Source organism: Musa acuminata, chromosome BXJ1-5 (genome assembly GCF_036884655.1).
Source record: "Musa acuminata AAA Group cultivar baxijiao chromosome BXJ1-5, Cavendish_Baxijiao_AAA, whole genome shotgun sequence".
In the NCBI taxonomy this organism is placed as follows: Eukaryota; Viridiplantae; Streptophyta; class Magnoliopsida; order Zingiberales; family Musaceae; genus Musa; species Musa acuminata.
In genome coordinates, this window is record NC_088331.1 from 5,378,269 (window position 1) to 5,516,258 (window position 137,990).

Here is a 137,990-nt window from a genome sequence, read left to right on the forward strand (position 1 = left end):
CGCATTCGTTATCGCGAGCGGCGAGGACTCAGTGGCATTTAACCGCTCGAACGGGCGCATTTAGCACAGCAGTGGTTACCCACTTTAATCAGTGAGCGCGCATTTTGGTAACTGCACCGCTGAGTACGAGACATTTTTCAAGAATTCAGAGCTATTTGATGCATCAGCCTAAATATTCAATAACTCGTTTTAATCCTGAGAGTAGGAGTGCGCAGAAGATCGCACCTGTGGCTTTGATCTCCAGCTGCAGTGCAAGTTGTTAACATGATTAAGAATATTACGGAGAGACTTAGCTCCTGTTGTACTCATCAAGCACCCTTTTCAGATGTTCCTTTGTAGAGTTTGCTCAACTGAAGAATCCTTGTAATAAGTTTTACAATCTTAACTGTTTTGATTTACAGTTTATCTTCTCCCTGGTGCTTTTTTGTTATACCTATTTTGTGATACTTGAATTTTTTTTTTAAAATTTGTGATGATGATGATATATTACGGTTCGATTGAGTCAAGATTTACATTCTTGATGTTATTGTGATCCTTTGATTATTCTGAAGAAGATTTACTGTAAACTTGTTATTATTATTGGTAATAATGGAAGTTTGAGATGGACTATGGTTCCGTAATTTTTCTTAATTTTTTACATAAAAATTTGATTGAGTCAAGATTTGCATTCTTGATGTTATTGTAATTCTTTGATTATTCTGAAGAATATTTACTGTAAACTTATTATTATTATTAGTGATAATGGAAGTTTGAGATGGACTATGGTCCCATAATTTTTCTCAAATTTTCACATAAAAATTTGATGTCTCACTTTGTGATTGATTTATTATTTTACTGTTTATGTTGGTCTGATTAATATTTATTTTTGATAACAAGTAGGTATTTTAACGAGAAACTCATTTTAATATATAAAGAGGAAAAAAATTATTAGAATTATTTCGCTATAATAATGTTTCCCAACGCAGCTATGGAGATCTCAGTACAGTCTTTTTGAACTGCAGAATGAAACCCGAGGAGCTTATCACTGTGCTTTGTAATATCGATCGGTCCGCCTGCCAACAAACCAGAATGAAAGATCCTCTCACTAAACTCTTCCCGGCTTCTCTACGCTGCGAAGGGCAGAAACAAAGCACAAGTAACATGCAACAACAAACAACACAGCTACTGTGTATTCATTATGCTATTTGACGAAGTAGATGATTGCAATCGGATCCAATAATCCTTCTATTACGGCTACAGTGTTCCAGATCTTTAGTACTTCATATGAGCTAATGCAGTCAAACTCAGAATTAGGATTGCATGTTGTATCTTATGCCAACTTCGAAGCTCAGGATAATGCTTGCTCTTTGACCAAAGATTGCTAGTTGTGAACTCCCTTTTGCTTCCAGCTTTCCACGCTGATGCTATTGGATCCAAATCTAAAGGAACGAGACCCTCGACTTGCCGCTTGATCACACATGTCGCTGGGACCGTGGGGTTCTGTCCCTTAGCTTTTGTTACAGTCCTCCTCCCCAAGGGCACCTTAGTTCTATTTGGAAGCCTGGGCTTTGTAATACTTCACTTGACGGAGACTTCAAATCATCTCCACCAGATAGTTCTCGAAGCTCCGGCACGCCTCCTCCACCTCACGGAACGCTCCCTCCGGCGAGCCCCTCCGGAGTCTTGCGAGCTTGACGTAAGCCGTTGTTACCGGCAACTGAAACGGCGCGCGAACCCGCTCCCTCTCCGTCCTGCTTTCGCAGCTCCTCGGCCACCGTCGCAGCGAGAGAACCGCCAAACATCAACTTCGAAGTCTTTGATTGGCGACTCAGTAAAACGCAAGAGCGCACAAGGGATTAATCCGGAGAATTAAAGCTGGTGCGCGTTGATAGATTGGGAGGTGATCAAAGCATCGGATTAGATTCGCATGTCGTAATTTGCGAATCGGACTAATCGATTCAGATGCATTCAACCCACTTTTAATTAGAACTCAGAGGCCCAATTGAGTGTGACGTTCGTGTACTCGTAGTTTCCGATATTAATAATATTGATATGTCCTATGAACAAGAAAATTTTGAGTTAGATGAAATTGATAGTCTGCAAGAATCTAAATGTGATGCGATCACAATGATTTCTGAGTGACTTGGAAGACCAAGACGATGCCGTGCCAGAAATGCTGAGACTTTTACGGCCACTGCATTATTGACTGGACTCGGTCATAAAGTTCATATTGCACACACACACTGTGTGTGATGGGATTGACCGCGGTGGGTTGGTTGTCTTTTGGAACGCTGTTGATCGCTTCACTTAGCAACAAAGTCTTGGATGTTCCAATCCATTGACTTGCACTGCTAGTTTGGCAGTTCTAGAACAAGTCAAAAAGAAGCTTACTTCCCCACCATCCACGTAGTTGAACAAAGTCAATGAATTAGGAGGCCATGACCACTTTTTGTTGTCGAGTAAACAAATTAGGAGGAGACCATCGGCTATGAGAGAGAGAGAGAGAGAGAGAGAGAGAGAGGTAGAGAGAGAATAATGCTGGATTTCCCATGATTTATTAGTACTATCAAAAACTCATTTTGCTATCATTATAGAATACAAACTAATCAAGTTGCTTGTCGGTCATCAAGGAATAAAAATTTCGAGTAAATTAATGATGCCAGCTCTTTCCTTGCTAAAAGCCGTGCATAGCAGCATAAGGAGGACATGCGCCATAGGACAGCAAACGCGTTCTTAGAATTCCGAGCACAAAGAAGCCGATGGAAGACGTGCTCTCCAATCTAAATAATTAAAGTGCCAAAATAGAAGGAAAACGAGTCACTTAATACCTTAAGACTTCATCCAACTAACAGTAGAAAATGAGCACATCGTCCTCCATACTAATGCTCGTTTCCTGCGTTATTTGCCTGCGGCCAATCACAAAAGAGGTCACGACAACATGGAAGCTGCATTGCTTTGGGTTGTGTGTTGTTCACTTCCTCCTTCAGAACAGTATAATCCTCCTCTGCCCCTTCTTTTGTCATGCACTTGTCACATTTCAAAGTTAGGGAAGTGAAGACTTGTTAGTGGTTGTGAAGAGGAGGAGGTGAGATTTGAATAGTCATAGCGATCACTTTTCGACTGCAAACTGGTCAAGTGACGGGACAAGGAACTTTAATTCGATATTTAAGCGTAGGTTTTGATTAGCTATGGAGGTTAAGGCAAGCTTAAAAGGGTCCTGTTTGCAGCCACCGTCTTGCATGAGGTATGAGATGACGTAACTGTACCACTTTACAACACTGATGTCGTGTGACTTCGCTCACAGCAAACCACGGAAATCACAAAGAAGATGCATATCCCAAAGTCAAATGAACCAAAATGGATCACCTCCTCTTCGTTCAAAGTCTTCCAGGTGACCGGAGTTTTCCTAGCTTTTCTTCTTTCCGCCACCTTTAAATCTACCCCTCGTCTGTGTTCTTTCCTCATTGTTTTCATCATCTCCTTCCTCTGCTTTCTTTCATCCTCGACAAGCACCTCTTGCCCTCTGCCAATGGCATCATCCGAGAACAAAGCCATCATCTTTCTCTTGCTCCTCCTATTCGCCTTCCATCTATCCACCGCGAGGCCTATCGGACGGCCGAACTCCACCGACGAACTTCCGGTCGCCCTGTCTCTGTCAACCGCACGCCCATGCCACTCGGCGATGATGCCCGCGAAGCAGAAGGGCGCGGAGAGGTACGGGCGCCTCTTCTTCACCATGCTTCCCAGAGGAAAGACGCCGCCTTCTGGTCCAAGCAATGGAATCAATGGCAGCAAGAATTAGATGGAAGGAGGACTCCACTTGAAGCTCTTCTCCTGTTTCTGCTTACAGCATATACACATACACACATACATACAAATCATTCTACACGTATCCTCGGTTATGTAAAAGTATTTGTCAAGCATGTAAATACCATAGCAAAAGAAAAAGATAGCTACCTTTCTGGTTCTATCAGTATTCTAACAGGTTCGTTTATAATGCGATATTTTGATTCATGAATGAATTTGAGTTGCAGACTGGTCAACTTTTACATTTCTTTTGTTCATTGTACTTCCTATATATGTGTAGTTATGATAGTTGGTGGAAATAGGATCATTGATGTTGGAACAAAGAGAAGCAGAATCGAGCATTGAGATGAAGTTAAATTTGACATTGTAAAGCATGAACAATTTGGAACCAGCCAGCCCAGGGGAGGACCATTCAGGGAAGGCAGTGAGAGGATCGATGTGACCTACATGGGGAATTAGGTGGCCAATCTCATGCTGCTGTCGAGTTACACTCCTCATAACTTCGGTCAACATGTGTTTGGGTAGGTTGATATGAATGAATAAGATATCTTGTTAGCTACTCCATTCATGCAGTCCTGTTACTAATTTGAAGATTTGACAAGTTCCCACTTAGTAGGCACAGATATTATTCTTCATTTCATCTAAAAGTTCCACTTAAATGAGACATAAAAGATTTATATTCTAATTATTAGTTTTATCCTTTTCTGAAATTTCAGAGTAATAAAAAACATTATGATAGTTTTTTCTCAAATTCTTACCATTTAGTCGTGTATTTTAAAGTAATCATATGAAAGGAGATAAAATATATATATGCAGATTTGAATCATACTAATAACAATACGGGGCGGTCTGCTAAGAACAACCTTTCCATGGATGTGTTTTCCCGCACACAGCTCGTAAAGTTAGGAATTGGAAGGCCCCAATCGTTCTTTGTCGAGGTTAGAGGCCGAAAGAACACCCTAAACTGGCAGATGTTGTGCGTTGTCTGCGAGCGAGACACAGAGGATTTGGTAGGTGACACGATGAGAAGATGGATTGAGCAGCAGTAGAAAGCATACGATACACTGTAGGTGATACAATGTCACCACTGAATCATCTTATTGCGGAGGATTTCTATCGTCTATTGTCCTGTATAATGTATTACTGACCACCGTAATAATCTTATACTTCGGCCTCAGCGGGTGCTAAGGAAGCTACCTCTGCATTCAACCAGACCGAATGCCTCCACCTTTTAATCTTCAACGACAATGCGAGGCTAGAATTGCTGTCCCTGGAAGGTCTGGCCGAACTGCCACCCGGCAGGTGCCACGTTGTAGCTGGTGATCGTCCTGCCGTCGCTGGTAGTCACCTGGAACGAGAGGCTCTGCCCGTCCAGGTACGAGTTGCTCTGCCAGTTCTGGCCCCAGTTGCGCGACATCCTCTGCCACCCTGTCTTCGACCCCTTTATCGACACCGCGTGCACGTCGCCGGCCGCGCCCACGTTGGTGATCAGCACCAGGATGAAGTAGGAGTGGCCATTGATGGTGAACCTTACGCCTCCCTTCTTCACACAGGCCACCCTGTAAGAGCGCAATAATGTGTCACCACAGGCTAGATTCATTACACGCGTAGCATGAGTAGTCGAAAGGGGCTGCCCACCTGCGGAAGGAGACAGGGACGATGCCAGCACGGTACTGCGCGATCTGGAGGAAGGCGGGCTCGGCGAGGTCGAAATGCTGCCGTGGAGGGTTACACCATCCGCCGTTGTCGCTGGGGAGGGCGTAGTTCGGAGGGCAGAAGTTGGTAGCCGTGACGACAATAGAGCCCGGGAGGCACCACCGGGGGTCATCGGCGCACCGCATCTCGTAGCAAGCGCCGCAGCTGAGCCCATTGTTGAAGAGCGCAGTGCTGAGGGCCGCGGTGTTGGTCCCGTACCCTTGGCTGTAGAGGTTGCCATAGCCACAAGCCCCGCCTGCAACAAGAGTAAGCCCACCCATATTAAGATGCGGATGTCTGGGGTTCAACGATCGTTTGTGTCGAATACGTCAGACTCACCCATAGTGCCGGAGGCGTCGCCGCCACCATAGAACGTAGCATGGGCGTTCTGCCACCCGTAGGAGTCTCCCACGGCTCCCGATATGAAGAAGCTGAAGGAGGACGTTAGGAAGAAAAGAGCAATGGAGAGGGAGGAGATTGACTTAGCCATTGGAATTATTCCCACTAAAGAAAGATTGGAGTCGTGAGTGAGCAAACAGGAGGAGTAGTGAAGAGAAGCGGAGGGAAAGGCTGTGTCTTTATACGAGTTGAGAGTGAGGGTTGGAGTTGGTTTCTTCATCTTCAATCTCTGGAAAGAGACAAGTTGGTGGCGGCCATGGGCCAGCCATAGGCTTGAAGACGACCGCAGCGATCATCCAAATCAGGAGCACATGCAATCGTCCCGGTGACAAAACCAACTACACACCCAAATGCATCTGCTTTCATGGAAGAAACTTCATGGTGCCACATTTATCCTGTTGTGTTCTCTTGGGGTTCTCTTTACATTCGACAATAGGTAAGGAGATGGGGAGAGGGTAGGACAAGACAAGATTAGTTGGAAGCGCAAATAAGTCTCGCTGATGGAACAGAAGCAGAGGAAGATGATGTGAATGGCGTGCAGAGGAAGAAGTTGCGCAGTTCACATTGTTGACTCACTCTTTGAAGGCTGTGTTCATAGGTATCGGAGCTGGAAATCCAAAGATGCGCGCCGAAGCAGTTCAAGAAATAAAGGGTCTCAATCGGACTTGTATGGCCGACGGTGCCATACTGCGGCACAAATATGCGTGCTTCAATCAATCACGCCGAGATTACTCCATTCTTTACGCTCCAGCTACTATGACTCGCTCAAACTAATTGCCGCAATCATGTCAGTACGCTAATAAACAACACTACACGATGGAAGATGAGCAATCATTAGACAATGAGTTGCTGCTATCCACCTCCTCTGTTCGATTAGATTAAACCATTAGTGTGCGTTGCAAGACCTTATGGTCCTTAACTAATGTGTATGCTGGGAAGATGGCTATAGTTTATGAATCACTACGAGTGAAAGAAAACAGTCAGAAAAAAATGTCTTTTTGAATACGGACTGTCCCACCATGTGAGGAGGAGCACATGCTGTTCCGGGCTGCCGACGTCTTCACGTGGCGAGGAAGAAGACAGAGACAGAGACGCTCTTCGAACGCATCGAGTCGACTAGAAAATGGCCACACCGCAAATCCCGCAAGCAATAGTGTACGTGTACTCGGCAGTATCAGTGTCGGAAATGATGGGTCAAACTTACCCACCGTCTTTGACTCTTTTGCGGCAGATTAAGAACGCCAATCATTCACCGGCACTTTGAAATATTTGCTCGTTCATGTAGCTGAGTTCAAGCACATGAAGACGGTGCGAAGTGCAAACACGGATCGAGCAGAGTACAACAAACTTGTGAGCTAGAAAAACATGGAAGAAGTGCTTTGTCCACGATAGCCTTCGCGAACCTTTTCCTCTGCATGTCCCCACGAGTGGTCGCCACCGTGAGAGATTTAGTCGTCGTCGACCAACTCCAGTCTAAGACTAGCCCGCGAGACATGTGAGATTGGTCGGCGTGGACGCAAGAGACGGTGTGTCGTGTGTGAATTAAGCGGACCAAATCCCAGATGGATGACGAGAGACTGTTGTTTCCTGTCGGTCTCTTAGCCGACGGACCAAAATGGGCCTCATAGGCCCATCTTACGAGCCTAGCTGTGGCTTTGGGATTTGATTGATGGCTTTGAGATTCGCGTTACAATTCATGGAAGAGTATGAAAATATATTATCCAAAGAAGCGGTTAGTATGCTTCGCCTAATGTTGTGACACATTAAAATTTCCAGTGTCAGTGTTAATTAAACACCCGATGAATAAAGAGGGTAGAGACAAGTTTCAAGTCATCATCCATTCTTACAAATCATGACCTTTAAATTATGCAACAGTAGAAGAAATAAGATACACTGCATGCAGGTGATACAATCTCCCAGCAAAATCATATGGCTGTGGAGGATTTTGTATTGTGTACATCACTCACTATCACTCTGTAATGTATAATCATATACTTAGGCCTCAGCGGGTGCTAAGGAAGCCACCTCTGCCTTCAACCAGGTTCAAAAGGCCTCTGCCTAAAGAAGCCTTGTCCTCCCGTATCTCCATACCTGTCTCGATCTTAAACGGCAATGTGCGGCTACGAGCCCCGGCCGCTGGCGCTCCTAGAACTGCCCTCCCTGGAAGGTCTGGCCGAACTGCCACCCGGCGGGCGCCACGTTGTAGCTGGTGATCGTCCTGCCGTCGCTGGTCGTCACCTGGAACGAGAGGCTCTGCCCGTCCAGGTACGAGTTGCTCTGCCAGTTCTGGCCCCAGTTGCGCGACATCGTCTGCCACCCCGTCTTCGACCCTTTGATCGACACCGCGTGCACGTCGCCGGCCCCGCCCACGTTGGTGATCAGCACCAGGTTGAAGTAGGAGTGACCATTGATGGTGAACCTTATGCCTCCCTTCTTCACACAGGGCACCCTGCAAGAGTGTCATATATTGTTACGACAAGCTTCTTTTACACGCGTAGCATGAGGAGTTGGCAAAAGGCTTCACACCTGCGGAAGGAGATGGGGACGATGCCGGCACGGTACTGCGCTATCTGGAGAAAGGCCGGCTCGGCGAGGTCGAAATGTTGCAGCGGAGGGTTGCACCAGCCGCCGTTGTCGTTGGGGAGGGCGTTGTTGGGAGGACAGAAGTTGGTGGCGGTGACGACGATGGATCCCGGGAGGCACCACCGGGGGTCATCGGCGCACCGCATCTCGTAGCAAGAGCCGCAGCTGAGCCCATCGTTGAAGAGCGCGGTACTGAGGGCCGCGGTGTTGGTCCCGTACCCTTGGCTGTAGAGGTTGCCATAGCCACAAGCCCCGCCTGCAACAAGAATAAGCCCATCCACATTAAGATGGCGGATGTCTGGAGTTCGACGATCATTTGTGTCGTATGTGTCAGACTTACCCATAGTGCCGGAGGCGTCGCCGCCACCATAGAACGTGGCATGGGCGTTCTGCCACCCGTAGGAGTTTCCCACGGCTCCTGATATGAAGAAGCCGAAGGACGACATCAGGAAGAAGAGGGCATCGGAGAGGGAGGAGATAGGCTTAGCCATCGGAGCCGTGGGTGAGCAAGCAGAAAGGGGAGAAGTGGTTGGTTGGGTTGTGAAGCGAAGGGGAGGGGAAGGGCGGTGTCTTTATACTGGTCGAGCGCGGGGTGTTGGAATCGGTTTCTTCTTCTCCTTCTCCGGAAAGAGACAAGGTAGTTGCTGGTCCTTGGGCCAGCCATTGGCATGCAGACGACTGCAGCGATCGTCCAAATCATGGAGCACATGCAATTGTTGCGGTCGAAGTACCAACTACAAAGCCTTTGGGCCCTCCCTCTCACCCACATGCATCTGCTTCATCTCTCTCCTCCTCCTTCCTTTTGCATGTCTCAATCAACTTCACGGTAACAACTGAACCGAAACCAATATTCCTCTACAGATTTAGATGGTGTCTGCCACACTTATCGTGTTAATGTTCCCTTGGGATTCTATCATCGATGGACATGCATCAGAACTGCTGGTGAAAACCAACGTAGCGTTGTTCTCATGACATGCAACAAAAGGAATGGAGATTATAAAAGGGTAGGATTGGTTGGAAGAGCAAACAAATCCAGAAGAAGAAGAAGAAGAAGAAGAAGCGATGGCGTGCATCACTGTCTCTCATCATCCCTTACGTTGGTTCTAAAGCTCACATTGACTTTTTAAGGCTATTCTCATAGGTTTGATAATTAAGCCTTGTAACGCTTCCTTCATGTTCATTGTGAAGGGAGGAATCCAATTGGACTTATGTGGCTTACGGTGCATCACAGCACAAGTGCTCAGTAGAAGGACAAGGAACCATCTTTGAGATTCGTGTGAATCCGAATCGGTGCTTCAATAATCACGCCAAAATACCTCCACTCATCACGCTCCAGTTATATGAAAACAATGAGTCTAATAATGAACACGTGTGTCAGCACTTCCAAATTGCCACAATCACCTCAACACACACACACATATATATAACACTACCTAAAGGTGGGTGAGCGATCATTGTATGATGAGTCAGTGGTACATCCTCCATTCCTTCAGAGTAAACTATTAGTATTTGTTGCAATAGTTTATCATCCTTAGCTAATCATACATACATATCATGATCGATGACTTTGTACACCATGTGGTTGCTAAGACTTTGTCCCAACATGGTCTCTAATGGAGGCATAACAAGATAGAAATATTTTCATTACCTTGTGGTCTGGTAGTATAATCCAATTCCCAACTTGTGAGAATGTATCAAAGATGCCCGATCATGAGCTAAGAAACAAGCCAAGTAGGTGTATATATCTGCATCAACAAGAGATCGAAGGGTGCCGACTGACCCACCATGTGAGGAGAACATGCCATTCCGGGCTGTCGACCTCCTCACATGGGCAGGAGAGATAGACCTTCTCGTCGAACACCTCGAATCCATTAGAAAATGCCCACAGATGAGGTCGATCCTGCAATCTTCTGCATGATTCCTCCCACCAATTCGTACTCGCACTGTTCTCGTTTACCTGTTGTGATATGACGCACACGGTTCACAGTTTCTGACTCACACTCATGTATGTCATCCACAGGCACAGCGCACTGTAGCTTCGTTTGAATGATTCAATGATAGGACAAGCGGTAGCGAGAAAGCCGTGGGCGAGGTGAATGAAATCCACGTACATTCATTCCACAACGTACGTTGTTAGGAGGCCTCAAATTAAGGAACACAGTGCAGTGATTCCGACAATTCATATTAGTTAGTCTTACGAAATCCACGTACATTCATTCCACAGCGTACGTTAGGAGATCTCAAAGCAAGGAACACAGTGGAGTGATTCGGACGATTCATATTGGTTACAGTCTTGTGTAACTCTTGCGATTCCTCGGTGATGTTTCGGGGTTTCCCACCATCAGAGATATTAGTTTCCGTGCAAAAGCTCAATCCATGGAAATAAACTGAGTCGTGTCGGTATGGGGGCGAGTCTACACTGAGTGGATCAAACCTCAAGTGGTCGAAGGAGGGACGCTTTCTGTGGCCGTGGCTTCTCTTCCCTCGTGGCTGCAGCACTACCGTCCAGGGAAAGGTTTAGTCCCCATGTGGTGGTGGGGCATGCGAGGGTTCTGAGGTCGGGGATGGAGCACAATTATACGTGGAAGCGTGGAGTATAGAAGACTAATTTATCTTTGAAATCCAGGAATGCAACTCAAGTGATCTCAAGTTGTACAGCCCAAAAGAACGCTACTACTAATATGGATGTTTAGGGGGAATGAATGATGGACGAGATACTAATCGTAGATTTGAAGTGGTATAGTAAAAATCATGTAGCACAAAGTGATAGAAACAGTGAGGCCATTGACTCTACAGATTTCTTCGAAGGGTTGCACGACGATGCTGCAATGGTGACGCTATAGATGGCGATGGTGATGATGATAACGATAATAATTGGGGTGACGATGGCAATGATAATGATATCCAACCTACTGTGAACGCTGCTGATTCAAAGAAAGCTTCATTGATTGTCTCATCTTGTTGGAATAGCTCTGCCGATGCCAAAATGATAGAGAGAATTTTAACTGTGCAGCATATACAAACTAACCTATATACGAAACACCGCCATTCGCAATGCAAAATTTCAATGGTAATAAATAATACACACATTCTGAAAGAAGGATGGATGGAGAGAATTTTAACTTGTAATAATTCTCATTTTAGTTCTTTCTATTTGGTCATTTGTCCTCTTATTACACTATTCGTGTCATAACGACTCCTAATTTTGTTTTATTAGATGAATTCGATCATTATATGTGAGTGAATAATATATTATAATTTGAAGGGGAAAAAAGACCTAAACTGTTCAGAGACTTTATTTACATCAATAGTTGAGAGACTCCTTTCTTTTACTCTTTCCTCAAAGGTTTTATTAAGAAATTAACAATTAAGGTTGGTTCAAACTCATTAATATAAATCAAATTTAGGTGTAGGTTTTGGAATGATACGTATTTAATTTATTTTATAACATGTTGGATGATTGTGAAATTACTTATCATGCATGAGAGTGACGTCCACCGCGCTATTAGGTGTGTCATGCGAGATCACTACATCGCTTGCTACGTTTGCGTAGTTCCATGTCATTTATTAGGTGGGATTGGCTATAGATAAGCCATTTCTCAACCTAACATTAGGATGAAAAAAAAATTTCTAAAAAAATAGAGAAAGAGAGGAAGAAAGAAAATTTTTTTTTCTCATTTTCCTTAGTTCACTTTATTTTTCTTGCTGATATGAAACATCTTTAAATTTTTCATGATCATCTTTATACAAAAATCACCTCGGTCATATTTTAGATGGTTCCTTAATGATACTTGTATATGTTCATGAATACGCTTAGGACAGTGTTGGTTCCTCTTCTAAACTTTCTATTTTAGTTTCTACACATTTAATCTGTTTTGATTTAATCGAAGGTTATTTTATTATTATTACCATTCTAAGCATACTCCTCCTCTAACTACAACTAAAGAGGGTGCTAACCCAAAAAATTAAAAAAAATATTTATTCAAATTAATCCTTGTGTAAGTGTTTAATTATTTATCAAATAATTTAATTTAATTATTGGATTAGCATTATGAAACACATATTTTATAGAAACAAATATTTTATAAATATTATTCTCATTATTTCTATAGTTGTTTAATGATTATATCATCATTTTATTAATATATAAAAATATATAATTCAATAAATAGCATTTGTTAATTATGATATAATTATATTTGTATTTATATTGTGTTAGATTACTATCAAAATTATTTATGGTATCTTTGTGTCCTAAACGAACATCATAATAAATATTTTAAAGAGTGAAACAAAAAAATCTATCTATCTTACTTTTCTACTCTATAAAATCAAGATTTCTAACCATAAGGATTTTAAATTTTATCTTACAGATTATTTGTTTTATTATTTTAAGTTTAATCCTAAATCTTATAATGACCATAGATGATTTCATATCCCTTAAACCTAAGAAATTTGAAAAAGTATTTGTTAGGTGGCTTCAACGATTAAAAGTTTGGTTAATAACTTTAAGCCTATTTTTGCTCTAAGGAAATTACCTCTTTTTTTAATCATTGTTTTAAAAAATCTACTTGAATATCTCTATTAGTTTAGAATCCTTAATCATCTTTATATTTATGAAACTTATATATATATATATATATAATAATAACTTTAAAATGATTGATCATATACCTGTCAATGATCATATTCATATATTTCAAAACTTGATCCATGAAATTCATATACCTGAAACTATGTTTTCTGAATTATATCAGATCTCTTATCTATTAGATGGACTTCCTCCTTCCTAGTCCAATTTAATCAAGAGATTAGGAGATCTCGAACAACTCAAACTCTTAGGTCTATTATCCGAGTTATTAAAATAGAAGATCAATATCAACAAAGAAAAGTTGAAAATCAAATACGAGCTATATGACTAAATCCCCAAAATTATTTTTAGAACTATAGAAAGTCATAACTTCAATCGCAAGGGTAAAAACCTCAAGTTTAAGGGTACAGAGTTTAAATCAAGATTTTTAAATCATAATCCAAATTCTAATCCTAACTCTAACTCCAACCAATTTTAAAACCTTAGACATTCCTCTAAACCAAAAGGAAAAAAAGAAGCTAGGAAAAATCGCTTATGCTTTATTTGTGGCTAGAATAATTACCTTGCTCTGTCCTACTTCTATTAAAGGAAGAAATATATGATTTTAATAAAGAATGACTCCTTTAAGTGTAAATCTCAAGTTAGTATGAATCTAATATATTATAATTTTAAATAGTGATTAAATTCTGGTGCAAACATCTATGCTTATGCTAATCAAGAATAATTTTTCTTTTATTAAATCTTAAGATGAAAAAGCATAACCATAGAGAATAGGACATCTACCGCATATGAATATAGTAAAAGACTTTCTACCCGACTTTTCAAGCTTAATATAATCACTCCCTTTTTCTATTGTCTTAAATTCTGAATCTTATAATATCTAGTATAGTATAATTGCTCATTTCAACCTTAGATCAATTCAAAGAATATCTCATCTTGATTTGATTTCAAAATTTAACTCTAAATTTGAATTTAAATATGAGAACTACACTCAATCTAAACAACATAGAAAAGTCTTTACGTCTATTAAATTTAGAGATACTCAAAAACTTGAATTAATCCATATTTGTGACTCTAATAGAGTACTAACTAGTGATGGAAATTATTACTTTTTGATGTTTATTGAGGGCTTCTTCAAATTCTATTATATTTATCTTTTAAAGATCAAAGATAAAGTGCTTAGCAAATTTAAGATATATAAGATTGAAATTAAAAATAAAAAATTTAAGATCTATAAGGTTGAAGTTAAAAACTAACTTGATTGAAAAATTAAAATCTTAAGATCTAATAGGTGAGGTGAGTACTGATCTAATAAATTTGTGAAATTTTATGAAGATCATGACATAATTCTTGAAGCCATTACTCCATATTCATCTCAATCTAATTATGTGACTGCAAGAAAAAATAGAACTCTTTTATATATGGTTAATGCTTTGATCCTTAGTTCAAAAGTATCCAAAAACTTATGAGGGGAGACTCTCTTATCTGCTTATTATATGCTTAACATGATACCATAACATAATAAAGAGATAACCCCTTGTATACTTTGGAAGGGTTATAAACAAAGGCTAAGTTACTTCTGAGGGTGTTTAGCTAATATTAACATCCTAGAACAAAAAAAAAAAAAAGAATATAGATTCCAAAACAATGGACATTATCATACTCCCTCGATAGCAACACTTATAGATGTTTTTAGTAAATTTTGAAATATCCAAAATCTCAAATGACACTTTAATTAAATATATAGATGCATCATTCTTTCAAAATATATTTTTCTTTTAGAACTAGATTATCTATTATTATCTTAAGTGATTGTTCTTCATCTTTCCTAACTCTTATAGAATATAACATTCAACCTGAACCTAAAAGAAGCAAGAGGGGTAGGATTGAAAAAAACATGGATGATAATTTTATCTCTTATATGCTCTCATGATGTTTCTTTCTAGAAAAAGATAATTAACAGTGAAATAAAATTCATAATCAGTAATCATATCACTAACTTACCTCTTGAGGTTAAATCCCTAGATTGCAAGTGAATTTTATCGATGGTATACCTTAAAAAATATAATACTAGGCTTATTGCTTAAGGTTTTCGATAAAAAGCTGGCATTGATTATTTTGATACACCTATAGCATGAATTATCACCATCCGAGTCCTATTTGCTATTGCTTCAATCCGTAAACTCCTTATTTATTAAACAGATATGAAGACTATATTTTTGTATGGAGAGCTAGAAGAAAAGATATAAATGAATCAGCCCAAAAGATTTATCGTGCCTAGATAAGAAGGAAAAATATATAAGCTAATCCGATATCTATATGGACCTAAGCAAGCACTTAAGCAATGACACAAAAAAAATTGATTTTATAATTCTATCATTTGGATTTTAAATCAATAAATCTAATAACTAAATATATTGTAAAAGGATAAAAAATAAATTTATTTTCTCTGTCTCTCGATGACATCTTAACTTTTACTTCGGATTTAAATATGATCTTAAAGATTAAATCATTCTCATCTCATCATTTTGATATTAAAGATCTCGATGAAGATGATATCATTAAGAATGTTTTATCTAGAAATCATCTAATTTAATATCACCATCTCAATCTCACTTTACTAAAAAAATAATAAAATAAATAAATATTCTAATTATTCTTTTTTCTTTACTTCTTATGATCCAAATATTCATCTTGTTAAAAATAATAACAATCCTATAAATTAAGAAAGATATTCTCAAATAATTAGATCTCTTCTTTATCTATGGACTATATATAATATTTCTTACATTGTATTGGATATACTAGTAACCCAAGTTTAGCACACAGTTTAACTCACAAGAATGTTCTTAAATAAATTTAAAATTCTATAATGATGCTAACTAGATATTTGATTTTTTTGATATTAAAGATACATCTAAATATGTATTTTTTTTGGTGGAAGTGTTTGTATCTTAGCAATCAACTAAATAAACTATTATTGTTGGTACTTGATACTACTATACTAAAGTAGAATGCTTAAGAATCTAATTTCTACTCTTCCTATAATCTCAAATCCTATTCTTTCTGTTTCTATTCATTATGATTACAGGGCTGTAATAGATGTTTATAAAAAAAAATTATAAATGCTAAAATGGGTAAAGATATAAAAATTAGATAAAAAACCTATTAGATGGCTAGATTCTCATTTTGTTAATTTTATATTTTATATTAAAACTGATAATAATCTAGTTGACTATCTTATTAAAGGCTTAAATAGGACTAAGGTCTTATTTAATAGAAGATGGGCCTATACCTAAAATGTGCTGGTAGAAACTTATTCTCTATAATAGATCTCTTGAAAGAGGTTTAATATAGTAATAATAAACTTATTGGTTGGCTAAAGAGTATAATAGTTAACACTTTAGTATATATATATATATATATATGAAGTTTATCTCTAACCTCATCCTTATAGTGATTAGTGATTTTATGTGGAGGTATAAGAAGAGCATAGTTCTAAAAGAGACCCGATATAATATTTTTTACGAGATATAATTTTACACATATCATTAGTAATAGGCTCTTCTATGAGAGAATTCGTAGACGATCGTAATTAGGGATGGTAATCCTTAAAATCTCTCATGAATAATCAAGATACTCATATATAGCCATTAATGTATAACCCATAAAAATACATTTCATACCGTGTGTGAGTTAGTTGTGAGTGAGTTAGTTGAAGTATAAGTCAAAAAGAATGTAGCTCAGTTTATTTTGTTTCCTTTAAATTGATATTTACTTTACTAAATCAGATTGAAAAGACATCTCATTGATTACATAATATATGCACCAGTAATTTTTTAATTATTTTATTTATATTTAATTATTTTTTAAGTTATTTAATTATTTGAAGGAAATTTGAGTTTTTTTTTTTGAATTAGTGAAACTTGAATGGGAAAAACCAAAATTTTTTTGAGGACTAGTCTCACATCAATAATTGAGGAACTTCTCCCCCAACTCTTTTACTCTCCCCTTAGAAATCTTATTAAATGCTTAATAAGCAAAGTTGAGCCATATGAGTAAAATTTGAGTATAGGTTTGAGAATAATATATATTTAATTTATTTTTAAATATATTAGATAATTATAAAATTATCCATTTATCCCTTCCATAGTAATCACCGTGCAGATGTGCGTCATGTGAGAGTGTGCTATTGCATTGCATTTACATAGTGCCACATGGCACTTGTTTATTGGTTGGGATATAAAAAAAATTATTAAAATTCTATTGAAACTTATGAGAAAAATAAATAAAATAGAGGAAGAAAGAAAAGAGAAAAATTTTCTTATTTTTTACTGTTGGTTCCTTTTGTTTCTTTTTCATTGTTGGTGTAGAATATCTTCAAATTCTTAATGATAATACTCGTAGTAGAATCATTCTGATTGTATATTGGGTAATCGTACGTTGAAATCCGATTCCGACATAAAAGTCGTTTTGTGCAGATAATAACTTTAAAAGCTTACGGAAACGTATTTGAATAAAAGTAAGGAAGGCAGTTTGCAGTTAAGATAGAAATCAAAATGTAAGCGCAAACTGAAATATGATGTTCGTACGATAAAACCGATTTCCGTCTTAACGTCGATTCGGAAAATACTTAACTATGAAACACGTTTGTAAATGAGCAGAAGGCAGGAAGCTATTGAGGAAGTTTGCAGTAAAGATAAGATGCCCAAAGTAAATGCAAACCGGGATTTAGAGTGGTTCGGTCAATCTTGACCTACATCCACTTTTGGCTTCCTCCACCAACGAGGTCACCGACGTCCACTAGAGGCCTTCCTTCAATAGGTGAAGGCCAACCACCCTTTTACAGTTTCACTCCTTTTGACGGGCTTAGAGACAAGCCTTACAAACTTTTCTCTCCTCTCTTGAAAGATCAAAATTTGGAAAAAAAAAGGGAGGAGAACTTCTAACATTTACAACACTTTTGAGCTCTAAAAATCACAGGGTAAGATTGGATTTTCGTTGCCCTTTCATACAGGAAAGGGTGGGGTATATATAGGCCCCAAACTGGTTTGAATTTGGAGCTCAAAAATGTCATCTCCCGGATTTTCGGGGTCTTGGCGATACTACCGCTTGACAGGGGTGGTACAACCGCCTGACAGCTCGGAGACTGAGCCTCTAGGCGGTGCCACCACCTGACAGGGGCGGTTGCACCGCCCAGTCTCGCTCGGAGACTAAGCTCTGACGGTGCCATCGCCTGACTGGGGTGGTTGCACCGCCTAGCAGAGCTCGGAGACCGAGTTCAAGCGGTTCCACCGCCTATCAGGGGCGGTTGCACCGCTCGGAGACTGAGCCCAAGCAGTGCCACCGCCCAGCTTTCCTGGGAGACTCTCTCCTGGGCGGTGCCACCGTCGACCCTAGTGGTGCCACCGCCTAACAGGAATTCTGGTCCGATTGGGTTGATCCATTCGGCCCAATTTGGGTATGTCAAGGGCCCAATTGCCCCTAGATTAAGTTAATGGGATCACCTCCCATTCATAACTTAATCTACATGCTAACTACGACAATTCTTAAGACATTTACTACAGCTTGCTCCGGTGCGTCAATCGCTTCTTCCGGCGAACTTCCGGCGAACATCCGATGAACCTCCGGCGATGCTCCGACGGACTTCCGGCAAACTCCTAGACTTGCGACGATCCACTTGGCGAGTTCCGACGAGCTTCTTTTCGCAAGCTCTTGGACTTCTCAGATTTGTTCCCGCAGAACCTCCGACGATCGTCCGGACTTCCGTCGAACTCTCGAACTCCCAACGTGATCATAGTCTTGACTCCGACGCAACTCCTGCTGCATGTCTTACTTTCATCGTAGTTAATCCTATGCACTTATCTCAACATATGAATTAGATAACAAATGACAATTGATTTCATCATCAAAATCCAAGATTCAATATCTATTTCAATTTCTACATATTTAATCCATTTTGATTTAATAAGAGATTATTTTATTATTATTAATCTAACTTTATACACTTAGTTTAGTGTTAGCATGCCTCCAGATTTTTTTAAAAAAAAAAAAATTATAAATCAAAAGTTAACATTGTCTAATACAAATTTTCTTGTTCGTGTCACTACGAACCAAAAAAATCTAGATAAAAAAAAAATCTGTTTGCCAATTATAATTAAAATTTAAACTTCTAGCAAAGTTGACAAGCCAATTTATCGGATGATTATCCTCTCACTAATTATGGTTAAAAGAGCAATCTCAAAAATACCTTACAAGAAATAATATATTTTTAATTAAAGCAGAAATACTCCAAGATGATACTGAGTTATTATTTAAGATATCAATAATGGCTTTAGAATTTGAACGAACTATCGATAATGTTACTCTCATGTCTAAAGTCATCTCCATCCCCCTATTGAATAGCTTTGACCTCGCTAAATTAGTCATTGTTCCGCTAAGCCTCCTGATCACACAATATCTAGGAGTTATTAGAATTCCTAATAATAAAATCACATTCTCCAAACTCGTGATCTTAAGAGTCTTCACAATTAAGTTTAAAGTAGAATCCATTTGACAAGGATTTATTAGAGCAACAATTCTATGTATAAGTATCAAAAAATTAATATTTCATTAATTAGCTTTCCAAATGAATCAAAAAAGTTGCAAGAGGGCCTTTGACTCAAATCATGTCAAAAGGCCTCCTTTGTTGGTCTATCTAAAGTCATTCACTTTCTCTCCACCATTCAAAATTAGTAAGAGGGTATTCTAGTCAAGTTATATCTAATTCTCATACCTACTTAGCACAATTATATTGAAAAAAAATAGATTTCACAATTTCAAGTGATTTATAGTAGGAAATACAAGTAGGATTAAGGATTAACACTCATTGCAGATGAAGGAATTTTCAGGAAATCAGAATACTTGGAAAACATTCCCATCTATCCCAACTATCACCAAGTGGATTGGCAATAGATTTTCCATGATATTCTCATAAGGATACTGGGGAAGTTTAATTCTAGAAATTATTATTTTTCATTATAGAGGGTCCAAATAAAACATATAATAACTCGTAATTTCATCCGCGCCATCACAAAGCAAGGAGCTAATATAAGAATATGAAAAATCAACAAGAATCAACATAAGTAGATTTATGTGAGATAAACATTAAAAATCCATATATTATCACATGCTATATTCGTAGAAGAATCATTATTTATAAATAAAAAAAAAATCTAATTTCAATTGGTCGATAGTCATCGGCAAGAGTTTCCAACTGCAAGAAAAGATCTTACCATGCTTAACATAGGCCACAATAATAATTTAGATAGTGTGATTCAAGTATTCAATAATATGTTTATTTCTCCGATTGAAGGAAAACCTCTAGCGATCATGTACAGTAAGGAATAGTAGGATCCGGATGTGGATTCAGATCCGACAGGAAAATGGATTCGGGTCAGATATTAGTCCTTGCACTTGCTACTGGATACCATTAGAGGATTGAAGGCAGCAGGTGAGATCTCTCCATTTGTTGGTCCACAGAGAAACCAAGGACAAAGTAGAAGGCTGATGATGCCATTAAGGAAAAGACACCCAAAAGATCCAAAACTAAGTTTCAGTAGAATTCATCTGTGGCCTAATAAATATCCTGGGATTGGTGTTCGAAAGTGTCGAAGGCATTAGCGAGATCAGACCGAGACATCTGCCACAGCAGCACTGATGGGTGAGAAGAAGTAGGGACATCAAGAGTTTCTGAGCACTGTTTGATGTCACCCAATCCGATGATGGTATTTTGGAAGGTTGTGACTAAGAGATTGTGGAGTTGTGCTTGTTGGATCAAAAGAGGTTGGATCGCTTTGGGCATACTGTACTATAATGATATCTTAGAGAGTGTTCCTACCTTTGAGACACCTCGTGATTCAGAAAGGCGTTCGCTTTCTCTTGTGCTTCTGCTTTCTTGTATCTTTGTTCAATTATTGCGGTGGTGTTTGTGTTGCCCTGTCGGTGCTTCCTCGTCACTGATGCACCTCAGAATGATCGAGCTAACAAAGATCATGTAGCTCTTGCCAACTCTGTAACCTTTCCTATGAGGCTCGGACAAGCCGGGGATGAAGATTCATCAATAAATTTCATGTCTTTTGGTGTTTAGAGGTCTAGTTTGTTGTCTTCTACATGTTCTGGCTGTTCTCTCTGCTGGTCTTTCATGTGATGTGTGGCACACAACCAAAGAGAGGTGGTATCTTCGGCGATGATGAACATTCAACCATCATTGTCATAACAATCAGAGATAATACCTTTGTCATGAAGCTCATTGTAATGCCAAAGTAAATTGCAGAACAATTAGCAAACAGATTCTATGCAGTCTTATTGTATATGCATCAAATTAAGGAGCATATCAGAGTAGAACAAAAAGTGTTTCTGGATCATTATTTCTAAATTGGTTACACAGTTCTACAGATCTTGTAACTAGCAGCATCTTCATGACATGATCAAGATGCTGCATACCAACAAGTACACGCTCTGAAGTGTGTCATCATCTTTCTGCAACTATACAGATGGTGTAGCCTTCGGAAAGTTGGGCTTTCGACAGGAGGTTGAAGATGAAGAAAATGCTGCTCGAAAATACATTCATTTGACTTGGATGCTATGTGATCTGTCCTGGAAGATAGCAAGCGTTTCCTTGTCACTGTGCTGTTGATGGCTGGAAAGATCCTCACCGCGAATGAAGGCAATTAATTGCTGAGTAAATAGCTGGGGAACATGGTGGATGCTGCCCTCAGACTAGGTTTTCTCTGCTGTTAAGATCCACTAGTATTACAAGAAAGGCACCAAATCTCATCGGAAGAACTCGTCGTCATCGAACCCGAACACATCCTCGAGATATGTGTCTGCCATGAAGTCCATGTCTAGATCGGTCGCGGTGTGGAAGCCGGAGGTAACGTCGGGGGTCGTCACCACCGGATTCTCGGTCGCTGGTAGCAGGAAATAGCCCGACGACGAACTGGCAGTGGTCAGATTGCTCGCTGCATCTTCATCACTCTCTTGTTTCTGAGAGGCAAAGGAAGCAGGCACCGAAGCTTCTTGCCTAACGCCATGACCGCCTGCTCCAAAGCTAATTAGGCAGGTGTCCTGCAAAATGGAAGCAGAGATCATCTGAGGAGGCACCACGGTTGGATCCCTGCAGGTGTGCTCCCCGATGTATGTGATCACGAAATCGGTGGGATCGTCCTCTGATAACTGCGCCTGTCTGTGCGCCATGCAACCTTGATCGTACTTGTGGGTACACCTGAAGTAGCTCCTGCAACATCAAACTCCATCAACGACCTCATACTTGCTTTTTGTTCTCGGAATAGATTACATGACGCAGAGGAAAAATACCTCGGATGCTTAGCACTTTGGATCTCTTTCTGTCCGTATTTTCTCCAGGTTTGGCCATCGTCCAGTGTCTTGGATTTGACGATCCGCAGGGAAGAAGATTGTATTCTGCCACCCCCAACAGAAGAAAAGGTTCGAATTAGTGAAAGAAGTACTACTTCGATTAAGAAAACTAAATATTCAACCATTTTTTCTGTCTCTTAATGCTCGAAGGATGTCATCTAATCAATTTTAAAGTAAGAACTCTTAGCTGCCTAAAGGGAATTACCTTCTCCGGCAACCTCCACGCCGGTCACCCGGATTCACCTTCCGTTTCTTGGTCGGGATCTCGCTACTTCGGTGCTCAGAAGAAGGGGGGCCATCTCCACCCTGCTGCTTGCGGTCCAGCAAAGAGAAGGCTCGCGAGATCGAGCCTTCGAGCTCCTCAAAGACGGCTCCCACCGTGGAATTCCCCTCCAACGCCTCCCGGAGCAACACTCCGAGCCGGGAGGTCGATGCCCGGATCTTCGCCATCTCCCGCACCACCGTGCCGCCGACCAGGGACTCCTCGGCTTCCCCACAAGCCACAACAGGCGTGTGTTCCATTTCTCCTTCTCCTCTTCCTCCTCCGAATGCTGCCGCCTTCCCTAACTCGACTGGGGTGTGCTCTGTGTTTTATACAGCTGCCGAGGGGGGATCGGGGCAGTATGGGAAATTGCACAGAGAGCATAATTGGGAGAGGAAGTTTCAAGGAAAGCAGCGCGACGTCATGGAGGAGAAGAGGGCGTGCTGTCATGGAGGTGACGCCTCAGGACCGACGTCATCGCCACTGCCGCCACCGTCTGTACTGGGAGTTGTTGCGTGGAAGAAGAGGAGGGGGCCGTGACTTGTGTGCCAAGCAAAAGGTGTGAACGCTTTCAGATATGTACATAGATAAGGCCAAGTTGTCTGTTAGCATCATTTTCCAAAGTTAACTTTGACCAAATCAACCCAAGAAAAGTTGCTTCTCCATGTGAGCTTGGAAATTGGAGCTCAGGCCATCTTGCATCCATGATATTATCATATGTTGGATCTTATGTCACCTCACTTAGATTGGCAGTTGTGTTGGGTGGGCCCGCCCGGATAAGATCAATGATGTTGTTGAGGTGTTTAGATGTTTAGGGGTTGCTTTCGGAGAGTATTTAGTGCACGAATTCCTGTCTCCGGTGGATTGAGGCCCAAATCAAAGTGACACACAAAGCGAGCTCTGTCACCAACAACATGAACACAACATTATGGCTCGAATGATGTGTCACTATGGAACACTGGAAGAGTCTAAATGAGTGAGATGCTGCAATTGGATAGCATGGTCTTTTGGAATGGGAAAGGGGTAAATGCATCCCTTGGCTTTGCTTGCTTTCCAAAGGAACTCATAAGATGGGGCCTACCGTTGTTGCACCTTTTCCTTATGTTGTCAAACTTGTGAGCATGTGCTCATTTGGTTGAGTGTAGTGCGAGTCAGTGAGGGCATTTGCAATCTCTCTCTCTCTCTCTCTCTCTCTCTCTCTCTACATCCTACGAGTAGATTTACATGTCTCTTTTGCATATTGGGCTCACGATATCGAACGATGTTAGAGCAGTTGAGGAGGAAAACTCCCCACAAAACCATGAGCGAGAGCGGGTGGGTAAAGACCATGGTCCGTCGAAAAGAAGCTTAGTCAGGAGGTAAGGTGAGGGCCAAATCTGCACATCATGAGGCAATGGGAATCCATTCATATCAGAGGAAAAGGAGAGCATCAATGCCACACTGCAGATTCCTGTTCTTTAGCATGAGAGGACTGATTCCATAGAAAAGAAGTCGTTTGATTATTCATTCACCTGCCATGGATGCCACATATGCCTTGTCATCTTCTGTAAGTGTGAACAGATAGACATACTGGTCAAGCGAAAACCTTAGGGTTGGAAAACTTTGGAATAACCTGTCCTCTTCCTTCCATCATCTCACACCTTCCACAGCCGTGCTTACTACTTCACACAAATGTCCGATGACGATTGGGGTGAGCATGGAATGAGTTGGTACTTAAATCCATAGCCACACCGCCCAAATAATATATCTCCAATTTATGTGATTCTAGTCCGCTTAGTTAGATGTCAGTCAAAGATATCTCGGTTTTCCCAACCCCATTCAACCCAGTCGGTCAAATTATGTTGTTGACGCGAACCCACCAACCGGATGATCATGAAAAGAAAGAAAATTAATCTAATTTCACACCGTCTCACTGATCTGAAACATATCATCGTCTATATTGTTTATCACCGTGAATTGACTTATAACAGAAACACGGTCTCCGACCAAATCAATCGATTTAGTGCCAGCATTGGATTTAAAGATCGAGTCCAGGTTCTTTTTTTTTTTTTTTAATTGGCTCGAGCTTTCAAAGTAGTCAAAAATAAAAAAGGTAAAATTTTCGTATAGACACCATGTTTGTCGAGATCTAAACCTAATATTTACTTTGAGCAACTCATAGTTTGGTTGTCTTTGTCGGATGAATTATTCATCCAGATGAACACAATCTGAGCCTTAAAGGTAGGTATATTTGCTTGTTCGAGGTGAGATGTAAAATAAAAATCTTATAATGATGGACACATACATAATATGAGCGACTGGAGAGTCCCAAAAGAGTCTACAAGAATGTTGACTCTCAAAAGGGGAGACTAATCCAATAAAAGCTAGTCAGTCGGACTCGCAGTAACAACACAATACCATCGAAACGTAATCCTTTTGGCATACACAACCAGCCTCACAGTATGCAAAATATCTACAAGTTCTCAAGTCTGTTGACCATTATTTTTCCACATTTCAAGACAGCTAATAATGAGAAAAAAAAAAATTTCTTAAGCAATAGCAGGAGACAGGAACTGAAATAAAAAAAAGGGCAAGGGAAGGAGGGGGTTTAAAGTTTAAACCATCAGCAGTTCCCACAGCAAGGTTGAACCACCTTCAGTTCAGTTGGTAGCATATTTCTGGGTCCAAGTGCGGGCTGTTGTCTCATACTTGGCTCTGTCAGTCTTGTACATGTGAGCAATCTCCGGAACAAGAGGGTCGTCAGGATTTGGATCCGTCAACAACGAGCAGATTGACAGCAGCACCTGACCAACAAACATTATTCCACAAGGAGAGGCCCACACAATATACTTTGCCTAAATTATTCTCAATTATGCTAGATAAGAAAAAAATGTTGACATAGTTTAGTTTTAGCAGTGGCTGAAAGTTTAAGGTGAAGAAATAGGTTGTTAACAAACTTTGACCAGGGTCTCCGGTTCAAGTGAAGCGGAGGATGCTCATGCAAACCAAATCAGGTTTCAGTTTGAAAATATCTGAACAAGGATAAAGGTCGGGAACCACTTGAAATTCAAAATTTGAAGGCTCTGCTATTTGCTCCTACCACATATTTGACTCCCAACTAAAACTAAAACTAAACTTGATACTAATTTGAGCTCCTTACTCTCCTAAACTTCATTCTGTACTCCCAACTTTACCCACAGTGACATGTCAAAATTATGAAACCATTAGACAAACTCCAAAGGCAGATTGGTTTTGAACCTGTGATAGTTTCACAAACTCTACAACCAACCTACAGTAACTGACCACCAAATCTAACCCAGCTTACAACATTTGGCTTCTCTACATCTTAAACAAGCTTACAGTATCTGGTCTTAATATCATTACACAGGTCAACTTCCACAAAGAATGATGATTAGTAGTAAGAAAGTTTGGAGTATAACTATTAAAAATGTTGAAACCTCATCCAAAATGCATCCTATTTGATATTTTTATTACTACAGTTTATGTACATCGATTAGGAATACTGTTTTTATGTGTGTGTATGTTATATACAATGGCTACCCTCAGAAGAGCACACCTGCGATTACTCAGTCCATTTTCAACCTTCATTAGTTGGTGCTCTCTCCCAATCTCCCTACCCTACAACCATCCATTCCCCAAAAGAACACAAAATAAATAGGGAAAAAACCGCCCCTGTCATATGATCCAAGCAAGAAAACAGTCATTTGTGATCTGGCAATCAGCTGCCAATCTAACAAATCATCGGATAAAACATGGGAAGTTTCTGTATTGTACAATTTTCAGGGCAGAAAGTCGCCCACCTTAATTTCATGTATCAACGAATTGGTTTAACAAATTGGTAACATGTTAGCTATCATATTCTGGTTAAGGCTGACTGAATTCAGTTCAGATTTATTTTTGAACAAAGGTAACTCATCCAAAATCAAATCCTGGATGAGCCCAGGCTGAAACAATCAGATATTTTGCGAGTTTAAAAAGAAAAAACAAAATAAGTTTATGAAAAGACAATCTGAGTTGCAACCACAGGAAGCAAGTCATACCTTGGAAATGGTTAGGGCAGGGCTCCACTGCTCTTTGAGGATATCCAAGCAGATGCTCCCGTTGCTGTTGATGTTTGGATGGAAGACTTTCGTCTTGAAAGAAACCTGCAGCATTAATCAAAGTATTCAACATGGATGGCTAGCAGCTATGTTAAAAATGACAAGTAGATACTTGTGTAATTGATCAAATAAACTGTTATCCAAATATCCAAACATCACTGAGCAAGTAACCAGCATTCAGGGTTCCAGTTCATACAAATCACATCTAGAAACTTCAATTACGGGAAATAAGCAATAAAAATAAGCAAGAGCACCTTCCTAGGTTGACCGTGACCATGCAGAACCACATGCTACAAAATTATTATCCGCCTATGGTTGTCACCGTCCAACTATACCATGGCAGTTCCATTTTATCCATATGAAAAACGCATGAATGTAAGGGTAAGCAAATGCCACATTTAAACAATATCAGCTCTTCTGCCACAAGTAAAATGGAAAACATGTTAGTGAAAACCAGACAGGACTTGATGCACGCTGTGATTGTGTTGATAACAGTCAGAGCCTTGCAATCAGTTTTACCATGAGACTTGGCTTGGAATGTAACTCAGCGGCTGTAAAGGAATTGTCTACTTCCTGATCCTTAAAATGGCAACAACCATAATTTGTCATTACATGAAGTTGTGATCCTCATGTCGTTAATTTGGCAGCACATATTTCCAACAGTGCCAACTCAAAGAACACCAAGAACATACTCCATGATGTATCCCACCCTTAAACACTTGTATTTCAATGAGTCATTATTAAGTTAAACAGCAAAGCAATGAATTTAAATGCGGGGTTAAATGTTATCTCATAAAGAGGGTGCAGACACGTACATGAACCAACCACAATGTCTAATGCAAGTGGAAAAATGCATCAAAGAGTGGTCTACAAAGTACTCGCTAAGCCTGAAGTGAAATCTCAAGTTTGGTTGTTTCAGATATTTTTTCACTAGATGATTTTTCTAACTTAAAGACCAATCAATAAATTGTTACTTGGAGAATAAAAGGTCTTAAAATTTATGGAGGTTTGTCCAGGGTTAAACCCTGATATGAAAAAATTTCACAAAAAAATATTGAAAATGTGCAGTGAGGGTCATGCTGAAAAAAAGGTCACTGAATGTACTTCTTATTTTTACATCACATAGCATGATGTAACTCTTCAGTAAATGGCAAAAGCTATGATTTCTATATTTAAACTGATACTAATATATCTACAAACTGTATTCGCTATTGATTTCATTTAAGCTAGGAAACTCACCAAGTTCAACAAGTAACAACCTCAACTTTAGATAGGTTAAAATTTTTCCAACCTTAGCAGATACTCAGAAACATAGTATATTATCTACACCATGACACTACAAACTAAACTACATGCAAGTGACAAAAGAACGAGAAAGGTATGAAAGAGATTTTTTCATCATCACCTGAACTTCTTTTTAAATATATACATAGAACATAATTGGAGCACTCAAGACTTTCTTCCAGGATAGTATATAAAGGAGTTGTGAGCCAAAAGATCATTTTCAAGCGCATAATTTAATATACAAAATTACAAAATCAGAAAAACTGAATCTTCTTCAGGAGAAAGCATCTTGCCTTTGGTGGTTTGAAGGGATAATCTGGAGGAAAGTGAATGTTCACCAGGAAAATACCTCCAGCATAAGGACTATCAACAGGCCCCATTATAGTAGCTTGCCAATGGTACATATCTTCTCCTAATGGACCTGAAAAAAAAATTAAAATAGCATTTTGGATCACTAGTGTGTTCGCAAGAAAGATCTAAATTACTACAAAAATGGTATTTGTATTTCCATTCAAGGAACTAGAACTAATAAAGATCAGATTTGACAACAAAATTTGATTAGAATGAATTTGTACCATTGATAACAAATTACTTATTGTGAGACTAAAATATATACATGCACCAAGTGCATCACTTTTGCAAACATATTTACCTAGAAACAACAAACATGCTAAGTCTTTCCTTTGACAGATTATTTCAGGCCACCCTTAGGGCCTTAGAATCCAAAATAGAATAATCACCACTTCTCATATATGAAGTATCAAAATTACTTCAGACTATACATGCATGAAAGAATCATATTGCTGAATAATATTCAAGAGACTTAAATGAAAGGAGTGTATGTTTGGTTTTGGAACTGCTTGCCCTATCCCTTTTCCATCCCAGTATATCAAATGGATACCCAATCTAAATTCCAAATCAAACAGTGACTAGTTTGTAAAAACACTCAACCAGAATGGGAAGTCCTTTCTAATAAATTACAACTCAAAACTTTTTCATGAAAACTGAACATGCATAAGAATACATATCTCGACCTTCTCTTTTCCACACTATATTATCGTTGGCCTAGCTCAGACTTAAAGTAGTTGTTCATAAGATTTTAAATCAATAAGGGGTTCAAGCGACTTTGGTCTGCTTCATTCATATAACTTCATGTAGGAATACAAAATCAAACTTGGAATATATACTTGATCTAGTTAACAGTGAACAGATGTAAGTGAACCAAGGATCTTATGCTTTTCTCATAGGAAGTCGAACCATTTTGATCATCTAAATCTTTTCCCAATTCTCAATATATACTAGAAGCATTTGTTATGTTGACAATTTACCGTTGTAATGATCACACAAAAAGGAATTTAAGGAAAAAAGGTTTATATCATAAACTCATCAAGAAAGAAAAAAAAAATGCAAAAGACACAATCCACACACAAAGCACCCAATCAAACAATACGAAGGTAGTCAGTTTGTACCTGCACTGCATGAGACAGGAGGATCATTCTGCAAATCCTTCAATTCCTTCAAAATACGCTTTAATGCCATCTTTTACCTTTAGATGGAATAGGATTTTAATAGAATGAACACATTTCAAATGATAAATCATTAAAGGAAAAAAAAAATCAATTCTAAATTTCGTTAAATTTGCAACTTAACAGACTAAAATTCAAAATATCATAATCCAACTCACACAAAAGTTACTAAACAAATGCACAAAAAACTATTCATACTCCGAGGTCTTTACAAGTTCTCAACCGCCAGGATATTACTTTTGTGGCATAGAGATGCACCAATGGCACACCATGATACGTATCGACCCATGGCCGAGCCCAATCATAAATTCACAAGTACTTCATCAAAAAACATAAATCACATATTGGAAGTCATACCCACTGACTGATCGTGTAATTGTGATGAACAAAAATGTACTATCCTCTGTTGCATCCAGTTGATTGTGAATCCAGATCTTGTTAGATTTTCTTCATATATATACATATACAACAAAGATTTTAACAATTAAGAATAAACAATAATATCACACCACAGGAGCAGCGAATTAGTACAAACATGCCATGATCCCCTAGGTAGCCAAAAGAATCAGAAATATATATATATATATATATATATATATATATATATATATATATATATATATATATATATATATATATATTATCGTCGCAAAAATAACATCTACAAAACCCTAAACCGCTACTCCACGGAGAAAGAAGACGCGAAAAACTAGATGGTCCCGGCAGAAACAAAGACAAAGTGAAATCTAACAATTCTCGACAGATGATCCCTGTCGACCATGAAAGCAGATAAAGAATCACAAGAAAACGAGTAAAATATTTGTCGGATAAGATAATCCGACAAACATTCTGTGAAATCATAGCACATTGCTGCATGACATCGAACCGAGAGCAAGACAAGAAAACGTTCCGTCTCGATCAAATCACACTGGGGTTTCCAGACCAACAGAGATGGAAACCAAAAGAGAAAAGCGACAACCCAATCCAACGAGGAGGACGAAGAAGAAGGCGTCTTACCGCTTCGACCGAGTCGAGAAGAGAGCTCTGCGCCGAACGAGGTTTGGGAGGAAGATAGGGACGGGATAGAGAACCGCCCCGTAATGCCCTTTATAATAGCGGTCGCACGCGAGCACTAAGCCATAAAAGGAAGGAAATCAAACAGACGATGCTTCTCGAAGGTGCATACTCAAAGTGTACGAGCCACTTATATCGCGCAAAGGTTTCGCCGCAGAAAAATCGCATGCGGTGCTGTGAGGGCCGACCTTTTGTATGAGCATCCATATCCATCATAGCGGATCGGGTTTCTTTTGATCCGTTTACACCAAGCCCGAATCCGCTGCAAGTTTTTGGACAGAATTACATAAATAAATATTATCTAGATATGATTTTTTTTTAGATATAACTTTTCTGTATTTGAGTCCTAATTCGATTTAGTTATTTGGACATGATTGATTCTTTTAATATTTAAATTTTATTAGCTTCAAAATTAGGTAAGAAACTGAAATGCTAATCGATTATCACGTCTGGGAAGATCGATATTGGATGGGGTGCCCGATTAGATCCGGAGGACCCTTAAAATAGGATAAAGGTAAAAAGTAAAGTCATATATATAAATAAATATTTGAATTTAATTCATTTCAATTATCTAAGGTTAATGTTAATCGAGTTCATATTATAATAAGATAAAAATTTATGGATATTGATGAATATTTTTATATAATAAATATTTTCCATTATCATAAATCTGCCAAAACCTTTATTATTATTATGAAGTAACCAATATATTTACTAAGTTTAACATAAATCATCTCCTACTATTACACTATTAAATAACAATGGCATTGGGTTAATTTTTTTGCCTGTATTTTACTGGATTCCGTATCTTCTAATCTGAGTTTGGACATTCAAAATACAGATTGCCGAATTCCTAATCCCAAAGGGTAATAAGTGATGGCATGATTTAAACATGAAGCCTACTAATAATGAGGCAAAGTAAAACACTGCATCAAATACTTCAATTAAAGTCTCACTCAGTATCTCATCTGTACAACACAGTCACGATAACAGAAAAAAGAGAGAACAAAGATGCAGGACTCAGCTTCAAATTGTTTCTAAAGGCTTTACATATCTTGTCAGATCTCCAATAATTGGGATGAAAGAACACTACCACTTCTGGTCAATCCTGAATCAATGGCATCGGTGCCTGATCTCTCATGGTCTCCATGGGGCCGGCGGTGGCGGAGGAGACGGAAACATCGGCGGAACCGCAGAGAATATAGTGTTCTTGTCTACTCCAGTGCTCTCACCGGACAAGGCCACCAGTGCGGCAACTAAACCGGCATTGCCTGCAAGTGTTGGCTCGGTGTAATTGTAGTTGGTCCGAATATCATGGAACCCATCGTGCTTATCAGGGCCGGCAACCATCGCACCAATGATCGTGTTTGGATTCGGCTTTTTAGTGTCCCTCCACTTCCATCCTCCTTTGCAGTTGTACTTTACCCCATTCTTGGGAATTGAAGCACCTCGATGATGAACATGCTTAGGGTATCGCTGACCAAACCCCACAACATAGCTCATCTTTTTTGGATTTTTACCTAAAATATAATCGATCTGCAAAGGAGAAGACAAGAGAAGCATAGATTTAAGACTGAAGCCTAGAAACAGTTGGTGCAGGTGAAACACATCCTGCGTATGAGAACGAACCTGAGTCCGCGCAAAATCACGTAGAGCACCAGTAGGGAAGAAATTAGGACCACAGTACCATCCTGGAGTATCAGCTGCTTCAAGATAGTCACTGTACAATGATGCAAGGAAAGCTGCATTGACTACATACTGAAGCGGCTGTGGTCGCCCATGATTTAGTTGAATCAAACCACCTGTTCAGGATATGAGCATGAGAACCTCACTAAGAGAAACAATAAGGTAAATTACAAACAAATGTCTCAAACCTTTTGTCCGGTTGAAAGAGTTAAAAACTGGTAGATATGAGCACATGATGATGCCAGTCTGGTTATGGAAAGTTCTAAGCATTTCTTCATATGGGTACCCTGGACTTAGGAACAGCCTTAATCTACTAAGAAGTACCTGGACACATGAAAGAGACAATAAGCTCATTAGAGTCATGTAAGAAATCAAACTTACTATGAGCATGTGGCTGTTGCAAGCTTGATTCGCTTTCACTTAACGAAACACTCTTATATTAGCATCACAGTAGCACCAATTCATCCAGCCAAGATTTCTATCAGGGGTAAGCATGCATTGTTAGAGTCATGTAAGAAATCAACCTTACTATGAGCATGTGGCTGTTGCAAGCTTGATTCGCTTTCACTTAGTGAAACACTCTTATATCTACCTAGCATCACGGTAGCACCAATTCATCCAGCCAAGATTTCTATCAGGGGTAAGCATGCTTGATGCTTAAAAATTTAACGGAAGATTCTAACAGGAATAAGCATGTGTACTATTAAAAATTAAAGGAAAATGACACCAGAAATAGAGGAGATTGATGAGTAACCTCGGAGATAAGATAGGCTTCTTCACAAGTTCAAAGCAACTTTGAGTTCTATAGTGACATTTGATCAGAATAAGATGTAGCTTCCCCAATTTATAAGACAAGTGAGGCAATCACATCTCCTTACTAATGGTTAAATAGTGTTCTTAGACTACAATACATTTCCTTACTACTAGCCATTGCAAAATAGTCACTTTCCTCAACCTAATCTAAATCAACTACAAACAAATACCAGTTACTAAAAATTACTGAAACTTACTATGCAAAAGAAAACTAGTAATCATTATATATCACAGTATGAACAGGAACCACAATTGCTTGGATAGGGAAAGTAATAAGATACATCTGAAAACAGAAAAATAATAGTCATCAAATGCATGTAAAAGCTATAATGATTAATTTTTTAATAAAAGATGATTTTAAATATAGTTGTCTGTCATATGCACTACCTTCACATCCTTCATACTTTTATATATAAGTTCATAAAACATTAAAAAGTTCTACCGGTCATACAAGAGCAAATATCTACATGGTCAGCAATCTGTGTGTGATACTCGACAATGTGAGGGGTAATATACACAGCTAAGCGATAGAAATGCATTATATGGTTATTTACAATTCCAGCAAACTTACGAGTGTTTCTATGCAGAGATAGGATATGGTTTTATACTTGAAATTATTAGTTGGGTCTAACTGAATGAATCAATTAAGTTATAAAAAATTCTACAGGAACAAATTTTATTCACTTTTTTTACATTATCATTTTGTTCATGGTGTATGAAAAAGAGCTTAACCCATGGGAACAAAATGTTCCTGTCAAGCAAGCACAAGATTACTGTAATAGTGAACACTGAAGGTCATCGCTGAGTACTATTCAGAAGTTTGCCTAATAGAAAGGTTTCCTAATCACAAATGGAATGGATATGACCTGTCTATGTTTAAAGAAAAAATAGCAGAAGTCAACATAGCCAACCAAAATTCTACATTGTAAACCTAGTTGGACAAGCCAAACATTATCTGGTAATCTACACAAAATCTATAAACAGATGAAGAATATCTGAAAGTGGCATCAAATTCTCCAAAAAAAGAAGCATCAACTATATAGTTGTCACTCACTTGAGCACCAGTGAGCTTGTTGTCCCAGCTTAGAACTCCATAATCTGGACCACCCCAAAACGCACCAGCATGCTTGGCAAGTTTGGGATGAGTAGACAACTGAAGGTAAGATGAATTGCCTGTTGCAAGATACATCCATGCTCCACCCCAAACAAATTCATCCCAGTAACTAGTCGAATTGTAAAAGACGGAGGCATCGGATCCTCCCTCACTGTACCGCCCCCTCTGTTCCCTCGCAAACTTCCAAAGTGTGGCAGCGCCATGGACCAGCTTCTGAGAGTAGGCCTTGTTGTCCTTGAACACAATGGAAGCCGAAGCCAAAGATGCAGCCATCTCAGCCGTGAGATCTGAGCAACTGTGGCAAACATAGACCGGTCGCGGGTAGTCGATGTCCTCTGGCCTCGTCCAACAGTAGTGGTCATTTGGATTTGTTCCTCCTGAAGTGGCCCCTTGCCCAACCTGTAAAACATCACACGTATAATGATATATTTCAGCTCCTCGATTTAGAACTTATCCATCAAAATTTGCTCTTTGGTGTCTACCTGGGCGGCGACTCTGTCGATTGTGTCAGCCGAGGAATTGAAAGTCTTGAGTAGGTAATCGACGCCCCACTTTATGATCTCCTTGACATGGACGAGCTCTCCGGCAGCTTCATATTTGGCACTGTACTCTATCACGCTCCAGCTGAGCATCGTCATGGCGAAGGAGGAAGGGAAGTTGAACTTGATGGCGTCGCCGGCGTCGTAGAATCCCCCGACGAGGCTTCTCCCATATGACGGATCGGAGAAGCCATCCTTCATTCCGGAGTTCCCCCTCCAGGACACATTGTTGTGCTTTGGAATCCGCCCCGCTGCAAAGGGAAGAAAGAAAACATCAAGGGTCTCATCAAAGATTCGTCCTTCCATCAAAACCCCCATAAAAATCCGATTTTTTGACGTGATGATCACACGCATTGAGGGAAAGAAAGCGATTGAGACTCACATCGCTGGGCGTTGAAGAACATAAGAGCCTTGTGGAGCGCGAGAGTGTAGTTATCCGGCGGCGGCCGAGGCCGATGATGGTGGGGGACGGTCTTGACGATGAGGGTGATCAGGCCGGCGAGCGCCGCAGCGGCGACGACGGCGCCAACGGTCCACAAGAAGATCTTGCGGCTGACGATGAGACAACCCAAATCCACGTACTTCTTCTTCTTCTTGCCCTTGTCCCCGGGCCCGGCGAGGAGCCAGCTCTGCTGAGTCTCGTCCAGCTGCCGAGAAGTCATCGACAGCGCCGCGCGGTCCAGATCGAGGTTGCGGCTGCGGTCATCATCGGTGGCGGAGTCGGCGTGGATCTCCAGCGGCCCGCCCCAGGGATCGCGGCCGTAGATGCTCATCCTTTCCCCGTCTCCTTTCTCCTCGCTTTCCCACGCCTCAAAATGAGACCTTCCTCTCTGTTCCCCACTCCTCTCCCTCCTGGCCAAGACCGCCACCACAATCCGAGAGTGAACTGTGAAGCCAAGCGAGGAAGGTGGGAAACAAGGGAAAGTGAGCCGAAAGGTGGGATTTTTATACCAATTTCTGGTGAGGGAGCGGGTTAGCAAGGTTTCTTGCGCTGGTGGTGCTGCTTTTTTGCTTCACAGTTAGGCAGTGAGGGGGACGGGAACAGCGGGCGAAGCAACAGCTGGTGATGCCAACCAACATCAATTAATGGATGGGAGTAGTGAAGTTAGCAGGCTGCCAAGGCAGAAAAAGGCGTCGCCTTTTGCTCTGCTTTGGCTTTGTTTTCTTGCTCGGCTCGCCAGCTGGAAACAACGAACTTCGCCTCCGTGATGAGGCTGGAGAGAGAGCGAGAGATATAGAGAGAGGGTCAAAGAAACGGTGGGATGTCGTGGAACGACAGCATTCAATGTTTAGGCTATTATATTGCAGATAGATTGAATGGGTGAGTATGGCTGCATGGGTTTTGAAGGACCGACCATTGGAATGCACGTACATAAAATACCTCCAAAGTATTCCTACCTCTAAAACTAGTTTCTCTTTATTACTTAGACCGCATGGACGAGACGCACAACATAAGAATGGATTCAGAATTATAGGATACTATTTTCCATTATCTTGAGACCTAATCACATATTCAAATTAAATAAAGGAACGGTGGATGCGACTGCTTGAGAAAGTGTGCCATGCTATCGTATCGTCCCCAAAAAAATTACGTTTGGGCCGACAAAAGGAGGATGAATACAGTACGAGTGGTCGAATTATTGGGGTCCATCGACACATGCCGATCTCTGGATTCGTTGTGACTGGGTGAAGATTGTTTGGACCACCACAATGAGCTCATAACTTAGCTACTTAGAGTAAGCATCTATCGCTTTCACGTAGTAAAGAAGAGCTTGTTTGGACACCATTCTCAGACAGGTTAGAGACGTTTCTCATTTCAAGCTAGTCTACACAATGATGTTCAAGTATGACCTACATAAGATGCACCTTGAGCAAATCACAATAGCACAGCAAAATGAAGTGAAGAATGCAGTAACACAACATGCAAAAAAGGAGAATTAACAATTTGATGTCAGTTACAAGAAGTAAAATTGTGTGATCAAAGATCCTTTTTGACTCTCACTGCCCAAGAAGAGTGGTCCAATAGCATCCACTGCTTAAAGTTAGTGTAGATAGTGAAGGCCACAAACTGAGAGAAGCAGAAAAACATAATCAGGGCCTCAAAGAGGAAAGGATATTTTTTTGGAGGCTGGAAACACAAGTACACCAAATGTAATACAATGGAACAAGACAATCCTAATGCGATAAGTGCTTTCTCTTTGGTGGATAATTTGTCTGCCTTTGTGACATGGTTTCCATGGGGTGGGAAGAAGATAAGACCGAAGAGAGAAAGAACTGCTCCATGTTGCAACAATAACCGATCACGGCGAAGAAGAGGATACATGGATAATAAAGCACAGTGCATTAACCACCCAAAAAGCAGAGGTTCTTGTAGTGCTAAAAGGCTTGCAGGTAAAAGAGGTAGTAGGATTGATTTCTCGTGCACTGCCAACATGAAGACGCAAGTTAGATCTCAAATTTCTAAATTTGACATGCTTTTACTAATAGAGAATATAATAATAGCAAAGACAGAATTTGAAGCACACCTTGATAAGAGAACAAATAGAATGAAAATGAATTATTTAGCAAACTATAGAGGAACCCCTGATCACTCGGAGTCTTCAACTGCTGAACAAATGAAGGTAGGAAGGCCAAAATTGTCGTGATGAGACTAAGGAATTTCATCGAATGTATTGTGAAGATCCTCTTCCACTTTATAACCACCGAGGTGCTACACCAAAAGTTGGCGACATAATCTTCAAATATTCCTCTCTCGAAAGGAGCTAATCGGTTAAGAACCTGTTTATATTAATGAAGGGCTTCGATTATGGATAGAGATAAATGGAGGTAGCAAAACTGAAGAAAAGCAAGAATTCAACAGAACATCATGTAATTGGGAAATGAGCGGATTGGACTAATTTTAAATAGAGTGCAATGACTCAGCAAACCAGGACTTAAGAAATCATGCGGATTTCTATCATTAATCAGAGAGCATAAAAACATATGTTTACCTCCATCACTGATTCAATAGAATATAAGTAAGGCCACCAAACAAGAGCAAAGGTTCCAATAACCATGAGGCCAAGCTTCATGACCTCAAAAATAGGATTTTTGCGTCTGAGGCATTTCCCAAGTAGATGGCTAAAAAATGCTGGTGCAAAGTATAAGCTCATCTGCAAACCCAAGCATATGTTCCATAAAATCAATAAAACTGAAAGAAATACAACAGTAACTAAGATAAGAAAAGCTCATTAGAGTAAATAGTTTAAATTTCAGAAATTTTTTTTGCATAAAGGTCAAATTTGTTGCAATCTGAACCATTTAGTTAACCCACCATCTGGAAGTACTCAGACTGGATGCACAAGTCTTAAGTGCAGTATGCAACACAAGTAGAGAAATATCGCCAAATATTTCAAAACAATAAAGATGATATGATGGGTTTTAATAAGAGGACAATATACTTGGATAGAACACTCATCACATATTGTTCAAAGTTGTTATACGTCACTAGAAAAGAAACACTAGCATGCCTAGCTTACTGGCATCCACATAAAAGAACAAGTTCCATCAGTTGTCACTTACAGCATTACTAGATTAGTCAAGAGCATTTCATGCCTTAATAACATATGTAAGGACTAAAAGACATATGAAAGAAAAAAAATTCAAGGAAACAGCATTAGCATATTTAAGAACTAAGAAATACCTGTTTGTGATTGATTGCAAGACTGAAGAGAGCAGAAGCAGCAAAATCATTTTGAGACAGGACAGCTGCAATAGCTCCAAGTGTAAAGCCAAGACTGATGCAGTTGTACTGGAAAAAGGGATAGTTAAGAAAAAAACTCAACCAGTTCTCAGATTAAAAATGCTAAAATTTGGCCCTACGACATACATAAACCAAGGCAAGATAAGAGAAATATATAGATTGGTCATATCAACACTCTTCTACATGACTCATTTTGCTTATAATTAGATCCAACAAGATGCAACAGAATACAAAGTTTACCAAATGGTTCAGACTGCATCAGCATATGCAAGAAAAAGAATGAATGTTTATTGGAGATATAAACAGAAGCACCAATGACAGAGCACAAAAAACTACAGAAAATATCCAAAATTAAGAGTTGGTGATTGCAATATCTACAAGGGGTAAAGAAGTCCATGCACTAGCCGACCTTAGTTAAACCCAGAATTAAAAAAATGAAAATTTCCTTCAGCAATAAGAACGTTGAGCAAGCAGGAAGAAACAAGTCCAAAATTTTAGTGTTAGCTGAAATAAGGGTGTTGGAAAGATAGAAAAGAAATTTGCATTTATAAGTTAAAGATGGCATCAAATGAGATAAGATGGAAGCCGATAATTTTAATTGTCATTGATAATGCAGTGAGTCAATGAAATTATCGGTTTCAGGATGCACAGAGAAAGAGAAGTGTACTTTTAGTATGCATCCAAGAACTCATACGAGTAGCTTTAGTTGAGAAAAAATGAGAGATAATTATTGATGGTGGGTTGGACACATACAAATTGAAGTGCAGTGGTTAGGGTAGGTGCCAAGCTGAGGGAGGAGGGATAGAAGAAGAAACAAGAAGACTCTACCAACAACACTGGAAAATTTTGGTGATAATGCCCTTTAGGGATCTCAAGGTGATAAATCATCCAGTTGACCTGGGAAAAAAAACCTAGTTTCAACCAAAGCTTGAGCTTTAGGGCTTAAGGACCTGAAAATGGCCATGATCAACGAGGATCAAGCAAGGATTAAGCAGTATCATCGCTAGCAACCACGGCGCCGACCTTTCCTCTCCATCACCACCAACATTGCGCTGAAAATAAACCCACACGTAGTAGATCGCCGCTGGAAAGAATGCCAACAAGTCCGACGACAACACCGTCCATCTCATCATCAGCTTCCTGCGAGGATCCAACGATCAATCAAGAAGAGTGAGCAAAGAGTGAGGGGGTTTCGTTCAGAAATTACGATTGGTGGGACTCGAAACCGCGGGATGAAGAGAGGGCGAGGGACTGGGGGAGGGAGACGTTGATGAGGAGAGCGTGAGCGAGGCTCTGGTAGGCGGTGAGCGGGGGGTAGTCGAGGCCCCAGTAGGCGATGTCGTTGGCGGTGGTGTTGCGGTACCACTCGGCAGCGGGCGTGTGGAGGGTGATCTCCATCCAGTGCCGCTGCGCCTCGTAGTCCCCGTACATGGGCGGCGTGCCTTGCCCCGAGTACGAGCCCAGGGACACGAGCACGCGCACCAGCAGGGCGAAGAGCGCCACCGCTGCCGCCGTGGGGGGCGTCAGCCTCATCGTCGACCAGGGGAAGGGTGCGGCACCGGGCTGCTCCTCCACTTCCGCCGCCACAAACGCCGTCGCGGGCGGCCCACTGGTCCTCCTCGTCTGCGCCATGGTTGGGACTGTGGATCTTGTCGGCCTTGGGCTTATCTCTCGCGAAATGAAGGGTTTATTTGACCCAATTCCATGTAGCTCCCGGTTCGGTCCGGTTGGATTCCGGAAATTTCAAACCGGATCAAATGACTCCGTGAACTCCTTGAGAATATTAGTGTATCAGATCAATGTTATAATAGATATTATAACTGTGCTGTAATTTGGTCCGATCCATGGATTCGGCATCACTGCATGTGACTACGTAACTCGCACACGGATCAACTCGCACACAGGTATTCATCTATTTCTCGCTCGTTTCTCCCCGTCCTTGTCGCGCGCTCCCTCCTCTCTCCATAAACTTGGAAGAAGCAGTTCACTGCGAGCACGGCAAGCGCGGAGAATGAGTGAACGAGAGAAAGCCTTTGAACGAGCGTCGTGGCCCGAGCAGGCCGCGGAAGCTGCCCATCTGTTCTTGGCTCCGTGGATGCCAGGCTTAAAAGGGCTCTCCTTCCTTCCCCTCTATGCCTTCCACCACCACCACCGTCACCTCCTCTCCACCAGCTTACCAGAGGAAGACAGACAGAGGTCTCCATGCTGCTCTCTTGGAGGACGAAGGGAGAAAAGGAGGAGGAGGAGAAGATGTTGCGGGCGGCGTTCGTCGTGTTGCTCTCTCTTCTCGGCCTCTCGGCTGTGCGCGCCGAGGACCCGTACCTCTACTTCACGTGGAACGTGAGCTACGGCACCATCTCCCCTCTTGGCGTCCCGCAGCAGGGCATTCTGATCAACGGCGAGTTCCCCGGCCCCAACATCAACTCCACCACCAATAACAACATCGTCATCAACGTCTACAACAACCTCGATGAGCCCTTCCTCTTCACATGGTTCGTCCTCCCCTGCATCTTTCATGCATGCCGAAGACATGATTCACTATATACTGATAAGCTCTTGATATGATGACAATGGCGATCCAATCAAATCATCTCTCTCTCAATTGCAGGAATGGGATCCAGCAGAGGAAGAACTCATGGCAGGACGGCACGGCGGGCAGCAATTGCCCCATCCTTCCCGGCAAAAACTTCACCTACCACTTCCAGGTCAAGGACCAGATCGGCAGCTTCGTCTACTTTCCCACCCTCGGCATGCAGCGGGCCGTCGGCGGCTTCGGCGGCCTCCGGGTCAACAGCCGCCTCCTCATCCCCGTCCCCTTTGATGACCCCGCCGACGACTACACCGTCCTTATCGGCGACTGGTACACCAAGAGCCACAAGATCCTCGAGAAGATCCTCGACGCCGGCCGCGCCGTCGGCCGCCCAGCTGGCCTTCTAATCAACGGCCACTCTGGAAAGAACGGCGCTGGCAAGGACGAACCCCCGCTCTTCACCATGGAGGCCAAGAAGACCTACCGCTACCGCATCTGCAACATCGGCATGAAGGTAACACTCAACTTCCGCATCCAGTCCCATTCGATGACGCTCGTCGAGATGGACGGCTCGCACACCGTGCAGAACAACTACGACTCCCTCGACATCCACGTCGGGCAGTGCCTTTCGGTGCTTGTCACCGCCAACCAATCGCCCAGGGACTATTACATGGTGGCCTCCTCTCGCTTCACCAAGTACATGCTGACCGTCACCGGCATCGTGCGCTACGCTGGCTCCCAAACTCCGCCGTCGCAGGATCTACCAGAGGGGCCAGCCGGCTGGGCCTGGTCGTTCAACCAGTGGCGCTCCTTCCGGTGGAACCTCACCGCCAGCGCCGCCCGCCCCAACCCCCAGGGATCCTACCACTACGGCAGCATCAACATCACCCGCACTATCAGGCTCGTCAACACCATCGGGAACGTCGACGGGAAGCGCCGCTATGCGCTCAACGGCGTGTCGCACCAGGACACCGACACGCCGCTCAAGCTCGCCGAGTACTACGGCATCGCCGACAAGGTGTTCAAGTACGACATCATCAGCGACGAACCGCCGGCCGACGGCGCCCAGATCAAGCTCGCGCCTAACGTCGTAAACACAACCTTCCGGACATTCGTCGAGATCATCTTTGAGAACCCTGAGAGGAGCATGCAGGCCTACCACCTGGATGGCTACTCCTTCTTCCCCGTCGGGTGAGCTAGTGACCAGTAATTACACCACCTAGCTACGTACATGTGATTTGCGATTCCAAAATGACACGTACAAGTGAACTTGATGTGATCACATTCGACTGGGTGCAGAATGGGGCATGGGAAGTGGACGCCGGCGAGCCGGAAAACCTACAACCTGCTCGACGCGGTGAGCCGGCACACGATCCAGGTGTACCAGAGGTCGTGGTCGGCGGTCATGCTGACGTTCGACAACGCCGGGATGTGGAACCTGCGGTCGGAGCTGTGGGAGAGGCGCTACTTGGGGCAGCAGCTCTACTTCACCGTGCAGTCGCCGGCGAGGTCCCTGAGGGATGAGTACAACATGCCGGACAACGCGCTGCTCTGTGGCGACGTTGCCAATCTTCCGAAGCCGCCGTCCTACGTTTAGGCGCAAGGTCGCGGGGAACAGATAGCTAAGCTGGTATAAGTGAGGGTAGTGATGGGGGGAGGAGGGGAAGACCGATATAAGTGGCTCTTTTGAGGGCCTTCTATTTATTATTTTTGTTGTTGAGAAAAAAAAAATTTTTTTTTTTTTTTTTTGCCTCTTGGCTGGTTATCGGAAAGCTGTAGCAACAATTGTTGCAATCTTATTTCATAAATCATATGCGTTTGTGATTGTTAAAGTTTTTATTGTGAAATAGGTTTTCTATTTAACCTTTTCGTGCAGTGAGAGGCAATCACTTCTGGTCCAATCAATCATGTGATGAAACATCAGAATTGACTACCAGCAATGAACACGATGGATTCTACGAGTCAAAGCTGCCGATCATAGTCACTAATGGAGCATTAAGAACATCAATGTAACGTATAAAAGATTCAGGTTAATCTAAAATCTGCGCATCTAAAAAACTCAAAGAGTATTGTTCTACGCAGCAGCAGCAGCATCTACAAACTAAACATTCATTCTTCGTACCGCTCCTTGGGCCTGTCAAGTTCATCGCCAATGCAGCAATTAACATCACAGAATTATGTCACCTGGTTCTGGCAATGCAGTGAATATTTTGATTCATGATATCGCCTGGCATGCCTACAACTCCAAATTTTAGCATATCACGAGGCTATATAACATATTACGTCTTCTTTATGCAACTGTTCCCAGTCGCAAACAAGATGAAATCTGATGATTCAACTCCGACACCACAAAGTGTTAAACGCTTCCCATATGCAAATAAAAATATCATGTAACAGAGAAACTGACTTCGAAATGAATAGGACATGGCCCTCATTGGGAATCAAAAGTTACCAGAGAATAAAATGTGGGAGAAGATTAGAGGAACAATCCACAGAGCAATATGGACAATACGGTCAGCCACTTCCAGATGGAGAAAGGTGAAATCAAGATTTGCACCGACTTCAAACATCCGTCGTCTGCGGAAAACATTGGTATGATGTCTAATGTGCAATCATCGTTTGAAATCCTCATCCCACTTGGCAACTACAAATGCCATACCCTCAAACATCTCTCAACTACAGTGAACCAATGTCGTATTTTCGGCACTTCCAAGAGACTCCCTCGTGGCCCTTTTATGTTATCATTCATTTATTCTGCTTCTGCAAGATTTATTACCTAGCTTCATTTTCCGAGTATGTCAATGCATAATCCAAACCTTCTTGATGACAAATTATAAAATTATCAGTCCCTTGCCTAAATCCTGAATATCCAAAAATTTCATAAGCTCCAATGATGCGAGCTATAAGATTACTTTGCACTCGTCCATGAACCGACTGCCAGGTGCAAGAAATTTCTTCCAGTACCATTTATATTTTGGTATGCCTAGGTCAAGCCAAGGTTTCATATTGCCATTATAATGCAGTAATATAGCACTCTGGATAGCATTCTCACCGATTCCATAGTCATAGCCAAGACCTGATAGAATCCACTTCTTCTCTAGAGGGTATATGAGATTGCTGAATGCAAGTAAGCTCGCTGGTAGTGCTGCAGCTCTCCAAGATACTTCACCATTCGTTTGCAACTGTCATGATGGGAAGAAAAAAAAAATGTCAGTAGGGAAATAAAACTACATATCAGTGAGCCTCAATACAAACTCGGGTTAGGCATCGAAAATCTAGGCACAGTTCTATGCCATTTACAAGAGAGAGTAGTCACCAATCAGACCCTGTATCAATTTAGATAATGCTACAGAGTCAATATCTAGCATTCTTCAGATAAGCCCATCTTTACAATTTATTTGTGGAAAATTTGAATAGAATTTATCCATGTTGAGAAGAAAACCAAAGTAGGGGTATCCATTTAGATCACCACTACAGAGGTAATATCTAGCATTCTCCAGAGAAGCCTATCTATACAATTAAAACAGGAAAGAATTGGATAGATTTGATCCTCAATGAGAAAGGGACCCAAGGCGGGCAAAATTTTATTGACCTAAAGAAAAGATGCAAATATCAAAACTGAGATTGAATGAAACAAACAAAATACTAAATGCCGTTATATTTAAGCCACAAAAAAGAACATTGTCTGGTTCTAAATTCAGCAATGGATGAAAGCAGCTGACTTTCCTGAATACATATCTAAGAGAGAAAAAACAATGCCCTCTTCACTGTAGACCTCAAATTCTTGAGCATTGAAAAGAAACAGTTAAAAGCAATGCAGTAAATTTCTTACATTCTGGAGTAGCTGCAGGTATGTCCCTGTGACATTATGCTCCCTCCACTTCTCTAAATCAACAACATTTAGTCCAGACATCCAGACACAAGAAGTTGCATTATGGTTATTTTTGCCCAGATATGCTTGCAGCTGTCCCAGTCTCATGCCACAAAACTCCATGGCACCATTCACTTTCCCTTCCATGTTAAGGCTCCATAGTGGTGATAGGTCACGCTGAACAACCACATCATCGTCCAAAACCACCACCTTCTTCAGACTCCTAAATATATCTGAAAGAAGAAAGTGTGAGTGACCAAATACTGATATGTACTCGGTTCTAATGTGTGCAGCTGGTTGGTCTTTTTTGCGGATAGAGACACGGAACTCTTCAGACAATGATAGCTGCACTAGACCCTCCTTGAGATTCTGCAGGTTAGGCTCTTCGAGGTTGATGACACGAATGGTTGCCTCTTCAAAAGAGTGTCTGGCAAACCAGACTTTCATAGCATAGTAGTTTTGAGCATCGGTTACAATGTGAAAAATAATATTTCTAGTGACCTAATGAAACATGGACAAACAAGATAATCAATGGCTATAAGACATAATCCATTCCACAGAAGTACCTCAAAAGAAAAAAGGAACAGTTCCCATACCTTAGAATTCACCACTGTTGAATTTATAGCTACTGAAACTGCCAATACATTCCTCGAGAAAATGACGTAGTGAAATAATTTTGAGCCGCCAGTTTTGCTTGGTTGCAAGTGCTCCATATCCCTCGATGATGACTTAAAATATTCTACTGTTAATCTCATAGATAAACAATGGAGACTTTTGGGCATGGTATGAACACCAAGTTGATAGAGGAATGCACTCTGCATCATATGGAAATTGGCTTCATCCTCAGTGGAATCCAGTATTTGCCTAAGCTTTTTTTCAGGATAATTGCAATCTGTTGTGCATGTCTTGGCTCTTGCAATTGTTTGATCCATTCTATCTATCTTCTTTCCAACACTGACAACAAGAGAAAATGCTGTAAGTCTTTCGCCCTGACTAATATATTCCTAGTTGATCCATTCTACTCTTAGAAACTCAGGATGGCTGAGATGAGGATTCCAACCATCTATTAGTGCAACAATGGTACTCCTTGGATCTGACTGCTCAGTAAATAGATTCTCGCATAATAAGGTTTCATATGAACAACATCAAGACCATAAATAAAAATAAGGCATGTAATAGTAAAAGATGAAATTTCTAACAAAAACCAAAGAAAATCACTTACGCCGGTGGAAGATCTGTATCTAAAATAGCCACCATAAGCATGTGCTCATGATCCTGAATATTCTGCTTTATTTCACGTGTTAATTTCTCTTGCCCATGAAGTTTAGCTATGATTGGATAGTAAGCTCTGGCAATGAAAAGCTGATCTTTGAGTCTCTTCACATAAGAATCCTTCATTGCTTCTCTATTTTCTATGGACCAGAGGCAGTAAGTCCCAAATTTAGGTTGACAAGGTCTTCCACTTTCATAACCCAGCAAACTGCCAAACTTGTTCTCGGTAGAACTGTCATTATTCTAAAGAATTATGCATACAAGTTATCCCGAAAATTATAAAGGTCAGAATGAGATTTATGGTGCCAAGTGCTTTCTTAAAATTCATTAATCTGAATATAAAATATAAAAAATAAAATTAGGGAATAATTAAAGTTAAGGAACTACCTTGCTGAGAATATTTTGTTCGGCAAAAGAGAGCTTAGTAACACATCAGATGTATTATTCAACTCATATTTACTTTTATTTAAGTTCATTTTAAACAAATGTAAGCAATTAAAACATGAATGTTTGCTGTTACTCGATAACAATATCTTACTCTAGCACTCAAAGTTGGAAGTGGCTCTGATGGAGCTAATTGTGATGTAGAATAAGCTGCACACAACAGACAACATAGAAAAGTCAACTCCTGTAAATGAAATAATAGAAGAAAGATCAAGCCAGCGAAGATAATATACATCATTGGTCGGTTTATAGTGGTCATCCCAACATAATCAGTGCCATTTTCAAGAAAACTGGTGCATTTTTGCACAACAATCCTTTCAGATTAGACCCCAGAGGATATTGTAATTACATAAACACCCGTTTAAAATACTGGGTGTCTTTCCATAAATGATTTTTCCATTATAGACATGCAAAAATATATCTTTAGCTTCATGGGTGCAAGTTTTTGCATATAAGTCCCTCAAAAGGGCATATGTAAAAAAAGCTTAAAATAGAGGATGCACATTAAAAATATATATAAAGGATATTTCAACAAAATTTATAGAATTTTGATGCAATTGTGAAGTTTTAGAGGGACACATTTTTTATTTTAATTGCATTAAATGTATATATTTCTTCAAATAAAACTCAACTCCTTATTACAAATATGAGGTGGTTAATGTCACAAATGCAAATTATGGGACTGAGAATTAAAATCCACATACCTTTCATTTGAGAGGTGACATCTTCTGATTTGTGGTGGCTCCTAGTATTTTTTTCTTCGTGAAATGTCACATTCACTGGTCGAAAGTTGGATGTAGTACTATTTCTCTTTGATGTGGATTGGACACCAAGGCTACTAAAATTGGTAATGTGATTATTCTTAACTTCCTGATGTTAAGCAATGAGAAAATTAACATTCTTATAGCAGTATCAGAAGTGTGGATGTTGTAAGCAACAAAAAAAACTGATCTAATTTAATAAAAGGAAAAGAAAACAATGCAAATTCTAAATAGTGGCGAACCACAAAATTTAATCTAGCTACTAAGGCCCAACTAGAAAATGCAGACCAATAATTGCTACTAATATGTTAACACAGTTGGCTATATTAAATGTCTAAAAGTTCAAGATGAGGTTATTTTGCCCAAAAAAAAGTCAACTGTAACTACTAAAGCACTTCACAAAGCAGGTCCCCACAATTGAATTTGGCGCACACAGATACTCTTATGAAAATCTATATGAAGCACTTTACATCATTATTTGACTTCCTCAGAGGTGCAGAGTCAAAGGCTTCAAGTATTAAGCAATTGTTGTTAATATTGTACAACCAGTAGTATAAAAAAATAATCAAATCAATTTTTGTACTTTACAAGGAGGGAAAAGTCTTTTGTCAATAATTTAGACTTCTTCAATGTTAAAATTTGGATGCCATCATTAATAATCTTGAACGGGAAGCCTTAAGACTACCGCAAAATCACTTCACCTCTAGTTGTCAGCAATTTATGTCTTGATGCTATTTTAAACCAGGGAACTTGACTCGTGATGTTTGTATATCAGTGACCTGAATAAAAATAATGCAACAACATTTTAAATTCTTAATTTTAATGATTTGTTTAATTATTGACTTTAATTCAAAAAGTTCTAGATGATTACAGAATTCTATTTTATGAAGGCCAGTGAGTTAGTGATTTTAGTTATTCCATTTCAATTGAACTATGAACCGTTAGTGAAAACCTTAACCATTCTCTCCTCAATAGATAACTCAAACCACTAAGAAAAGTGAAATTCTAGTCAAGAAACCTGATAGCTAAACAGGCAACAAAACTCCATTTTCTGGTAGAGCTCCTACTGTGTCAGCTTAAAGAGAGTATGAATTAAAATACAAGATGCACCAAAACAGATAAATGCTTGGACTTTTGCTACTATGCTTGTGCTGTTTCATAAATATTAATTCTAGCATAGATACCATGATACATAGTGCTACCAAATTACACCCTAGGACAATGAACCTAGTGAATAGATACTCTGATAGGATCCTATAGATATATTATCCTTAAACATTATCTGGCGCACCACTACGAAATTTCACACAAGAGCATCGAATCCAGTGAATAAATACACTAAAAAGATCCTATTGATATGATGTAATAAATACAATGAACTTAAACATTACCCAAAGCATCTTAATTTAATTATAGATATCTCCTTTTTTCTCTTTGCTAATTAGGTACCATATAAGCAGTTAAATATGGGAACATCCTAAAACAAGTAAAGAATAACTTGAGGATCTTTTAACATCAATTTCAGACAACTTCAAATGGCTTCCAACTAATTCTGTAAAATGGACTTGAGCAGAATAATACAGCATGTAGGACTCTATTTGAACTTTGAACCTAGCTACATCAATTCATAAAGCTGCCCATGTTTGTAGCTGTGATCATAATATGCTATGTCATTCTATATAACCATATCTCAGAATGGCCACCTTTGTGTACACAAATACAGATTATGAGATCATGCATGCACATTTTTATTTCTTTATTTCTATAATCAACTAGAACGTTTTGAATTAAAGTCATAAATCTTTTATGTTTCTCGGATGCATTATAGACTCACCGAGGGCAAGAGATCGCCAGCCAATTTACCTGCAGAAACCACCGAAGCGGATAAAGACACTTAGGGTTTCTGAGAGACGGAACAAGAGAAACGACCCCTAACAGTGTCGGTGACTCACCCGAGCGGAAGTGGCTATGGATGCCGAGGAGGAAGGCGAGGGGGACAAGGAGCGAGAAGACAACGACGACGAGAGCGAGCACCGCCACAGCCGGCCCCTTCCACCGCCGCCTCGCAGGCGGAGCCGAAGCCGCCGCGAAGCCCCGCATCTCGGGTTCCCTCCAATCCCGAGTCTTGTATACGCTACACTCGGTTTGAGCCCAAATGCCGTAAGCTTTCCCCTCCTTTCCCCTTCGCTCCTTTAAATTTTCCCGTCTCCGAACGAAAACCGCCCAATTAAAAGGAGAAACAAAACCCAAAAAAAAGAGCGCGGTAGTGTCCGACTCAGCATAAATAATAGTAATATATTATATGTTATAATAATTAGTTCTTGGTTTAAATTAATTAAATTGGTTTCGTTACCTCTAAATTTTCATTGAAATTGCCTGATAAATATACGGTTTTTATGTGGGCCAAATGTATAATGTTGGGCCGGCCCAAAAATACTTTGAAATCAACATAGGTTATACCTTAGTGTGATGTATCCTATGGTAGATTCACACCGTAGCATATCCTGTGAACTTATTAACTTAAATGGATCATTTCCTTGAAGGAAACTTTTTCTTTGTTTTTTCCCAATAATTATTTTTATTTTTTTATTCACATAAAATATTCTCTTTTTTTTTTGTCTATTGCCTTTGTTACTTTCACCGTCCTGACATTGTTTGCTCACTCCTTTCGGTTCCCCCTCTCACCATGAGTAGGGCAAGGCACAACATTGTGATAATGGCAAAAGACAAAGGCAATAAATACAATAAGGGAGAAATAGAATGAAAGTAATAAATATGATGAGTAGGAAAAATATCGTAAAAAAGCAACAAGACCTCTTAGTGAGAGAAGGAGCGAATGCGATAGACGCAATAAGTAGAAAAGGACCTCTTAGTGAGAGGAGCGAATGCGATAGACGTAATAAGTAGAAAAGGACAGATGACACCAACGAATGTGACAAGTGAAAAAATGATGGATATTTACTTAATTATAAAAAATATGAGATATTACCTAAGAAAAATACAAATATGAGCATTATTTGAAAAAAAAATATAACTTTTATAGAAAAATCACCCAATTAAGTTGGAGATCATAATAATATATTGATCAAGCTTATATAAATCAATTTGAGTTTTCTTTCACTTCCAATAAAACTAAACCAGGAAACTATACATTTAATGTCACTACTACGCAAATATTTTCAATAAGATATATATTTGAGAGAAGAATTTCTCACCTCACCTATTTCATCTTTGGCATGAGCATATTTTTGTTGATGGAAAACACCCATTTCATTCAAATCTGACCAACCCACTGACATCTTCCCCAACATTTTTTATAATGTCACTACAGGATATCTATCATCTCTGACATAGTTTAGGACATATCATCACATTTTTGTTGTGCCAAGTTTCTGATGATTGAAGACCAACCTCTCATTGGTCAGAATAGGAAGGAAGAAGAATGATTGACATGTCCCTTTTAGAGATCATCTTCCTCCCATCACTTCTTCTCTGTGGAAGACCACAAGGATGTCACCCCCTGAAAACTACATGATTCCTTCAACAGCTTCCACAGCATGCTAAAAGGAACTATAAGATCTGGACATCTTCTTCAACATCATTCACTCCTTACTCCTTCCAAATTCTTCCAATATTTTCTTTTAGCTGTCATGCCTCCCCATCCACGAGGAGAAATCTCTAAAGGTGTTGCACGCACTTGATGTATAAACCACATGTTGCAACACTCCATCTAGTTTATATGCACCGTAATGCTTGCGGCTATATACCATACATTCTGCAGGAGATGAACATAGTAATGCTTGCAAAGATCAATAGACTAGTAAACATTGTGTTATTGTCTCAACACTTTTAAGTGGGAATTTCACTGGCTGCTCTTTCTTGGCATTGCAGCTACTGCATAAATTCATGTTTAGCTCCTTTCGCTGGAGAAGTCACAGGAGGCGGATCCTCGCTCTTATAGGTAGGTGTTGATTAGATTCTTTTCAGAGAGTCATAAGTTACATTCCCGAGTGTGCAATGCCGACAAAATCCATGTGAGATCAAGTACCCACTTAAGAGCAATATCTGCAAGGGCAAGGAATGATGCGAAAAAGGAAGTGCTCTAACAGACATCTCTGGTGCTTCTTAATGAAACTTGAATCTGCCTTGATTGTTCAGTAGATGTATCCATCAACATAGGTGAAGAAGGTTAGTGCAGCCTTTCTGCTGAACAGCAATTCTCAGTAGTTGATCTTTGCTAACTACATTCCACAAAGGTAAAGCTCCCTCCAAGAGAACTGCCTGCAAAGACAAGCAATGATCCCGGGGCTGCAAAAAGCTGTTTCCAGACAAACATCCATGAAGCTTCTTAGTGAAGGTTGATTCTATGTTTAGGGTTCGGTAGATGTATCAGTAAATGTAATCAGTGAGGAAGACTACTTTTTGCATTACATTATCACACGATCTAAATCCTAGCAACCTTTCTAACTCGCTTGATACAGGAAAGGATTTATTTGGCCCATGCATGAACAAAATCTCAAGCTTGTTTTGTTGTGAGGAAAGGAAAGGATTGGTTTGAATCACCAAGGCACAAGCAGCTGTGCATGAACAAACAAACAAACAGGTTCAGTGGATTTTGTTGTGCAGGCACCACCACCATCCCCTCCTCCTCCCTCTTTTCCTCTTTACCTGGAGATAGCATGTGCATGCATCATTTTCATAGTTGTTAACATTTGCACTGCCATCTCCCCACCACCACCACCCCCTCCTGCCTTCACATGGTGTAGTGTTCCCAGCAATTGTCTTTTACAATATTCCTTAGATAAAGACTTCAACTACAGCACTTCGGGACCATGAAGTGCTACAACCAATGGGATCTTGACGCATAGAACAAGCTTCATTTTACTTCCTTTCCTAGATTTTGTTTCTTCTGCAAAAGTTGGAATCCTGTTCTCATTCTTTTGATTGCCACCACTGTGACATATTGCTTGCACAGTTGACTTTTCCTACCTACATTTTCCATTTAAAGTTAATCTATGAGGTCATGTATAGTTTAAGGTTGCACTAATAAGAAGACTGTTAGCTTTGGTTGACCTTTATTTAGCTTTGGGTGCACTAATAATTTATCTTTTACTCTCATGATGCATCTTGTTCATTGGCAATTGGATCCATTTAAACTAAAAATTAGAAGATGATAACATTATTTTATAAGCATGACTTGGTGAGTAAATTCATGCTATCTAATTGGCACTCTTTGTCTAAGCTTTGACTGACTTTTATCTTCAGTGCTCAGTCCACTACAGCAGTGGACTTTTTTGTTACAGCTAACATATTTTAGTGTGTTGCTTGAAAAAGTTAACTTTGTAAAGTAATTCTCTGAACTTAGATGGGTCATTAAGCTTCCACCACACAAGTAGAAGAGGTTTTAGATTCATATAGCATAAGTAAAAATAATGGTTTGCCTTGAATAAACACAAGGCATCTAGGATAGGCTTTAATATTTCCCTAGTAATTATATATATGTTATGTGAGGAATCATCAGTTTTAGTACCTAATCTGGTGCTTTCAAATCCAGAAATGCAGACAAGAATGTGCCATCTAATCAGCAAGTGATTCATGGTAAATTAAAGAAAATTAGGCCAGAATATGATCTTCTTACCATGAGGTCAAGCTTGCAAATAAATGAGGGAATAAAACTAATTTTACAGAAAACTAGTTTGATAACATTTTTAGGTAGAACACAATCCAATAACATGAGGTCAAGTTTCATAATCTTTTCGTAAATTACATTATAATATTGCATGATAAATAAATCATTATGGACACATATATACATATGAGTTAATTAGATTTAACTGTTGGATCCATTATAAATTTTATATCTATAATATTAATCTGTTAGTAATATATCTAACTTATATTAGTTTGAGAGCCTGAAATATCATCATATAATTCATTATGTACTATTTGCACACAAAAAAAAGGTAGAATTTCTCTCAAGAGTTGTGTTAATTTGGCTTGATATCATATGGTCATGAGTTCTAAGCTAATAAAGCAATTACAGAATAATCTAAACTTACATTTAAGGAAGAGGATTGCCGGACAATACAACAGATGGCAAAAGGAAGAGAAGAGAGAGTTGCATTTGGCATTCTAACTTGCAAAGCAATTTGATTGGTTGATGATGGCCATTGTGGAGTAAAGATTCATTCATTTCATCACCCACTTAATGCCTTGGAGAATTCCTCAGTGGGCACACGAATATATTCTTTATCAAGGAGCATTACATGTATATTCCAAATCGGTGTCGTCGTCCCAACATTGGAATCGATTGGAGGTAACCTTTACCTGTTTTATTTGTCACCACCTAAGTAAAATAATCCAATTCATGGCCGACCTAAAATTAATGGAATCGAGTTCCCAATCAATAAAGCAATAGGTTAAAATCGAACACTTGCAATCTTTTTGGAACATGAATCGGGTCCCATATCAACAAAGCAGTGCCTATTTTTAAGATCCAACTTTGATTTCTATTTCACTTTTAGAAACAAATGTAATGTCCTTTTGTTTTCATGCTTCATATGATTAATAGATTGGAAAAATCAATTAAGAATAATTCTTTTATGTAGTTTTATCTCTAGAAAATAAAAACTAATTTTGTTAGTGTGAGTATTTGGGACTCGTGAAAAAAAAAATCAAATTTACTATCACATTGATAGAAAATATTTATCTCCTAATCGTCACATCAGAATTCATCGAATATAAATTATTCAAAGAATATTTTTTATACTTTATCAAATATTATTCTGATGGCTACAACAACATAAAGTCAACTATAAAAGTTGAATTAGATTATGATTATTTAGACTCTCAATTTATTATATTTAAAATCTGAATTAAGAGTCAAAAGGATATGAATATGACTCGATATCGATTTTAATGCAAGTTAGCTCCACAGATTCTCCATATTATATCAACTTTATATATTTATAAATTATTTTCTTCTCTTTCTATTAAGATACAAAGATTGAAAATACTTACAAGCATATACATATAAATTCCCTCCAATTGGTTAATTACTTTTAATTTTTCAGTACTTTTTAATAACCTCAAATTCTCTCTCTCTCTCTCTCTGTCTCATATCAAGAATTAAGTATGCTAATAGAGTGCTCAACTATTGTTTATTTGACTATTGGACTAGCAAGCAACATTATATCTAAATCACAATGAATTAGAGAATCCCCATTTAATTAGCACCAGGTTCCCTTATTACTATTATTACTGTTAATCTAAACCCTCCTCAATTAACTACATAATCCTTCCGTTAGTGCTCCAGTGCCGCGGAGGATGTCATCCTCACCTGCCTCACACGTGCGTTCTCGTCCGTTGAACCTATATATGTCGCACATTTGCTCATCCACGCCATCATAGCTCTCGCCTGCGAGCTCGTTCGTCTCCTCCTCTTCCTCGATCGCTCTCGGTTCTCGACGAAGATGACGAAGGTGCACCCCAACGCGGCGGCGGCGGCGGTCGCGGAGCTGCGTAGGGCTGAGTTCCCCTGCGCCGGCGGGGCGAGGGCCACGGAGGCGGAGGTGCTCACCGTGTGGCGGAAGTCGCTCCTCTTCAACGGGAATGGGTTCACGGTGTACGACTCCAAGGGGAACTTGGTGTTTCGAGTCGATAACTACTCCGCGGGGAGTAGAGGTGAGGTCGTTCTCATGGACGCCGCCGGGAGGCCGCTGCTCACGATCCGGAGGAAGGTACGGAAAAGGGGCTGATCTCTGGATCTGGAAGTGTGTGTTGTTGGGTTTTCGATGATAGGGTTCTTGAATTCGTTCCTAATTGATTTCTGGCCCATTTTTGTGGATCTGCAACTTTTGTTTCTGTTGCTTGTTTTCGAAAAGTGTAAATTGAAATAAAGAATTGCCTCTTCAAAACACTTAAAAAAGATTTTTCTTAAAAATGAAAAGCAAAGAATATTACTCCTTTTTTTTTTTGTCTAATATTGTAGTTTGTGGGAATATATACATTTATTTTTTTAATAAGAAAATTTGTCTGAAAATATTTAAAGCTAAAAATCTGAAATAGCAGTATGTGTTTGTTAGTATGCCGAACATTTTGGCTCATGACACTTCATTTGTACATGCAGAAGCTTAGCCTCGGTGACCACTGGCTAATTTACAACGGCGAGGAGGCCGTCAATCCCCGGTTTGCCGTCAAGAAGCACGCAGGCCTCCTGCACTCCAAGGCACTGGCACGGGTGACCCCCTGCGGCTCCGGCGCCAAGTCGTGCCTTGCCTATGATATCGAGGGCTCCTACTCGCACCGCTGCTGCGCCGTCTACGACGACAGGCGGCAGCAGTTGGCGGAGATCAAGAGGAAGGAGTCTGTCCACGGCATCACCCTTGGCCACGACGTGTTCCGCCTGATCGTGCAGCCAGGTCTCGACGCATCCTTTGCCATGGCCATGGTGATACTCCTGGAGCAGATGTTTGGGTCTCGAGGATCCCTGCTCAAAGGTTAGATTGCTCTATGGCTATTGGGCTTGCGTTTAGAAGGTTGGTGGGCTCTCTTGGGCATCCATCTCATGTGAAGCAATACATGTAGTCAATAACATGAGATGAGATGGAAGAAGAGCAAAAAAAAAAACGACGGCAGAGAGGGAAATCATCCTTTTTGATGTTTCCTTTACTTCTGTACGAAGAGAACATAGGGATAGGATTGCAGCTATTGGGATATGCTAATCTTAAAGACAAGGCCACTTGATGCATATAAAATCATATTACAGCGTTGAGTTGGTAAAGCTGCTTTAGGCCAGCCATCTTCAAACAATCTTAAAAGACCAGATGACCTCATGGGCTCAGAACACCATCTTCACCCCCTTCCAATTCGATGCCATCACCATTTCCCCTTCTTATATGAAGAAGAAAAGGGTCCAATTGTAGAATTGAAAGAAGCTGGATTAAATAATGGATTTTTTAATAAAAATTATTTTAATAGCTGTAAGTCAAATATTCCATAAAATCCTTTCTAATGTTTCACATAAAAGATGTGAATTGGTAAAATCTTTTAAGAAGTGACTAAATCGTCTCAAGAACAATTTATTATATCTTCCAGTGACACAGTGTTGAATAGCTGATCATTTGAACCTCGTGATTAGTATAGTCAATTAACGTGGGCATTAGGTGCAACAAACATCATGTTATATTCATCTGAAAGGCTGCATGTTCAAGTCATTCAATTTAATAATACATTTCAATTTCAGGATCCAAACATACAATAGTACTAAGAAAACATTCAAGTCATTCAATTTCATAATTCATAAAATCTGTGCAGTTTAAATTCATATATCACTCGATGAATCGTAAAATCTAAAATCAACTCACCCAAACAATAACCACCTCATAAATTCATAAGTGTGATATTCTATACAATCACAAAAAATCAATGTTTAACACGTGTTCATATCATTACACAAATTTACTTAACATTCCAAAATCCTAAAAATCAGAGGTTCTTTAAACTTTTACAAAACTCATAAGTTAATATTTACCATCAACATTCTATCAAACACCAAGGGTACTTGTACAACAAAAATATGTTATTCACTAAATGTTTGCCCAAAGTCTTCTAGTTTTCTACTATCGTAGCTCAATTTAAACATTCTAACAAACTACAAGTTATCCTAAAAATTTTATATACAACGGGGTGAGCACATAGAGCTTAGTAAGCGACTAACATATCAATGGCGAAAAAGGATAGTTTCAAAGCAAATAATATACCAAATACAAGGCAGGAATACAAGAGTTCATAGATAGCCGCTCAACGAATGTAGAATTACAATGTCATTTCATTTGAAGCATGTTTTGTTCATAACAAGGGAGTAAAGATTAGTTGAAGTAAATCATTGACGTAATGAAACATTTTAAAACATATCAATGGCAGGTGAAATGCTTCAGAATATATCAATGGCATATGAAGTATTTCGAAGTATATCAATGACATATGAAATGTTATGGAGCATATCAATGGCATATGAAGCATTTCAGAGCATATCAAGAATGTATGAAATGTTTCAGAGAATATCAATAACAAATGAAACATTTCGAAATATATTAATGATGGATGAAATGCTTCGAAATATATCAATGACATATGAAGTATTTCGGAGCATATTAAAGAACAAATACAAAATAAAAGCTCAAACGTCGCATTTGACGTTGCACACATTTCATTCTTATCCAAAACACATAGAAGCACATAACCAAAGCTCTAGATATCAAATCAAACAGATAGAGGGTGAAGTGAGATCTCAAATATAATATGGTCCATCCATTTCTGAATGACCACCAAACATAATCTAGAGTATCGCGGGCTCTAAGCACATACCCTTTACCATTTCTAGCAAAGGTCCAAATAATCTCTTTACTATTTTTAGCAAAGGTCCAAATAATCTCATAAAAACCAGAGTATAAAAGGGTATTATGAATAATAAATTGGGATATATCGGAAACACTGGTGGAACAACGGAATGCATGTGCCTACATGCAATAGTGCGATACAAACATATACATAATAGATTCATATATGCAAATAATTGAAGGATAAAAGTATACATGATTTTAAAGCAATATTATAAAGCTCAACTGAAGTAAGGATTATAGCTTAAATCAATTTTTCAAGAGATAAAATAAGAATAGACGAAGTCGACCAAAGCTCGATTTTGATAGAATTTGAGAGGCACATTTCATGAAATGTTTGGATAATCAATTATACTCCAATTTATACAAAATAAGGGTCATTCGAAAGATTTATCAATTTAAATTTAGATAAATAAAGTTTTGTATGAATTGGAGATTCCAACATTAAGTTATCAATAGTTTAGCAACCAAAGGTTAGAGGATATTATCTCCATTTTATAGAATTTATATAGTTAATTTGAACAGATGATTCAATATTTATTTATACTCCAAATCATTCAAATCAGATATTAATAGAAAGATTTGTGAGTCTATTTTTTGAGAAATTAATTTTTGTATAAATCAGAGTTCCTAACAGAGAGTTATGAGCAAGAGAGTACTGAAAGGTCAAAACTAATAGTCTCTATTTTATAGATTTCATAGGGTCAGTTAAAATAATAGTTTTAGTATGTAAATAGACTCCAAATTTATCAATATTAGTATCAAAAGAACGATCTATGAGTATATTTTCGGATGAATCTAGTTTCTCCTAAATCCAAGGTCCGTGGAGAAAGTTATAGATAGAATAATACAAAAAGGTTAAATTATCGAAAAATTCTAGATTCACAGTTTTGTTCCCAAATGAAAGAAATACCATGTATAAAGCCAAAGTCTTCCAAATTTTTAAGATTAAGATGAAATCAGAGATCAAGAATTCTGTAAGAAGAGGTTAGAACACTTGCTTTAGAAAAGTTTGATTCTCAAATGTGGAAAATTGATGCAAAACCTCAAGCAAAGCAAAGCTTCTTCTCTTTCTTCTGCTTCAATTCCTCTTCCTTTCTTTCTCAAACCCACATTGACTGTAGCTCTTAAGTTTTCCTCCTTTAATTTCTTCTCTAATGCATTAAATTTAGCTAATATAAGTATTGCAAGATGACAAGCATACATGAAAAGGGCTTAGGTGTCATCCTTAGAACAAACATAGGTGGCACCATTAGGTTAGACACATGTCCACCATTTTTTTTTCAAACTTAATATGAATATTTCACAAATCATATCATATTTCTAATATTTATATTTAGATCCCTATATTACAAATAGGCCTTTATAAAATTTTAAAAAAAGAGGGATGTTACACTGACTGTCGACAATCCCAAGCTTAATCGTCTCCACTATCACTTATAAAATAAACCTTAGGTATGCTCTTAAACATAATTTCATTATAATCTCTAACTGACTAGTCCGACTAATCTGAACCTCTAAAACTAACTTGATCATCAGATGAGCATTTGTTGGGAATGCCCTCAACTTAGTTTTTGTAGGCTCAACACATCTTGAATCATGACCTAGATTGAGACTGACTTCACCTGAATCTCAATTACCGCTAGAAGGAGGGTGATTCAAATGTCTCAGGAAAGCTTCATAAGATCATCTAGGCTAAACCCCGAACTACTAGATAGGTCGAATGGATAAGGAGGGTCCGAGCCTAACCGTGCTGAACAGTCCACTACCAAATGCACCAATCTCAATTGTCTCATAACTTGTTCAATCTATACTTTTAATTGGACATGCTCTCCCCACCTTCCAACTACCCAACCATTTACTCTTTCGTTGATTATTTCAAGACTCAATAATCAATCCACCACTAGCTTAACCTATAGCACCACCACCTCAAATTATAACCATACCCGTTGATGCCTTTCACAGCTTAACTTAGTAGGTTTAATTTATGAGGAGAAAATTATAGTTTGAAGCTCTTTACCTTTTACATCTAATTAGCATAACAAGAGGCACACCCGATTCTACTCACTCTTTGTCTTCCCCACTCTTAATTCCACCAACAGCTCCAACTCCTAGCCTAATGGTAGAGTCATGTCCCCATATGGTTAATCTATCTCAAAAAAATAATTTTCAAATATCACCCCCATAGCTTGCTTAGTAATCTCTCTCAAGAAGTGATAGGATATAAAGAACTAAAATTTTGTATATGAATAAATATAAGCAAGTTGTAACATATAGCAAAATTAAATAGAAATCACAATCAAATATAACACCAAGATTTATGTGGAAAACCCCTCCAACATGAAGGGTAAAAACCATGGGGCAAACCAGACATAATCCATTATAAAAATAATGAATATACAAATCTTAGTCTTTTGCACAAAACCCAAGCAACAATCTCAAAAGAATAACTAAGATATGAGGATTACATCACTGTACACAATATCCAAATTATCCCCAAGTAATCATAATAAGAATCTATTATAGATCTGATCTAACCTGAGATGAGAACACTGCTTAAATGATTGAGAATAGTCTGTCTACGTTGTCCTTGTATTCTTCGCTTTGATTCTCTTATTTTTTTACCCTTTTCTCCTCTTTTTTGAATCAAGTTGCTACTATAATTTTCTGCCTTACTACTACAGTTTTTTCTCCTATTTTTGTAGCCACCACACCGCCCTCCTTAGAGCTAGGATTATGTTTAATGAGGGGTGGGTTATGGGCTGTTAAAGCCCACTATGGGCTAAACTTATGGGCTGTCAACCCAATAAGAAGTAGAGGAACTAAAGGAGATAATTGCTCAATATATCGATCTTTATCGCAATATGCAAGTTTAGCTCTTTGAGGTTGACCAGGATATCAAAATGGAGATAAGGCTAAAAAACAACCTGAAGTCGACCCCTACTTAAGGTCTTCCTTTGTTAAGAGCATTATGGAGGAACCGATCCCATTGGGATTTATAATGCTATCCTTAGAGCTTTATGAAAGGAGCTTTAACTCCACCAAGTATATAGTTGCTTTTACTTCACAAATGATATTGTTCAGGATAATAGATTCTATTATACTTTTTTAAAAACTCTTAGGGGAGTAGCAAGAGAATGGTTCTCTAAGTTTCCTTATGAATTAATTTTATCATTTTGACAACTTATTAAGGAGTTTGATTTCAACTTCATTAGAAATAAGTTATCGAAAAAGCTCATAACCTCCCTCTTAGCCATAAGTACATGGACAAAAAATCTTGGGCCAATTATACTAAATGATTCAATGATGAAATCAAACTAGTGGCGGATCCAAGTTAATTCATCTTAATCAAACTTGTGGCAGATATCGATGGCCTCCAACCCTCAAAATTCTTCTACACAATTATTGCACGACCTCCTATCACATTCCCCGAGTTAATGCAAGAGCTCAATTAACACAGAGATAGTGGAAAGAGATGTTTAAAGCCTAAAATAATTATAAAAAAAGAAAGAAGCATACGATCAAATAATCTAGGGTAACCCCATAATGACATACCAAGAGAGGACTAGGCTCCCCCTCATAGAGAATTTACTCCATTGAATACTTCTCCTATTAAGGTGTTTATGCAAATAAGAGAGAAGGATTTGCTCCACACACCATACTCTCTCCAAGCTCCTCCTACCAAATAGAGTCACACTAAAATTTATCGTTTCCACTAAGATCTTACGACTTGAAGTAGCAAATATAAGAACTCATCTAGAAAAAAAAACATCTTAATTGTTATCTCCAAAGGGTTTCTGAGACGTTTCCGAGATCACGAGGACCTATTGAACGATATGTGGACATAATTATCAGAGGACTAGCATCAAGAGGTAATAATTTATCCTCTCATAAGAATTATACTTGGGAGCTCTGTTTCAAGAGGCTCCATCCGATGGGAGATCCTTCCATTACATTCAAAGAGGAGGTTGAGCATCTGGATCTAGACCATGATGATGCCCTAATCATCTCACTTGGGATTGCCAACACATTGGTGAAAAGGATCATATTAGATATGCATAACTTTGTCAATGTCATATACTATGTTGTATTTTAGAAGATTGATTTAAATGCAAAGGATTTACGATCCATCTTTTTCAACTAACTTTATGGGAGATTTAATCACTCTCATAGGGATTATGGACTTATATGTCACCTTCGTATCATGTAATTACGTAAAAATAGTCAAGACTAAGTTTTTTGTGATGAGCATCTTGTTTGCCTATAACACAATTATTGATCGATCGATTTATCGATCGAGTTTTAAAATTAATTAAAAATACTATTAAACTAATTCACCCCCTCTCCATATCTCTTATTGTTATTAAAATTCTAATAATTGGTATTAGAGCAATGTTCTCTCATTTGGATTAATACCTAAAAGAGAATAAATAATATTTTTAAGCAATCAAGAGGAACACTTTATCACACATCTTCTTATGTTTAATGAGATGAATTATATTTATTAAAAAATATGAATAGAGATTTTTTTGCTTTCTATGAATTTTGATTTATGGAATGTTATCAAGTTTGGTTTTAAAAAATCTTTTAAATTGATAGATGAATAAAATGATTTAATTTTTTTTAAATGCTAAAGCTATAAATACTTTATTTTGTGCTTTAGATAAAAATGAGTTCAATCAAGTTTCTACTTGTGACACTAGACATTATATATGACAAACACTTAAGGTTACTCACAAAGGCACAAGTAGAATAAAAGTATTCAAAATCAAACTTTTGATTTATATTTATGAATTATTTAAAATAAAGCTAAGCGAATCTATTAGTAATATGTATACATGTTTTATGGATATTATCAATAGATTAAAAGCTCTTGATAAGAATTATATTAATTTTGAATTGATGAGTAAAATCTTAATATCTCTTCCTAAAAGTTGGGATCTAAAGGTATCAGTAATCAAAGAAGCTAAAAACATGAACAATCATCCTCCTGAAGAACTTATAGGACCTTTAATAATTTATAAAATGATATATAAATCACATGATAAAAAAGAGAAAAACCTTAAAAAAAATGATATTGCTCTCAAATCCAAAAAAATATTACTCGAGCCGATGATGAAAACATAACACTTCTTACAAAAAGATTCAAAAAGTTCACAAGGAAAAATAAGATAAATTTATTAAGAATAGAAGGTAAGAATAAAAGTAAGCTCAAGGAAGATGCAGTCATATGTTATAAGTATAAAAAACTAGGACACTTCAAAAATATATCCACAATTGACAAATTATGCCTTAATAGTTTTCAGGTGTTTGACTCTTCCAAAACCTCTTTATATTATGATAAAGTACCTAAAGTATTTTATGACTTATATGCTGAACTTCAAATACTAGTAAAAAATATAGTATGCTAGAAAGGGATCATATCTCCATATTTGTGAAAGATTGGATGACATCTTAAAAGAGCATATAACATATTGAAAGCTTTATAAATATATATGTGGTTGATTTGCCAATATCTCAATTAAGATTATTTTGGGTCAATTTAAATTGATATTAAGTCAAGACAAATTTCACTTATCAAGAAAGTCATTGGACTTGAAGTCATGCTGAATTAGGCCCGTTAGAAGGATAAACTGAAAGCCTAAACTAGGTCTGGTCAATGGCACAATCATGTCATGAATAGTCATTGTGCACCCACAACATCTTTGCTCAACGAATCGTTTGTCGCTTTTGCATACTTGTACAGATGCTTGACATCATATTTTGCCTTAGTTTTTTTTTTTATGTTTTTGCTTGAAAAATATAAGCAATGATAGTTTGTAGCATTGTAGTACAATCACTTATAGCGTCGGGCAAAACAACCTCAAAATGACTTTGTATTCACGTAGCACGACATATTTTCTGTAAACCGTCGTCGCACGTGAAACGTCAGCCATCTTAGCACCATGGAACCCCCTGGGTGGCACCAAGGGAGATGAGCATTAGGGTAGTGTTGGGCGTTGATCGATTAATATAAGTTTGCACATTAACTTGATAGAAACTTACCATCATGCCTAAGACCCAGTGAGCAATCGTTTGTGGACTTGCGATTATTCATTTTGCCTTATGAAGTATTTGCTTTCTCCTTCCTCTCTTTTCTCTCTTGCCCTCAAAGTGCTTGCTGAATTGCTTAAAGCTTACCTCTTCGTAAGACATTGGGACTTATTCGTCGCTCACTTTTGAACTAATTAACTTTTCCTTTTTACAAGTCCTACATACTAGTTACAAATGCTCTACAAGTTAATCACGTGAGAAATAACACGTGTGACATGCTGTACTTTTTTTAAAATTATTATCATTATTTATTACTATTATTATTATTATTATTATTATTTTCTCACTTTATATTGGATGATATTATATTACGATATCTTTAGATCTGTGCAATAAAAATTAGATCATGATGAAATCATAATAATGAGAGTAATTCGCCTATAAACACGAACCCTAAAGATTTCTGGTCATAAGTTACTCAAGAGGGACATCGAGATAGTCAGATAGACCAATGTACTATATACTCATTCATATGATTAAAACAGTTGGTCTCATAGTTTCTTGTGTAAGGACACTAGGGATATAATGTAGGTGCTCATTTGAGAATGAGTTTACTGAATGATTCACTCATGAAATGTTGAATGGTTAATGATACCTTATTATCATATAGTAGTTTCGTGATCTCAGTTGTGTATATGATTCATAGACTTGAGATACTAAGGATACTCTATATAAATTCTTCACTCTTTAATATCGGACTTATATGTTTGAAAGTTTCAAATCTAGCAAAGTCGGTCATCGGGAGTGGTAGCTAATTTTACGAGGGCAATTGAGCATCAATAGAGGATTAATGTCTTGTATATTCTCACTCAAGCAAATCTTTAGTCAAAGTAATTCGAATTAAGAGAGAATAAGTTTTCCGAGAGAATCCAATTAAAGCGAGACTCGAGTAGATTCCATATGGGTCTGAGGGACTATAGTTACACGGTAACTAAGGGTAGATAGATCCAATGGATTAGATCTTTTTTTGTCATTTGGGGATTATGACATAGCGATATAGTATATCCATAGTCGATGAGTTAAGTAAATTATCATGGGATGATAATTCACTGAATCAAAAGGAGTTCTGACAGGTGTAACTTATGGCCAGCTCAGTATTGGGCCTAAAGGGTCACACGACCTATTTTCTACAGATCGCAGATGGTAGATGACATGACGAATAGATTATTGAATATGTGATGTCCAATATGCCTTTATTTTATTGGATCCATTAAGTGAGACCTAATAAGAGCTTAGAGTGGATAATCAGATAGAGATCCAATTTCTATTAAGCTAGGGATAATTGGATGGAGATCCAATATCCAATATGCTAAGGTAATTAGATATAGATCAAATATCTAATAAGGTAAGATCCATTAGGATTAGCAACAAGAGCTCTCTATAAAAATGAATGTGAAACTGAAAGGGTTATAAGGCTGGACCCCTTAGCCTCCACCCCCCTAACTTCTCCTTTACCACCTCCTCAGTCGACTACCCCCTCTCTAGTGTGAGAGGATAGTAAGAAGAACTGTCCTTGTTGCGTTCATGGTAGTGCTCTCTCTGCCCATCATGTCTATTGTCTTTGCTCCCCGCTCTTATTATAAGGTCTCATCGCTTTCGTGTAATACTTTCCCCACCCATCACACTCATTACCTTTGCCCCTTCCTTACCCGTCACACTTATCATTTGTACATTCTACTTATCATCGCAAAGCTCTGTTCGTCGTGCCTATTACCTCCACCCGTCCTCTACTTCATAGGGTGAAAGTGATGGACACAATGAGTGGGGAAAGGCGCATAGAGGTAGAAGTGACAAGTGCCACAAGCATAGAATGAATGGAGGCTACAAAAGTGAGGAAAGAATACGTCATAAAAAATGGTGCGTCGTCGCTTCATGCACCGTATGGATCATCACTAGAGAGGAGGACATCTGACATCCATCATCCATGAACTTAGATTTATATTTTCAGGGATATACGATCTCCCGTAGGTGAAAACATCTCACGAATCTTACGTAATTTTTCGGTTTGTTGAGTTTTTGCTCCCAATTGTCACACGACGTTCCTATATCGTTCTTTTGGGAACTTGTTTTTGTTTTCTATTTTTTGTTGCACATATAATGCTCCTTAAGATTTCCTAATACTACAAGACCTGAGCGAGGTTCCAAATTGGCTAACCCTTTACGGATGAATATCGCAAGGGTGTGTTATGACTTAGGTAGTCTCATCTAAGTTCGAGAAGTTGGCGCAAAGGTGCATCATAATTTAGACAACTCCAGCTAAGTTTGTGACTTTGCTATAATAGTACCTCACTACTTAGATAATTTCAACTAAGTCCGTGATAGTCAGGCCCAAGTGGTAGTATCGCTTTAGTTAGTCGATAAGTATTGTTTATGCTTTGTCAACCTTTTCGATGGTGGTACTACCTATGGTAGTGATAGTACTGCCTAGATTGATGATAGTATCATTAAAGTCTAGATTTGTAGCATAGTTACAATGCTAGTACTGCCCAATGCTAGCGATATTATCGCCCATACATTAAAATTTCAAAGATTTAAAATTTTGACTTTATTCTTAAAGTCTTTTAGGCTTGTAAATACCACATTTTGGTTGATGGAGCATCTATTCATGAGCTAATAAAATATTGTAAGTTCTTATTTTAAACATTGTTTGAGTCTCCTTCCCCTATTGAATTTAATTTTAATTCTAAATTATAAAAGGTAAGAGATCTTATATAAAAAGAGAGTATGAAAGTTATCTCCTAAGCAAAAAAAATGATAAAGTTATAATAATGATAGTTAACCTTTGTCTGTTAGAAAAAAAATTGATAGTAAAAACCGATAACCGTAAGGGAAGATGAATCATAGGTTAGAAAGATAAAACCATTGTAAATTAGTTTCTCTTTTTACTTATCTTTATTTGTAAGTTATAAGTTAGTTTTATTCTCTTTACTTGAAATTGTAACTCGATTATTTAAGTTTTTGAAATGTGTTGATTTATCGATTGACTTTTAAAATCGATTAAAAATACTATTACACTAATTCATTAAGATTATAAAAGAATACCCTCAATAAGATTATAAAAGAATACCCTCAATTTAGTTTTTGTTGGCTAGATGCATTGTAAACCATGACCTAGATTAAGACTAACTCGATCTAAATCTTGGTTAAATCTGAATTGTCTTTCTAGTTAGGACAATCAAAATATATAATAATACTATTTTAACCGGATTAGATAGAAAAACTTAACCTTAACAAACGACACAAAATAAAAACAAAATAAAAGAAACATATAGACAAACAATCAATTAGGAATACCTAATCAGCACATGTTTGAATTCAATAGGCAAAAGACAAAAATAAAAAGGATCAAATCACGTATTAGATAAAATCAGTTCACTAATCAATTCATGCTAGTCATGCCCAATGTTCAACTAGGCGAACTCAATCAAGCCCATGCCAGTTAGGCTCTCTCGCACAATCATGCCATAGCCCAAGCCCAAGTGTGGCCCAAGCACATGCCCCACTTTTTCAAAAATTATATATATATATATATATATATATATATATATATATATATAAAAGATATTTTTTATACTTGTGACATTGATTCAGCAATAGTTTGTTCTTGTGACATTATAACATTGGTTTCCCATGACAAAATAAAATTCAAAGCATCCGTTAAAACCAAACCCATTTGCACATGATGCATGTATATAGGATAAATAAATATTTGAAATGCTCGACACAATTACACTCAAACTCAAAATATCTTTTTTTTACATATGATGTATCCCTATAATATAGAAACATTTAAATCACTTGAGGTATCTTAAAGTTTTCTCCTTGTAAGTAGGACAAAAAATTTGAATCATCCGATACAACCAATTAGGCGTAAAGCTTCTCTCTTATGATTCATGCATTTGTCTAAGATAATAAAGAAATAAAAGCACCACTTAATTGTTTTCTTATACAAGTTATGAGGTCCCAAAATGGATATTATATTTCATAGTAAATGAATTCATACCCAAAACACAAAATGAATGACAAATGATATGATAATTATTTTCAACTAATTAAAATTTAACATATGAAATTCAGTCAATACATACATGTCACATAATCTTTTAGAAATGACACTGGACATGCTACATCATCATTATACTAAAAAAGGTATATATATATATATATATATATATATATATATATATATATATATTGAGTAACAAAACTAAATTCTTTATGTGCCCTGAATGTTCAAAATGATTAAAGATATAAAAAGATTCTATCGAATGCATAATTGACATTAATTTTTTTATAAGGTACACACAATAAATCTTTCTTAAATCATGACCACATCAATCGAAGAAGAATTTCTTTTATGTTTTTAGACATGATAACTCAAAAGACAAATAAGGTCAGATCAATCTCATCAACTCCGATTGATAACCAAATTGATGATATCAAAAATAAAAATAAAAATCGTATGATTTCAAAATAAGTTGCCATATGATCCAAAAAAAAAAATTCTGAGAGATTTAGTTTCTAAAAATATTTTAAAAGAGTTTCTTTTTCCAATTTATACGGAAAACCGTAGTAACACAAAATATATCTGAGCCCGAATTAATAGTAACTGAGGTACGTCGGTCCCATTTATTACCTCTTTCCTTGACGGTGATGAACAGCTCACCCAACCCCCAACAGAACCACCAACCCAAGGACGCACTTTGAATGCTTTTCTCCGGTTCTCTTTGCGTACCCAATTTTCTACCAGCCTTCTGGTTGGAGGATCCCAACAGGTAGCTTATTGATTCCTCACAGGCACTGTAACATTCTCCACCAATCGAATCTAACCGTTGCTTTGCCTACCAAATATTATTAATAGTTCCTCCGGAACAACATAACTATCTGATGGCTCCACAGTTCCAGTTAAATGCGACACCCCTGTCTCTGAACCGGACCGCCGGTAATGGACTCCAAGGAACATCGCCACCATCGGTGGTGCTCTCGACGCTGCGTAATCATCTCCGTTGCAGTAATCCTTGGCATCGCCCTCCTCCTCCTCATCCTTGGCCTCACCGTCTTTCGCCCCCGCCACACAGTCACCACCATCAATTCGGTGCATCTCGGCGCCCTCCGTGTCGGGCTCGACGTCCCCCATCTTTCCGTCGATCTTAACGTCACCCTAGACCTCGATATAACGGCCACCAACCCTAACCGTGCGAGCTTCCGCTACGACACCGGAAACGCCGAGCTCTTCTACCATGGGGGCCTCGTCGGCGAGGCGGTTATCCCGCCGGGGAGGGTCGGAGCCGAGGGTTCGGTGCGGACCAACGTATCTCTCACGGTGATGGCCGACCGACTCATCTCCGACGCGACCCTGTACAAGGACGTGATCTCGGGGTCGGTTCCCTTCTCCACCAATACGAGACTCCCCGGGACGGTGACGATTCTTGGGGTGTTCAAGCACCACATGGTGGCGTACACCATGTGCAACATCACCGTGAGCGTTCAGAGCCGATCGGTGGAGAACTCCGATTGCAGGTATAAGACAAAATTCTGATACTTTTTGTTCCGGATTGGAGTCACGGACGAGAGCTTCCTTTGAGTAAAATTGTGTAGAATACATGTGCTTCATCTCTGGATTTGCTCATGAAATGAATTGATTATTGTGACTGCTACTGAGCGGAGGATCAAAACGAAAGCTTGATTGAGTTATGCTTTTGGATTAAGTTGCATGGTTGTAGAATTATGATGCTTACTGTTGCAATTCTTATACTCAATTGCAGTTTCTGATGCTCTTCTTACTGTTCTTGTTGCACTTTTGTTTGTTGGAATTGGACAATTGGTTGTTCCCAACATTAAGCTTTCTTTTAGCTGCTTGATTCTTTAGTTTCTCAGTGGAGAGATCTTTATGGGGTTGTGCGCTTGGTTAAGTTAAATATGAGTATATTGAACTTTTGAAATCCCAAGAATGCAAGGGTGGACTATTTAGTGCTTAGGTCTCAAGGTCTTGTCTTGACTACACTTGGTTATGTTGGAAGTCTTGTAGATGTTTGTTTAAGAAGATTCTGAACAATGAATGTGCTGCTCAAGATAAGCTTTAGCCTTAGTTTCCCTTTCTTTGGCTGGAAGTAAGACAATCATGGGCTAGCTTGGATGGGAAAAATTCTACTAGTGTTTTGTTGACATTGTTAAGGTAAGAATCAAGGAAGCATGTATTGCTTGAGGATCCTTTCATCCTAACAAGTACTTTCAAAAGCAATTAGGAAGGTTACCATAATGGTTCCGGACTCGATGAAACCACAATGAGGAGCTCTTCTTTTGTATGCATGGTGAGTGCAGATTCATTTGTGAGGAATGTCATCTTCTAATTGATACTTACTGGCTAGAAAGGATCCATGTAAAGTGGAATATAAAAGGACAAAAATATGCTTTCCGATTCTAGACATCTTGCTATTCATAAATATTGCTGTTCCTCTGCATAGGTATGTATGCATCAATGTAGTTATACAGTTTTAGTAATACAAATTGTTTTACAAATAAGAGATCTGTTTGTTGGTTTAACAGTGCACTAGCAAACCAAATAAATAATGAGAGAAGACATTTCAAAATTGTGAATGAATGATGCCAACTCTGAATGGCTTTCTTATTATGTTTAATCAACTCCTGTTCAGTAATAGTCTCTTTTACCTTTTGTCACTCTTGTATCCTGCTACTTTGTTAAGGAACTCCAATTTTGAAAGGGTTGATGGTTGAGTGACTGCTTGTCATGAGCTGTAGCAGGAGATTCTTGTTGGGGAATCTCTTTAACTGAACATTCACAATTCTGAACATTAGATTTAGAAAGTAATCTATACAGAAAGAAAAAAGAAATATGTTGAAGATGTAAAGGTATACTCTCAAGGTTTTAGTGTTCTCCCATCTGTTTGGTTAAGGTTAGGTAGTTCAATGTTAGAGTGTCATTTACTTAGGTTGTGATTTAGGTTAGATCTACCATCTATAGTATGAAACTGAGTGCATCATGAACCACATCAAACTTGAAGATAACTCTCTTGAGTTCCTTTGCAAGCTGTAGACGAAATGAGAATCTGCTTGAAAGAAAGCTTGTGTTGAATAATGGCAGATAATGTGTGAAAATTCTGAATTGAGGTTGAGAATAATGAACAGTGCAAAGTAGTGAGAGGAGACACACCAAATAACAAGATATCAATGCATTGAATGATGTCTTTCCTCAAGGAAAAAATGTATTGAATAAACTCTTACATTATGAAGAAAAGAATACCAGTAATAATTGTAAAATAGCACTGCTGCAGTTGCTTCAGAATAAGCATCTAAGAGCTGTGCAATAGGCTGTAAAGAGATGTATTATTGTCACCTACAGACATGTTCCAAAAAAATGACTCCTCCATGGATTAATCATCAGATCTGCCAGTGGCAGGAAATTCTAGGAGAGATTTACCCCAAACATATTTCTTTTTCAGTGTTGCTTTATGGAAGAAAGCCGTCCCCCAGGAATTTTCTGGAGTACCTTGGCATTAAGGACTGCATACTGCTTGTCAATTTGGACCATTGCCTTCTCAGCAGCTGTGTCGACATGGTCCTCGTACTTCTCATAGAGAACAGGCGCAGTGTACAGAATTAAAACAACTGCGAAAGAAAGATTATGACCTAAGCATAGAAAATATGGCGCAGTATAAAACAATCTCTTGCAAGTTTTACTGCTACGTGTGTCCAGTAGACATTTACCATTTACTGGTGTGTTTTGCCAATCTTATGAGGAAATCGCCTTGATTTGTTATGTCTCTTTGTTCTGGTGTCATATTGTTTAATTTTTTTCTTCACGAGACATATTCATGATATTTTAGCCTTAACCTACATACTGAAGCATGTTTTGTCCAAAAGATTTGAATGCTATTATTCTGGTGTGCAACCAGCACTATATAGAGGGTAAAAAGGCTGAAAGAAGTATGTTGAGATGATAAATCTCTGGCATTCCAAACATCTTGCATATTAGACGATTAAACAGAAATTAACATTCTATATATAATGATGCAAACAAGATGCAGAAGAAACTGACCAATGTAGAAAAGAGTCAAGAAGCTGAACCAGCCACCAACTACCGAAAGGATCCATAAACCTCCAATTACCTGCATATAAATTTGGCAGTCAAGACACAAACTGCAAAAAGGAAAGCTTGGAGGTATTAAATCATACCTTCAAAAAATTCCTCAAATCATTCCCAGTAGCAACACAACAGAAAATTGCAAAAACTTCATTTATTTTGTTTCTTAGAATAAGAGCCATGCTCAGAAACACGTCCTCGGGCACAAAAAGCTCTGGAAATTTTGGTGGAGACCTGGATATCAAAAAACAAGAACAAGGAAAAACTTCAGCAAGAAAATAAGACTGCCATCACAAATCACAAACAGTAGTTAAAAAAAAAAAAAAAGGCTGGCCATGGCCAAGTAACTCTTGTGCTTATTTTACTGTTAGGGAAAAGGAAGTTTGGGACAACAAACAAACATTCATCAAATTCCAAAGCTTGCCTGAGCAATGTTTTAAATGCCCTTTTCCTTTCCTTTTTATTCTTTAAAGAATTAGATTGTTCATACACAAAAGATCCAAATGTCTCCATTGGCCATGCTCTATAGAACTTCAATGAGCATTGAAAAGACTAATTTTACAGGAGAAATTTACATCAACTCTCAATGTTGAAGTATCATCACTTCTCAGCAGAACACATATTTTTAAGCCATATTATTATATTCATGATCCAACAGAATTCTGCTCCGTTAGCAACTTAATGAATCATTACTTTTTAAGCAATCCATAAGTGCCAAAAGATATTGTAATTTATTATAATATCTTTACTCGTAACAAAATATGGCTCATACCTGTTGACAAACAATGCTGCATTAGACCAAAGGTACGACACTGCCAGTAGAAGTATAAGAGAGTGGCATATAAATGTCAGCAGGTGATAGCCTATCCATTCAAAAAGAAGCCATATAACAGTAACTCCAGCAAGTATGCTGCCTGATTGCTGCTTATTTCTCCATAGTATGATATCAGCAGCTGAAAGCACAATAAACTCATTATTTAAAACTTGCCTATATTTGATCCATATTCAAGAGCACATGCTAGATCCTAAATGGCAAGCATGATATGAACTTTTAAGTATCTTGAGTTAGCAAAACAATAGCCAAGAGTTGTAGACAAAGTTGCTACTGGCTTGACTTAAAAGTTTTCTAAGCATGGAAAATTTGAGTATACACAAAAGCCAGCTTATCCATAAAGAGGATGATTGACTCAGAATAAAGTCACATCTCAACCTTGAAAATGAAGTTCTTAACTCAGCAAGTATTAGGAACAAAGTGTTGGCAGGTACTAGAACTTAGAGGGTCGAGGAAAAATAGCGAAAGGAGGAGCAATTTGGAGTTAATTTCAACACAAGAGAAGAGAACAAATTATACTACAAAAGCAATATAATGTAAGGAATATTAACCTGACATTGATTTCTGTGGAAACAAAATACAAGACCAATAACATATTAAAGATGAACATCCAAAAGTGTTGTTAAAGAATAGAAAGTAAGCAACATCCAATATGATCCATATCATTGCTGATTTATATCTTTAGATTGACTAAATTAGCTTCTCCAACTCCTATCTCACAACCTCTGTCTCCATAACAATAAAACCGCAGTCTGATATTGCCGATTTAACTCCCATTATCAATTACACATTTGATTCGTTTAAGGAGCTATACACCGTCATCTTCACGAACCAGGTGGAAATGACTGAGGAAATCGTATCACAGATTCAAACTAAATACAGCTGCAGGACAGTAACATAAACAATTATCAAGATAAAGATCTAAGTTAACTTGGCAATGACAAGGAGAACATACATTTCCCTCCTCCGAGGACGGCATGCACTGGTTCCTTCCTCCCAAACAAACGTTTCTTCGTCGAAACATTAGCTGAAGGCTTCTCGTTGTCCGAATCTGAAGACGACGATGATCCTTTGTACTCATGGATCTTCTCATGGATCCTATCCGTCATAGATGCTTGCTCACCGATTTCTGACATCATCATTTAGTAGACCTTCCAACAAAACGCCAATCGAATCCATTAAAACAGATTAAACAAAGCATCTTAAATCTTTACGCAGCAAAAGCGGAAAACATTGATCTAGGAAGAAGTAGATGCAGAGACGGATCATACGATACCGAGATCGGAAAAAAAAAAGGCGAATTAGGGCTTGCGATCCTCCGCAGAGGCTTCTCCTTTTCCCTTCTTGGCTTCCACTCTCTTCGCTCGCTCGCTCGTCCTCTTCTCGTTCAAACTGAAACGGAAACCGGAAAACCGAGGAGAGACAAAAGCGGGGGAAATTTATTTGGTCCTGCAGCGGCAATCGGGCGGTGGAGAATCGATCGCGTCAAATCCAACGGCTGTTAGAGATTAATCGTTATGGAGATCGCTGAGTGATGACGCCGTTGCATAGGTTTGGCTTCCACGTGGATGGTCGAAGACGAGGAGTGGCCGAAACCAAAGGGATAATCAAATTACGTATATGCCCTTGATGTCGAAGATGGTTCGACATGATGTGACGGATCGTGGTCATAATTTCGCGGCTCGGGTCGAACGGTCCGGTTCACAAGAAACTAAAAACCTTTTTAGAACATAAATAAACCAAATTAAACCATAATATTAATATGGTTTATAACTCTCTCCAGATGGTAAACATACTCTCTTGCAGAGATTTGATGAGACGATTTTGGTAAATTGAATTATAAGTGATTGTATAATTACATTTCATGGGTCAGATTTGGTATCAAATAGACAAGAAACCAAAATTACAAACGGAAACGATGTTGATCAGTTTAGTTCGGCTTTCAAAACACGGTACATTTTGAGTATATTATATATAATATACATAAAATGCCATCCATACTCGATGAAGATTACGTTGTTCGGTGTTTGTGGTAATGTCTGACATGGTTAGAGACCGTAAGAAGCCGATGAAGACCACGACTCCAATCAGTTAAAGGCGAAATGAAGGGTTCCATGACCACTGATTTCGAGCCTTCGTCTGACATCAACATGCAACCACACAAGCAGCCTCCGTGGAAGCAACGGGCCGGCCCTCAGCAGGACTCAAACACCATGATTTGGTCCGGGAACTGATCAGTATCGCATAGCTTCCAATGCCCCCGTTCTGTTCGACGAAATCCCTCTTATAGAAGTCGCTGTGCTGGGTTGGGAGGCTGCTGTCTCCAAGGAAGATGAGAAAAATGAAGGTCGGTGTCGGATGGCGAGAGATGGATGGGGACGGGTTGCAACGAACCAATCACGATGGTTTTCCTACCCGATTAGGTCTACCTGTCACAACTACGTGCCTTTTGATTGGATAAAATCGAAGCGGGGGCCCAAAGGTCTGCGAGGAACCATATCACCACCTGATGGCTCGGGGGCAATTCGGTCGGTCGTTCGCTAATCCGACGGCCACCAACGCCTGTTCTCATCACGTCAGCCATACGCGTAAGCCCCACGCGTGGGTCATAAATATTTCCGCAGAGACTCACTTAACTTTACATATCACTGGGTCCCACACATTTCTTGCCCATACAAAGTATTATGAGTCTTAACCAACGGCACTCTCCTCTGCTCCTTGCTTTCCTCGGTTGCCATCGAGAAGGGGGAAAGAGGGCGATTGATCTCCTCGTCGTTTCGAAGATTTCTTCTCTCTTTCTCGATCGCTTCCCCTTGTTCCGTTGATTCATCTCTAGAGAAAGCTGGAGCCGCGGCAGGAGACCCCGCTAAAGCCGCCAGCCCCGGCGCCGTCCAATGGTCAGATACGGTACCGGTCGCCGTCTGCGGCGGAACTCTCCCCCGTCCCCTCCGACACTGGTTTCGATGCCAGGATGAGGCGGGTGCGCCAGGAGTCCCTCCCCGACCGGATCCACCGCTTCCGCGGCGTCATCCTCGTCTTCTCCGTTCCTCTTCTGCTTGTTTCCTTCGTTCTGTTCCTCATGCCCCGCGCCCCCTCCCCCATTGTCTCCTCCGGGCGGAAGACGGCTCCAGGTGGAGGTGGCGTCGGTAGCGGCGGCGGGGAGTTGGGATCGAAGAGCTATGCTGTTATCTTCGACGCGGGGAGTTCGGGGAGTAGGGTTCACGTGTACTGCTTTGACGTGAATCTTGATCTGCTGAGTATCGGCAAGGAAATCGAGCTCTTCGAACAGGTATGGATATGACTGGAGCCATTATTTGATTCCAGTAATTTCCTGGTATTTAGTTTATAAATCTGAGCAATAGGTTATGGAATTATCATCATTTAGCTTCTTCTTGTACTGAAACTTACTATTTTGATCTGAAACCAAAAGCAAGTCGGCATCACATTGTTTGCGTTATTATGCTGTGGATAGATTCTGATGATTGGTTATTCTGAAGACAGGGAAAAATTATCTTATCATAAACAAATTCTCCATTAGTTTCATAAAATTCACATTCCATGAATAAGGATGCATCTAATTTTGTAGTATAGTAAGTTAAGAGGTGTCTTCTTTATGAGATTGCAATGCATATTTCTGACTTGAGATTTTATGTAGGTTGATGTTGTGGTGAATAATGTTTCAATTAGTAGTATTGGAGTAACCGAATATTTTCCTTTTTAGGTTATGGAATTTCAGTACCATCATAAACCCTCAACCAGCGCCATGGATGAGTGACAAGCAATAAATGTAACTATGCCTATTCCATCTGCTGCCTTCTGTCACTTGGTTCAGGTGGGAATCCTCCTAGACACAAACAGGTTTAATGAGAGAGATGATCCCTGTATGATGTCCAAACTGGAAACTTAAATCCTAAACCAAAAGTTTCTTCAATTTGACCCTGAGTCTAAAAATGTAAATTGTTGTGATCAAATTTTCCCCCGGTCATTTAAGTCTACCTGTTGTCTGCTCATCAACGTGGTTGTAAACGTCCTCATCAATATTCATTTTTAACTTAGTAGAAAATTGGCCCATTAATATACTTGCCATGCTAAGAGCATAAATTAGTAGAATCCCAAAGAATTTTAATTGAAAAGTAAGCCAATTTTCCTGACTAGGAAGAACAAAGATTTTTAAATCTGTTTTCAGTGCATTACAGGAGAAACAGGGACTTGGATAATCATCATCAAATTCTTTATATATTAGAATGCTTGTTTTAAGATGACTTAGTTGGGTTTAAACTTGTATAAACCAAGTTTTATTATGGACCACCTTGATGGTGAAACTTTTTCTATATTTGTGGTGTATATGGATAAACCATCATTCTCTGTTTGATCTGAATCTTCTATTAGTGCAGGAGATGATTATTCTAAGAATGACGAGTAAATGTCTATAGTATATGACACATATTTTCATCTGAACTATAACATCACTCATTAGAATGGTGCCTGACAGTATCTAATCACAAGTTTGATATAGGGTAAAATATAAGCGTAAAGTTTAAGTTCTAAAACTAGCAATTTTCTAAAAGTTGATTATATTTCACCTCATCCATTAAATTTGCACCGTGTAATCATATATGCAAATGAACTAAAATAGTCTAAATAAAGAATTATGAGAAGAATGACATGAGCCCATATCACCTAATAAATTTGTCATGGATGGTATATAAATAGTTCCTCTTTTGCATCTAAAAATTAACATTGATCTTTTACATTATAAAGGTAGTTACTGAAAATTTGCAACCTTTTATTTTCCAAATATGTGACAATGTTCTTGTATGTTCTGAATACGCAAGGAATTAGTCCTTTAAAAAGTTAATTAGCCATTAAAGAAGCTATATTTTTCTTATTCACGGACTGAGGAATTTGGGTATCTTCTCATTTCTGTTTGTCATGCATGCAGCGAACACCAGGCTTGAGCTTCTATGCCAAGAATCCTCAGGAGGCCGCAAATTCACTTGTTCCTTTATTAGAGAAAGCTGAAAGTGTTATTCCAGTAGAGTTGCGACGAACAACACCTGTCAGAGTTGGGGTAAACCATATTGAGGCTATTGGAGCCTACAGAACAATTGTAATATGAACTGCACACATACTCTTGTTCATGGCTGTCTACATATGATGCTTATGCAGGCTACAGCAGGTTTGAGAGCTTTAGGAGCTGTAACAGCTGAACAAATTCTGCAAGCGGTGAGGTTCTTGTAAGAGACATTTTAGCTCTTGCTTCTACTTGTATTTTTGTTTTTCCATGTCAACCTTATCTTCTGCAGGTTAGAGATCTCCTGCGGCAGAAGAGCTCACTAAAGTTCCAGTCAGATTGGGTGACTGTTCTAGATGGAACTCAGGAAGGTGCCTTTCAGTGGGTATATACTTGAACTTATGCTTTATGGTCTGTATATTTATGTGGAATTACCTAATTTTATTGCCTCATATATAATTATTAAAGATGAAAATGTTGACTGCTCAGTCAAATTGGTGTCAACAGGGAAAAAAAGTCCATCACTAAAACTTTTCTTTGCTGCCTTTTACTTCTTGCGTGCTAAATGCAATAATTTACTCTTATTGGCTGCAAACATGATGAGGCCTAATTGTCCGGCAACAAGTTTATTCTTGCTAAATTATGGCAAGCCAAAACTTTGTTTCTGTTCTAACTATACCAGTACTTCCTGTTGAAATTGGTGTTGTATAACTATGGAAAATCTAAAATGCATGCTCAGGCCTTGCACATTTTATCATGGCAAAGTGAACAAAAAGAACTTTCTAACTCATGATGAACTATGATTTATTGAACTCCTAATCATAATTCTACTTCACTCTTAGATTGTGCAATTACACATACCTCAGATATCTTGCAAGTTGATGAGCTATCCTAGAAATAATGTTGATTAATCAAATGTTCAATGATTTAATATGTCTATAAGACGAAAGTCAGTTCATCAAACTGAATTGAGATAAAAGATACATATCTTCCTTCTGTAGTACACATATTTGTTGGAAAAATCTTAGGGTTGACCTATCCATAATCTTCCATGCATAAAATTGTGAAACTTTGCAAAATAACAGTGAAATAGCAACAAACTAATGGAACTCATGAAACACAATTTTACATCACTCAGATGGATCTTCTTTATCTACAAGAGTACACAGGAAGATGGATCTTTATGGCTGTTGTTGCCAGACCATAGATACTTAAATGCTTGTCTTTAGTTACTAGCCAACCTATCAATCAAAAGAACTCTAAATCATCCAGCTGAGATCCATCTAACCTTCATCACTTTGAAAGACACTCCAAGAAATCATGAGATGAAAATAAAACTTTCATTCGTAGTATGTGGGGGCAGGCCTGCAAATGGAATGAACATAGCCCTTTCTGATATGACATCTAATACAACTTAAGCAAGATATGGATTATTTTGATCCAAGAATTGTTACAACAATTCTTTTAGTTTTTCATTTTTAGTGTCATATTCCGACAGCCATATGTTGGGGCCTACCATGAATGACGGCTTTAAGAATTTTGAACTATGCTCATCTTTGGACCATTGATATTTCAATAGTTATCAGTGGAAATTTGGACTTAGTAATAAGTAAACTAGGCATATTGAAAGCTTTCTGAGAAAGGGTTGTAGCATACTTTTGACATAGTGATACAGAATGCACATTGGACCTTTGTGCTGTTTTGGCTAATATTGGCCTAATTTTCTACCGCCTTAGTCTTATTCATGGGTGTTATGTCCCGACAGCGCAAGGTTGTCCACATGGATTCTTGGGCAAAGAGGCCGGAGGAGTAAGGTTGGGCCGGGGGGTTGGCTCTCGAGTGTCTGTCGCATTTTTGTGGCCGACCCGAGGTGGAGCTTGATTAGCTTCGTCCACACCGAGATCCTGCACGACTGGTCGACGTCGGGAGGGGGATTCTCGACTCGACCCCTCAAATGTTTAAGTTAGCACATGGTCTTAGTAGCGAAAAAGATTCCCCCCTTTTCCTCAGGCCAGGGTATCAGTATTTATACTTGTGGCGACAACTCTGTTGTACGCGGGTCGTTAATGGCACCGATGCTTCATCCGGTGCAACTATGCAAGGGGTCGGCCCGTATGCTCTTGACGACGTGTCCAGTCCCTCGTTGTGCGGCGTTGACCTGTGCGACTCCGGGCGGCACGGAGTCGGCTGTACGTCGTCTGTCGAGCTGGCTGTGCTTTCTCCGGACACTCGCCAGGCACATCCCCCACATCGGCTCCTTGGTGGCTGCCAGCTATCAGTGCATGGGTGGCGTCGGAATATTCCCTATCAGTGGGGTAGTAAAGAACTCTAAAATCAAGCTAGTGATACATTCTCACGTCCTGAGTCGAAAATATATATATATATATATATATATATATATATATATATATATATATAATTTTACTCCTCTCAATGTTCTTTTGTCTTTAATTTGTGTTTTACTTTTCCAGATTTTATTTATTTCCTACTATCTCAATTGCTGCTCACCATCTGAATATCAAGATAATGGTTTTTGGTTGACGGGTCATTCTTATTTTAATGTCTTATGCTTATTTTCTCATGAAAACTATTCATGTATAGGTCACTATTAATTATCTCTTGGGGAAACTAGGAAAGTCGTACTGGGACACAGTCGGAGTTGTTGATCTAGGGGGTGGATCTGTTCAAATGGCTTATGCTATTTCAGAAAATGATGCTGCAAATGCTCCAAAAATCTCAAATGAAGAACATTCTTATGTGCAACAGCTATTTCTAAAAGGAACAAGCTATCACCTTTATGTCCACAGGTGACATTTTTTGTCCAACTGTGAGGACATCTTCTAGTTCTTTTTGGAGTTAGACTGTTATATGGTAAATCATCTTTTGGGTAAGGTTCATAAATGTTGTATTGTTTTTCAAGATTCATATGCTGGCTGTTCTTGTGGTCAATTTAGGAGTTAATCATAAAGCAGACTAGCATTTTCCAGTGTTCCAAAATGTGCACCTGATTGACTTACTGCCTTTGTAGTTACTTGCACTATGGTCTGCTAGCCGTTCGTGCAGAAATACTGAAGGCTGCTGATGGTAATAGTAAATGTATTTTGGATGGTTATAATGGTATGTTTGAGAGTACTCTTCCCATGCTCAATCCTTCCTAGTATATCCATAATTCTTTTGTAATGTTCTTGACTTAATGCAGTCATTTATTTCACATTTTTGTTGGATGTCTTCCTATAGGAAGTTTATGTACACATCCCAAGAAAACTAGAGAATAAAAAAAAATGTTTTGCATTTTCAGATGGTCCTCTAAATTGTCTGCCATCTTTTATTCAGGTGTTGCCTATTGCTTTTTGTTTATAATTTCCACACACTTCATTCCACAGTTGATCTGAACCATTTCCATCTCTCAGTTGTCTGATGACCATCTCTCTTATAACCATGAAAATAGCCAAGAGAAAGTAATACCATTTAGATTTGTTCATTGCATGCCATAAAGAAGAAACTATTAATGCTTGGAGACCCCTATTAGAATCCATGAATTTATATGTTTAGTACCGTGCAAGCAGCAGTAGAAACTAGTGTTCATTGGATAATAAATATATTTGGTGACAACTTTTAGCGTTTCATTCATCAACATGTTAAATATTTTTAATCCTTTGCAGTTATTTCTGCATTACAACAGCAACCAATCAGAATTATCTGTCTAAAATATAGACAACCGAGAGAGCTGCAGTGATCTTGTTAATCTATTTTCTTTGCATCTGATACTGGTCATAAAAGTTTCTCATAATTACTTTCTCAGTCTTATGTTTAGTGCATAATTTTGAATCTACATGTCAATATTTATTTACATCATGAGGCCCTTGCCAATGGGGGTTCGAGAGAATTAAAACACACAACCTTATCTATCCAAGAGGGGAAACTGTTTTTGTTATTTAAACCCTGGTCACTTGGACCACCATTTATTTGCTTTTGCCATTTAAATGGGAATATATCAATTTTAATATATGTATGTTTTTGTTTTTGTGTAAGGATCATATAAATATGGGGAGAAGGAATACAAAGCTGTTGCTTCACCTTCTGGTGCTAGTTATTCCAAGTGCAGGAGTGACACTATTAAAGCTCTCAAAGTTGATGAACCAACGTGTACCCACATGAAGTGTACATTTGGTGGTGTCTGGAACGGCGGAGGTGGAGATGGGCAGCGAAATCTCTTTGTAGCATCCTTTTTCTTTGATAGAGCTGTTGAGGTATTGCCGTTTTTGGTTCCTTCTGCCTGGTTCACTGTTTTGTCCTTTCAACCAATATTTTCATTTGTGCATATTGCTTCTGTGTCTAACTGTAATTGTATGTGTCACCTCAGGCTGGTTTTGTAGATCACAAGGTGCCAGTTGCCAAGGTCAAACCAGCAGAGTTCAAGGTTGTTGCAAAGCGTGCTTGCAAACTAAATGTGGAGAAAGCAAAAGCCACCTATCCTCGTGTCCAAGACGACAATCTTCCTTACCTGTGCATGGATCTTGTATACCAGTTCACATTGCTGGTCGATGGATTTGGTGCGTTGAAACTAATGATGCTGTTGTTTAATGTTGTGTCACTTCCAGCAATCTTACTTACCTTTCTTTTGTGATCTGACACAGGTCTGGACCCATACCAAGAGATCACTCTGGTAAAGAAGGTGAAGTATGGTGATGCATTTGTTGAGGCAGCATGGCCTCTGGGTAGTGCCATCGAAGTTGCATCAACACCATAGATAGAGTCCCTTGTACATGGTCCACCAACTGCTTCGATGATTCGGATATTCTGCTCCAGTTTTGGAGCCCCAGCAAATCTGATTAACCTCAGGTTCATTGCTACTCCTGCTGCTTTGCTTTGGGATTAAGGGCAACTGAGGGAGCATTCTCCATCGCAATTTTGCCTAGAATTTGATTGCTCTTCAATTAGTAAACCACAGAGGGAGGGAGGACTGCAATTTACAGGTACTTGCACTGACCATTCATTTTACATTTTGTATTCGGTGCTGAGATGAGATTGCCATTTTGTGATTCAGACCTTATCAGAAGTACATAATGTCCTATTGGTTTCTACCCAATATCTTGCATATATCTGTTGTATTGTCTCTTGTGCATGTATGTGAGTGCCATACTTCACCTGACATTTGGTGCATCATAAGTTTCAATCCTTGTCATTTTTTTCGTTGTAATTTGTGAAGTTTATTTCAGTGTGATGCAAATTAAAACAAAATTACTCCAAATCTCTACTAGGTAACTTAACAAACTCCAAATTCTCATTCATGGGGGAGAACAGTCATTTCCAAAACAAAAATCTTTTATTAGGGATATAATAATCTTCAAGCTACGCGTTCTCCTAGAGAGCATTTATACAATGAGTTAGTTCTGGAGGCAATTGTCTTTGATTAAGCATTCTATATAAATGAAACAATTTAACTTATACACTGTTGATAACACTAAACCAAAGTTAAACTTTGTAATGTTATCAACTCTTTTAGCAGCAAGTAAAACACATTCTATGACCAGGCTGATGTTGCATGTTCACCAGCCTTTTTTTTCCTCCTACTGATACACTTCTAAAATGAGAAGAATACAAACAAACAAATGAATCTGATGCTACTGCCATGTTACAACTTGAAGTTGTTATCTCAAGGTGCTTTGAGCCCCAAGTGCTTGAGAGTTCCGACTACTATATTAACACATACACACACGGTCTTGTTGATTTGGCCCTCTTTAGCTCCAAAATGGTGGCATGTTGATTTGGCTCTGATTGAGATAAGGAGAACCTAATATTGAACTGTAGTAATCCTGGTCTGAAATATCAGCAACTGATGTGGTAGGTCCAATTGCTGCCAAAGCACCCTGGAACTCATCCAGATTCAAGTCCGTGAACCAATCATCAGCCTCTTCTTTCATTCCTTCCACAATTTGAAAGTTGCTACTAACAGTGGCGGCTCTCCCATGATGAAGTCCTACAGAAGCCTGAGATGGGTTGCTTCCGGGTTGACACGGATCGCCGAATTCGAGCGACGCATCGTGTTCTATATCTGATTCTGTAGTCCAGAGACTATCTGACCTCGTGTCATCAGTAGCCACGAAGGAGTCCATTGTTCTCCCAAAGGATGCTGCCACCGCTTTCTTCTGCTGCGTCTTCTCCCAGTTGTTCTTCTTGTTGTACAAGCGGCAGAGCACCCAATCATCCAGCTGCAGTACAGGAAATCCGATCAATTAGGGCCTGCCAGAGATCGAGAAAGTAGTACTTGCGTGAGTCTGAGACAATACCCTTCTGCTGCCCTTCTTGTTCGCTGATCGATCGGTGTCGGCGAGTCGGTACTCATGCATGATCCAATCGGTCTTGACTCCTTTGGGCGCCTTCCCTTGGTAGAACACCAGAGCTTTCTTGATCCCGAGAGGCCGACTGCCCGGCGGCGAGACGGGCTTATCGGCCCCTGTTGCTTTCCAGTACCCTCTTCCGGCTGTCCTGTTCGGCCTCGAGCCGTTCGGGTACTTCCGATCCCTCGGCGTAAAAAAGTACCATTCCCTCTGCCCGAACAACGCCATCTCTGCACAATTCAGAACACCAGAAGGTGATTCGAGATGCATGGAAGGTGTTTGATGCATTAAAATCCAGATCGACGTTTGCATCCTAACTGTTCGATCTGATGTGATGATAACCTACCTGGAAGGTCCCAGGGGTCGTACTTGTAGAGATCGACCTCGCGGATGATCGGCACGGGGAGGCGCTGGCCGGCGGCCCTGCGGCAGAGGTAGTGGACGACGAGCTCCTCGTCGGTGGGATGGAACCGGAACCCCGGCGGCAGGTTCAGCTCGGCCTCCGCGTCTCTTTCTCTGCCCATCACGCCCATGTCTCCGGCCGCAGCTCTTATGGATCCAACACCTGTATCGTCCGCCCCGATCCCTGAAGAAGCTTTTGCTTGCTCGATTTAGGCGTTGATTTAGGTCGACACGGTATTTAAATACGTGAGGGTGTTTGGATGCGCACGAGCCCAACATGTTGGACTCGTCTCTTGGAATTTGTGCAGGGCGGACGCATGTCGAGAGAGGAGATGGCGAGGGTGGTGCGAGGAAGGTTCGTGGCGCCAAATGGGTGGGAAGTCGGTTGGGGCAGAACGGTGTGGTCAAAGCCATGGACTCGGCCGATGGAGATGTCGATGGAATATCCGGGTTCAAAACACCGGCATCGACATGTCGTTGCTACCATGATGACGTCATTGGGTATGCTTCCCCCTCTCTGTTTTGCACGTGCTGGGTTTGCAATAGCCGTCTTGCCACCGCAAATGGCGGCGGCCGCCGACGCATGCGGCTGTCGAATTACTTATATAAATATATATATATATAATATCAGGAGCTAATGATATAGAATTTTAAAGGGCTAATTTATGGGAAAAGCTACTGATTTTTCTCGACTAGTGTTTTTTTCTTTTTTTTTGTTAGTGTCTCACTATCTATCAATTTCAAATTTATATCCTTGGTCGGACATTTCAAATCAGTTCAATTATAACATCTTAAAATACGATAAAATACAATATAAATTATTATTTTTATCATTTATGATGTTTCAAAATTATATTTTGATTGATTTAAAAAATAAAAAAAAAATTTAAAATGTATGCCTGTTATAGTTTTTAGATATAAATTAACTTATCATCTTTGATGGAGCTTCAAATATGTATTATTATTGGTTTGAGAGTAAGGATATTAGAAAAAAAAAACTTGTCTTATATGCTAATTATAGTATTTTTATTAGTTATAATTTTTTAAGGAAAATCACCTTACAAAAAAATAATAATAAATAAAATGGATGATCTTTTCAAAAAGAATACCTAATTTTAAATCAACTGAATTTTCAAAAAGAAAAAATCATGCTTTTTTTGACTTCCTTGAAAAAGATACCGCTTGTTCTTATCCAGACAGCTAAGAGGAACTTGGGACATGGAACAGTAAGCATCAGCAATGCTGAATGCATCCTGTGATGTCACTGCTTATGGTTTTGTGTGCATCCAAGATGCTGGTGTTTCGAAGGAAATAGGCCCTGCATGCCACCTGTCACTCTCTGGATTCTTCCATCGCTTTGACCACCGGAGAGCCGCGATGGTCTCAGTCAAAGGGTTCAGCCGCTGGTGCGTCTGAAAAGTCCTCCTTCACAGGTCCAAGCCCTCGATCGGAATTGGCATCACCCACCCGTGGGCGGAGGCTGCTATCCCTACCTCGACTGTTCTTTAGCAGGTGAGGGTGATGTCTATGAATTCCTGCATGTGTGAGTTGACAGTTAAAAATACATCAAGGAAAGGTGAGATATAATCAACGAATTGACTCGTTCAACTCAGGTTTGCTATCTTTTGTCATCGGTTTTCCTATGAGCAACAGTTCGAGGTCCAACATAGAAACTCATCCCCAATTTGGCCTACTTGAACTCGAAGTCCAACCCACATTCTAGTTCTGTCTTAATCCAATCCAAAGCTTAAACTAAACTTATCGAAGAGATGATGAGGGGACTGATAAGGTGGTTTCTATATATTTCTTACTCAAATTAACTCTCTAATCGTAATTAGCATCTGCTAATTAGAGTTCCATAGACAGATGCTAAAATTCCAAGGATGTGAAAATGCTGCATTGCTTGAGTAAATACATCTTCTCGCTTGATCTCGATCAGCAACACTGAAGAACAGCAAATGCAAGCAGTGCCGGCTCTCCAGAACCTCAGACAAAACGTATATCACTGGAACTCTTGATCAGCTGAGACCTGAAGAGTTGGGATTTGGCTATCCATAACCTCATACACGACGTATATCACAGGAACTATTGATCAGCTGAGACCTGAAGAGTTCAGATTTGAGAGCCAACAAACGTTCCATCTCGATCCGGTACTCGTTTAAACCAGCACGTTTATAACGCCGGTCAAGCTGCAGCTGAGTCCAAGGACAACAGTTAATTAGAAGATGAGTAGTTGAGCTGCTCGAGCTCGTACACGCTTGCAGCGGACACCGTTCCTTTCGCCATTGATGTCTCGAGGACATGGGTGTCTGCTCGACTTGGACAAAGAAGACGCATCCGTCCAAGTGCAGTAGTTACTCCAATTTGACCTAATAATGTCTCTTGCTGCATCTCTCACGGGAGATGTATACCAACCATAACCTATGTGGAACAGATATTAAGTTACAGCATTGAATGCCTCCATCTTGGTCCAGGTGTCATTGTTCTTGGTCGACAACGAAAGCTTCATCTGTTGCTTCCATCTTAGCCCTATCAACAAGCGTTGCTATCTTGGCTGAAATGTGGAGTACCTACTTGATAGGGCGTATTTTGGCCTACGTGAACCATCGACAGACGCTGCAGACCGACGTAATACCGTACGCCTCTAGAAGCGCGGGGTGCTCGTCACGTCAAGCTCCAACGGTGCGACTGTGCAGCCTGACCATCCTAAGAGCTGGGGGCGATACCGTCTAACGTTAGGGCAGTGTCGTCTGACGCCGCTCAAGCACCCTTGAAGACGTTATCTCGTTAGAGAAGTTGTTCCGCTCCCAGAGTCAACGATCATGCTGGACCAGGGCCCGACCAATTCCCGCACGCAGGTATAAATACTCCCGAAGAGATCTAGAAAAAGGGGGAGGAGGAAGAAAAGAGAAAAAACCAATCTATCTTGCTCGTCGGAGGGGCCAAAGTTCGGACACACCCGACGAAGGCCTTTTTGCAAGGAGGTGGTCGTCATCAAGCCGCAGGCACCTTCACCCCGAAGTCGTCTCCCAATATGCAGAGGAGGGCGACCCAGTAGCTCGGATCCGACAGGTGCCAGTCTCGTCTCCCGTTCCAAAGAGGAGCCTGCGTGGTAAGAAAGGTCGCCATCTATCCAAGAGACGAGCGAACACATCTTCCCACAAACGAAGCTCGAGGTCGACGGACCTTGGAAAGTCAACCCTCGTATTCCCACCAGAAGTTTTCGACGTCGGCACGTGGGCCTAATCGTGCTGACTCATCAGTCACAATACCTTTGTTAACTAACACTACTCATGTTCACGGTGCCTAACATTCTTGTCTAAAATCATTTACAATCTCTTGGGATAGAGTAGTGTGATTCGAACCACATAAACTCACAATATTCTTCCCTCTCCCTGTAATCTCCCTGCTCTTTCTCTCACACGATCGACATCCTTGAATCCTAGTAAGTCGCAGGAAGCAAGATTTAACACTAGGCATTTAAGATCATACGTGGGATAGTATGGGCATCTCAAATTTATTGAAGATCATGATGCCAACTAGCACAGATTCATATGCAAGAGACAGCTATTGCAGTCTTCCGAAGCAACACAACCTTGCCCTCCATATTGAGTAGGAAGAGATCAACCCAAGAAGATGGTTTCCTTGAAGGCATAGAGATGATGATAAGGCCTCACTGTTAAGCTGTGTATTGATGTGACTGTTTCGAGTTGAAGGCCATGCGTACAATCACATCAGACAAAAAACTATGCACCAATGATTGGTGCAGTTGACGATGCCTATGAAGCCAAACGTATTGTAATTCCTTGTTGTCCGGACATCATCACTTGTGACTCCACATGTGAGGCTCCATTATTTAGTATTGGAGTGGCTCTACAGCCTCTTGTCACCACGATGAGGTCTGTATCCCACAAGTAATCGGTACATCTCATGGGCATTGGGCAGAATGGGTTTAGGGCACGAAGACGCACGTGCCCGAGACTTGGCCGGCACCCCCGTGACTCGCGGTTCGCCATGTGTCATTCCAGTATTGCACTCCAAGATTCAATTAAAATATAATAATAATAATAAATAAATAAATAAATAAATAAATAAATAAATAATAATAATCCACTCGTATATTTGGCCACACCACAAAGTCTCCCACATCATTACGGTATTAAAGGAATTAATTACCATCATTAACGAGCACTTGTCAGCGAAAGCTTCTTTTCGACTCTAATCGCTAGTCTAATCCGAATCTTCTCGTCTAAACCGGTCCCCGCCATGTGGAGCTCCAGCTTGCAAGTCCACGTCATGCCGAGCATCTCGCAAGGATACCATCGCCGCCGCCGCCACGCGCCGCCATTTGCTCATCGATTCCGATCGAGGGGTACTGCTAATCTCGTTTTCTAATCAAGCTTATACTGCAGCCTCTCTGTAACGGTTGTTGATGTCACATTACCGATGCACAGCAACACTGAGGTCTCAATTTAAAAAGAGGAAGACGAAGCAGTCTCGACATAATTTGGATCGGCTAATCCGTGTCATGCATTTAAACTTGGACCTGGCTCGCCGTTGACTAACTAATCATTGTAGAATTAGAGGTGATGATGAAGTCAACACCTAACATCGAGTTATTTAGCCAATTTGCTCTCTTCTTCTTCTTCTTCTTCTTCTTCTCTCTTCTCTCTGGCCATCTCATATGGTTGCCTTCAGGATTAGCTTCCCCCGCACTGCACATGGATATATACTTAAAGGTGTTGTGGAAGTTAATCTCAGCCCGTTGCCTTGCAAGTAAATCTATACCGATCATAAGCTTAACTAATAAGGAGCCACGTCGGAGGCGAGGCGTGCGATCGATTGACCTGTTGCTGCTGCTGCAACGCGACTTATAATATATGTGGATCCTACTCCCTTCCAGCTCAGCATGGGCCCCACGCCATTATCTAAAGCATTTCTTTACAGAGATGTGAAAGCTTGCTGGCTTTGATGATCTCCTGCAGTTGGTCTCTTCTTCAGTCAAATTACTTTTATTGCTATTTATTTTCACTTTTGTTCTGGATATCCTTTGAAGATTACATGACCATATGAAATGAATTAACTTGGATCGATCGCCTCCGTCTTCTAATTTTCTCTCGCGATGAAAAGAAAAAAGGGAAATCCAACATTATTATTTTTTGCTTTTAGCTTTTACCGGAGGAGAGGTAGAATGATTGAGGTGTTCAGCCATGTGCCATCAATATCATCTTTATCTCGAGTATCATCAAATGTGGAGCAGTCCTACTCTGAGCAAACACCTTGTTACCTCATCTTCTCCAAGATTCCAGTGGTCGGGTTCAGCTGCATGTAGCCATGAGGTGTTTCCACCTTATCTTCAACCCCACCTAATTCATCCCCCTCCTCTTCGACCAGTTGTCACGCTGCATCGCCGTCGTTGCATTCACGAGATGAGTGGCACAAACACTGGTCCACACAGCACAGGAACAGCTCCTAGGTGCAGAGGGGGGCTTGTTTGTCAGCTAGCAGCAGATTCCTAGAAACCACACCACATGCACAAATAACAGTCGAAGATAAAGGTATGAAAAGGTTGGAGGGGGAGAGGAAGACCACGACAAACTCGGTGTATTTTTAATGGGGAAAAGAATAATATGGGCAAGGAAGCCTATAACAGCAGCATTTAAGAATTGGATGGACCCCTTCCCATTGAGGCTTCTCTTGGAAGTGCCTTGAGCTGCACGGATCTCGGGCCTTGATATCCTCCTCCTATTTAAACCCTCCCCTCCGCGCCCCCCATTCCATTCTTTTCTTTCTTAAATCCACCTTGAATTCACAGCAATTTGGGTGTTTTCTCCCTTTGTTTCCTTCCTTCTCCTTGGGTCTCCAACCTTGTCTGATTTCTCTTTGCTCGGAGGTGCAACCATGGCTGATGTCCCGGTGCTGGACAAGGGGGACGACTGCATGGACTTGCCCCCTGGCTTCAGATTCCACCCCATGGATGAAGAGATCATCACTCACTACCTCTCGCGAAAGATCATCAACCATGGATTCACTGCAAGAGCAATAGGAGAGGTGGACTTGAACAGGTGCGAGCCATGGGATCTTCCAAGTAAGCTGCTTCTTCTTCATGTCACGGATTAATTCGTTCCCATGCCTTCTCTCCTGTTTTTGATCTCTTGGCTGAACTTTGTGCGCGTGGGTGTGCTGCTTAATTTTGTGTCAGGCAAGGCTAAGATGGGAGAGAAGGACATGTACTTCTTCTGCCAGCGGGACAGGAAGTACCCGACTGGCATGAGGACCAACAGGGCTACCGAATCTGGCTACTGGAAAGCCACCGGAAAAGATAAGGAGATTTATAGGGGAAAGGGAGTGCTGGTTGGCATGAAGAAGACCCTTGTTTTCTACAAAGGAAGAGCTCCCAAAGGGCAGAAGACTAACTGGGTGATGCATGAATTCCGGCTCGAAGGCAAATACTCTCTCCCAAATCTCCCAAAATCTGCAAAGGTAAACTTCCGTCTTCTGTCATATTCTTCTCTTGCTCGTTCCACATCTAAAAGAAATCAGATTTGTATTATTGCAGGATGAATGGGTCGTGTGTAGGGTCTTCCACAAGAGCATAGGACCGAAGAAAAGCCCACCACCTGGCACGGAAAGGATCAACTCTTATGCTGATGATCTTTTGGACTCCGGCACCTTGCCTCCCCTAATGGATCCCCCTCACATGGAATACACGATGGGGCCTGGTTCCAGCTTCACCAACAATGATCAGATCTTTGACTTCAAAGCCCTTCCTCCCAGCTTCACCGCCATGATGGCCATGGAGAATCAACAGGTCATGAACCACCACCAGATGATCTCAAATCCACTTCCTCACAACCCGGCTTTATACGCTCAACCCCCTCGGCAAAGCGCCTACTACTCGCTCCTGGGTTCCGCGAATCCCGGCTACTTGCACCATGACGAAGCAACGATGGGGGCTTTCGCTACTACGGACAACGATGCACCATCCGCCATAAGGAAGCACTGCAAGGTGGAGCAGTACTCGAACCAATCCATGGGATGTCCCTCGCAGGACACCGGACTGAGCACTGACCACAACACCGAGATCTCGTCCGTCGTGTCCAAGCACTACGTCGACGACTTCGACGACCCCTGGACAAACTACGGATTCTGAGCCATTCCCGGAAGGCGCCCCCTGGTAATATACGCGCGCTAGCAGCACCATTTTTAGGATCCATTGATTTGCCCAAGGCCACTCATGTCTTATTTGTCAGAGAGTGCAGGCCTTGTCCTTAGATTTCCTCACTGTACATAGAGTTCCGGTTGTCCATTATACGCGCAGATCAAAGTCTTCTATGTTCATAGAACGAACGGAGAAGAAGGTGTGAGCACTGATGTCGGGGTTTGATTCTTTGGTTGTGTTAGTATGTGATTGTAACTAGTAGGATTTGTGTCTCTAATGAATTGACCTGGTGTAGTACATATATATATATATTATTGTTCTTGGTTTCTGTCTCTCCAACTCCAGCTTTTCCATAGATATAGTTCCGATCCATATCTTCATCTTCTGGGCTTGGATCGTAGTGGCTGGACACATTGCAGGATTCAAAGGGGGTGTAAGAAAGAAGAAGAAGGTTTGTTAGAAGGGGGGGAAAGAAGAAACGCTTTAAAGTCGGGTTAAAGGTGAGGAGAGATGGATGGAGATGCAAGTGGAGGTGTTATATTCTTGTGAGTTGCTTCCGCCAATAATAGCTTGCTTTCCATTCAAAGCAAAGCGTTTCTGGTCATCTCAAAGACCTCAAATCCCCCCCACCTTTCATGCATCAAACTACGGAGGAAGAAAGAAGTGGGAATATTCCTCCTCGGCCACCCTTCTCCTCACCTCTGTATGCATTAACTGTATACGGCTGCACTCCCCTTACAAAGACATACTTCATCCGAGTGAATGTATGCAACTCGAAATAAATTCTTTAGATCAATCAATTCACTAGCATACTATGAGTTGTCGTGGATGGATCAACCAAGTGTGGATGCTGACATGCATAGCATATGTACAATATGCTGATACATTACGTATACGCATCGTATGCTCAGAAACTTTCCCCACTCAAGTACCCTCACAAGGAGCTTCTTCATAATCCAAGCAGTAGACACAACCATATATATGTCATGGTTACATCAGTCTTGCACAGTATAGGTTACATCTTAAGCATAACTTGCATCTGAAATGTATCTGTAACAAGCTACTTTCTCGTTTCTTCTTTTAAGAAGACTTGAACCTCATTGAATGCGAGTTTCTCTGGCAAAACAAGAGATTTTGTCTGTTTTCCTTTTCCTCTTTAATGTTATAATGGTAAGTAATATGAGGTTTTTCTTCAAACTTAGCTTCGTTGCCCAGATTTCTTCTACCGAAGAGTATGTTATCCAGAAGGAATCCAAAGAAGAAATTGATAAAGAAAGGCTGCTAAACATGGGACGAGAGAAGGATGGGAAGGACTTGCCACATTTCTCTGATAGCAGAAAGCGATGTGGATAGAATGGGGCCAAAAGAAAGATCCCATCTTTCTAGTTGAGATGAGGATGCACCCCCATCATATATGCTTCGCTCACATGAGACACAGTCTTCTCCTCATGATTTCTAGCCTCTCATTAGTTTAATCCAGTCTTAAAGCCATGAGTGATGTGCGACTTCCCCCACCTTTGACACAAAGCAGCCACGAGGATTAGCTTCGAGCGTAGGGGGGGTGGCCTCGTTGATGCATCCATCACAGTGGCATGACATCACCGACCCCTAGTTGATAAGGTTTGGTAACTGGAGGTCTTTAAACATGCCTTTAACCTACCTACCCTCTCTCTCTCTCTCTTCTCTCTCTCTCTCTCTCTCTCTCTCTCTCTCTCTCACACCTTTTTCACTTTCAATGCGTGTGTCATTGTGAAGACTCTCGGAAACACTTCTAGAACGTTGCAACATAGTATATTTAATTACCAGCTTTGTGGATGCCTCGTTTGATCTGCAAGTGTCATCAGGATTTAGTCCTAAGATATGGTTGTGAGAACAGCTGGTGTGAGAAGCATTCTTCTCATGCACTGAGAATTTCTAGAATCCACTAAATTTTCCTTTTCCCTATAGATCAGAGTATTGTAATTTCGATAATTCAAGTATTATATTATCTCTATTTCTTTATCAGGTGTTACGAGGCTCCCGTGAATACAAGATGAGAAAATAAGACGAAAAGAAGAGTAAAAAAAAAAAATGTTAGCATGTGATTCCACTTAGTATAATTTTCCAATTAGATGATATGAAACCGATTCAATATAGTCAAGCAGCTTTCAATTGGGTAGAGGGACCAAATGAAGTTGATTACAAATGTCAGGTGGTGATGATGCGCCCACACCACCTGAATCACTCCCATTAGAAAGGCCAGTGGAAGTAGTTTTCCATCATACATTAAACATATGTAGGTGATGGGGACTGTCTACCTTTCCCGAGAAAGCTGAAAGCTTGAGGCTTTCTTTCCGGCCTCCATCCCCTAAACATTGTCGCATTAATCACATTGGATTCTGGACAGGTATTACTGGCATGTAAAGGCTTTCCACCTTTTGGACATATTTCCTAACTCTTCTTTCATCGAGTTGGGAAAGCCATGACTCGATGGATAGGAAGATTTTGATTCGGAGCAATAACAAGTTGACAGCATGTTTGGAGGGTTCTGTCTCCATCGAGTCAAGTCTAACTAAGAAGGGTTAATGGATGAGTTGAAATGACTTATAAGACAAAGAGAGGTTTGTTTTTTCTTTATTGACTAAAAACGATTAGCCCATAGTCATTTTATATTGTTTTTCCCGATAATTTTGGTAAATTATATTTGAATCGCATGCAAGAACAAACATACTTGTTGGATGAATCCACAAGTGTTTTGGGACTCTTTTAATAAATAAGATTTTATGTAAGAAAAGAACAAGTGAAAGACAAAAGAGAACCATCGATTGCTTATAAAAATGGGAGTTTAATAGAGTTATCTTATCAATTCCATTACAACATAATACCTTAATTATTGAATCTCACACAAAGTCAAAATAAAGACCTAATATGGTTGACATTCTCTCACCATCGCTTGGTCCATAGAAAGCCACGACTCGCCCAATAAGAGGAGCAGCATTTTGTTCACGTGCGACTCTGCAGCACACTCGACCTTCCCAACCACTCCACGATATGACACAGCAGTGAGATGAATTTTGTCCCAGAAAGAATAACTCAGATAAACGAAAAAAAAAAAGAAGGAAAAAGATTAATAATGTTCTTTCAATTCCTTTAATACACATTTTTTTTTAATTAAGGAAGACCTCTCTCTAATCAGTTAATAATTATATTAGTTAATTAAAAATGGGATCATTGTCATGGCTAAAGCTGGGCAGGCCAATTGATTTGCTGCACCAGCAAAACTGTTCTCAGTACTTCGCTACTAAGGAACTGAAACATCCATCTACACTGTGATGATGGTTTGGAAGCAATCAAAAGAAGACCGGAAGAATGGGACAGATTCTCTCTCTCTCTCTCTCTCTCTCTCTGACCCTGGAAGTTTGCCCAACCACTCCTATCTATCTATCTATCTATCTATCTATCTATCTATCTATCAGAGACTGCACTCAGTGTGATGACAAGGAAAGGCTGTGAAAAGAATGGCTGTATTATCCCACCATTAGTTTTTTGGGGCAATGTAGCATTATTAGTCCCTTCCTTTACCATAAAATAGGATGAGCCATGCTGACTGACACCCCATCAGCTCCAGTAAATGGTGGTTGACATAAGGATCAGTGAGTGAGTGGATAGCAGGTCAGGCATGCTGTTGTAGTCAAATTAATGCACTTGTACTTGCTCCCCTTCGCCATGAGATGAAGAAGCATCTCCCTAAAAGCCATTTGCATCAGGATTCGTGAAGTCCACCTGGCTAATTTAAGATGACCCATTGGATTCACATGTTGGGTCTCGATCAGAGCTTATATGGGCTGCATCTTTCGATCCGGTTTAACCCTTCTTCGGATCCGGCCCATCATTAACGCGTGCTACTTTTTCTCTATGGAGCCATCCGAATGATTTGGACGGATGCGGTGACCCTATGCGTGTGAAGCTCCGGTAACATATGCTCCTCTTCTAAAGCGCCCACATTGTGCCATATGATTCTGACCGTACACGGCGCAAGATCGACGGTTCAGATCGTATGGTTGTCTTCTTTTAGGTTGGTGAGGGAAACGTCTCTCTTACCCATCGACACGCTGGCCACCTTATCCACAGGTCAAAAAGTGCGCCGCGGTGGGTCCCGCCTGGGACCTGTGGATTGTGCTTTTGGGTGTGGGATTGGGGCCCCGCTTCGTGGTTCTCGAAGGCCATTATCCGAAAGATATCCACCCGAAAAATCTTTCGGATACCCACCGTCCATTTTGGGTATCGTGGTCCCGCTGATGTTCATAAACGGTCAGGATTTACGATGAGAAACTAAATGGACGGAACGGTGAGGTCCAAAACGGGCGCGTTTCTTTATCCTTTTGCAACCAACCGGTTTCTATTTGCCACGCCTTTTCGATTCCTTCCGTCTTCCCTCGATTCCCTCCAGAATCTTTCGGACTGGCCTCTCTAATTTGCTCTAGGCTTTGCGATCTGGATCGAAAAAGGTTGCATCTTTGGAGTCCATGGCTGAAGTTTTGCCCGGAAGGAGTCTCCTTTCGCCATTTGGCGGCCACGATTCCTTGATGCTTTCTTTGCAGAGGAGGAACCCTTCTCTTGTGGCGTTCCGCCGCGGTGCCTCGCGGAAGATCGACCCGTTGAGGCCTTCTTCTTCTTCTTCTTCTTCTTCTTCAAAGAGTAGTAGTTTCCATGGCAGAGAGTTGGTTACTGGGGCGCCGAGAGGGAGGCCCGTGATGGGTTACCTCCCTTTGATCCCCGTACAGGTGCGTAGAAGCTTAAAATCCCGATCTTTCCCCCTTTTATTCTGATTAATGGGTAAATATTTGATAATTTATTATATAAATTAGGTATCTTTTTCGTTTCAAGTTCATTCTTGAAGTTCCCCTTTTTAGTTTCGGGCTTGTTTTTGCAGGTGAAAATTGTCTTTTTCCCATTGATCTTATGCGAATCCTAAAAATTTGTGGTTTTCCTTTGTTTCCCCCCCTTCTCTCCTTGGCGTTCTTTCTCAATAGTCAAAATATTTCTGATTATAGGTTAGCTTATGCATGGGAATAATTGGTCTTTTTCGCATCTTCTGCAGAACCTAAAAAGCCGTGATTGTTGTGTAGATTTCTGGTTAGTTTGAACTTTCTAGTGATCCCGTTTTCGGGTGACACTGCAAATGACTCTTCCCATTGGGAAATCTTTGAAATGGTGGGACAAGGCTCTCCAGCCCAACATGAAGGTGATTGAGTCGGCACAGGATCTCCATGACTCCTTGTTGAACGCAGGTGACAAGCTCGTCATTGTAGATTTCTTCTCCCCTGGATGTGGAGGCTGCAGGGTCCTCTACCCAAAGGTATGATTTTTCAAAGGATTCGAATGTGAAAAAAAAAGAAGTGATATTGTTGTTTAATTCTTGAACAGTTTTGGTAAAAACAAATCCCTCTGTCTTGTGTGCAGATCTGCCAGTTTGCAGTGATGAACCGTGGTGTTCTATTTCTTCGAATAAATCATGAGAAGCACAAGTCCATGTGTTATAGCTTGAACGTTCATGTCCTCCCCTTTTCTAGGTTTTACCGAGGAGCGCATGGTCGCCTGTGCAGCTTCAGCTGCACCAATGCAACTGTAAGATTCAGAAACCCTTCTTTTCTCCATTTTTGCTTATGAATCTTTGAATTGTTATTGTTTTAGGCTTTTCTTTTTCTCTACCGATGACCAATTCCTAGGTGTAAATTCTTAACTTCTTTAGTGCTTGGATTGCGGCTTTGATACCATTGCTGATTTGAACTTTACTAATGCATCATTCAGATCCATAAATTCAAAGATGCATTGGCCAATCGGAGCTTCTAGCTTTGGCTGCAAACGAGGATCTCTCCTTCGATTACACCAGAAAACCTGTTCTTGCTCCAATTCTTGATGATGTGGCAGACAGAGCTCCCGCCAGCCCAATACTTACTATCCCTGCAGCTCCTTACAGGCTCATCCAGGATTCTGAGGACAAGGCCTTGGTCACAGCTGGGGGATGAAGAGATGGACAATGAAGTCCCATCTCCAACTATATATCAACCTACATTGTTCTCCAAACTGCCCTGTGTAGTAGTTGTACACCCTTGTTGGTGTCTCTTCTGTGGATATGTAGCACAGATGCAGCATACGCAGGCTCATGCCTTTTTTGTTTGAGCCTGATGAGTGGTTTATATTTTGGTTACCTTTTGATACTCTCTCTTGTTCTCGTGAAGTTTGTCAGGAGATGTGGTTACTGTGAACTGCCATCCTAATGAATTATTGTGTGTTCAAGTGGCCGAAGGAAAGCTTATCTATCCATGGAGATGCAGCTTCTTTTACTGTACTTGTTGCTTAAGAGTAAACAAAGATTCCCAAAACCTCAGGTAATAGATAATCTGTGAAGAGTGGAAACTGTGGAATCGATCACAGAAGATGTCATGGAGGCTGTTTCTTCTGGTAAGAAACAGTGGCTGAACGAGTTCTTTAGGAAGCCAACATCTTGTTCATCTCCAATCCATTCCTATCTCGTGAGAGCATGGCTCACCAGTCGAAAGGATGAGGGAGAGGTTAACCACCTCAAGGAAGAGACCAGTTTTGACGAACAAGAGATGATCAGAAAGCGCGAGACGTTCTTGGAGATAGATCAATCAAAAGTTTATGGATGGGAGGGACCAGAAAAATAAAATGATAACAAAATTCTTATTTGATGTCTCCATATTTTCTACAGTCAGGAATTGGTGGCCTATAATGATGTGAGAGTCAAAAGATCATGACATCTTTGATTTACGAGCATGGGTGTAGGTATCAGTGGAATTTGACTCGAAGAAGATGGTAGGAGATATAGCATATGCAACAGGTCGTGAGGTTGATTTTTGTAACATGGAATCAACCGAGAGAATTACCTCAAGGATACACTCTTCCGAAAGAGGTACCTAATCATGCTTGATGATATTTGGAATGAAGATATGGACTTTTGGAATGATCTAAAGCTTATGTTGGGAGGTGGAGCAAGGGGAAGCAGAATGGTAGTGAGATGTGGATGGCTATAAGAGTATATAATATGTAGGATTAAAATATGAAATGAATGAGAATATGTAGAAAATACAAAAGCTCTCTACGTGCTATATAGCAAGCAATAGATAAGTTCACTAGGCATCAACATGCACAGACAAGATGAAGTTTTAAAATTTTTAATATGAATTCAAAACTATTAATGAAATATTCTAATTTTATCATTGGTTTTTTTTTTTTTAAATTTTTCTATTGTAAACTTAATCAAATCTTATGGTAAAAACTTAAAAGATTAAATAGTGGTAGAAAAAAATTTGTGAAGTTTATCTCCAACATTTGATATGATTTCTATTATTATAAACAAAACTAAAAATACAAATATATTATTTGTTGATGAATTAATAGACTCGCTTTTAGCTCATGAGCAAAAAGTGAATCAATCTTAAACTTCATAATATGTTATTTAAATGAAGATAGATCAAAAGAAATACTAAGATAAAAATTCAAAAATCAAAAGAGAGAGATCAAAATGATAAAAGTCAATGATATAGTATTGAAGGCAGAAGACAATACCAATCAAATGAGAGTCAAAGAAACTCTAATGAAAGTAACAAAGAAATTCATTAATATTTTTATTCTAAAAGAATTAGATATATTGAAAAGGATTGCTGCTAAAAAATAAAAATTCAAATGTTGCTCTCTACTTTCACTATAAAAAATATAGTCATCGTGAAAAAAATTATTAGAATAAAAATTAAGCAAATTATTATGAAATAATAATAGTGAAAAAAGGATAATTTTTTTATGACATTTGATAAAGAATATTCTAGACATGTTTCATCTCCGGATAATGAATAATAATCATATGATAAGGGACAAAAGTTTATTTTAAAATATTGATGGTTTAATTAGATCTTCTGTTTAGATGAGAAATGATAATAAAGTTCAAGTGAAAGGAAAAAAAATAATTGCTTTAAACACCAAACCTGCTAAAAACAATTATCGATGAAGTGATGTTTATTTCAAGTTTAAAACAAACTCTCAATAGTATATAATAACTGATGATAAAATAATATTATGATTTTATTTATGAAAATTTTTGATTTATGAAAAAATAAAGAATCAATAACAACTATAAGGATGACAAAAAAAAAATATTTTTGTTATTATTTTTAAATTATTTATATGAATCACATTATGATATAAAAGATATGGTTATCTGAATTATGATGAACTAAAAATATTAAATTAGAAGAATACAATAGTTGATTTATCTAAAATTAAAAATAAAAATACTATTTATGAATCTTATATTTTTAGAAAATAATATAGAAAAGATTTTTCAAACTATTCTTGGAGAGCAAAAAACAAAAAAGATTGAAACTTGTACATATAAATATTTATGTACCTATGTACACTATCTTACATGATGAAAATAAATATTTTTTTATTATTTACAGATAATTATTTAAGAATGTGTGAATATATTTTTTGAAAAACTTCGGTTTTTCTTCCTTTTTCTTCCTTTTACCCTTAGTGTTTACCTTATGTTTGAAATAACTATTTTTCTACCTTTTCATGACTTACAGGAGATTTTATAAGATTTTTTCTTATATATATATATATATATGTATATTCTTGGAAAACAGAGTATATTAATTATTCTGATGCCATTTTAAAAAGATTTGTTTTCATAGATGCTACTGCATGAGTTTGATTTATCTGTAGCTCTGACAACCAACATGCAATTTCAATCAAATAGTGATGATGGCTACTAACATTTCTTCTGCTACAATTTGTAGATTGACGTAGAGAACAAGATGGTGACCTGTGAAGATGAAAGGAATAGCAGACTGGAGGTAGCATGCTATATAGTACAGTAGCATAAGGAATGGAAACATTACTAGCAGTGATTTTTTCCTGATAAATAAAGACTGCAGGGATGAGATCAACCAGGAGGAGGAATTTACACCAATTCAAGACCATGATGTAACGATGTAAAGCATGTTTGCTGATAGAAGAGTAAGGAGAAGCAGCTCGCGGATGTGGCAGAGAATTATGCTCGGAGAGATTTGGAACTCAGAAATCCTATTCGTTTTTTCCTTTGCACTTGTGTGCTTAGGTCGTGCCTTCTACTTGCGACTTCCTGCTTGAACTTGTGAACGAAAGGGAAGGGATCAAAAGCCAAAGTATATTGTGGCCTCACAAATATAGAGTGAGGCCAATGTTCGGAAATGATTCATGCCGTTCTGCATCTCATACTTCGTTCGAACTGCGGTGGACCGGAAGAGAGAGAGAGAGAGAGAGAGAGAGAGAGATGGATGGAAGACGGCAAGGAAAAAAGAGCCCCTGCTTTGAAATAGAATATATACTTCCTTCTTCGAACTGCTGCCGGTCTTTCCAACTGGGCTATGTGAGTTCATGTGCAGTCTCTCTCCAACACGGAGGAGGAGGGCTTTCTGATGTTTGACAACGCTCATCCCAATACCACTTTTCTTGAGCTTTCAGCAAATGGAGCGCAGGCAAAGGAACATCTTCAGCATGAGATACCCAGCTTCCACTCTACGGACACGGGACGAAGGAATAAGAGGAATCCAAGTCACTTGTTGTGGATGGAATGCACCGACTATACAGTAGCAGAATTGTTCCGTGGAGATTGAATAGCAGTAGATAAGAACAGGGAGATGGATTTGAGAATAGTTGCTTGGAATTCTCATCATCAAAGTTTTATTCCATGGCATGGGAACAAAACCTTTTTACAAGATAGGATTCTGCTTCCTGTTGAGTTCCTGAGCTTTGAATAGCAATGTTTAATGAAACAACTTCGATCTTCAATCAACATGTCACCCTCTGATTCGAGTAGTGAAAGCCTGAAAGCATCTATTTGTTTACTGACCACAAGTCATGGAAGTTAAGCAAGTAGAATAGTCCAAGTTGATAGTGGTTCTCACGGTCATACCTCGGCAAAAGGGAAGAGAATAATATAACATGGTGACAGAAAAAAGAGTCTCAAAGTTTACGTGATCTGATCAAAGTTTGTGATCTGTGCTTCCCAGTAAGAAGATAACATCTTTTAGAAAGATAATCACATCTTTTACTTGAAATGAAACACTTCTTGACTGGCAATGAAAGAAGAACTGCGCAGATGGATTAGCTCCAATTAAGCTTGTCGTTTAGCCACACGAGCCTTTCTTCTATCGTCTCTAGATCCTGAAATTGAGGTAAGGAGACATGTTCTTAACTCGGTGACGAATTTTGCGTCCAGGAATCAATCCCCAATGGAGATGGCTTAAGGAGTACTAACAGTGTAGAAGTCGCTCAAGTCAAAATGACGAGGCCATAGCCATGTGCATGGAGCATCAGAAAGAGATAATATATTACCCTACCGGAGAGCTTCACGCGCAAACCAAATCCCTGTAAAGCTACCCTCTCTACTTATTATGAACTCCCAAACTGAGATATGCTATTTAATTGGTGACTGTAGCAGCAAACCGTGATGGCAACTTAAAATAAAGCTGGCCTAGCATGGATGTCAGGGTTCAGAGTCAGTGTGGCTGAAAACTCCCATCACTCACCTTTAAGAAACTAAAGAAAAAAGTTCATTCAATCCTATCAAATGGCAGAAGAATCACAGCAACAATCAAGATATCCACTGTGCTTTTGCCCTCTAGGGTTTGCTGTCTTCTGGTTTTATATGCAGAGGATAAGATACACTGAACTCGGAGAAGCAGCAAAGGAGCTCCAGCCACCGTTCCCTTTCACTTTAAATCCTGTATCTGCTCTGTCCATTTACTCCAGGGAGAATCTACCACTGACTTCCTTCAATGTGTGTGTGTGTCATCTCTTGCAGTGAGTTACAAGTTACAAGAACCTTGCTCGACTTGCACCTCGAAGTTGGTTCGAGCTAAGCAGTAGGTCAAAGTCAAGATAGTAATAAGAAAGTGTTAGCAGAGCAAGGCAAAGAAAAAGAATATGTTACTGTGTAGCTCAGTTTCGGTTAGCTGTTAATATACTATTCCTCCACCGGTCCATTTGAGCATCTTTTGAGGGTTTCTTTTAATCCTCTTCTCTCCTTTCGATCCCCTCCACTTTGATCTATAAGTACGCAGGACCTTCCTCAGGCCTTCTTCACCGGGCTTCTTTTCCATTGCTTAACCTTTGTTGGTGTACTTAGGTTCCCACCCCTGCTCTCATCTCTCCACTATGGAGTTTCCTGGACTCTCCCTGTTTGCCCTTCTCATCATGTTCGGAGCTGCTCGTGGATACAGTGGCGGATGGTCTAGTGCACATGCTACCTTCTATGGAGGTAGTGATGCGTCTGGGACTATGGGTAGGCATGCGAACCACATCTGTCTTTTATCTTGTTTCATCATGCAAACCTGTGCTAATCTTTGTTCCGTTTGACCCAACGTATGGCAGGAGGAGCCTGTGGGTATGGGAACCTCTACAGCCAAGGTTATGGTACCGACACTGCGGCGCTGAGCACTGCTCTGTTCAACAATGGCCAGAGCTGTGGAGCTTGTTTTGAGATCATGTGCGGGAGTGACAATGGATGGTGTCTCCAGGGGTCGATCATTGTCACTGCGACCAACTTCTGCCCGCCCAACAACGCTCTCCCCAGCGACAATGGCGGATGGTGCAACCCTCCCCGGCAGCACTTCGATCTCTCTCAGCCGGTTTTCCAACGCATCGCGCAATACAAAGCAGGCATTGTTCCTGTTCAGTACAGAAGGTAAGAAAAGAGCAGCTACCGGTTACTGCAACTACTCTCTCTCTCTCTCTCTCTCCTCTGCTCAGAAACCTGAAAGGCTCTGAGTTCTGAAGCAAATCGAATGGCTTGAGTACAGAGTTCCTTGTGCGAAGAAGGGGGGCATCAGGTTCACGATCAACGGCCACTCCTACTTCAACTTGGTCCTGATCACCAACGTTGGTGGTGCTGGGGACGTGGTGGCGGTGTCCATCAAGGGGTCGAGGACCGGGTGGCAGCCGATGAGCCGCAACTGGGGACAAAACTGGCAGAGTAACAGCTGCCTGGACGGCCAGTCCCTCTCTTTCACGGTCACCACCAGCGACGGCCACAGCGTTACGTCGGCGAACGTCGCGCCACCCAACTGGAGCTTCGGCCAGACCTACTCCGGCGCCCAGTTTTGAGCTACTCCGGAGTGACAAAGACAGCAACAACACAGCTTCCTCTTAACTCCAGTAGTGGTCTAATTAAGCAAGTGTTAAGCATGCTGTGGAGCCATGGACGGGCTCTCTTTTGAAATGGCCCTCAGGATGTCCATGGTTTTACTGATCTGATGTCCTGTATTGTTCTTTCTTTCTTTCTTTCTTTTCCTTTTGTTTACAATCTCTTCCTGTCTACTATATGGCGGCAGAGGAGAGACAGCACCACAAGGGGTGGCTCGAAGTGGGGTCTTTCTAGGATTATTAGAGAAGAGAGACTGGGTTGATGCTGTGCTAGTCTTGCTTGATCGGTGGGAGTGGCTGAGGTGAACAACTGCAGGTTGGTCACCCGCCCATGAAGGTTTTTTCTTTCATGTCATCTCCATGGTTTTTAAGGGTGTCTGTAATCAGCATTGTTGCTGAAACATCATATGCAATATTGAAGTAGATATATATATATAGACATATTCCTATGATATAGTTGCTTGTTTTGGAAGATGAGCTGCATAGATTAACCCTATATAAGCCCTGCATTAGCCTATTTTGGACTTACAAAGATGGAGAACAGTTAAAAATCTCTTGCAGCTTCTCTTCTCCAACCTGACAAATTGGGAGACTCCTAACGAGATAGAGTTGGGCCATACTTCAACATTAGAAGGTGAAGGTGAATGAACCTTCTCAAATTATTTCAGATGTGTTTGCACTCATCAAGAATCACAATCCTCAATATAAAATTGCAGACTGTGGGATGTCAAGAAAGGTTACATGTACCAATACAATCACAACATAACACAATCTAGTTTGTTTTCGATGTCTTCTTTTGTTTGTATAAGCACAATTAGTGTTCTGGTGGTGTATAATTCAGAGTATGCAGGGTCTTAGTATCCTTAAATGGTGGTGGTGGTGAGTAGAAAAAAATTTAAAAACTATATTCAGATATTAGTAATCAAATAATGTATCAAAAAATAATAAGATTAATTTAATTTGATAAATTTTACCTATAAACATGAAGAAAATTAAAATTTTTAATATATGAGATCAACTACAAGATCGTAAGTTATCAACACATATTTTCCTATAGACATTTTCATATGAACCCTGAAAAATTTATATTTTTTTTCTCTCATGCTCTCTAAAGGCCTTAAAGAGTATCCATTCCGGATATCCTAGAGAGAAATTCAGGAGCACCAAAAATATTCTTAACTTCATGCTCTCTCCTTCCATCAAAACATAAAGATACATGAGATATTTATAAAGGAATCAAACTAGGATTTCTTCCTTTATGAGAGTTCTTTCTTGTACTAGGATTTCTTATCCCACTAAAATATCAAAATACTTATCTATTTCAATCATCTTTCCTTGGTGTGTATTTTATCTATTTTTATACCTTTTGAAGAGAAAATACTTTTGATTCATTATTCTTTTAATTTGCATCATTTTGTTGAATATTTGATCATACAATTTTTTCGGCTCTAATGAGAAAAAAATTAGATATAGAATCTTGAATCTATGGAAGTGACAAACACTAGAATTTTTTTTCTCTTTATGCGAATCAAATAATGTATACTTTAACATCAAATGTATTATAAATAATCTAATAATATAGTGAATCAGATTAGTGATATTATACTAAGTAAATCAAGAGATAAGATTTACGTGAAAAATCCTACGGCGTTAAGGAAAATAACCACGAGTAAATCAGATCAATCTTACGCTATAAAATGATGAGAGTACAATATTACTCTCTCTAAATTAATAACATATGACAACTAGATATTCAGATAACTTTCAAAAAAATAAAAATAAAAATAAATAGAAGAAGAAATCTTAAAGATCCACACTAATCAATTCAAAAAGCATAATATCTAGATCAACATATCAAAAAAAATTAATAATAATAATAATAATATTTTTTAAATCTAACTTATATAAAATTAGAGTTAAGATTTTTTTGATTAACCTCTATGCTTCCTACTCCTTTTAAGTCAAGACCACCCGATATCGTTAAGATCATCAAAACGAAGGAGAAAAGACACAATCTTCAATTTCAATCTCACCCATCATAACCCTCTTAACACTTCCAGAGATATTTCACAATCTTGGATGTGGGAAAAATTCAACATATAATAGCTGGTCTTAACAAAAAGTTGTAATTTTGGATGCTTGTTTCAAGCTACGATTTTTATTTATGTGCTTTTATAATTTCAATTATAGCAAGCTCTATTTCTACGATTAAAAATCATGATAATAGATGGCTCTATGTCATAGCATCGCATCTCTCTGGTCCTAATACTTGAGAAACGATATTTTCACTTAATGGAATATCAATTATTGTGAGTTGAGAATGTTGTGCCTTCGAATTCTTCATTTGTTACTATAATGAAAAAAATATATTCTTAATAAAAAAATAAGATTAAGAAAAAAATTAATAAGAACCATAATAATAATAATAATAAGATTTGAGTGATACAGACAATGACTCAGGCTCTTGCTTCATCATCATCTACTGGTATTTTATCATATTTTCTTTCATAACTAATAATATAAATGTCATCTCTAGCTAACTTTTTGTTGTCTTAGCTTTCTAACAAAACATGAAAGATAATATTGTTAATAAATATAAAAATACAACAAATGTTTATTTATGAAAATTTTGCTGGAGTAATGAGTTGAGATGAAGAGTTTGCATACCATGTGCTGACCCCTTCAATCATTGATGTCAACACACTAACACAAAGTGCCTCAATATCTATGAAGATTAATGCTTAGACTAATATTTCAGATTAGGATTCTGCAGGAGTTAAATCATTGATCAAAAGGTGTGCTTTCCAACAGGACATACAACCTCACCATGCTCACATGATAAGAGATATGCGAGGTTATTTTAATTGAGTTTTGAAGAGTGCACTCATGATGGTCATACACCACATTTCACTCTTTTTAGTTGGCATGTGTTCATTAATTAAGATTAAGAGCATAATTGAATTGAAATGGTTGATTAGTTTAAGGTGTTGGGTGCTTTTAACCGGGAGAACATAAATTAAGCTACAAAAGCTCCTGTTGGCAAAAAAATCTTATAATTGGAAGTCATATTCTTCTTCCTCCACAAACTCTTTTCACTGACAGAGGTTTCCAACTGTACTTGCTTATAGTACAGAAACCTAAAGTAATCTTGCAGTGAAAGCCTATCTATATATGTGGAAGGAACTGCAGATTTCATTTGGGAAGGGACGAAAAAGAGGAAGACACAATTAGCATGCTTTCCATCAGTATAAGCGGATCACTGAAAGCCTAAAAGAGAGGAAATAAATAGGAGATCAACAGCAGATCAAATAAATATGCGAGATGGATGGTTAGATCCATGAAATGGTAAGTTACTCAGGAGATGAACAGCAGTGGACGGAGAATTGGGAGACATACATGATGATTGTGATTGATGAGGTGGTGCTTATAACTCTAATATGATGTCTGTGATCCTTGTTTGGTAGCAGTTGTTTTCCACAGCACATATCCTTAATCTTTTCTGAGGAAACACAGTGGATATCCTTGTTTTGTTTTGTTTCCCACTGCCACGGATCGAATGGTAATACTCTCTCTCTCTCTCTCTCTCTCTCTCTATGCATTCAATTAAAATCCCTTCCCCACCTCCACTTGTTGTTGAACGAGAGAGAGAGAGATTACACACATTCATTCAATCAATTATCACGCTTCCACCTCTCAAACGCAAGAATGAAGTAAAAAAATATTTTATGTTTTACTTAAATTTTTTTGATGTTTTATAATTGTTTATATAATCTATCATATATTACATTCATTATATTTAATATGAATATCTTTTTTAAAAGATTTTTTTTTAAAAAATTAATAGTCAATTTCTTCGTACCTTTAATGTGTTTCAACTCTTGATACAATGAATTTTTTTTTGACAAATTTAATTCCAATATTCTTCCCCCTTAAACGTGTTTCATCTCACATAACCTCTAATGGATTTGGGTAGTGATAGAAGCTCGAAACAACTTGTTAGGTGAAGAAGCCGAAAGCTTTGGAGATTGCTTCGAGTTCACAGTTTGTCAATAGAAATGGGCAATGTTAGGAGGTGAGAACAGTCTGATAGTTTGAGAACATACAATTGCTGCAGCCTACCAACAGTTTTGGGCAGTACCTCAATGGAAGAATTGGAATGGTTTTGTATCTGCAGGCTTAGATGTTCGCTCGTGAATTCAGGTTGTGTTGGCAGTGGTCGGGAGACATGAAGCATCAAGGCACCGCAATTTCTCCCACAACATCATCAAGAACAACCCTCTCAGATCATTGTAGACTTATTTAGCACAGAGACATCTTCTTCACTGATTCTAAAATGCTGCTACCATTGCCTTTTCTCAGTATCTCTCGTGAATCTTTGATTCATCTATCTTCGACATTGTCTTTCGATCATTAATGATTTGTCAAGTGTAGTCCACTCCTTCAAATATAATCTATTCTTCTTCTCTACCATCTCTTCAAATAGAATATGTTATTGTTAAGTAAAAAAAATTAATGTTAGGATTGAAATCAAATAATAATATATTAGATTTAGGATATATATTTTTGATATCATCCAATGAAAATTCTATTATATGAGGGGTACTATCATTGAATTATGTAAAGAGAACTAAACTTAAGTTTTCTTGTCTTTAATTTTTTTTATAAAACTACTATAAACGATAAATTAGGAATAAATGAAAAATAAAAGAAGATTTATAATATTTCATTAATTGGTTCATATGATTAAGGGAAGATAAAAAAAATTATAATTTTAAAGTCTAAGATAAATAATTTAAAAAAGTTCATTTGATAATCGTTTAAGGAATCTTATCATATACTTTGATAACTAACTATAATCAAAATTAAATCAGAATCATATAATTTAATATTATTGTTGGTGAACTGATGTGCCGTGGTTGATGAGTTAGTACGGCCTAGTCCACGGGTCGATGTCGGGAGTCTTCGGTCGGCTGAGCTGGATGTCAAGATCAGTCGGGTCCTCACGACGGGGTGTTGATCAGCGTCTCTCGATCCGATCGTCGATTGATAGCTCGCTGTGGGGACGTCGATCGATGACTTATAAGGTTGGGATGCTCATGGTTTGAGGGTGGCTGCTTTCCTGCAAGAATGACCTTTGTTAGGTGATTACCGACTTTGGCCTCTCCAACGAGCAAGTCAGTGGTCGTTTTGTATTTTTTATCCTCTCTCCTTGACCGGATATCGGTTAGAGGCATTTATAATACTGTACGAGGGTCGGTCGTACATGGGTTTGGCGTGGCGACCAATCCTCGAGGGATGAGACGGTACCTTTGCGTGACCGTCGTCCCGGGACGCGCGAAATGGCGCCAGACGATGTCGTCCTAAGCTTCTGGGACGGGACATACCGAACAACGTCTTTGTACGAATTCTGACTTGGCGTGTCGGGGTGCTTCCCTTGCTGACTCGACTGTAGCGCAACGTGGAATCGATTATGATGTGTCTTGGACCCAAAATATACCTTATCAATTATAATATCAAAGAGGATTGGGGAGGGACAAGAAACGGCTGTGACGCCTCAAGTAAATCGTTCATCATCCTATAAGATTGTGCTTGAGATCGTCCGACTAAAGGCTCTTGCGAAGAGCTGCATCCTTGACAGATCGCTTCTCGGCATCCTGTACGCAGCACAGCTTGGATCGACGATACGGGTGCGAGCATCAGCGATTGCCATGGGGAGAGAAGAGGACCGAGGTCGAATGGATCGTAGTGCTTCAGGAAGAAATGGCCCAATTGCTAAGAACACTTCCTCTGAGCCTTGGTGTATCTTAGTAGCCTCCATGTTTCTTTCCGGCTGGCACTGGTTAAATCCATTATTGCCACCGACTGTTCCTTTGACTGACATTTTCTAGGGGAAGTCGTGATCGGCATCGTTGCCTCTGTGTTGGCATTCATGGATTTGATTCATTTGAAGTCAGATCACCGGCATGCTATTGTTGACTTGTTTACAGTGCCATCTCCAGCAGTAGCGGGGATTTTTAAAGCACTTACTTCCATTATTGCTACCGACGAGTACGATATTTTTTTTTGTTGGCTATTAATTGCATTCGTTATTGCTACTGAATTGTATAAATTTTTGGATGATTTTTCTAAAAATATTTATTTTTAATTATACTTTTTCTCTCAAAAGGTGTTGATGTTTTGAATCTCAGATTTTGATGATGAAATCAATTGATAAGTGTTTATGATTTAATCTGTATTTTGAGTAGGAAAAATAATTAAAGAACCAATAATCATGTTGGGCCAAAGGAATTAAAGCCCCAATGATTTTTTTAATCAATTTTGAAAACATTATATGAATCAAATGGCTCATTTATAGTATTCTTTAATAATATTAAATTATTTTTTATTGAAGTGCCAAAAATATTACAAGACTATTAAGAAAACATGGAAAGCGATATCTTTTTTCTATCTCTTTGATTGTTTTTGTTTGTAAACTATTATGATACTAAATTCTTAACCTTCAAATTGATATAATTGAGGTTGTAAGTTAATTTGTATTATTTATCTAGATTTTATGGTATTTTTTTTGTGATGACTAAAATCCTATAACAAATCAAAATTTGATTTTACTGGAATGATAAGAGATATTTTTGGTAACATCGTGAAGCAATCCATTTTTTATTGTTCTTGTTTTGAATAATATCAAAAATATCCTTACAAGCTCTTATGATTTTTTTCATTAATTTTAAAAAATATTATAGAGATTAACCGTAAGGTGTACTATAATATAGTAAAACTATTAAAACAACATGACAAGCGGTATCTTTTTTTGTGTCTCTTTCATTGTTTTTTGCTTGTAGATCGTTATGATATTAAATTTTTAATCTTCAAATGGTTATAATTGAGATTATAAATTAATTTATATTATTTACTGTATTTTTAAGTATATTTTTATGCAAGCATAAAAAATTATAATATATTATTATTATAGAAAAAAATTTAATACTAGGATTCCAAATAATAATATATTATATTTACTATACTTATCTTTCGATATCATCCAGAAAAATTCTTATATGATATATAGGATAATCTGATATAAAAATCTAGTAACGTCCATATACAATAGGAACTAGTATCATATTTTCCTCTCTTCCTTTCTATTTTTTAGGATTACTATATTTTTGGTATTATTCAAAACAGAGATATCATTTGAGGAAAAATAAATAAATAATATGATATGAACAATTTTTATCCTACGCCAACTCATTTGCCATCGAAGTCGACATCTAAGTAGGGCTCCAAGTCACTAGTCCCAAAATGACGTCGCAATGTGTCCCGATGTACCCGTTGGTAATAATTTCCCCACATTATTAAGATCAGAAATTGATTAGGCGGTTCACCTAATCTTATCCTAGGCCAACCAGAAGATCCAAGGATCAGGTATAAAAAAGAACCCATCAACTTACAATGAGGGGGGACTCTTTATACACTAACTCAATCATATAGCTTACATTATTATCTTCTCCCCTTAGCTGAGCCGACTTAAGCATCGGAGGGGCTACGCTGGGCAAACTCTGGCGTCAACCTGTAATACAAGATAATTGATGGTCAGGAGGTGACCTCGCTATCATGGCACAGCCACAAGACAACCCTTCACCTAAGGATGTCTAGTCGATCCAATCCTAGGGAGGAATCTTACAACTAGGAAGACCTTAGACCGCCTACCCAGTCCTCCCGAATTGGGTTTTTGTCAATAAAATAACTTTTGATCGGATAGCCAACACGATCTCATCCCATCAAGTCTCCCACGTCAGTCAAGAAAATGCACATGGGTGAGCCTGCATCTTCGGTAGTAGACTAATCGTGTTGACCTATCAATCGACGGTATCGATGACACCATCAAAATATATTTTGAAAAAAAAAAATAAAAACAAAAGCTTTCTCACGTAATCGTCCTAAATTTTGAGGCAGTTGGCGAAGAGAATCGAAAGGACTCGATTAGAAATCGAGAACACGGAGCCAATCCCTCATGGAGAAATGTGAAGGAACCGAAGTAGGACAGGGAGGAAAACACGGCGATGCTACCATGTGGAAGCATATAGTAATTGGGTGGGAACGATGCAAACAATAATTGTCTTTTGATGGAAGATGTCGCTAGTGATTGTCGCAAAAGCCATCGCCTCCTCTCATGACAGTGATCTATACTTTATTGCTTCAGATTCAGATTGGATCTAATAAATCAGAGGTAATTAATTGGGAGAATAAGATAGGAATGACGAAAGCTAAGCAATAGAGGAAATGGTGTCTTAGCACTCACATGTCATGTAGTCTTGTTGTGTTGTATATTACTGATTTGTGTGGGTTCCATATGCTGTGCATCGTTTCCTACGCCAATTCGTTTGGGTTTCTATCGAGCTTTTCTATGAGTTGCATATGTTCCATTTTATGGGCATTATTGGTTGAGTTCTAATTGATGCGCGAGTGCTTCACTATAATGAGGTGGAATTTAATGATTTTGACCCCTTTTTATAGCTTAAGATAAAAATAAAAGGACTTCTATGAATGATCATTGAAGTACACTTATTTTGGCTTCATGAAACTCTCTACTAAATTTTTTTTTTTTGATAATTTATTCATGAAAGAGTATTCAAGATATCCAAATAGGACGACGTGAATGATAATTATTATGACTAAGAAACTTAATATATCTCTAACCCCTCGATTTTAGAATCAATAATTATGATTATAGTTTCATAACTAGAATCGAAGAGGTTTCGATTCTAGTTATGTGGAACTAATGGTTCTAATTTCCAATCAAAATTATCTTTTTAAAATTTTTAAATCTTTATTTAAGAAAAAATTATAGTAGTAAAACAATCATAATTTTATTTTATAATGTCCATCAAAGTAAATGTATTTTTATACACAACAATATAAATAAAGTAATCCCTTATAATTTACATCAATCACTACCAATGCTAGATGTCCTGATTATTCCTTTAGTTGGCATATCAAACAAGTATTTATGCCTTTACAATAATCTATTGGCTTCTTTGTTTTGCTTTGGTCAAATCATCAATATATATATGAATCTTAACTAATTCCATAGTGTTGAAAGTTCATTCCATAACTACTGTTAGTATCGAAGTTATTAAATTTTATTTAATAATAATTGATAAAATTAGAAAGTTATTAAATAACGTTTTGGCTAAAGAAATATAAATTGTAGAATGACAGTGCAGCCAAACTCGGTTACATAAATACCAAACTCAGAGTTGGAGCCTATTGAACCCCTAAGTTTCTTTTGTTATTGTCCTCTCTATTATTTCTATTATGTTCACTAATTTGATCCATAAAGTGATAAAATTGGGTTAGTTATAAGTCACATTGGTCGTATAAGTCAATGATCATTTTGTTTTTAACTTCCTTTGTTTTTATTAATATCCAAATTTAAATGTAAACAATCATAATAAGGATCCAAATAATCATACAAACCATAAAAAATAGAACTCAATATTAAGAAAATAATTAATTAATTTAGTGTTCAATAATAATAATAATAATAATAATAATAATAATAATAATAATAATAATAATAATAATAATAATAATAATAATAATAATAATAATAATAAGATGTAACATTAGACAAAGTATGAGAAGTATCATTAAAACTTTCAAAATACCTAATTTTTTTATAAATATTTCAATATTATGGATATAAATTTATTTTCCCTACATTATTGATAATAAAATTAGATATTTATTATTTATATTCAAAATTCTAATCAAGGAATCCATTTAGAAATATTATTTAAAAATCTTAGGATCTTTTGTCATTCATTTTATAAAATTTTACTCACTTTTTCAAAACTTGTGATTTTGCCATCGAGCAAAAATTTACAAATCAAATATCTTTACAAAATTTATTCTTCTTAAAATTATCCCTCGATTTGATTCAGAATTATCAAATTATTAATCTAATTCGAATCGAATCAAAGTCAACTCTAACGATGAATGACAATCGATAAACAAAAAAAAAAATGAAAAAATAAAAAAAAAATTTCAAATGTCAAACGTGAGACATCGACTATCGAGAAGAATTATGAATTTAGTTAAGTTCATCATAAAAAAAAATCGAGTTAAACATGAGTCGAGTCAACCCGAGCTACCGGTCTAATGCTGGCTCATAGAATAACGAAAAAGACAATGTAAGAAAGAGAGAAGAAACCCTTCGGTCGTCCGCCGATCTCCTCCGAATAGGATTTGCAGGTAATAACCCCCTCAAATCGAGAAGGGACAGCCTCAGCGGTCTTCATCCCTAAATAAAAATGACCTTCCTGGAACCACAGCCTCCATGCATTCCATCAATTACGTGTCACAATTATATACGTGTGCATTCCCTTGTGACTGATCATATCGTAAAGATATTATTGTTGCATATTATTGATGCGCTTGTGACCATATTATAAAGATATTGTGTGTGTGTGAGAGAGAGAGAGAGAGAGAGAGAGAGAGAGGGAGGGAGTTTTATGGAAAGGGTGCGATGGTGATTTGAATATCGTAGTAATATGTGAGTGAGAAGGGTAGATACGTAAAAAGGCTCCTCCCGGTGCCAGAAAAGGAAAACCGTTTTTCCAAGTCAGCCGATGCCCATTGACCTTCTCCCCTGCCTCTTCCCTTGCTTCCATCCACCCACCCACCCACCCAAATCAAGTCCCCCTCCCTCTCCCCCTCCCCCTTCTCCCTCCTTCCGGAGGTGATCGACAAATCATACTCGCCCAAAATGGTAGCCATGGCTTCAATTCCCCTCTGAGAAAAAAAGGAGAAGAGAGGAGAGGAGAGGAGAGGAGAGGAGGGAAGAGGAGAAAGAAGGCGACGATGGCTCGTCAAGGGCCGACCACGTTGGAAGACGAGGAGTCATGCCCTCCTCCCCCTCCTCCTCCCTCTTCCCACCTCCCCAAGCCCATCTCCGAGCCCCCGCTCCGCCTGGACTCCTTCCCTCCCCCCGCCTCCTCCCGGTCACAGTCCTCCCTCGAGAACACCGTCCCCTTCCCCCTCCCCCCGCGGATCCGCCACGGATCATGCGCCGAGTCGGAGCGTTTCGCGACCTCGCAGCGGGAGCTCACGGATGCCGACTCCCGGATGGTCCTCGTGGGCGACCCCGACCGCACCGACCCTCGCCTGGAGCTCTCCGGCAACGCGATCCGCACCGCCAAGTATTCCCCCCTTACCTTCCTCCCCCGCAACCTCTTCGAGCAGTTCCACCGCCTCGCCTACGTATACTTCCTCGTTATCGCCGTCCTCAACCAGCTGCCCCAGCTCGCCGTCTTCGGCCGTGGCGCCTCCGTCCTCCCCCTCGCCTTCGTCCTCCTCGTCACCGCCGTCAAGGACGCCTACGAGGACTGGCGCCGCCACCGCGCCGACCGCATCGAGAACAACCGCGCCGCCTCCGTCCTCGACCTCCCAACTGGCCGGTTCCGGCCCAAGCGGTGGAAGGACGTCCGCGTGGGCGAGGTCCTCAAGGTGCTTGCCGACGATACAATCCCCTGCGACATGGTCCTACTTGCCACCGGCGACCCCACCGGCGTCGCCTACGTGCAGACCATCAACCTCGACGGCGAGTCCAACCTCAAGACCCGCTACGCCAAGCAGGAGACCATGTCCCGCGCCCCCGACGCCCACCCGTTCGTCGCAGCCAACTTCATCCGCTGCGAGCGGCCCAACCGCAACATCTACGGTTTCCTCGGCAACATGGAGGTCGACGGGAAACGGGTCTCGCTCGGTCCTTCCAACATCATCCTCCGTGGCTGCGAGCTCAAGAACACCGCATGGGCCATCGGCGTCGTGGTGTACGCCGGGTGCGACACCAAGGTCATGCTCAATAGTTCCGGTGCGCCCTCGAAGCGGAGCCGCTTGGAGACCCACATGAACAGGGAAACGCTGCTGCTCTCCGCGCTTCTGATCGTGCTGTGTTCCGTGGTGTCCGTTTGTAATGGGCTTTGGTTGGGAGACCACAGGGGTGATTTGGAGCTCTCGCAATTCTTTCGGAAGAAGGATTACTCTGACGGTGACGAGAAGAACTACAACTACTACGGGATCGGGATGCAGGTGTTCTTTACTTTCCTTATGTCAGTGATCGTGTTCCAGATTATGATTCCCATTTCGCTCTATATCTCGATGGAGATGGTCAGGCTTGGGCAGGCCTATTTCATGAGTGGGGATACCAATTTATATGATGAGAGCTCGAACTCGAGGTTTCAGTGCCGGGCTCTGAATATAAACGAGGACCTTGGGCAGATAAAGTATGTGTTTTCGGACAAGACAGGGACTTTAACAGAGAACAAGATGGAGTTTCTGTGTGCAAGCATTGGAGGGATAGATTATAGTGGTGGCATTGCTCCTCCGCAGGGCAATGACAAAGTTCATCCTGTCTTAGGTACCATGGCCTTTTTTTTATGACTTGTTAATCACTTGGTTGGTGCTTTTTGCTTAATAGGATACCATCTTTTGTTGATCTGTTTTGCTAGACGTTGATGACCAGTGTTGGAAGCCAAAAATGTTGGTTAAAACAGACCCCGAGCTAGTCGATCTACTGAGAAGTAAAGGTGACACCGAGCAAGGAAAACGAGCTCATGAATTCTTTCTGGCTTTGGCATGCTGCAATACTATTGTTCCTCTGGTTGTGGAGACTTCCGATCCTAAACAGATGCTCATAGATTATCAGGGTGAGTCTCCTGATGAGCAGGCGCTTGTTTATGCAGCTGCTTCCTATGGTTTTTTGCTTATTGAGCGCACGTCTGGACACATAGTCATTGATGTACTTGGGCATAGACAAAGGTATTCTTCTGCTGTCTGTTTGCAAATTTGAATTTTCTTTGCTTGTAGAGTCATTGCTATGATTCAGTGCGATAAAAAATGTTCATGTGATTCATTATCACTAACTTCATAGGTTGTTCTGGTGGTTTAAGTTTTTTGATCTAGGCCAACATCCATCTTCTTTACTTAATATGGTTCCTTTGTTCATTTAGTTCAGAACCTTTAACTCAGAAACTCTGGAGTCTCTCTCATCTTTTTGGCCGAAATACTTAAAAGTATCTTCTAAATTTTAAGTCCTAACAACTTAACATTTTTCTAAGTTAATCAATGCCCGGAAAAGGACTGCTAAATGTCACTTCTACTCATCATAGTCTTTAAACCAATATGAGGAACTCTTTTGAAAATTATGGAAAGTTAGAAAACATAGACTTAAATTGACTTGATCAGTTCCAGAGTGATTAAATCGAAACCCAGTGTTGCATTAAATTTTATGCAGTCTAGCAACCTGTCGAATACCAGGAACTCATCGTTTTTTGTTTCTTTGTCTGTAATAATTGAATTGCAGATTTGATGTTTTGGGTCTTCATGAATTTGATAGTGACCGGAAGAGGATGTCAGTTATAATTGGTTGTCCTGATAAGACGGTAAAACTATTTGTGAAAGGTGCGGACAATTCAATGTTGGGGGTCATACAAAAAGGCATTGATTTGGATATTATTTGTGCAACTGAGACAAATCTTCGGGCCTATTCATCTTTGGGCCTGAGGACACTGGTCATCGGCATCCGTGATTTAAGTATAAATGAATTTGAGGAGTGGCAGTCTGCCTATGAGAATGCAAGTACAGCTTTGATCAGCAGGGGAAGGTTTCTACGAGCAGTTGCATCTCATGTTGAAAGAGATCTCCAAATATTGGGAGCCTCTGGGATTGAAGATAAGCTACAAAAAGGTGTACCGGAAGCCATAGAATCCATGAGGCAAGCTGGCATCAAGGTTTGGGTTTTGACAGGAGATAAGCAAGAAACTGCCATTTCCATTGGCTTTTCTTGTAAGCTTCTGACGAGTGAAATGACTCAGATTGTGATAAACAGCAAGTCCAGAGAATCCTGTAAAAAGAGCCTACAAGATGCAGTTGCCATGTCCAGCAAACTTGCAGCCCCTGGAAATGTGTTGACGGGTGCAGGATCTGCTAGGAGTCTTCTGGCTTTGATCATTGATGGTACCAGCCTCGTCTATGTTCTGGAGACAGAATTGGAAGAAGAGGTCCTGCACAGATCTATTTAACACTTTAAACAAGTTCTTTAAGGCCTTGTTTTAGGATTCATGTTTATTTTACTTCTTGTTCTTAATGGTGCAGCTGTTTAAAGTGGCCACTGTCTGTGATGTTGTCTTGTGCTGCCGTGTGGCACCATTGCAAAAGGCTGGAATAGTTGCTCTTATCAAGAACCGAACAGATGATATGACCCTTGCAATCGGAGATGGTAAGTTTCTTATCTGAATACTTACATTTTAAAACCCATATAAGGTTGCTAATCTTCAGGAACCTTTAGGAAATAAATTCCTTATTGTGGATTAAATATACTAGTATGTAATATCAGGTGCAAATGATGTCTCAATGATCCAAATGGCTGATGTTGGGATTGGCTTAAGCGGCCAGGAGGGAAGGCAAGCTGTTATGGCCTCAGATTTTGCCATGGGACAGTTCAGATTCCTAGTGCCCCTTTTGTTGGTCCATGGACATTGGAATTACCAGAGGATGGCCTACATGATCCTGTACAACTTCTACAGAAATTCCGTGTTTGTCTTCGTTCTATTTTGGTGAGCATTATCATGTACACTTGATGGAGCTCATTAGTATATTTTCTTTTCATATATTTAAGAAGTTTTTGCACATGTAGGTTTATTAACAGAATGAGAGCAAAAACTATTAAATCTGATGCTTCAATTGTAGGTTGGAACTCATATGCTACATCAGCTGAATTCGCAAGTCTTAAAGTAATTTCATTTAATGTAGATAGTGGTGTATGTATATGATTTGGTTCAATATCTTTCAATTCTGTATCTTGAAATGTATTATTAAAGCATTTGGAAAAGCCATTCTTTTAGTAGTCGACATTGCCATGAATGTTCTGTTCGGCACTGAATATCACCAAATATATCACTATCATAAATGCAGTAAGATTGACAGGACAGAGGAATGCTGAAAATAGTATATATATCATGGACTTGCAAAGTTAACCAACTGCTAACTGCTAAGGAATGCTAAAAAGGTGCAAAGTTAAACAACTTCCATGCTTTGACTTTTTTGGTTTAGTGGATTCTGTATGTGCATGTGTATAAAGACATCTATATACATGTGTATGATAATTACACATATACTATTCATAAGTTAATTTGGTCATGTTTTGATCAGAAAATTTGGAACATTTGTTGCATTGCCAGCAAAGTAGCAGAGTGCAGCAGATTCATTTTTCCCTCCCTCTTCTTTGTCTTCGAGTTAATATGCCTAACCAATAGTTTTTGTACTACAGGTATGTGCTATATACTGCTTACACCTTGACAACTTCGATAACTGAATGGAGTAGTGTTTTATATTCTGTGGTCTACACCGCTCTGCCAACCATCATTGTTGGAGTCCTTGACAAGGATCTTAGCAGGAAGACACTGATAAAGTACCCCCAGCTCTATATGGCAGGGCAGAGGGACGAAAGATACAACCTGAAGTTGTTTATCCTCACTGTCATGGATACCGTTTGGCAAAGTGCTGCCATATTCTTTATCCCTTATGCTGCATACAGACATAGTACCATTGATGGATCCTGCCTAGGAGACTTGTGGACACTTGCTGTGGTAATTCTAGTAAACATTCACTTAGCTATGGATGTGTACCGGTGGAACTGGCTCACACATGCATCTATATGGGGCTGCATTGTTGCAACATTTATATGCGTCATCATCATAGATTCCATATGGATGCTACCGGGTTACTGGTATGTTCTCCATTAATCTTTCAATCTTATGTTGCATAATTTTATATTTTGTAGGATTGCATATGGTATGGTAAATTCTGGTCTCAATCGAGACGCTGTTGGGATCTCTATAATGACTGCATTCTTGAAACAAGAAACACACGTCATAATGCCATAACAAACTCAATGTTGCAGAAAGAAAGACACCATAGGATGCATTTTTATATTCAATGTTGAAACTTTTCAAGGTTTGCTTGTATGAGTTCTGATGCCTCAATCATTTCAGGGCCATCTTTCACATAATGGGGACTGGATTATTTTGGCTGTGCTTACTCGGCATCATAGTAGCAGGGATGGTTCCACGTTTTACAGCCAAGGCACTGACCGAGTATTTCATGCCTGGTGATATTCAAATTGCTCGAGAACTAGAGAAGTTTCAAGATGTAAACGCTGCCACAACATCAGAAATTTCAATGAGTACGTTGTCACAACAACCATAATGACAGTTACTGAAAATTTTGCCTACCCTCTTTTTCCCTTTCTTTTTTTCTTTATTTTTGTTGTGTATATTACTCTATTCTTTCAGCTGAGAATCGGACTTTTTTACCGATAGCTGACTCGTCACCTATCTGGAGGGACAGTTTAGCAATCCCTCTGTTGTGTGTATTTGTTTAATTAATACCTTCCTTTTTCAAACTAAACCAAATATAGCATCGTTCTCGATAAGGTAACCAACTTGACGTCATAAGAGAAAGGATTATTGCGGAGTTGCTTCAGTAGCATTTTTTGTATGAAGTAGAGACTGAGCTTTTTCTCTACCCTTCTCTGGTTGATTCTTGGTTCATCTTCGGCACGCTGGACATCCATAAAGCAGAGACTATGAGCTTATGTTGTTGTGGAGAACTGAAGTATCCTTTGTTTGTGCCATTTAGCTCATCTTCACTGTACTGCAGAGGGTGTGGATTTGGACTACACAATCCGTTGATCATGTAGATAATTTGTGATGTGCAGCTCCCATTTCTTGATGATAGAAACTGCCATAGAAGATTATGTCCAATCAATGCTTCATTTGTCGCAAGCTGACGGCGTCATTGTCTTGGCATGTTACGGTCTTAACCATGTAGGACTGATATGGTTTGAATGGATGCTATACTTAAGTCTTGAATGTCTGATATCATCAATTGCAGGAATTTTGGGTAATTACTGATGCCTATTGTCCAAAGCATCTAATATCCTTCCTACCCTACTAAATTTCTTTCTTAAAAATTTCAACAAATGATACTTTAAATATTATTGAATTATCATGTATACTCTTGAGATAATAATATTTAATCCAAAGCATTCAATATCGTAGTTGAGACGTCGAACAGTAGTTACGAGAACCCAATGGGACATTTAAGCCTATGTTAACGATTTAGTAATTCCATATTTTGCTTTTAAAGACGTGGATGCTCTTAAAGTATTTCCATTATTTTAAGAATGGAGTAGATCGAAATCCAATTTTTGATTTTTTTTCTATTTTATTCTCATCGACCGACGATCCAAATTTTATAACTACGAATAAAATGAATGAAAATTAGATAAATGATACACCATCACCTTATGAATGTGATACTATGTGTTGTTGTCTTGATGCGATTGACCGTGGAGTCGTTGCGGCTTGGTTTGGTCCCAAAAGCGTAAGCTTGTCCAAGAGACCCACGAGAGGTCATGAGAGAAGACTAGAGCGAGAAGCGGATTCGATCGACACGATCCCAAGGTGTTGCTTATTCATCAGACAGATTTAGTATTGTCTCAAGGTGTACTATAGTCTCACAGAGGTCTCTGCATAAGCGGTTAGCATAAGCGAATGTTCCTAACTCGACCCCTCCGATGATAAAGTTAGTTGGGAGGTGAAAATAATAAAGAAGCTTGCCCCTTTAGGCTTTGGGGTTGACTTTTATACTTAGTGGCCAATGGAGTATGACCAACAACTAGTTAGGGAGCCCCTCAAGTCATCCAAGAGCTTATTTATGTTGACGGTTGGTGAGCATACCTCTATACAGGTGGTGTTAGGGAATGACGACTACAATAGTATCATTCGTTTATCAGAGCTAGAACTTGTTTAGGATAAGCAAGGGATAGTTCCCTGTGCCAAACATCCAGAAAGAAGAAAAAGGAGAACTAGGTTAAGCCACTTGAGATTAATGCCCTAAGTAGGCGGACGTGCATGCTCTCCCAAAATCATGGTTGACGGGTATGACAGATCGTTTACGATAGATGACCCAAACGAAAGAAAAAACCGAGAGGATGAGCCTCGCTATCGAGAATTAATGCACTATATGACTGACTCGTGTGATCATCCTAGAGATCGCGATGGGCAGGGCCAGAGGATCATGCTCTTACCGACAACCACAGGAGAGGGGCATGAGTTCTTCTACACACGTCATCGATCAGGTGGCAATTCACAACTGGGTGAGTCAACAGTCTAATACTTACGTTATTACTTTCCCTGTCACTATAAATATCGTTTATACAGTGAGTAATACATGTAGATTTCACCATGTAGATTTCAGCAACATGCCATGATAATGACAACATTGACTCACGCACTAACCAAAAATGTCAACTAATTTTCATCACCAACTCCAAGCACAGTTCAAGACATCCAGCATAGATTTTGCTGGAACACGTGAGAGTGTTTAGTTGCCATGACTACTAGAACAAAATGATAGGCTAAAAATGTATGATCTATAAACCTAAGCTTTTCAATCATAAAGATAACCGATTATAATGTTGATGGTCTATACAAACTTCATGAGCAACTTTTGAAGAGTAGATCTTCGACTCATAGGATACAAAAAAATATGATTGTTAGAGACACCAAATCTTTCACACAGCAAAACCTACAAAGAAAAAGAGAAAACAGGGATCATTGGCTGCTTCTTTTCTTGGAGAAGGAAACAGAAGAACAAAAATTGATGTTGGCTTTCTCTCGTGTTGGGAAAGAAAAAGTTTCTCTACTAGGAAACTGATATCTTTGATTTCATCTAGAAAAAAAAGGCAGGCAATTACGACCACCAAACCTCCTACAGAAGCAGGCAAGGAGTTTCCACGAGATCATCAGGGCAAAGTTGCTCTTAATTGGATGCACCAAGCATTCCAAACCATCTGAAGTGAGGCTCAACTGGTGCAAACAGGTTCCTGTGAACATCCAGGTAAAATAAGTTCCAGAATTCTACAGGAAACCACGAGGCAGATATTAAGAGACCTTACTTGTGATGCTGTCAGGTCCAGAAGAAGCAATGTAAGAAAATGAGATGAAGAAGCATCAAATTAATGAAAACATGCAAATTGCTATTACTTAAATACTTAAATACTCCAGATAATAGCAAATCTGATTGAAGGAATTGTGTAATGTGTTGTTTGAATGTCAAGACTATGAGTATAGAAGGTAAAACAAGAGAGCATGAACATCCAGGACTTTTGAGGCCAGCAATTAGCTTGATATGAGTTGCTGTGAAGCAAGAAGCTTTACTACAACAACCTGCTTACTGAACAAAAGATACATAGGCCAACTCATTCAACAGTGAATAGGTCAATACATGCTACATTGATGAAGTATGTGGAAATGAAAATTGCTTGCTGCTATATGTTCAAACAGTGTCACGATGACACAAATGTCCAACAAACGGAATCTACCAAGATTTAAATGCTCATAAAAGAATGTAGACTCGAAGTCAACTAATGTTCGTAATTTTACTGCATCAGGTAAAGCTATTATCTTTGTAAATAACAGGCATGCCACAAATAAGTAACCACAAACCTGCAGTAGTTCAAGAAAAGCAGAATTTGTCACCGGGAATGAATGAAAGCAGGACTATTTGGAAAGTGTCCGAAAGAAGAAACAAGCAGCTTTGAGGGCAGTTTTATGTACAGCAGAAAGGCAAGCAACAGAAAAGAAAGCTACACTGGTTATCAGTAACCAAGACTCAAAACATAGTTCACTAGCAAGCATTGGGACCAAGGTTGGCACAAAGGCAAAACAGATGACAAAATACTCGGATTGGATCAACGAGGCTTCGAGAAAGGCTTAAACATCTGGATATAGCACCTACTGAGAGATTTTGCAGGTATACCATAACAAGTGAAGCAGTAATCATTGATATAAAATAACAATCAGGCTCTCTTTTCCTTTAGGCACGCAGGAGTGAATATCTGACTTTCTTAAAGGAAAGAGAAAAAGAATAATTTTCCAATGATAAGCACATTTCTAGATCATTGATATAAAATAAATAAGCTAATGTACTGCTGGAAAGAAATCTTGAAGAAAAAAATTCCGTAAAATAACATTAATGTATATGTAAAATTTTTGGGTAACATTAATCTTGAAAGAGAATTAATATTATAGAAAAATCATTTGTGATATAAATGTACTCTAGGAAATTTCTGACTAACTTAAGTAAGAAGTGGAACTCCACATACTGTCAACGGTTGGCCGACATTTACAATAGACAAGTGACATATTCCAGATATCACATCTTCCTTTGCAGGTGGTCAGAATCTGCATTATTTGGGAACAAATAAGACCATTTTATCCTGGGAGAAGATTCCAAATGGCAACATAAAAAGAATGCCTACACTTTATATGTGAACAAGGAAAAAGAGGTTAAAATAAAGTAGCAAATGCCACACAGATATGATGGGACCAAAAAGCCCCTGCATTACGGATGACAAATATTCAGGCTACATGAAATGGATTAATCAAAAAGAGATGAAGACTCTGAATTAGTAACACATTCTTCATTAATCAGAGGAAAATCAATGATACCACCTAGGTTCATACAAATTCTCAACTGATGTCCGTCACAAAGTCAAACCCCTAAAAAACACAAAAAGGTCAAGAATAACTTATATAAAGATTCAGACCTTTCATAACTGAAGCACGCTTTTCTGTGATAGTTATGAACTGAATCTTCCATTCTGGACCTGTATGCCATTTTGTCAATTCCTGACCGCATCACAGGAGAGTCAACAAACACTATTTCTTGTAAGAAACTTGCACCAATACCACTCTCTATTATGTACAACATGAAATTTGGGACTCTTAATAAATTGTTGATGAGTCTGGCACTTTCCCATGGAAATTTTGAAAGCACTGGTAAACCTAGGACCAGCTTTATCTTGGATGTTACACTTATATACTTATAAATGCACATAAAGTTGCCATGTTGAAGCTACAACCCGATGCATCCTTTTTTGCACAGATATGAAATAGAACCCAGAAAACTACCAAATAAATTCTCTTATGTGCTCTCCTGGAAAGAATGAGAGCGGGATAATGCTGCAGGATTTGCCTGCAAAAGATGTGCAGCATCTGACGTCTGAGCTTTACTTTCGGCCTTTGATTTGAGAGGTTTGAAAATACCAACTTCTGGCTTAATACCAAGAGTAGCCCATATTGAGCTTTTCGCAGCCTCATCAGGATCATCTATTCTAAGAGTTTTAGGAACCCATAAAGACTTCCCTGTCTTCTCCTCACCCTGTAAGGTAGCATCTCTTGAATGTTTACCCAAGGTTGGGGAACCATTTCCTGAAGATCCGCTATTGCTCGTAGAAGATGATCTATGTATCCCACTATTGAAACCAAGCCACGGCACATTCCACGCTCCATTAGGCCAGCTGGAAATGCATCCCCAAGAAGAAGCTGGCACGAACGGGAAAGGAAGCGATGGAGGACAAAAAGCAGGGCCTCCCACCATCAATGGGGGGTTCCATGGAACTGGACTTGGATTACCATTTTCTGGTCTTTGAACAAACTCAGGCGAGCATCTCACTATAGGAGCAACATTAGTCCATCCTGGACTCCAGGGATAAGCCCATGGAGCCACAGGATAACATGAAAACTGAGGCATTGTTGTAACTCCATTACAATATCCCTGCATGCCATTCTGTTCGATGTGGGTTGGATTTCCTGCTAATCCATTTTCAACAAAATTGGAGCCATTTACAGAAGATGCACATAAGGGCCCCTCGTTTTCCCCATATAGTATAGAGCTAATATCACCATTTCTGTTTTTCTCTCTGATATTGAGTGCAGAGGCCATGGATTCACAAAGAGGCACCTCTGTCCCAAATTTAAGAACAGTTCCATTTCTGATCAAAGGTCTTGTAGGGGCAGAAGAGCCACAAGGAAGAGTCAGATGATGAGGTAAATCAGAAGTCTCTAGTCCAGCAGATTGCAATCCATCTGATGGCAACATTATCTGACGGACTTGTGATGCAGAGTGCTTACTTTTACGCCTTCCAGCACCAACAGGAACATTCCTTGTTGTTCCCCCAGCAGTCCAATACCTCTGGCAATTCTTACAGAAGTGTCTAGGTTGGTTAATGTTGTAGTTGTTATAATAACAGAATTTAGTATCCATACTGTTACAACGAGGACATGGCAGAATTTTATCTGGTTTCCTGAGGACCTTTGCTTGAGCAGAGCCTTCAGCATCAGACTTGTTATGTTCCTCTCTGGAATCTGATAAACCTTTGTCATGATCATTTTCATTACTACTGTTCAAACCAATGGAACAAGTTGGACCATCCTCATTTCTTTCACTAGAGGCAACAGCTGTAATATTGTTGACTTCCATGTTTGTTACTTCTTTGCTTGCATCCTGAAAATAATACAACAAAATAAAAGATGACATTTTTTAGCTGGAATGCTTGCATGCACAGTTGAAGGAAATATGACAGGCAGCAACACCAACATCTTAACCTTACTGTCAAGATTACAATGGTTTGCTCTTCCGTGTATACCATGTTTCTGAGAACAACCTTAGCTAGCATACAAAAATCGATGCATCATGGATTCTTGTTCAAGTTAAATATTCTATTGGCATGTCACAATTATTTTTCTAGACTGTGATGCCATGAATCATCTCCTTTCATTTTTATTCCACTAAGCATTCCCCCTACTTTTCCTTTCTTAAAATCCTGATAGATTATTCCAACTAATCAATTTGGTAAGGCCCCCAACATGAAGTAACTGAAAAGCTTTCCCTTTTCTTTCCTCAAATAAGTTATCTAAGAAACTGCCAAGTCACGCACACAACTAATTGATGAGAACACTAAATGTTTTGTTGTGACTAGTTACAAAACCTCAAGCAGAAAATATTTTATCATTAATTTCCAACCATAGATCACATATAGCAAAATCCATCGCTGAAGGTTCTAAAGTAACAACAAGTATATATCATGCAAGCAATTCATTAAAGAATAACCAATTTATTTCTATGAAACATGTCTAATAGAAGGTCGTTTTGTTATGTTTCACATGATACTTTCAAGCCACCTATTAAGGGAGAAAAGAAGGTAATTAAAACATGTGTATGATCAACTTTACATGCAAAACTGCCCTATCAAATTAGATATTTTGTTCTTCACCCTCACACAAAGCAGAGTTTTACCAACAAAATGTAGTGTTTAAGAACATACATACATTCCAGTATAAAAGTAGAGTTTTACTCAATTTACTATCAATTAGCTTTGACCGACTTTGCAAGACTTTATCTTGATATTTTCAAGCAGTCTAGAGGCATTTTAATGATACTAGATATTTAATTGATGTAGCACTGAGATTTAGAGGAAAATTCTGCTTGTGTCATTATATATCAGCTCAAAAAGAGCCAACAGCAATAATCCAATCTAAAGTTGTCAGCAAGTGGTCAAAAGTCCCTCAGTAAGAAAGGCACCAGATAAAATGTGACTTTCTGATTCTTACCTAAATCATCAAGAACGAGATCACTATTCTTTAGAAGATAAAGAATACTGCCGATGAATGACTATTATTTTTCAACAGCTTTGTATACAGATAAACAAATCACAAATTTTAGAACCGGACTTTGGATTAGTTAGCAAGTTTTCAATAGGTTGACCTCTTTCTGGCTGACACTAAAATTCCCACAGCGTTGGAGGTTTTCTTCCCCATCACCAAACTTCAACGATATTTTTCTTTTACTTAAAAAAAAACAACAAAATTATACCAACGACCAGTCCGCTGAACCTTAAGCTGGCTCTCTCTTTTGGATAAAAGTGCCTCTGTAAACAAATGACAAATTATCATTTTAGTGATGCCAAAATTAACATATGCAATGAAGCCACAACAAAAGCCTACAAACTAATCCCAAAAAAGTTTTAAAGACGTTAATGCTAACTATTTCCGGCTTAGATTTTTAAGCAAAATGTTCTAAACATGTCAAAACGGAAACGAAAGATCGCCTCTTCATACCAAGTAATCTAATCCAAAAAAAAAAACAAAATCACAAATCCGGTGACTCAAAACCCCCAATCTAATCAGAGTTCACCCGATAGATAGCTTATATCGCAATCAACGACCAAAAGCAGGACAAATAAGTCAATTTTACTTGAAACTTTGCTCCACAATCAGATCATCGAACAAAAATTCCCAACAGTAGATAACTACAAAAGCCTAATAACCATGCAACAAGCACGCGTTCATCCTTCTAGAAAACGTCTCTAACGATTCGATTGGACGCCAAACCCTGTAAGGAAAAGAAGCTAAAAGAAGGGGGGAAGGGGCTCCAGGAGTTCTGTGCTCACCGGATCGCCGTCATCCGTCTCCGTCGCTGGAGTTGTATCGGGAATCGCCGTCTGCTCAGCCACCTCTTCCGGAGGCGGCGGTAGGCTCTCCGGAAGCGGGATGGTCCTTCCGAAGAGCTTGATCGCGGGGTCCTTTGCGTCAGACATCCCCTCCCATCCGACCGATCGCCACTCCTCTCATCAACTTCGACACAGACTCGGATCACATGGCTTTGTTGTAATGGTTCTCAGAGAGAGAGAGAGAGAGAGAGAGAGTGCGTGCGTGCGTGTGTGGGTACGAGAGAGGGAGGCTTTGTGAGCCACGAGTTCTCGAAGAGGGAGATAGCGAGGGTGGGTGACGTCAGCCGACGGAAAAGGGCGACGAAAAGGGAGGAAAAAGAGAGGGGAAAAGAAACGAACTCCCCCCGGCCTTTCTGCTTCAATCAAAGACGCCACACTCGCCTCCCAACTGTGTCGCCCCAAAGCGCCATCTCCTCCCTCGATTACATAGTCAAAGGCAACGTGCGGTCCTCCGCGCGGGTGGGATCGGCGACGACGACCAGGCGGCGTACCCAACTCTTTCTTATATGACGTGTGAATTGGCAAGAAAAAATAAGAAACTCCAACAGTTACTTGCTACCAACCGGATCCGTTATCACCTGGGTCCCACCTTTTTCTTCCAATCATAATGCAGGTAGGTCGGATGGATCAAAGCCGACCCCACGAGCCACCCTGACAACTTCTGCCCACGTGTCACTATTTTGCTGCATTCTGGGACCGCCTAAGACTTTCAAACGTCTGACGTGGATCGACAGCTAATTGTATTTTTTAGTATACGCAGTTGGATTAATCGACCCATTCTTCGTTCGACTGGTATTTTCTTTTCTTTTCCTTTTAATTTAGAAGAACAAAAAACATATTTTATTGGCCACGCGTTCGGCCGTCACAAGGCGATGGACCGGACCGCCACTGACGGTTCGTCACGTGGCCCAAGCGATGACATGGCAAATAAAATCCACCTATTATTTTTTTTTGTTTTGAGGCAATAATATGATGCCAAAGGACATGTCTCTTTGTCGAGCTCTTCCAACCACGTAAGTCGTAAGTTTCCATTATAGAGACAGGGGAATCCGAACCCCTTACGGTGGCGGTCAGGGTCGCAGTATCGACGAAAAAATTGGGGAATCAGTAGTGACAGAAGGAATTAGAGATAGGGGCTGAAGATGATGGAGAATTCTCATCCTCAGCACTGAGCCATGGTGGGAGTCATAGCCATGAAGTCTTGGGATTGTGTGGATTAAAAGAAGGCACACTGAAGCCACATCCTTAGCTTGTAGCTTTTATGATTAAGCAAGCAAATGAGGGCTGACTCCATCTAGGAGAAAGAGAGGATCATGATGCACGCATCCTAAGTGTTTGTGTTGGTCGCCCCTCTGCCTAAAGCAAAAGAGAAATGACACTTTGAATCTTGGATCACAGGAAAGAAGTAAAATGAGGTAAGAGGAAGAACAAAGGGAGTCCGACTGAGTCAGACAACAATATCATTCTTCATGTGGCTTCCTGAAAGCTCTTCGATAAAGTAGGTTTGGTTATATTCTTCATGGTCAGTGACATTAACATGAACTTTCTCAGGCCACTACTGGAAGAAGAATCATAGTGTGCTTCTTTTGTTTAGAAATAAATGGAAATTGGAAAGTACCATGAAGCTTTTTCTTTCTTTTTTGCTCAAATCATGTTTGCTTAAAACATAAAAAGTGTGACAAACACAGGAGACTTCCATCAATGTGAGGTCAAGATTTTCTAAGAGCATGTTTCTTTAGAAAATATTTGCTAAAACTGTTGCTTGAGAAAAAAAAAATATAGGTATCACATTAAGAAAGTTATAAAAATCATTTACTTCATAAGTTATGTAGAAATCTTACAATGATAAAAGAAAAAAAAATGGCACCACTGAAATCCCAAATAATGTTTATAAGGAGGTCAATCTTGTGTACTTAAAGATTTAAAAAACTAAGAAAAATAGCACCTACTTGTTTCTATGGAAGATGTTCTTGCCAATGAATAATTTCTACTTGATATTTTCCAGCTCAGTGAAATCTTATAGAAATATATAGTGTTTTTGTGTATGGTTCCAGGCTTCACATTACATCAATTAGTTCCTTTAAAGAATACCAAAGATTACCTTACTCTTCAATCTCCTCCTTGTTGATGATAGTTTGCTTTCTATATTTGTGAGGATTGAGGATAAGGGCTTTCAAGTGGTTTCATATATTATTATTTCTGTGAGGAACTGAAGAACTTAAGATTCTTTCTTTTTCATGTAAATTATATTAATACTTCCTTAACATGTTATACAATATCGTTCGATTAATATGAGAATGACAAGTTGCATACATAAGAACTGCAGCTGTACATTGGAAAATTTTCATTTTGGTTGAGAAGACAGAGCAAAAAAAAAAGTCTTTTTTCTTCTTTGTTTTTCCAACTTAAAGCAGTCATATTGTTTCGTAGTGTGTCAATATGCAATCTACAGCAGGCATTTCAGTATTTGGACCCTGCTTATAGTGGTGGCATATGTCACTCTGGAATATATTTGCACCTCAGTCTGTGGAGTAATTAAAACTTCTAAGAAAAGATTTAGCTTAATCCAAACAAACCACAAAGCTCTGCAATCTCTTATCTTCATGATGTTTGTCCACACCTCCTGTTCTGCATTATGCAGATCTCTGGTTTAATTATATATGTCATTTAGAATGGTCTTGTGGACATAAATCACCAGTACTTGCAAAATGTAACTTGAAATTAGTCTAAATATTGTCAGTACTGCTACTACTACATGCCACAGCATGATGCTCTCCTTAGTACTCCTCACTTGTACATGCATCATCAGTTTCCTTCCCACTGTCTCATGGAATCAGGTTCATGTTGTAGTCATTACTTGTATTTAGCTGACTGGGATGATCACTGAAGAGAGAGCTCACAATTTTTAGCATATACAGTGTAGGCATGATCGTATTGGTTGGAGACAACATTAGAATTTTCATATCTTCATCCCTCTTCTATGAGCAACTTCAATGCCATAATTTAGCTCCAGCCGAAGCCATTCAAGTCAAATTTGCTGTCTCTGTCACCTTCATTGTCTTCATCAGCGTTGAGATCTAGTTGTGCTGTGTGGCCGGGCATTCCAAAACTATTTGATTGCTTTCCTCTGTCCTGTTGACCTGCAACTCTCTTGTTGTTTGGGTGCTCAAGAAACATGTGCTCTTCACTTCGTTCCTTCTGCTGGGCCTCAGAATCAGCTCCTCCTCCTCTCTGAGCCTTGGAGCTTGCAGGATGCGTCGCGAAATCCTGGACTGAGAAAGTTGTCCTCTCTGAATCCCCTAAAATGGATGAGGGAAACGTCTTCTGGTCGTTCAGATAGCACCATGCAGATTGAGTGGTTTCAAGCCTGGTATCCTGATGCATCTGCTGCCTGCAGAGTGGTAGGCTGCCACCGTATGCTCTCAAACTTCTGTGGAAATTAGTCATATCTTGATCCTTTTGTGATCCTTCAGATGATGTCAGGCAACTCTCTGCTGAACAATCAGCAAGTTGGGATGGATTCACTTGTAAAGTGTTCGGATTGCGGATTTCTTCCAGACCTGGAAATGCATTGCTGAAACACTCATTTGAGACTTTGGAGACCAGTTCAGATAGTTGAACTTTGGCAGCTTCCAGTCCTGGAGACCCCAAATTCTGCTTCCCAAGTGTCTCCTGAGCTTTCTCCAGCACAGACTGCAAGTACTTGCCCTGTGCCTCAATTCGGAGTTGCAAGTGCCTTTGAACCTTCAACAAATCCATTTCCAATGATATGTGTCAATTATCATGCTGCAGAACTCCAAACTATTCTGAAGCTATCAACTAATAGTGATAAATATTATTTATTTTCCTAAATAACTTAGTTTAAATGAATCCCACAATTGTGTCTGGACCTTGTTAATATTAATCTCACATGTTATCATCAATCTTTTAATTATTTTCCAGTTCATAAAGGTTTTATAAATATGAAAAGAACCAGAAAACAACTATGATTTCACCTCTCTTTCAGAGAAATACTGAGTCCAAGTCTGAGTTAGCTTAAGAATTCCATGCTTCCATATGAAAGTTGCTTTTTTTATGGTTTTAAAAATATATGATACACATTCAGGATAATATTTTCCAAGGTCAATTTAGTTGCATCCCACATATTTACCTACAAGATTTTTTTTTTTTTTTTGCAGTTTGATGGCAAGTAGCACTTTTGCGGTCGATGTATAATAACATCAAATTTTGAGTTTGTGCTCTCTAATATAATTGTTGGAAGTTTCTCAAGTACATGAATTCAAATAAGATCATGGTTTTAAACCAAAACAAGTGAAACATGTAATAGAAGAGTCCAGTGATCGTTACCTCGAGCTGTTCTTGTAGCCTTCTTTGGACTTCAATTTGCATTTGAAGTGCTTCATTTATTGGAATGTTTCTGAAATGAACACTCTGTTAATGAAAGTTTATCATACATGGTTCATGGTGTTGCAATGTTTATCGCTGTTGTCTCTTACTTGTTTGACTGGGGAATGATGTTTGTACTGCCCAACAACAATCCATTGCCCTCAGCTGTCCTCCCTGCTACTAGCTTACAACCTGTAGCTGCAAGATAACAAGTCTTAATTTGCATTTCCTTTTCCTGGTTTGAGAATTCAGAGCTGGATGCTGCTCCTTACCAATCTTGGCACTTCCACTGCTTGCTTGAGCCTGGAGATTTTTGCTGAGCCTGTACTTCTGCAATCCCACAAGGGCGACTCAATCTTCAAATGCAACAAAATAGAAACAAGAGAAGGAAGTGGAGGAGAAGAAGCAGTATTCAGTCAGGACCTGAAGATGGCTTTTCAGGTGATACAGTGTTAATCCAGGGATGCCCATAAGCCTCATGACCGACTTGGGTGTAGCCTCTGCAAGATTGACGACCTTAAATTAGCTCTGAAGGCAAGATGCATCTGCCTTTGATGAGAATGCTTGATATACTCACTATCTGCACCACCAAGTTGATCGACTGCCTCTATAAATCTCTCATGGAGCTCAGGTGTCCACTTCAGCCTAGGCTTGGCATCAGTAGATAGAACCAGCCCCGACTCCTCTGGTATCCTTCCTCCTTGCAACAACAAATGCCTCTCTGCAGGAAATGCTGTCCTGGAAGAAAGGATGTTGTTGTGGCCTCCTTGTTGATGTTGATGATACATCTTCTGCTTGGGAAAGAAAGAACAAGCAGTGAGAAGCTAAGACAAGTGGTCGATCAGAAAAGAACAGACAGAAGCAATCTCCTTTTCCCTTTGTACCTTCTTACCTTCCTTTATCCTTGATCTAGCGAGTACTATCCATTTCAGAGTTGTGCGTTGCTGGAACTGATTGCTTCATGCGATCAGCTTAGTATTCTGGAAAGCTGGAAGTTGCACCATCTATCTCCTGAATGCTCCTACAGTTTGGGAAATGTACTCCATCTGCTGCTCCTCTTGCCTGTTTGTGATGATCCGAGCCCGTCTTTATAAGGCAAATGAGTAGAGAATTCGAATCATTTGAATAAATCATTTACACCGATCCAATCTACCCAGCAATTCAGAATGAAATCTTGTCCTTCTTGCTTTTTCATGGACCATATCCGGCGCCTTTCGTTTTCAATTCTGTAGCAGCAACTTTTTCTTTGGAACAACTTTAGCTTGTCGCATCTACAGAAGAATAGATCCATAAATATCCGTTCTCTTTCATGAAAGACCTATTAAACAAGAAGAAGAATCGTGTGTTTGTGAAGAGAATTCCATGTAATGTTTTCAGAAATGGCAAGGCTTTCAGGTTCCTGAACTGTGAGGAACTGAGCTTTTCGGGTGCAGTGCAAGTGGAATTTGTTAGCAGGATGGCTTGGTCGACGAAGCTTCTGATATCCAGACGTGCTGAATGATACAATCTGATCACAAATCGTCCTTGTTTAGAGTCTCAACAGTGGTTTCAGCTGCATGTAGCCCACACCCCGGTTTCGGAATCGACGATTTCGATTCTAAACTTATGATTCTAGTATTCTAAAACTAGTAATCGGAACCGAACCCAAAGTCTCCCTTACCCTCAGAGGCGTCTTTTGGAGCTCACATGTTCCGAAAATGACAAAACTGTACGGGTACGCCCATCGCCCAAAGCAAACAATTCCTCGTGAGCCTATGGGTCGCACTAATGGCTGATCGACCAAATTATCCCTTATTAGATTGGCGCTAGAAGGAGGGCCCGATGCCTGCACCTCGGTTATGAGCCCTTAACTCCCCTACGGGAGGGAGCACTAATAATACCATTTAGTCACATATTGGTTGAGGAGTATGGGAACCAAGAGCTCATAAGTCTGCTAGGTCTTCCTTACCCTCAAAGATGTTTTTTGGATCTCATATGTTTCGAAAAGGATAAAACCGTACGGGTACGCCCATCGTCCAAAGCAGATAATCCCTCACGAGCCTACAGGCCGAACCGTGGTCAAGATTAGCTGAATGATGCTCGTCAGATTAGTTGATGCTAATAGTCTAAAAATTCTGTTTTGACTGGTGGAATCAGATACATCCTTTCTGTAAAGAACAAAGCACCTCTGTGCATTATGCTTCTTGTGGACTTCTTGACAGCAAGGTTTGGAATATGGAATGAGCATGCGATTCCCTTTTGTCTTCATGCTACGTTTGGTATTTGTTCAGTGACCAACAAAGGAAAAGGAGACAGGGAGTTCTGAGGTTATCCACTGCCATGGAGCCATCACTTTTGGCCAATTGTTGAGATGGAATCCAAGACCAGGAGAACGGTACACAATGATGTTGCAAGCATTGCACTTGGTTTTTACCTCAGAGATGCTCGGCATACAACGGAGACATGACCTGTCCATCATGGAGAAAGTTCTTTCTCCGTGAGACCCAGGCGAAGATAAACATATGATATGTCTGAAAGCAGAGGCATGCATTCATTTCTGTGTCCATGTTCAACTACATGTGGTCTTGCATTGAACTTTCTTATGTATGAGAGAATCTTCATATATTTATTTCATGATTCTTCAAAAGCTCCGTTCATTGTTCAAGGAGGAATCAAGATTCATATCAGAAACATGCTGCAAAAGGCCTGCGGTAGTGACAATATTTTGACTGCCAATCTCTTCATTTTGATATTCTCATTGCTTTCCTTGATAAATTGACGTGTAAAAACTATCCCATCCTTCCTCCACAAGGCACCGAGGAGGCATTCTCATCATCCACACCATGGAATTATGAATGCAATCATCCATGGCTTTCTTCCAGCTTTGTGCAGGATGATGGCAAGTATCTTACGGAAAATGAATCGTGAAATCGTCAGAGGACAAAAATTCACCTTTCTTTTCTGTGTTAGATCATATCTGCCCTTCTATGGTACTTTCTTCCAACAAAACCATGTTCGATACCATGCAGCAAGATGCACGAGAGTCCTTGACTATAAGACATCATCTTCTTCCTGCCAATTACCGATATAACGTTAACAGGCAGTGTTTGGGAACACTGATGCCCTTCCCCACCATTTCAACTGAGACCAACTGGTCGTCATGCATATCACTTTTGTTAAGTGGGATGGATATGATTCTCCAAGCATGAGCACCAGAAATGGCTATCATCATTGAATCACCGGATCTGTGGCCATCAAGGAGTAAACTTGTTTGCGCTGCAATCATTCCCTTCATGTTCATTGTTTCCTCACTGTGCTCCAAAACAATCACCCAAGCATATGCCAACCCCTATTGTACGCAAGATAAAAAGTATTCAAAATTGACAAAGTTGATAGAATCCATCTTTTTCATGAAAAGAATAAGCAGGAATATATCTCCCTTTTTTCATGTTGTTATATTGATCTCGACAGTGGAATATGCTGTGCCCCATGGTGTCAAGCAACGGCCATTAAATTTCTTATGAACAGTTGAATTTTTCTATGTGTTCTACGAGTATCTATGCAGCTTCCTTACGGACGATTTCAGCTGTTGTTCTTCATGCAAACTTCAAACAGAAATTAGCATGGCAACACTGGCAGAGGAGCATAAACTGATTGATGAGATCACTCATCCAATAAACTGCATCAATCAGGCATTTTTCTCTTTTTCCAATGAACTGAAACAGACCTCATTGCGGAATTTCCGAGAAATATGTGTGTTTATATTCATCTTCAGGCCAGAGAGGGTCTTAAAAAGACTACCACAGGTAGAGTAGGGAAGAATGGAGTGTGTCTCGGGATGGAAGTCATGCATAGAAGAAGAACACTTTTTTAGAGTTCCCCCAAGCTTTTCTTTTTTGCTTTTCACAGAATCAAAGGCGAAGGAACGAAGGCAAGATTTGGGCTACATACCTTTATTCCTTACTGATGCATAACATTTTAATCCGGAGAACATTTGCCGGTGGACGGGGAATCTGATACTGTTCTTTTTGTTGTCAAAGCAGGCAGAGTTGGCGATTGGAGACTATGTTCTAACTTTAAGACTGCCCATTGCTTAGGATGCAGAAAGAAGGCTGGTGACCCCTCAGGCTGAGGAGTCTGCTACCTGTGAAGGACCATCTTTGCTCTTTCTCTGTCCTCCCCCTTGCATTTCTTTTGTTATCTTTGGCAACTTAATAGACACATCTTGTACAGATATAGCTTGAATGAATCAGGTTGTGTGGATTTCTGGCAATTTGCATCTAATAACTAAAAGCTGACTTGTTTAGGTAAGGATGAGCTCTGATCCAAATGTCAAATATTGATTCAGTGTGGTAACCTAAAATAAATATTAAAAATATAAATTAAATGACCATAATTATTCTAGTTTTCTCTCATTTTATCATAAAACTTCATCAATTAAGAACTCACAAGTCTGGTTCTTGATTTGATGTGAGGTTTCAAGAGTATCAATATGCATTGTTGTGTCCCTGCAAGCAGAAAGATTGTTTCTCCAACTCCATGATATATAATTGAAGAGAATACTCATCAATGCATTTGATCTCCAGTTTTAAGAACTGAAGCCTGGCCAACATTGGGATCCAAGTTGCATGATTTTTCTGCAACTTGGAGCCCAGAGGATGGCTGGTCTCTTTCTTCTAGTTCCAAGTATATGCCATTTAACTCCTTGTGATAAAGTTTGAAAGCTCAGGCAGCTCATCTTCAATCAAGAAGGGATAAGGGAAGTTGAAGAAAGGAAGTGAATGTGCACAAGATGGTGGAATCTTTAAATGGCCTCTTGCTCAAAAGATAGGAACAATTAAAGCATGTGTGGATAGTGAGACATTGTTCTTGGGAGCTGGGATCTGTCTCCTGGTAGAAGATGGCAGCTTATTCCATTTGCCCTTGAGATGTCACTGGTTCTGCCACACTCAAATCTCTTGATTGTGATAAGCATTGGCTCTAATTAAGTGAACCTGCTAAGGGAATGATCCTTCTTTTTTTTTTGGCTGTGTTTGCTGAATATAAATCATGGATGATAACACACATCTCGCAAATGAAGCACGATTAATTTCAAAAGATACTAAATGAACCTATATGGATTAAAGAGATAATAATCCAATCCAAATTAATGCATCCAATTCGGTGGAACCTCTGCAAGGT

At 39.4% G+C, this 137,990-nt stretch overlaps 18 protein-coding genes and 1 pseudogene across 27 annotated transcripts; 8 read left to right on the top strand and 11 right to left on the bottom strand.

The window, feature by feature from the left end:
• Nucleotides 1-4,846: 4,846 nt before the first annotated feature.
• On the bottom strand, nt 4,847-6,140 carry LOC135673280 (expansin-A2-like). Its single transcript, XM_065182132.1, has 3 exons — nt 5,821-6,140; nt 5,425-5,737; nt 4,847-5,345 (listed from the first exon to the last, which is right to left on the bottom strand). The coding sequence occupies exons 1-3, from the start codon at nt 6,098-6,100 to the stop codon at nt 5,042-5,044; spliced, it is 897 nt and encodes a 298-aa protein (XP_065038204.1). The 5' UTR covers nt 6,101-6,140; the 3' UTR covers nt 4,847-5,041.
• A 1,580-nt stretch (nt 6,141-7,720) lies between these two features.
• On the bottom strand, nt 7,721-9,012 carry LOC135673281 (expansin-A2-like). Its single transcript, XM_065182133.1, has 3 exons — nt 8,804-9,012; nt 8,407-8,719; nt 7,721-8,329 (listed from the first exon to the last, which is right to left on the bottom strand). Exons 1-3 carry the CDS (start codon nt 8,952-8,954, stop codon nt 8,026-8,028), a joined length of 768 nt encoding a protein of 255 aa, XP_065038205.1. The 5' UTR covers nt 8,955-9,012; the 3' UTR covers nt 7,721-8,025.
• Nucleotides 9,013-21,434: 12,422 nt separating this feature from the next.
• On the bottom strand, nt 21,435-23,075 carry LOC103984184 (transcription factor WRKY45-1). Its single transcript, XM_009401636.2, has 3 exons — nt 22,677-23,075; nt 22,412-22,516; nt 21,435-22,331 (listed from the first exon to the last, which is right to left on the bottom strand). The coding sequence occupies exons 1-3, from the start codon at nt 22,991-22,993 to the stop codon at nt 21,869-21,871; spliced, it is 885 nt and encodes a 294-aa protein (XP_009399911.2). The 5' UTR covers nt 22,994-23,075; the 3' UTR covers nt 21,435-21,868.
• A 2,059-nt stretch (nt 23,076-25,134) lies between these two features.
• Nucleotides 25,135-30,805, bottom strand: LOC135673282 (ubiquitin-conjugating enzyme E2-17 kDa-like). The gene is made up of 5 exons (XM_065182136.1): nt 30,661-30,805; nt 29,587-29,663; nt 28,411-28,538; nt 26,774-26,878; nt 25,135-25,516 (listed from the first exon to the last, which is right to left on the bottom strand). The coding sequence occupies exons 2-5, from the start codon at nt 29,654-29,656 to the stop codon at nt 25,373-25,375; spliced, it is 447 nt and encodes a 148-aa protein (XP_065038208.1). The 5' UTR covers nt 29,657-29,663; nt 30,661-30,805; the 3' UTR covers nt 25,135-25,372.
• An 823-nt stretch (nt 30,806-31,628) lies between these two features.
• LOC135673283 (endoglucanase 9-like) lies at nt 31,629-36,034 on the bottom strand. The gene is made up of 6 exons (XM_065182137.1): nt 35,252-36,034; nt 34,813-35,120; nt 34,271-34,729; nt 32,592-32,727; nt 32,347-32,519; nt 31,629-32,253 (listed from the first exon to the last, which is right to left on the bottom strand). Exons 1-6 carry the CDS (start codon nt 35,640-35,642, stop codon nt 31,855-31,857), a joined length of 1,866 nt encoding a protein of 621 aa, XP_065038209.1. The 5' UTR covers nt 35,643-36,034; the 3' UTR covers nt 31,629-31,854.
• Nucleotides 36,035-36,791: 757 nt separating this feature from the next.
• Nucleotides 36,792-40,284, bottom strand: LOC135673284 (probable dolichyl pyrophosphate Man9GlcNAc2 alpha-1,3-glucosyltransferase). Its single transcript, XM_065182138.1, has 6 exons — nt 39,819-40,284; nt 39,562-39,751; nt 38,552-38,659; nt 37,860-38,021; nt 37,395-37,647; nt 36,792-37,293 (listed from the first exon to the last, which is right to left on the bottom strand). Exons 1-6 carry the CDS (start codon nt 40,241-40,243, stop codon nt 36,848-36,850), a joined length of 1,584 nt encoding a protein of 527 aa, XP_065038210.1. The 5' UTR covers nt 40,244-40,284; the 3' UTR covers nt 36,792-36,847.
• A 471-nt stretch (nt 40,285-40,755) lies between these two features.
• Nucleotides 40,756-42,973, top strand: LOC135673286 (L-ascorbate oxidase homolog). Its single transcript, XM_065182140.1, has 3 exons — nt 40,756-41,103; nt 41,220-42,332; nt 42,441-42,973. Exons 1-3 carry the CDS (start codon nt 40,814-40,816, stop codon nt 42,736-42,738), a joined length of 1,701 nt encoding a protein of 566 aa, XP_065038212.1. The 5' UTR covers nt 40,756-40,813; the 3' UTR covers nt 42,739-42,973.
• Nucleotides 42,974-43,495: 522 nt separating this feature from the next.
• On the bottom strand, nt 43,496-49,715 carry LOC135673285 (probable galacturonosyltransferase 7). The gene is made up of 8 exons (XM_065182139.1): nt 49,442-49,715; nt 49,324-49,352; nt 47,433-47,598; nt 46,823-46,878; nt 46,235-46,527; nt 45,609-45,966; nt 44,974-45,513; nt 43,496-44,323 (listed from the first exon to the last, which is right to left on the bottom strand). The coding sequence occupies exons 1-8, from the start codon at nt 49,587-49,589 to the stop codon at nt 44,042-44,044; spliced, it is 1,872 nt and encodes a 623-aa protein (XP_065038211.1). The 5' UTR covers nt 49,590-49,715; the 3' UTR covers nt 43,496-44,041.
• Nucleotides 49,716-54,880: 5,165 nt separating this feature from the next.
• On the top strand, nt 54,881-56,248 carry LOC135674923 (protein LURP-one-related 8-like). Its single transcript, XM_065185187.1, has 2 exons — nt 54,881-55,228; nt 55,618-56,248. The coding sequence occupies exons 1-2, from the start codon at nt 54,962-54,964 to the stop codon at nt 55,990-55,992; spliced, it is 642 nt and encodes a 213-aa protein (XP_065041259.1). The 5' UTR covers nt 54,881-54,961; the 3' UTR covers nt 55,993-56,248.
• Nucleotides 56,249-68,882: 12,634 nt separating this feature from the next.
• On the top strand, nt 68,883-69,766 carry LOC135673288 (uncharacterized). The gene has a single exon (XM_065182143.1). The coding sequence runs from the start codon at nt 68,928-68,930 to the stop codon at nt 69,519-69,521; it is 594 nt and encodes a 197-aa protein (XP_065038215.1). The 5' UTR covers nt 68,883-68,927; the 3' UTR covers nt 69,522-69,766.
• A 1,530-nt stretch (nt 69,767-71,296) lies between these two features.
• Nucleotides 71,297-74,316, bottom strand: LOC135673287 (reticulon-like protein B1). Its single transcript, XM_065182141.1, has 6 exons — nt 74,192-74,316; nt 73,871-74,066; nt 72,856-73,036; nt 72,176-72,317; nt 72,039-72,108; nt 71,297-71,608 (listed from the first exon to the last, which is right to left on the bottom strand). The coding sequence occupies exons 2-6, from the start codon at nt 74,055-74,057 to the stop codon at nt 71,439-71,441; spliced, it is 750 nt and encodes a 249-aa protein (XP_065038213.1). The 5' UTR covers nt 74,058-74,066; nt 74,192-74,316; the 3' UTR covers nt 71,297-71,438.
• A 1,321-nt stretch (nt 74,317-75,637) lies between these two features.
• On the top strand, nt 75,638-83,029 carry LOC135673289 (probable apyrase 2). Of its 2 annotated transcripts, XM_065182145.1 has the most exons (10): nt 76,067-76,204; nt 76,637-76,747; nt 77,858-77,986; nt 78,085-78,141; nt 78,222-78,314; nt 80,531-80,736; nt 80,958-81,046; nt 81,962-82,179; nt 82,293-82,482; nt 82,567-83,029. In XM_065182145.1, the coding sequence occupies exons 2-10, from the start codon at nt 76,709-76,711 to the stop codon at nt 82,677-82,679; spliced, it is 1,134 nt and encodes a 377-aa protein (XP_065038217.1). In that variant the 5' UTR covers nt 76,067-76,204; nt 76,637-76,708; the 3' UTR covers nt 82,680-83,029. The 2 variants fall into 2 exon arrangements, with proteins under 2 accessions (XP_065038216.1, XP_065038217.1); XM_065182144.1 differs by lacking the exon at nt 76,637-76,747 and having other exon boundaries at nt 75,638-76,204.
• Nucleotides 83,030-83,332: 303 nt separating this feature from the next.
• LOC135673290 (NAC domain-containing protein 68-like) lies at nt 83,333-84,924 on the bottom strand. Its single transcript, XM_065182146.1, has 3 exons — nt 84,617-84,924; nt 84,220-84,500; nt 83,333-84,141 (listed from the first exon to the last, which is right to left on the bottom strand). Exons 1-3 carry the CDS (start codon nt 84,801-84,803, stop codon nt 83,671-83,673), a joined length of 939 nt encoding a protein of 312 aa, XP_065038218.1. The 5' UTR covers nt 84,804-84,924; the 3' UTR covers nt 83,333-83,670.
• A 5,521-nt stretch (nt 84,925-90,445) lies between these two features.
• Nucleotides 90,446-92,173, top strand: LOC135673291 (NAC domain-containing protein 87-like). Its single transcript, XM_065182147.1, has 3 exons — nt 90,446-90,760; nt 90,875-91,155; nt 91,232-92,173. The coding sequence occupies exons 1-3, from the start codon at nt 90,574-90,576 to the stop codon at nt 91,823-91,825; spliced, it is 1,062 nt and encodes a 353-aa protein (XP_065038219.1). The 5' UTR covers nt 90,446-90,573; the 3' UTR covers nt 91,826-92,173.
• Nucleotides 92,174-96,457: 4,284 nt separating this feature from the next.
• LOC135674924 (thioredoxin-like 1-2, chloroplastic) lies at nt 96,458-98,034 on the top strand (annotated as a pseudogene).
• Nucleotides 98,035-102,943: 4,909 nt separating this feature from the next.
• LOC135673292 (expansin-A15-like) lies at nt 102,944-104,475 on the top strand. Its single transcript, XM_065182148.1, has 3 exons — nt 102,944-103,163; nt 103,253-103,565; nt 103,681-104,475. The coding sequence occupies exons 1-3, from the start codon at nt 103,037-103,039 to the stop codon at nt 103,982-103,984; spliced, it is 744 nt and encodes a 247-aa protein (XP_065038220.1). The 5' UTR covers nt 102,944-103,036; the 3' UTR covers nt 103,985-104,475.
• A 10,251-nt stretch (nt 104,476-114,726) lies between these two features.
• Nucleotides 114,727-120,523, top strand: LOC135673293 (phospholipid-transporting ATPase 1-like). Its single transcript, XM_065182149.1, has 7 exons — nt 114,727-116,444; nt 116,536-116,845; nt 117,390-118,086; nt 118,181-118,304; nt 118,422-118,641; nt 119,355-119,813; nt 120,079-120,523. The coding sequence occupies exons 1-7, from the start codon at nt 114,887-114,889 to the stop codon at nt 120,290-120,292; spliced, it is 3,582 nt and encodes a 1,193-aa protein (XP_065038221.1). The 5' UTR covers nt 114,727-114,886; the 3' UTR covers nt 120,293-120,523.
• A 1,995-nt stretch (nt 120,524-122,518) lies between these two features.
• On the bottom strand, nt 122,519-128,827 carry LOC135673295 (cyclic dof factor 2-like). Of its 7 annotated transcripts, none has more exons than XM_065182151.1 (5): nt 128,385-128,827; nt 124,701-126,439; nt 124,257-124,335; nt 122,858-122,975; nt 122,519-122,677 (listed from the first exon to the last, which is right to left on the bottom strand). In XM_065182151.1, exons 1-2 carry the CDS (start codon nt 128,529-128,531, stop codon nt 125,078-125,080), a joined length of 1,509 nt encoding a protein of 502 aa, XP_065038223.1. In that variant the 5' UTR covers nt 128,532-128,827; the 3' UTR covers nt 122,519-122,677; nt 122,858-122,975; nt 124,257-124,335; nt 124,701-125,077. The 7 variants fall into 7 exon arrangements, with proteins under 7 accessions (XP_065038223.1, XP_065038225.1, XP_065038229.1 ...); XM_065182153.1 differs by having other exon boundaries at nt 124,230-124,335; XM_065182157.1 differs by adding an exon at nt 127,808-127,862 and having other exon boundaries at nt 122,519-122,975; nt 128,385-128,524.
• Nucleotides 128,828-131,145: 2,318 nt separating this feature from the next.
• Nucleotides 131,146-133,919, bottom strand: LOC135673296 (myb-related protein 2-like). Of its 3 annotated transcripts, none has more exons than XM_065182161.1 (7): nt 133,723-133,919; nt 133,408-133,621; nt 133,254-133,330; nt 133,103-133,160; nt 132,941-133,022; nt 132,792-132,861; nt 131,146-132,188 (listed from the first exon to the last, which is right to left on the bottom strand). In XM_065182161.1, the coding sequence occupies exons 2-7, from the start codon at nt 133,616-133,618 to the stop codon at nt 131,448-131,450; spliced, it is 1,239 nt and encodes a 412-aa protein (XP_065038233.1). In that variant the 5' UTR covers nt 133,619-133,621; nt 133,723-133,919; the 3' UTR covers nt 131,146-131,447. The 3 variants fall into 3 exon arrangements, with proteins under 3 accessions (XP_065038233.1, XP_065038232.1, XP_065038231.1); XM_065182160.1 differs by having other exon boundaries at nt 132,941-133,028; nt 133,715-133,917; XM_065182159.1 differs by having other exon boundaries at nt 132,941-133,028; nt 133,723-133,913.
• Between the last annotated feature and the right edge of the window lie 4,071 nt (nt 133,920-137,990).

What these genes read in the sequence shown, in the direction of transcription:
- LOC135673280 (XM_065182132.1), bottom strand. Translation starts at nt 6,100, where the DNA reads ATGAAGAAACCAACTCCAACCCTCACTCTCAACTCGTATAAAGACACA. An exon ending in CGACGCCTCCGGCACTATGG is followed by an intron (nt 5,738 to 5,820) that starts GTGAGTCTGACG and finishes CTCTTGTTGCAG; the next exon opens with GCGGGGCTTGTGGCTATGGC. An exon ending in GTCCCTGTCTCCTTCCGCAG is followed by an intron (nt 5,346 to 5,424) that starts GTGGGCAGCCCC and finishes GCGCTCTTACAG; the next exon opens with GGTGGCCTGTGTGAAGAAGG.
- LOC135673281 (XM_065182133.1), bottom strand. Translation starts at nt 8,954, where the DNA reads ATGGCTAAGCCTATCTCCTCCCTCTCCGATGCCCTCTTCTTCCTGATG. An exon ending in CGACGCCTCCGGCACTATGG is followed by an intron (nt 8,720 to 8,803) that starts GTAAGTCTGACA and finishes TTCTTGTTGCAG; the next exon opens with GCGGGGCTTGTGGCTATGGC. An exon ending in GTCCCCATCTCCTTCCGCAG is followed by an intron (nt 8,330 to 8,406) that starts GTGTGAAGCCTT and finishes ACACTCTTGCAG; the next exon opens with GGTGCCCTGTGTGAAGAAGG.
- LOC103984184 (XM_009401636.2), bottom strand. Translation starts at nt 22,993, where the DNA reads ATGGAACACACGCCTGTTGTGGCTTGTGGGGAAGCCGAGGAGTCCCTG. An exon ending in CGTGGAGGTTGCCGGAGAAG is followed by an intron (nt 22,517 to 22,676) that starts GTAATTCCCTTT and finishes TGGGGGTGGCAG; the next exon opens with AATACAATCTTCTTCCCTGC. An exon ending in CAAAGTGCTAAGCATCCGAG is followed by an intron (nt 22,332 to 22,411) that starts GTATTTTTCCTC and finishes TTGATGTTGCAG; the next exon opens with GAGCTACTTCAGGTGTACCC.
- LOC135673282 (XM_065182136.1), bottom strand. Translation starts at nt 29,656, where the DNA reads ATGGCATTAAAGCGTATTTTGAAGGAATTGAAGGATTTGCAGAATGAT. An exon ending in ATCCCTTCAAACCACCAAAG is followed by an intron (nt 26,879 to 28,410) that starts GCAAGATGCTTT and finishes TTAATGCTGCAG; the next exon opens with GTTTCTTTCAAGACGAAAGT. An exon ending in CTGCCCTAACCATTTCCAAG is followed by an intron (nt 25,517 to 26,773) that starts GTATGACTTGCT and finishes TTTGTTGGTCAG; the next exon opens with GTGCTGCTGTCAATCTGCTC.
- LOC135673283 (XM_065182137.1), bottom strand. Translation starts at nt 35,642, where the DNA reads ATGAGCATCTACGGCCGCGATCCCTGGGGCGGGCCGCTGGAGATCCAC. An exon ending in TCGACAGAGTCGCCGCCCAG is followed by an intron (nt 34,730 to 34,812) that starts GTAGACACCAAA and finishes GATGTTTTACAG; the next exon opens with GTTGGGCAAGGGGCCACTTC. An exon ending in ACAAGCTCACTGGTGCTCAA is followed by an intron (nt 32,728 to 34,270) that starts GTGAGTGACAAC and finishes TCATGTGTCCAG; the next exon opens with GTACTTCTTAGTAGATTAAG.
- LOC135673284 (XM_065182138.1), bottom strand. Translation starts at nt 40,243, where the DNA reads ATGGCGCAGACGAGGAGGACCAGTGGGCCGCCCGCGACGGCGTTTGTG. An exon ending in CTATTGAATCAGTGATGGAG is followed by an intron (nt 37,648 to 37,859) that starts GTAAACATATGT and finishes TAATATAAACAG; the next exon opens with GTTCTTAACCGATTAGCTCC. An exon ending in CTATTTGTTCTCTTATCAAG is followed by an intron (nt 37,294 to 37,394) that starts GTGTGCTTCAAA and finishes TCATGTTGGCAG; the next exon opens with TGCACGAGAAATCAATCCTA.
- LOC135673286 (XM_065182140.1), top strand. Translation starts at nt 40,814, where the DNA reads ATGCTGCTCTCTTGGAGGACGAAGGGAGAAAAGGAGGAGGAGGAGAAG. An exon ending in GAGCCCTTCCTCTTCACATG is followed by an intron (nt 41,104 to 41,219) that starts GTTCGTCCTCCC and finishes TCTCAATTGCAG; the next exon opens with GAATGGGATCCAGCAGAGGA. An exon ending in TACTCCTTCTTCCCCGTCGG is followed by an intron (nt 42,333 to 42,440) that starts GTGAGCTAGTGA and finishes GACTGGGTGCAG; the next exon opens with AATGGGGCATGGGAAGTGGA.
- LOC135673285 (XM_065182139.1), bottom strand. Translation starts at nt 49,589, where the DNA reads ATGCGGGGCTTCGCGGCGGCTTCGGCTCCGCCTGCGAGGCGGCGGTGG. An exon ending in CCATAGCCACTTCCGCTCGG is followed by an intron (nt 49,353 to 49,441) that starts GTGAGTCACCGA and finishes TGGTTTCTGCAG; the next exon opens with GTAAATTGGCTGGCGATCTC. An exon ending in TGTCACCTCTCAAATGAAAG is followed by an intron (nt 46,879 to 47,432) that starts GTATGTGGATTT and finishes TGTTGTGTGCAG; the next exon opens with CTTATTCTACATCACAATTA.
- LOC135674923 (XM_065185187.1), top strand. Translation starts at nt 54,962, where the DNA reads ATGACGAAGGTGCACCCCAACGCGGCGGCGGCGGCGGTCGCGGAGCTG. An exon ending in TGCTCACGATCCGGAGGAAG is followed by an intron (nt 55,229 to 55,617) that starts GTACGGAAAAGG and finishes TTGTACATGCAG; the next exon opens with AAGCTTAGCCTCGGTGACCA.
- LOC135673288 (XM_065182143.1), top strand. Translation starts at nt 68,928, where the DNA reads ATGGACTCCAAGGAACATCGCCACCATCGGTGGTGCTCTCGACGCTGC.
- LOC135673287 (XM_065182141.1), bottom strand. Translation starts at nt 74,057, where the DNA reads ATGATGATGTCAGAAATCGGTGAGCAAGCATCTATGACGGATAGGATC. An exon ending in CGTCCTCGGAGGAGGGAAAT is followed by an intron (nt 73,037 to 73,870) that starts GTATGTTCTCCT and finishes TTGTGCTTTCAG; the next exon opens with CTGCTGATATCATACTATGG. An exon ending in GCAGCATTGTTTGTCAACAG is followed by an intron (nt 72,318 to 72,855) that starts GTATGAGCCATA and finishes TTTGATATCCAG; the next exon opens with GTCTCCACCAAAATTTCCAG.
- LOC135673289 (XM_065182144.1), top strand. Translation starts at nt 75,887, where the DNA reads ATGAGGCGGGTGCGCCAGGAGTCCCTCCCCGACCGGATCCACCGCTTC. An exon ending in TATCACCTTTATGTCCACAG is followed by an intron (nt 80,737 to 80,957) that starts GTGACATTTTTT and finishes CTGCCTTTGTAG; the next exon opens with TTACTTGCACTATGGTCTGC. An exon ending in TATTTTGGATGGTTATAATG is followed by an intron (nt 81,047 to 81,961) that starts GTATGTTTGAGA and finishes TTTTTGTGTAAG; the next exon opens with GATCATATAAATATGGGGAG.
- LOC135673290 (XM_065182146.1), bottom strand. Translation starts at nt 84,803, where the DNA reads ATGGGCGTGATGGGCAGAGAAAGAGACGCGGAGGCCGAGCTGAACCTG. An exon ending in CGACCCCTGGGACCTTCCAG is followed by an intron (nt 84,501 to 84,616) that starts GTAGGTTATCAT and finishes TGAATTGTGCAG; the next exon opens with AGATGGCGTTGTTCGGGCAG. An exon ending in ACAAGAAGGGCAGCAGAAGG is followed by an intron (nt 84,142 to 84,219) that starts GTATTGTCTCAG and finishes CCTGTACTGCAG; the next exon opens with CTGGATGATTGGGTGCTCTG.
- LOC135673291 (XM_065182147.1), top strand. Translation starts at nt 90,574, where the DNA reads ATGGCTGATGTCCCGGTGCTGGACAAGGGGGACGACTGCATGGACTTG. An exon ending in CGAGCCATGGGATCTTCCAA is followed by an intron (nt 90,761 to 90,874) that starts GTAAGCTGCTTC and finishes ATTTTGTGTCAG; the next exon opens with GCAAGGCTAAGATGGGAGAG. An exon ending in ATCTCCCAAAATCTGCAAAG is followed by an intron (nt 91,156 to 91,231) that starts GTAAACTTCCGT and finishes GTATTATTGCAG; the next exon opens with GATGAATGGGTCGTGTGTAG.
- LOC135673292 (XM_065182148.1), top strand. Translation starts at nt 103,037, where the DNA reads ATGGAGTTTCCTGGACTCTCCCTGTTTGCCCTTCTCATCATGTTCGGA. An exon ending in TGATGCGTCTGGGACTATGG is followed by an intron (nt 103,164 to 103,252) that starts GTAGGCATGCGA and finishes AACGTATGGCAG; the next exon opens with GAGGAGCCTGTGGGTATGGG. An exon ending in GTTCCTGTTCAGTACAGAAG is followed by an intron (nt 103,566 to 103,680) that starts GTAAGAAAAGAG and finishes GCTTGAGTACAG; the next exon opens with AGTTCCTTGTGCGAAGAAGG.
- LOC135673293 (XM_065182149.1), top strand. Translation starts at nt 114,887, where the DNA reads ATGGCTCGTCAAGGGCCGACCACGTTGGAAGACGAGGAGTCATGCCCT. An exon ending in AGACAGAATTGGAAGAAGAG is followed by an intron (nt 118,087 to 118,180) that starts GTCCTGCACAGA and finishes TTAATGGTGCAG; the next exon opens with CTGTTTAAAGTGGCCACTGT. An exon ending in TGGATGCTACCGGGTTACTG is followed by an intron (nt 119,814 to 120,078) that starts GTATGTTCTCCA and finishes CAATCATTTCAG; the next exon opens with GGCCATCTTTCACATAATGG.
- LOC135673295 (XM_065182156.1), bottom strand. Translation starts at nt 128,531, where the DNA reads ATGTCTGACGCAAAGGACCCCGCGATCAAGCTCTTCGGAAGGACCATC. An exon ending in AGACGGATGACGGCGATCCG is followed by an intron (nt 126,440 to 128,384) that starts GTGAGCACAGAA and finishes TATTATTTTCAG; the next exon opens with GATGCAAGCAAAGAAGTAAC.
- LOC135673296 (XM_065182160.1), bottom strand. Translation starts at nt 133,618, where the DNA reads ATGTATCATCAACATCAACAAGGAGGCCACAACAACATCCTTTCTTCC. An exon ending in TCAACTTGGTGGTGCAGATA is followed by an intron (nt 133,331 to 133,407) that starts GTGAGTATATCA and finishes TCAATCTTGCAG; the next exon opens with AGGCTACACCCAAGTCGGTC. An exon ending in CAGTGGAAGTGCCAAGATTG is followed by an intron (nt 133,029 to 133,102) that starts GTAAGGAGCAGC and finishes GTTATCTTGCAG; the next exon opens with CTACAGGTTGTAAGCTAGTA.